Source organism: Rhodamnia argentea, chromosome 8, assembly GCF_020921035.1.
Source record: "Rhodamnia argentea isolate NSW1041297 chromosome 8, ASM2092103v1, whole genome shotgun sequence".
NCBI lineage: Eukaryota > Viridiplantae > Streptophyta > Magnoliopsida > Myrtales > Myrtaceae > Rhodamnia > Rhodamnia argentea.
In genome coordinates, this window is record NC_063157.1 from 23383676 (window position 1) to 23523016 (window position 139341).

General features: G+C 40.0%; 12 protein-coding genes and 2 non-coding genes across 20 annotated transcripts; 10 read left to right on the forward strand and 4 right to left on the reverse strand.

The window, feature by feature from the left end:
* Window positions 1-8718: 8718 nt before the first annotated feature.
* On the forward strand, window positions 8719-13065 carry LOC115735502 (UDP-D-apiose/UDP-D-xylose synthase 2-like). Of its 2 annotated transcripts, XM_030666768.2 has the most exons (10): window positions 8719-8833; window positions 8926-9214; window positions 9603-9695; window positions 9847-9954; window positions 11372-11486; window positions 11575-11708; window positions 11795-11896; window positions 11979-12071; window positions 12250-12385; window positions 12484-13065. In XM_030666768.2, the coding sequence occupies exons 2-10, from the start codon at window positions 8939-8941 to the stop codon at window positions 12597-12599; spliced, it is 1173 nt and encodes a 390-aa protein (XP_030522628.1). In that variant the 5' UTR covers window positions 8719-8833; window positions 8926-8938; the 3' UTR covers window positions 12600-13065. The 2 variants fall into 2 exon arrangements, with proteins under 2 accessions (XP_030522628.1, XP_030522627.1); XM_030666767.2 differs by lacking the exon at window positions 8719-8833 and having other exon boundaries at window positions 8854-9214.
* A 1972-nt stretch (window positions 13066-15037) lies between these two features.
* Window positions 15038-18939, forward strand: LOC115735442 (BTB/POZ domain-containing protein At3g44820). Its single transcript, XM_048284667.1, has 5 exons — window positions 15038-15241; window positions 15384-15812; window positions 16174-16243; window positions 16590-17798; window positions 17882-18939. The coding sequence occupies exons 2-5, from the start codon at window positions 15763-15765 to the stop codon at window positions 18449-18451; spliced, it is 1899 nt and encodes a 632-aa protein (XP_048140624.1). The 5' UTR covers window positions 15038-15241; window positions 15384-15762; the 3' UTR covers window positions 18452-18939.
* Window positions 18940-19946: 1007 nt separating this feature from the next.
* On the forward strand, window positions 19947-36203 carry LOC115735566 (AP-2 complex subunit alpha-1-like). Of its 2 annotated transcripts, XM_030666871.2 has the most exons (27): window positions 19947-20434; window positions 22632-22763; window positions 24371-24496; window positions 24588-24650; window positions 24747-24844; window positions 24934-25141; window positions 26296-26367; window positions 26442-26534; window positions 26760-26861; window positions 27009-27106; window positions 29037-29118; window positions 29240-29328; window positions 30548-30653; window positions 30784-30849; window positions 31666-31772; window positions 31860-31964; window positions 32049-32169; window positions 32287-32469; window positions 32983-33213; window positions 33729-33809; window positions 33893-34057; window positions 34164-34250; window positions 34340-34465; window positions 34860-34940; window positions 35027-35098; window positions 35447-35526; window positions 35604-36203. In XM_030666871.2, exons 1-27 carry the CDS (start codon window positions 20303-20305, stop codon window positions 35743-35745), a joined length of 3048 nt encoding a protein of 1015 aa, XP_030522731.1. In that variant the 5' UTR covers window positions 19947-20302; the 3' UTR covers window positions 35746-36203. The 2 variants fall into 2 exon arrangements, with proteins under 2 accessions (XP_030522731.1, XP_048140623.1); XM_048284666.1 differs by lacking the exons at window positions 19947-20434; window positions 22632-22763; window positions 24747-24844.
* On the reverse strand, window positions 36024-45310 carry LOC115735565 (DDT domain-containing protein PTM). Of its 3 annotated transcripts, XM_030666869.2 has the most exons (10): window positions 45151-45308; window positions 43997-44974; window positions 42768-43478; window positions 41234-42443; window positions 40177-40459; window positions 39963-40087; window positions 39344-39804; window positions 39203-39231; window positions 38023-38490; window positions 36024-37914 (listed from the first exon to the last, which is right to left on the reverse strand). In XM_030666869.2, exons 2-10 carry the CDS (start codon window positions 44821-44823, stop codon window positions 36971-36973), a joined length of 5058 nt encoding a protein of 1685 aa, XP_030522729.1. In that variant the 5' UTR covers window positions 44824-44974; window positions 45151-45308; the 3' UTR covers window positions 36024-36970. The 3 variants fall into 3 exon arrangements, with proteins under 3 accessions (XP_030522729.1, XP_048140622.1, XP_030522730.1); XM_048284665.1 differs by lacking the exons at window positions 43997-44974; window positions 45151-45308 and having other exon boundaries at window positions 42790-42929; XM_030666870.2 differs by lacking the exons at window positions 36024-37914; window positions 38023-38490; window positions 39203-39231 and having other exon boundaries at window positions 39340-39804; window positions 45151-45310.
* Window positions 45311-52794: 7484 nt separating this feature from the next.
* On the forward strand, window positions 52795-62559 carry LOC115735411 (DNA repair protein RAD5A). 2 transcript variants are annotated; one of them, XM_030666628.2, is made up of 20 exons: window positions 52795-53623; window positions 53759-53892; window positions 54091-54226; window positions 54343-54396; window positions 54470-54616; window positions 54707-54858; window positions 54941-55025; window positions 55107-55373; window positions 55510-55656; window positions 55770-55925; window positions 56135-56202; window positions 57363-57485; window positions 57569-57668; window positions 57985-58097; window positions 59174-59452; window positions 59589-59789; window positions 60488-60581; window positions 60712-60783; window positions 61303-61401; window positions 61888-62559. In XM_030666628.2, the coding sequence occupies exons 1-20, from the start codon at window positions 53069-53071 to the stop codon at window positions 62008-62010; spliced, it is 3105 nt and encodes a 1034-aa protein (XP_030522488.1). In that variant the 5' UTR covers window positions 52795-53068; the 3' UTR covers window positions 62011-62559. The 2 variants fall into 2 exon arrangements, with proteins under 2 accessions (XP_030522488.1, XP_030522490.1); XM_030666630.2 differs by lacking the exons at window positions 60488-60581; window positions 60712-60783; window positions 61303-61401; window positions 61888-62559 and having other exon boundaries at window positions 59174-59408; window positions 59589-59741.
* Window positions 62560-64165: 1606 nt separating this feature from the next.
* LOC115735413 (uncharacterized protein C227.17c) lies at window positions 64166-67106 on the forward strand. Its single transcript, XM_030666631.2, has 3 exons — window positions 64166-64341; window positions 64524-64642; window positions 66680-67106. The coding sequence occupies exons 1-3, from the start codon at window positions 64254-64256 to the stop codon at window positions 66791-66793; spliced, it is 321 nt and encodes a 106-aa protein (XP_030522491.1). The 5' UTR covers window positions 64166-64253; the 3' UTR covers window positions 66794-67106.
* Window positions 67107-70569: 3463 nt separating this feature from the next.
* Window positions 70570-80652, forward strand: LOC115735503 (AT-hook motif nuclear-localized protein 10-like). Of its 2 annotated transcripts, none has more exons than XM_030666770.2 (5): window positions 70570-71027; window positions 71154-71221; window positions 78375-78506; window positions 79264-79428; window positions 80064-80652. In XM_030666770.2, exons 1-5 carry the CDS (start codon window positions 70712-70714, stop codon window positions 80325-80327), a joined length of 945 nt encoding a protein of 314 aa, XP_030522630.1. In that variant the 5' UTR covers window positions 70570-70711; the 3' UTR covers window positions 80328-80652. The 2 variants fall into 2 exon arrangements, with proteins under 2 accessions (XP_030522630.1, XP_030522629.1); XM_030666769.2 differs by lacking the exons at window positions 78375-78506; window positions 79264-79428; window positions 80064-80652 and adding exons at window positions 71316-71447; window positions 72304-72468; window positions 73006-73572.
* A 4876-nt stretch (window positions 80653-85528) lies between these two features.
* On the forward strand, window positions 85529-88455 carry LOC125312537 (AT-hook motif nuclear-localized protein 10-like). Its single transcript, XM_048284343.1, has 5 exons — window positions 85529-85929; window positions 86047-86123; window positions 86234-86365; window positions 87114-87278; window positions 87894-88455. Exons 1-5 carry the CDS (start codon window positions 85677-85679, stop codon window positions 88119-88121), a joined length of 855 nt encoding a protein of 284 aa, XP_048140300.1. The 5' UTR covers window positions 85529-85676; the 3' UTR covers window positions 88122-88455.
* Window positions 88456-92279: 3824 nt separating this feature from the next.
* Window positions 92280-94991, forward strand: LOC115735505 (AT-hook motif nuclear-localized protein 10-like). The gene is made up of 5 exons (XM_048284674.1): window positions 92280-92719; window positions 92846-92913; window positions 93006-93137; window positions 93882-94052; window positions 94688-94991. The coding sequence occupies exons 1-5, from the start codon at window positions 92512-92514 to the stop codon at window positions 94961-94963; spliced, it is 855 nt and encodes a 284-aa protein (XP_048140631.1). The 5' UTR covers window positions 92280-92511; the 3' UTR covers window positions 94964-94991.
* Window positions 94992-105904: 10913 nt separating this feature from the next.
* LOC115735430 (glucomannan 4-beta-mannosyltransferase 2) lies at window positions 105905-111989 on the forward strand. The gene is made up of 9 exons (XM_030666656.2): window positions 105905-106754; window positions 106852-106950; window positions 107241-107493; window positions 109403-109513; window positions 109853-109989; window positions 110332-110445; window positions 110551-110750; window positions 110872-111057; window positions 111408-111989. Exons 1-9 carry the CDS (start codon window positions 106425-106427, stop codon window positions 111559-111561), a joined length of 1584 nt encoding a protein of 527 aa, XP_030522516.1. The 5' UTR covers window positions 105905-106424; the 3' UTR covers window positions 111562-111989.
* A 2236-nt stretch (window positions 111990-114225) lies between these two features.
* Window positions 114226-114297, forward strand: TRNAG-UCC. Its single transcript has one exon. It is a non-coding gene; the product is annotated as a tRNA-Gly (tRNA).
* A 254-nt stretch (window positions 114298-114551) lies between these two features.
* On the reverse strand, window positions 114552-114634 carry TRNAL-UAA. The gene has a single exon. It is a non-coding gene; the product is annotated as a tRNA-Leu (tRNA).
* A 932-nt stretch (window positions 114635-115566) lies between these two features.
* LOC115735515 (histone deacetylase HDT1-like) lies at window positions 115567-119572 on the reverse strand. Its single transcript, XM_030666785.2, has 10 exons — window positions 119352-119572; window positions 118341-118411; window positions 118041-118255; window positions 117550-117563; window positions 117406-117459; window positions 117135-117304; window positions 116631-116699; window positions 116437-116527; window positions 116013-116142; window positions 115567-115911 (listed from the first exon to the last, which is right to left on the reverse strand). The coding sequence occupies exons 1-10, from the start codon at window positions 119374-119376 to the stop codon at window positions 115851-115853; spliced, it is 900 nt and encodes a 299-aa protein (XP_030522645.1). The 5' UTR covers window positions 119377-119572; the 3' UTR covers window positions 115567-115850.
* A 13050-nt stretch (window positions 119573-132622) lies between these two features.
* On the reverse strand, window positions 132623-133704 carry LOC115735333 (uncharacterized protein At4g22758). Its single transcript, XM_030666535.2, has 2 exons — window positions 133036-133704; window positions 132623-132925 (listed from the first exon to the last, which is right to left on the reverse strand). Exons 1-2 carry the CDS (start codon window positions 133445-133447, stop codon window positions 132735-132737), a joined length of 603 nt encoding a protein of 200 aa, XP_030522395.1. The 5' UTR covers window positions 133448-133704; the 3' UTR covers window positions 132623-132734.
* Window positions 133705-139341: the final 5637 nt, after the last annotated feature.

The window sequence follows — 139341 nt, forward strand, 5'->3', positions numbered from 1 at the left end:
AAAAAAAAATTACTTATCTCCAGAAGTAGAAAAATCAAGTTCTGATCGGAGGTTAATTTCTACAACTGAAGTATTGATATGTATCCCTTTACTCAATTGGTTCTTCTATATTCAAACGAAAAAAAAAAAAGAGAGAGAGAGAATTGGTTCTTTTATACGAACCAAAAGGGAAAAAGAAAAGAACAAGTTGTTCTCCCTTTGGAAACTTCTTTGACGATCACTTGAGCGGATCTCGCTCGAATCATTTTGAGCGAGATCACAAGTCAAATTCACCCCCAAGCAATTGGTGCTATGTTGCATAATTGCTAAATACATCGTATGTAGAAATTTCGTATCAACTAACATCTTGATATATTGTGATGACAAACCTTGTCAATTTTTAACTTTTCGGATCACCGACGGAATAGCTACGATTCAATTCGCGCATCCCTTATCGGGCATGAGATCCTTCAATAGGGATTGCTACCGGTCCCTAACTTTCATTTTACAAAAAAGAACATCGCACATTTCACAACGACTCCAGGCGAGTTCTGGAATGTGCCAGTCTAATTCCATCATATAACCCACCAAAAAAAAAGCTGAAGGGAAATGGGAAAAGAACAGAAAAAATAGCGAAAGGACAAGCACAATCTTTCCTTTTGTCTGGTCCCAATAGGGTTCTAAGTGCTTCGAATTTTTTGGGATTTGTTAGGATTAATCCAAATGCGAGAAAAGCAAAACCATTTTGTCGTCCGACAATGTCGTCCCACGACAAATTGACTAAGATCAACGATGGATGGGTGATAGGTCACGTGCAGCCACCGCAAACCCCAATCGCAGGACCATGCACACACTACGAGAAAAGGCACGCATACCCAGATTTTTCCCCGCACGAGTCCCCTGTGGGGGAGCGTTGTCCAAAAACGAAGGATCAAATTGCCGGTCTGAACCGTCTCAGCGCAGGCATATACCAACAAAGTATGTTGGAGCGTGATTCACATTCTTTGTCGATGGAAATACATGGGGCCTTACTCTTTCGTGAGCAGGTGAGGGTCTGAGAGGCCGCCCTCGATCGGGGTCATAGGGAGCGGCATCTATGTGACGCCAGAAAGCATTTATAATTTGGATTCGTGTTTTATTGATAATTAGAGTTTTGGACTCTCTATTTCGACGTGTTTGCGCGCTTAATTCTAACAAGCACCACGCCAAGCTCCTTCGGGCACGGAAGGAGAGAATGCAGCAAGGCACGGCGTTTGAGGAGATTGATTGCGGGTGGGTTCGGTCAGGGGCGAGACGGGCTTTGGCTTCGCTGCGCTCTCGGCTCGACCTTTTAGTGCCGTTGCTCTCCGCTGCTCAGAAGGGGACCAAAGGAGCAAAAACATACGGCAGGGGAGGGGGACTGAGTAGCGGAGATTTTTGCCGAGAATGTTGATGGCCGCCGGAGAAAAGCGGGAGGAGCGGCTTTCTCTTTTCCTTTCGGACTTACAACGCCTTGGGGAAGTGTGGCCTGCAATGTTGCTGTTGACCCTCGTATCATGGGCCGGGTTTTCTGCACATGTATCCTCAAATTATCCCGAAATAAAGATGTTAGAAAGATTAAATCCAAAATCTTAGGCGAATTCAACTAACGAGGGTAGGCGCACATTCGATCAGAAAATCCAACCTAAAAAACTTAAACTGATAGGTAAAGGCAAATCACGTGAATATAAAAGAATATATAAGACTCGTTGTCCAGTGATGCGGGTTTCGAGAAAAGACGTACAGAGCACGTTGATTTTCGAAAGTATCGACCGGTGCGAGATGAGAGCGAGCTTAACCTCGTCAGTTAGCCTAGTCATTCGGAGGGTTTTTCTTTTTTCGCCTTGTACTAAAATGCCGCTATCATTTGAGCGCTGGAGGCATTCTCGTGAAATATATTTACTTCTTCCGTCGGAGGATGAGCTCCCGGGCGTGCCCCTCAAAGCTGACTTTTTCGAATTGAATTTGGCGGGCCTCAACCCATTTGGAAAGTATAAGCCCAACATCAATGGGCCCATATGGGCATGGCCCAAAGTGTCCGCGAAATGAATGAACTATAAACACCTGTTTTTTTTTTAATGATCGCTTGAAATAATTAGTTAACGGACAATATTATCATTATCGGCGGCAATTTATGTGTAAACATTTTCGTACGATTCCATTAGTAATGAGGATTCGAAATATTCGAATCAATGATTAGTTTTTCTCTCTCTGCGACTATTGAAGCACATTAGCATCAGCAGACGATCTACAAGGCGTTTTCTTATCTTCTTCCCGCCCCATTCATTTTTTAAAATGATCACTTGAAATAATTAGTTAATGGATAATATATTTATGCGTAAACATTTTCGTGAGTGATGAAAATCTCTCTCATTCAGTCATTTTCGTATACAACGCGAGCGATCGTTTACTTGAAAAAATATTTTCAAAATCATTTATTTTTCACGAGAATAAATGGAGCTCGAGTCTTTCAAAACTTTGCGATGTGCATTTCCACGTCATTTTCAGTATTCGCCCATATTTTTTTCAATGGCTAGCTGTTGATACCTAAATTTTGATTGTCCTTTTTAATCATTAGTTTTTGCATAAAAATTAGGGACTAATTAGTCTCTAACAAAAATATTAAAATCATTTAGTTGTTACTTAGATTGGTTTAATTTAGCATCACATTGCATTTACATTTACATTTTTAATTCGGACCGACGACGGATGGACTCAAGCATTTGAGCTTAATTAAATTGATGGGACTAAGCATGATGAAAAGGAGCTCAACCCTTCATGGCCGAATTCTCTAAGGGGTTTGTCAATTAACAGAATTAGAGAAAAAGATTTGGTTTGGTATGACAATATATTTCAGTTGGGTTGTTAGAGATCTTGGCGCGTTCGCATCTGCAGGCGAAAATGGAGGGAGCAATCTGATTTCTCTGAACCGAAACCAAGCCTACTCGCCTATAAGAAGACCCTTCAAGGGTCTGACACAAAGGGGGAGGAGCTTCGTTGAAAAAAGGGGAACGAATGCAGGAAAGTTGAGGGCTCTTCACAGTGTTATAGTGCAGAAGCTTTGTTCGGTAAAGGTAGGAAAAGGGGAGAGGCTTCGTTCAGTGTGAAAAAAAGTGAGAAGAGAGGAGGGGGCAGAAAAATCAGAGGAGAGATAGAAGGGGTCTTCGTTCAGGGGATGGTGCAAAAAGTCGGAGCGAGGCTTCGTTAAAAAAAGAAAGGGGTCTTCGTGCGGGAGAGAAAAATGGAGAGGGCTTCACAATAATTGTGAGGAAAACTCAGTGAAAAATAGAGAGGCAGGTCTCCCCATCGTCGAAGTTGTTTCCCCTTCGCCGTTACGGTGGCCGCATTACTTATCCCCGACGGTTCGTTGTTGCGAAGATCACCATGTCGCACCGTTGTCCATCATTGGCGCAGCACTAGCGACAAGCAAGTGACCTCACCAAAGGCGTCAGATCCTCTTTGCTAGCGGTGGATTTCGGAGTTCTACAATACTGTCAATTCTGGTGAGTCCTTCCTCAAGCACACGTACGGTCTTCGCCATCACCACAAACGCAAGACAATTCATCGAGAACCACCGTCCGTGGCCGAGTTAACCCTTGTCCAATCTCGCACCAAGTTCCATCAAGCCAATCCGTCGATCGGCAAGATCGAGCCGATATTGGTTCAATCTTCCGATAAGGTAAAAATTCTAATTTTTTTTTAATTTTTTTTAATTAGAATACTTGATTGTCTTATTTGAAAAATTCTGCATATTTTTAAATATATATTGCGTATTGAGCATATTGCATAAAAGTGGATATCCTTTGCTTAAAAATATAGGTTGATTAGGAATCTTTTCCTAATCCGCAACTTGCCACAAGCAAGGATTTGAATTCAACCGTTAACCGTAAAATTACGGATTAAAGATTGGATTCGGATATCTGCGAAATGTTTTCAAAAATCGGTTGAGATATCCACTTGATTTGATTGGCATAATATCTTTAGAATGAATATGCTCTTGCATGATATTTAAAATTCTAAAAGATATTGCATTGCATTTTAGATAAAAATTGCATTAAAATCATGTAGATATTTGCACGTTAATCTAATTTTAGAACAAGTTAATTTAGATTTGCATTCTAGGATAGAACATGCATATTTGCATTGATTTTCATGTCTAAAATAATTTATCTTTAATATGTTAGGGATTAGGCAAACTCGAACCTTAAAATATGTAAAGATAATTATCTTTAGCCATAGTTTTATTTAGGGTCATTCATTAATCCGAAAATATAAAAAAATAAAACAAGCTTGCTATGTGATTTGCATGCTAGGTTTGGAATACATAGAATTTGCATGTTGCATGTTTCGGTCTTTACGTCATGTGATCCATTTAATTAGATCATAACATCATTTGTACATTAGTTTCATTTAATTGCATGTCATCTAGGTTAGTCATGTAGTTGAATTAATTTCATATGCACGCTTAGGATTTCCTTGCATTTAATTTAATTCATTTGCATCTTAGATTAAATTCATGCATTGCATATAGGTCGATCTTTATCCCATTAAAAAGCAAAAAATTCAAAAGTGAGAACAATTTGTCTTGGCGTATGCTTCCCGCAATTACCTTGACTTATGGATGTTCAATTAATTGATTGTGCAATCGCATGATAACCTTTGTTAGTGACTTAGGTTAAAGTCAATTAATGTTGCCCGACAAAATTTTTTCATGAAATAAAATGGTACCGAAAGGGCGTTAGAGTAATCTAGCGTAATCAAGTCCCCGGACTTAGAATCTACGGTTCGTAGAAGTAATTTAGTTCTCCTGCTAATTTACTTAGGTTTCTAATCGACCTACCAAAAACGATTAGTGGCGACTCCAATTCAAATATCTTTGCACGTTAAGTTGCGATTTGGTATGGACTTGGGAGAGTCCGAGTTAGGTTAGTTAAATAATTAACACGATAATCCATTAGCCTATAAACCTGATTTTTAGGTCGCGACACTAGTTGGTCTTTTCGAACGTCGACAATAATAGTGAACATATTGAACACATGGGACCATGTCAATCTTTCGGATAATCAAGTGTCATCCGATCGAATTTTGACTCTCGCATTTTACATTTATCTTTAAGGTTGTGAGATATTTTTTGAGTTCGAATCCGAGAATTATATATATACATATATATTTTGTCAAAAATATATCTAATAGGAGTGTCAATGGGCTGGGTCTCACATAGGTCGGACCCAACCCGAAACCATACTGAGCTAGCCTCGGCCTGGCCCGGGCCGACCCAATACCCGAATCATATACATCCAAAATATTCGGGTCGGGTTAGGTTTGGTTGAGTCGCGCCCTTTTTTCAATCAAGCTCCAATATCCCATAGATTTCAAGAAATTGACCTTTTAACTGAGTTATTGAGAAATATATTTTTTAAAAAATGAGTTATCGAGAGATTTTCTTTTTAAGTTTACTATTATATTGGAAGGTGAAGAGACATAGTCTGAAGTCAATTTAGATTTGTTTAAAGTAATTTTCACTTTTTTTTTTTTTGGTAAGGGTTAATTTTCACTTTTAATTGTCATCATCACAATTCACATATATAGTCGATCAAATCAAATTCAATAAACCATGGAACAAACAAACAAAATTTAATCTAGATGGCGTGGCTCTATGTACGATAATTTGCTAATGTCCCTTTCAATAACTCCTAGTTTCTAACCTACCTATCAATCATGCCCCTTCTTTTCTATTCAGTCGATTTAATATAGATTATGACATTTCAAATGTTGTGTTTTTGTCGCCAAGGTAAGTCCTATAGTGCTTAGAGAGCGGTGTTAAGAGGGCTTGTTCGATATACCGCTCGAGCTCCGACTTCAATTAACAGATTGCAAACTTTGGTCTAATTTCAAGTTGAGCTCGATTTCGTGTTTCGAAAGCACCCACAAGTATACTAATTGGATCACTCGGTTCTCAAGGCGCTATCAAGTCGAGCACTTGCGAATTTGAGCTTGAGCTAATGAGACGTTCGGGCATATGTTAGTTTAAGAAGCATTAAGCTCAAATAATATATACGAGTAGCTCGTCCTTTTTATGCGATCGAGTACACGGGTTACACGTCGTATTGCTTTTTGTTTGTTTCGATTGATTTGATGTTCATTTTAGTTTTTTTTTTTTTTTAATTTTAGTTGCGCGCTGAAAGGTATACCTAAAATAATTTTAAATTTTAAATTTTTCGACCAAAACATTAATTTTAATTTAGTCATAAAGAAGAATAGAAAAAAATGCATGAAACAAAAGAAAAAAAAGGAAAAAAGCCCAATTCCATTTCGAGTCAAACTGTGGTCGACGTCTGACCAGAAGAAAAGAATTGCGGTCCACGTCAGCATGGACAGAGCTACTCGTGTGGGGCCCACGAATTTCCCTGCATCATCCAGGAGCCCCGCATGGGAAAGCCGGACAAGTGACAACCAAAATTGCCCGGCCCAAGGCTATTATTTTTGGGGCCCCAATGGTACCGGCCCATAGTGAAACAATACCAAAGACCGGCTATAAAATTTAGGAAATTTTCGGGCTGTTCAGGCCGGGCCGGGCCGGGCCGGCGCTGGCCTTTTTGACAGCCCTAATATCTAATATATAATTTTCTACGTAAGCACGATCTAACATTGAATCATAGCGCACGTGAGCATGAAGATAGACAGCTCAGTGGGTGAACAAGAAAGAACCGATCACAGGGCATATCTCTCAATAATTCCCGTCCTTCGCTAGCTGGCGGTGAAAGCGACTCTCGGGTCGGATTCGCTTCTCTGCCCGGAAACTTCTGCCTCGCCGTGACTTTCAGTTGCGTCAGCCACTTCCCATCGCGTTCCGACGTGAACGGCCAGGTTGGGCCCCCATGGACGAACCATGCTCTAAATCTCTCTTTTCGCAATTATCTTTAGATGCTTCAATCGAGTATGAAAAGTATTTACTCGACCACCTTTGTTGATATCTTGGACTGCTTTCTACATTTGATTCCAAAAATACTGAAATAGAACCAATAGAGTCCTAGAAGAGAATGAATGAATATATATATATATATATCATTTGGAACACCTGCTCGAAGAATTTACCTTTTACATCGGCAATATATTTAGGGATACGTGCATTAGAAGTTTTAAAACTTGTCACGAAAGTGCAATTGAGTCATAAGACTTGCAAGAAGTGCAATTAAGTCCTAAGACTTGCCGAATTGGTGCAATCGATTTCTTCCATTAGTCTTGTCCAACTTGGCCGACCATAAATGCCGACATGGCTTTTTTAATATTTTTCTCTCATGCGTGGCGATGACGTGATTGAAGTACGAAATTTAAGGCTAAAACGACATCGTTTTGGTCAACGTATGATTTATAACACGGTATTTACTAAAATAAAATTAAAAAATATGCCATTTAAAAAAATAGAACCAAGCGGCGTGAGCGTCTTCGCCCCACCATCGCCGACTCGGTGATGGTGGGAGAATGGTTGGTAGTGGTCGTTGGGCACTAGCCCTTGGTCGGGGCTCGACGACTCCCACCGACCATTTTTCCACCATCACTGACCCTTCTTGGCAATGGTGGAGTGGTGGCAGCGGCAAGGGCTTGCCCCTCTCTCTCTCTCTCTCATTTTAGCTTATTTTTACACTCAATTTACATAAAAATTATATTAAAAATCACATTTGGATCAAATTTTTGCCATGTCATCGTCACGTAGGAGAGAGCATACTTTAAAAAAGCTGCATTAGTATTTTTCGTTAGCTAAGGTCGTCGGAGTTGACGAAATGACTCAATTGCACAATTTTGACAAGTTTTATGATTTTATTGCACTTTTACAAGTTTTATGACTTAGCTACACTTTCGCAACAAGTTTTAATATTTCAAGTGAATATACCCAATATCTTTATTAACCATTCTCATGCCAATCAGAGCAAAGCAAGGCAGCCTTGCAAAACAGGCACTATTATCATCCATGGAATGAACAGGCTTGCTATTTATTTAATTCGGTACGCTAATTTTAAATTTTAAGATGAATATATATACGCATGTTATATATATATATAATTCATACTAAATCGTGTGAAGCATACCCATAATATTATGTGAATCTTACGAAATATCTCGAGTTTAAGTATAAAAGGCATGTTATAGAATATCACGAATGATTAGCAATACTTTCCCCTATCGTTTTCTATAGAAATAAAAGTACTATTTCAGTGGAGGGAAGAGCCGCATGAAATGGAGACAGCCAACGATTTGATCGGTGTCCTTTTCCTTCGGACCGACGTAATTACACGTGGACAATGACATTCCAAAAAAAAGTTTCAATTCCGTATATTTCACTTACCCTAATTACATTACATCTAATTCCAAACTGTAAAACCTTCCAAAATATCAAAATAGATAAGCCGTAACGAAATTTGTATTCCTGACATTCAAATAAGGCCGATCGTTATATAAAGTCAGACTTTGGATTTGGAAGAAATCGGTCCGGACTAAACACAAAGAAAAAGAATACGAGGTTTTGATTTAATTAGCGTATAAATTTGTAATTAGGTCGATCTATTCAAATAGTTTTGCAATTTATGCAGCTGGCAAAATTTTAATAAGAAAAGAAACAAAAAAAAAAAAGGAAAAATAAAAAATAAAAAAAAAAATGGTCAGGCCGTCAAAGCAATTTCACCACCTTCCCCTTCCCTCGCAATTCCCCAAAAATAAACACCGACATTTCATAAATACCGCTCGCTTCACTCCCACCATCCAAACCCATTCTGCTCCCTCTCTCTCTCTCTCTCTCTCTCTCTCACGGGAAGACGAAACCAAGCGAAAGCTTATCGATCTGAGCTCCGTCATTCTCGTTTTCCTCCCCGCCCCCCCCACCGCCGGCGCAGAACACGGAAGAATTTTCAAGCTTCCAGGTCGAGAGGCGATTCGATCGGAGAACATGGCGAGCGGCGTCGCGAGAGTAGATCTGGACGGGAGGCCGATCAAGCCGATGACGATATGCATGATCGGCGCCGGGGGCTTCATCGGCTCCCACCTCTGCGAGAAGCTCATGTCGGAGACGCCGCACAAGGTGCTCGCGCTCGACGTCTACAGCGACAAGATCAAGCACCTCCTCGAGCCCAGCACCCTCCCCTGGGCCGACCGCATCCAGTTCCACCGCATCAACATCAAGCACGATTCCCGCCTCGAAGGCCTCATCAAGATGTCGGATCTGGTGAGTTTTAGGCCCCCGCCCCTCTGATTCGAGGATTCTCGTTGCTCTGTTCTGTGTGCGTGTGGGAACGCATGGTATGTGTTGCGGCAGTTCTTTCTTCTGCGCGTTGGCATGTGCAATTGGTTCAATGTGCTTGGATTTATGGCGAATTGGCTATTTGAGCGCTCCCTCGTTGCTGCATTGCCATATGCTAATGCGTTGCGCGTGGAGCTGTTACGTTTGGTGGATTTGACAAGAAACTGCGCGTGATGTTTTGCCGGATTATTTGATTGTTTGTGCTTTGGTCTTGTCGTCCGGCTTTTAGTTATTCGTGTTCTCGAGCTAGATGCGACCTTTGAGTCGATTGCCGCGCTGACATTGCGCCTGGTTTCATGTTTATGTCGTGCAGACTGTTAATCTAGCGGCGATCTGTACTCCTGCTGATTACAATACTCGTCCTCTTGACACCATATACAGCAATTTCATCGATGCGCTCCCTGTGGTACTGGATTTCTTCTTCATGGTTCATGCCTTTTTGTTGATAACGGTCAAATTGTTGTGATTGGATCTCTGTGGCCCTACCATAGGAACACTTTTAGGGATGAGCGTCTTATGCACAAATGGATTGATGTTGATGAGTTTGGTGTTGTCAGGTCAAGTACTGCTCAGAAAATGGCAAGCGTCTTATTCACTTTTCCACGTGTGAGGTGTATGGGAAGACCATCGGAAGCTTTCTTCCCAAGGATAGCCCTCTCCGCCAGGTAAGACTTATCTTTCATTATCTGTAGCTCTCACTTTTTCCCTATGCACATTTGGTGGATGTTGACATCTGCTGCAGATTTGTGGGACAAAACATCTTGTCTTGTGTTGTTTGACTTTGCACTTGGCTACACTTAAACTAGTTTTGATCTGGAATCTCCTTTCTTGAGATAATTCTAGATCACCACGATTGGAAGATATGAAACCACGTTATGTAACTGCAGGAATGGTTTATTAGGTCTGCGAAGCAGTGCTGCAGGTCACAAAATAAATTAAGAGGAGTCTTTGCAGTCTGTGAAGTGGTTTGTGCTAGTGCATTGGGATAAGTCAGCTGTTTCATGTGTCCACCTTAGCATAGCTGGCAGCGGCATTAGGTACACTGTTAATGTGATTTGGAGTTTTGACAAAAAAAAAATGTGATTTCGAGTGATATATCAAAGTCAACCTTTTGTATGTTGGTAATGGTATAGAAACATGAACAAGTGTATTCAGCATCTGGCTGGGCAGACAGAAGTGTTGCTGTTCTCACCTGTATTAAATGATGGCACAAAGAGATCTGTCTTCATTGATCTCTTGAGCTTCATCTATCTACAATATTACAGTTGATTTTATTGGTTCTTTGAATGTGCTTTTAGCTGATGATGAGGCTTCCCCCGTTATTAAGGGGGAACTCTTATATTGCTATACTGAATTACCTGGGTACTTCTATGTGCAGCAATTTGTTTCTAAAATTTTACAAAATAAGTTATGAAAGAAAGTTCACGTGGCATTGGATGATCATATATATAGATATATATATATATATTATATATATATATATATATATAATGTATAAAAGCGAAACCTTGAACACTAAAATCTTAAGTTTAAGCAAAAAGCCAAGGTCTGCTTGGGTTTACTTCTACTTTTTACTTTTTGCAAAATCAAGATTTTGTGGGGACACACTTTGATTTTATAATTCTATCATGGTTGAGACATTCAGAAAATGTAAATATTTACACGTAGGTGCACACATGATTTTTTCATAAAAAGTACTTCTTACTTTTAATTTTTTTCATAAAAAGTACTTTTTACTTTTACTTTAACTCGATCAAAGAGGCCTTAATAGTTAACATGGTTCTGACATGTTTAATTTAATAATGAGGTAGGAAACTTTGTTTATATTTGCTATAATGACGTTGCTGATTGCTGTCTGGCTTCTCTAGCTGCTTAATGCAGATTTTGAATGCTGTGTTCACTTGATGGCCAAGTCACGGTCAAGCTTTTGCACCAGAAATACGTACACTCACAGCACCTTCTGGTCTTAGATATTTGCTCATGATAACAACATTGACTACTTTGAAATTTGCCAATGTGTCTTCGGTCTATGTTCACTTGTGTTGCTTGAGTTTAACATCTTCTAGTGCGTTGGTTTGTCAGGACCCTGCATATTACATGCTTTCAGAAGATGCCTCCCCTTGCATATTTGGTTCAATTGAAAAGCAGCGGTGGTCATATGCATGCGCAAAGCAACTGATTGAAAGGCTGATTTATGGTGATCTATGTTCATAGTGATCTCTGGTTACTTCAACTCTCGTTCTTCTTAATACAGTTTCTCTAACTTTTCCTCTTGCTTCTCACAGCTGAGGGTGCAGAAAATGGACTCGAGTTTACTATAGTCAGACCATTTAACTGGATTGGACCTAGAATGGACTTTATTCCTGGCATCGACGGTCCAAGTGAGGGTGTTCCCAGGGTTCTTGCATGCTTTAGTAATGTGAGAATGTTTAATGGAGTAAATTGTTTTTTTGATTTTCTTCTCTTTCCACCATCGTCATCTTTCCTTGCTTTGGCCTATTTCAGGCTCTGCTTCGCCGTCAGCAACTTAAGCTTGTCGATGGCGGTCAGTCCCAGAGAACATTCATTTTCATCAAGGATGCTATTGAAGCTGTTCTTTTGATGATTGTGAGTCGAACTCAATGTGTCCAGTGCATTTTTTATGTTGAGCATTCATGGGTGACTGGAGACCATGATCTTTTTGTCTCAGGAAAATTCAGCGAGAGCCAATGGCCACATTTTCAATGTTGGCAACCCCAACAACGAAGTCACAGTCAGGCAGCTGGCTGAGATGATGACTCAGGTAAATTGTCATGCTTTGCTTTTCTTTGGATTTTGTCTTCAGATAGAAATGTTCAGTCCTCGAAGGCCTGTTAGAGCTCTCTTCAACCTTGAAAGTTTTTTGGTGTTTTTATCAGATATCTGTGACTCTTTGTGCAAGAAATAATATTTAGGAATTGTCTGCTCTTCCACATTTCCAGGTTTACTCTAAGGTTAGTGGCGAGCCACCTCTGGAAGTACCGACCATTGATGTTAGCTCCAAGGAGTTTTATGGAGAGGGATATGATGATAGTGATAAGAGAATCCCAGACATGACCATCATCAATAGGCAACTAGGTAATTGGCCCGATATCTTAACCTCCTAGCTGATCCAACTGGGTAATTGCTTTTTGGTCACGAGTGTTTTGACAATCTATGACTCGTACTCGTGCTAGGTTGGAATCCCAAGACATCGCTGTGGGACTTGCTTGAATCGACCCTCACTTACCAACACAGGACATATGCTGAGGCTATCAAGAAGGCCATCTCGCAACCTGTTGCCACAAGCTGAGTTACAGGGTCTACTTAGCGAAAAGAAAAGGCCGAGTGATTTCTGGCTCTGTGTGGGTTCACACCGGAGGGTGCCGCAGTTACAGGTCCTATAATTCTTTCATGGAGATTAAACATATCTAAATAGACGATGCTCTTTATACATTAAGATACGTTTTGGCCCTTGTGGCGTCGGCAGTTGTAGTCTATGGATCGGGATAGGATATCTTGGTTATAACTAGATTCTTTTAGGGCTTCTGTAATTCAGTAAATAGAGCTTTCAGCTACGCATCACACAAAGACTGAGCGTTTTGGGTCGTCCAGTTGCAGGGGATTGGTCGCAATTCCTATCCACTTCGAAAGCTTGTTGTACCACCGTGTCACTCTTAACGCTTTGAATTTTTTTCCTTTCTTTTGTAATTGGTATTTATAACTTAAAGCTTGTGAGCTTCTTTAATATTCGAAATTGCAATAAACTGTTTTGATAACATGCTCTCCAGCTTATAGGTGAATAAAGGTGGTTGTGTCATTTGGGCATATATATGACCTTCCAGAGTTAAGAATCGATTTTTCCTTGTGAAAGATACTTTTTATTTTAGTGCGTTTGTTTAGTAAAAAATGAATAATTTGATAAATATTTTCCATGAATAAGAAAAAATTTATCTACGAATATCTTTAGACATAAATTAAATATCAATAATTGATTATTTATTATAAGTGGTATAAGCGATTATTTTTAAAAAAATAATTTTTATTTTTTTTGCAAAATAAATGGACCTTTTATATAATTATGGATACCGGACGTCTTGCTACTCTCGATGAGGACCTTGAGACATTTTTTTTTTCCCGAAAATATGATATTCGCAAATGGATAGAGACGACCTATAAAGATTGCCCTATCTGAGCCATTTCATTTAATATAATATAGAATTTCTATAATCGGGGACCACTTGGAGGCTGGAGAGCGACAAAAAAAAAAGATTAAATAACAAAAATCAAGACTCTGGAAACTTTCTGACTGAACAAGAAAGATTCTAATTCTAAGAACATTTTATTGCACATAGCATTCAAGTGTTTGCTTCCAGTTATAGCTTCTCGTACAACTGTCCAGCACCGTCGCATTTGAACGAGTGTCATCGATGCAATCGCGTCATCGGTCTTACTGTCCTTTTGGTTCGTTCTGGAGGCATTATTTTTCCTACGTTGGTCAGTCAAAACCGATACTTTAAGTTCCCTGTTTGTCCATGTTCCGACAAAATCGGACAAAAGAATGGTCGACTACACGAGGGCACTTGCCCCAACACCGATTCTGCAAGAGTGAAACAGCCAAATATGCCGTCCCCTCCTTCCCCTCATAAAAAAAGGCGAAATATCCGGACGGGATAGTAAAAGGAAAAATTATAAATAAGAATAAAGATTTGAAATAGATATTATTTAAAATAAGAATTTGAAATGTTCAAATCGACTTAAAGAAGGGCACGCTACCCCAAGGCGAGGGCAACCCTTGCGTGGGCAGCTCTCGCCCAATTTGGTGGGGGTGAGGGTTGCCCTAGCAGACGTTGGGCAAGGGCGACCCTGGCTAGATCCGACGATGGTGGAGGAGGGAAAAGGGAAAAGAAAAGAAAAAGAAAATAAAAAAATAGAAAAAGGAAAAAAAATCCAAAAAAGTAAACGGACGAAAATGCCCTTCAATCGGGCATTTCTTTAAAATAACGAGGGTATTTCAAGCCCTTATTTAGGAAAATGAAGTACTTTTTGCCCTTATTTAAAGTTTTCTCTAATAATAATTTTCGTTGAGACTTTCGATGAAATATTCAACAATGCGATGAACTGTTAACTAATCACCTGTCGATGTATTACACATTTAGAATCGGATTTAGTGATGTTACTAGTTTATTTGTGGGGTTTTATTAGTCCGTTAAAGATATGAAACTATTGCAAATATTCGAAAACCTTCGGGGACTAAGATTTTCTTTTTGATCCGCATCCGGCTTCCATTCGAACTTCCAAATGCTTGCTTGGTCAGCATGTTGCCTCCTCAAAAATATGTATTTTATTACCAATAGCTAGACATGGCCAATATTGAACCGGGCCTAGAACCGGCCCGTTGACCGGGCCCACGGTTCCGACCCGTTGACCGGGCCCACGGTTCCAACCCGAATTTTTTTTTTTAAAAAGGGGAGAAGGCCCGCGAAAAAGAGTTATTGGGCCTAGGAACCGGCGGTTCGAATCGGAACTGGGAACTAGGAACCGGCCGGAACCGGCGGTTCCGTGGAACCGGCCACCTATACCAGTAGCTATCCAACTTTTTACTTGATCAATAAAAATGCACAGGATTAGAGGGAAAAAAAACATTTTAGATAATTGATTTTCGTTAAACAAAAGCCGGGGGATGTGAAAGTGCAAAGTTCAATAATTGAATTTTTCGTGAAATTTGCGTGAGGAGGACTGCAGAGTTCAAAGACCCCCCCCTCCACCGGTCATCATTCACCTCGGATCCACGCGTCATTGATGATTGCACCCAACCTGCTCGACAAAAAGCGTGAGAGACCATCATTTTTGCAACCTCCTCTCTCTCTCTCTCTCTCTCTCTCTCTCCCCCCAATCTCCGGCCGGCGTCCAGCACCACCGCCACCCGACACTGTGATCGCACCTTCTTTTCTAGTAATTTTCTTTTGTTGTCTTCTCAATTACTTCATTCCCCCCCAAACCCCAGAACAGAGAATCTGCTTTACTCATTTTCACTTCCACTTTTTTCCTTTTTTTTTTTTTTGGCCTTTTTCTTTGGGCTTTTTTAAGCGTTGAGTAACTCCGCCGGTTCGGTCGTCTTGTGGTCCGTGCTCGCTCAACCGCAAGAGAACACCAGAATCGACGAGCGTGTTAATATAATATCCAAAAGGGTCCATGCTGGTGGGTGGTGGGATGTGGGGTTTTTCTTTCCTGAGTTGTAAAGACCCACTCTTGTTTTCGTTGCCCTTCCTGACGACCACAATTGACGCAGTGAGGGAAGAGAAAGAGATAGGCGCTTGTGCGGTATGTCTGTTGGCTTGCTTCAGTCAGTGAGAATGAAGCAATAATTTCAGAGTCCCACTCTCTCTTTCTCTCTCCTCGAAGCTGAGGTGGGTTTGATTCGTCGTTGATCGAAGGAAGAAGAGGGGTTGCGTCAGTTCCTCTCATGCTTGGTGATGGCTCCTGCTGGCAAGGTTTATGGGTTCCATCGCGAAGGCAACCACTGGTATACTCTCTCTCTCTCTCTCTCTGGAGCTGGAGCTTGTTCTTAGTTTGTTTTTTAATCATGGAGAAATTCAAAGAATTTGATTCCTCTGGGTGCTGAGTTGGTTGAGGGGTCGGGTCTTATAAATTGCTGCGATAGTTTTGAGGATTTCGGACGTGCATTAGTTCTGTCTATTCTCTGCTCGGATAAGTCGTGTCGTCGTGTTGTGATCACCTGTTGATCTCACAAACTGGGCCAAATATGCTTTGGTTCTGTTCCTCTGATCGTCTGGAAATTTTGGAAGACGAAGTTGACTTTTGTTATTCTGGGCGTTATTTAGGTTGTACAGTATTCAACATCGGTTGTTTCATGGTTATGGCAGGTTTTGCACTGCGGCTTTGCCAAGTGACATCACAATCATTGTGGAAAGCATCAACTTTCATCTTCACAAGGTCTGCCCCTAGCCGTTTCCAAATGCTCCTTTTGTTGCCCTTTTGATTTGCCGTGAAAAATTATATTTTGAATGGAAAATTTTTCGTGATTTTGACTTGCTACAAGGTTTTTCGACTCAGTACAAGGTTACTATCGCAAACTTGCAGTTAGTGTTCAAATGCCAACCAATTTTATGACCATCTTTAGTGGCATCGCCTTAGTGTTTAATTACTATTATGACTTTCATTGTATGGTCTCGTAGAGCTTCGTGGTATACACAAAAGTGAAAGCCTCAAGTAGCTAATTCTAAGTCCATGCGGCACAACTGAAAGACTTTCTGTTTTTAATCTGGATTTGAATTTCCAGTTCCCTCTTGTATCAAAATGCGGGAAGATAGCACATAAATGTGAAGAATCCCCGAGCAGCGAAGACAGGACTTTCACATTAGAGCTGGACAATTTTCCTGGTGGCCCTGATTCTTTTCTTCTCGCTGCCAAATTTTGTTATGGTGGCCGTGTGGAATTGACTCCTAGGACCATTGTGACAGTCTACTGTGCAGCAGATTTTCTTGAAATGACAGATGAGTATGGAGAAGATAACTTGCTTTCCAAGTCAGAAAGTTATTTCCACAAGAATGTCCTTCGTAACTGGAAGGAGTGTATACTGGCTCTCCAAAGTTCTGAAGCTGTCATAACTTATGCCGAAAAACTTCAGATAGTTAGCAAATGCTTGAATGCACTGTCCATGATGGTTTGTACTGACCCAAGCTTGTTTGGATGGCCCATGATGATGTATGGAAGCTTACAAAGCCCTGGTGGCAGCATTTTATGGAATGGAATAAACACAGGAGCAAGAATTCGAAGTTCAGAATCTGACTGGTGGTTTGAAGACATATCATATCTAAGTGTGGGGGTGTTTGAGAGGCTTATTAGGACAATGGAATCAAGAGGTGTTAGGTCTGAGAATCTCGCTGGTGCTATTGTGCATTATGCTAGAAAATACCTGCCTGGTCTGGGCAGATGGCAAGGAGTGCAAAGTGGCAAAACCAGGACAGTTGCTAGTTTTAGCTTGACACCTGTCATTGTGGATCAAAGGATTCTACTTGAAAGCATTGTTAATCTTCTCCCTGATAAGAAGGGGAGATCTTTTTGTCGCTTCTTATTGGGGCTCCTTCGGGTTGCGTTCATCTTGGGTGTCAATCATACATGCAGAGATGCATTGGAGAGGAGAATAGGAATGCAATTGGAGTTGGCTACCCTAGACAGTCTTTTGATACCTACATACTCGGATTCCGACACTTTGTATGACACTGACTGTATTGAGCGGATTGTCCATTATTTTGTTTCTCTTGAGTCGAAGGCCTCATCATTTTCCCCTGCATCATTTGAGCTGGAAACATCCCCCTCTGCTGGACCATTAACCACAGTCGCAAAGTTGATAGATGCTTATATTGCTGAAGTAGCTTCTGATGTAAATCTGAAACCTCATAAAATTTGTTCTCTTGCTGAAGCTCTTCCCGATACTTCAAGAGTTTTGCATGATGGACTATATAGAGCTGTGGATATCTATCTCAAGGTATAAACTCTAGATCAATTACTATAGTAAGGAAATGTCTTTGGTTGCTTTGGATGCTTATGATGACCAATATCAATGCGCAGGCACATCCATGGCTCTCAGACAAGGACAAGGAAGAACTTTGCAACATCATTGATTACCAGAGACTGTCCATTGATGCCTGTGCCCATGCTTCCCAAAATGAAAGGTTGCCACTGAGAGTCGTTCTACAAGTTTTGTTCTTTGAGCAGATGCAACTGCGAACAGCTTTAGCTGGTTGCCTTAATGTCTTAGATACTGAAAGTGCAGCAGCGGGTCCAGTGTCTGCTCCGAGCAACATGGCAGGACAAATTGTGCAGAGAGATGGATGGGTGGCAGTAGTGCGCGAGAACCAGGTCCTCAAAGTCGATATGGAGAAGATGATGTCTAGGGTGGGGGAACTTGAAGAAGAATTCGGTAAAATAAAACAGGAGATGAGAAGGGTGGCCAAATCACACAGCTCTCTCAGTTCACCTCGCTTGGTTGCCAGGAAAATCGGATGCAAGCTTCTTCCACGATCTTCGGACGCTCAACCGGATCATGCTGAAAGCAGTGGCCCCACTGCAAGAAAGTCGGTCGAGCATGCACAGCCTTCTCGTCATTCCAGACACCGAAAGAGTTTGTCCTTGGTCTGAAAATTGATCTGCAAAAGGTTTTGTTCTTTCGAGATAACCCAATATGGATATTGATCTAGGAAGACAGTATGAGGAGGAGCCACGGTCAAGATTGGAGGCTTCGGGAGGCTCCTCCTCATACTGTCTCTTCCCTTTGCTCGATTTTTTATAGTCATTTTTCAGCAGTGGATAGAGGATGACAGTTAATGTAGTAGATGACCTCCAACTCGAGCATGCATGCAGTGGTTAGTTTCAAAGATGTAGACGCTGGGTGGTCACTGATAAGCTCAATGCGGTTCTCCCGATTGAGCATATGCGTAGATGTTTCGTTGTCTGGTCATTGGGATAGGTGTATCTCTCCGTTTCCTTCTTTTTGTACCATCTGTAATCATGGTGTTATACATGTACATTTCATGTACGGAACTATAGATTGGGAACAAGAGTTTCAAGATCGGACATTACATATACAAACTCCTGAATCCTTGAGCTCAGCTTTACCGGGCGAAAAACACATGCCCGCCTGCCCATCTCTCTTCATTTAGATGTCGAGTAGGCCGCTTTGGAGGCCATTCGGTTAACGCATTCCAATCGCTCTTTGCTCATGCATCGAAACATACCATGAAGGTGGACTCTTGAGGACGCTACAAGTCATATGTGCTCTGTTTTGTCAGTGGATTGGTATTGAACGCCTTCATCGCGAGGATGATGTTGATGTATGACTTACGTTTTTGTACCTATTGCGAGGAGAAGTGGACATGCGTGCCGCGGTATGGGAATATGCTTATGATTGGAAAGTACAGAAAAAGGTGTAAGATTGCTAGCATTAGGGCCATGGAGAAAAGCATGGCAGGTCGACATGTCGTGAGAACTAGTGGAGATGGAGAAGTAAGCGCTCATCTCCTGATTTGTCACGAGACCCTTAGCTCTCGAATGGTGACCGCCTCGATTCATGATTCGAAAAATTATCCAAGTAGTTTTAAATTTATTGCACTTTGCCAATTCAGCCTTTTAATTTTGCCAATTGAGAACCGAACGTTTTCGTATTTTGTTAATTGAGTCTGTCCGGTTAATTTTATCCGGAAATCGCTGATGTGGGCACCCGATCGTCTTATATAGCGCAATCGAAAGTTTAACTAAATTGTTCAATGTCTGCATCTCATTTCATTAAATCCTTCGGCGAAATCCGACGTGATTTTCGCCAGTTTCTCGGTTTTTTGCAGGCATCATCACAGTGTCTACACAAGAAGCAGAAGAAATCCGAGCAGACCGCAACTTTTTTCACTTTAAGGAAAACGGAGAAAAGAATATGATCGAGTCTTATGCAATTATGAATGTGATAAATGCTTTTTAGGACAACCCCACACCAAAAAGAAAAGCGAAAATGGAAGAAAAAATTAAGAATTAAAATGAGATACAGAGCTGGCAAAGCAGAAGTATGAGGTGGAAAATGAAAAACAAATAAAAAAAAGGGGGTTAAAATACACATGAATCGGTAAATTAAAAAAAAATTAAAAGTCGTCTCCTGCACTCCCCGTCGGCCTTCCCAATTTTCCTCAGTCCACCCCTTTCTCTCTCTAGAAAAACGAATTTCAGCTCTCTCTGTCTCTGTCTCTGTCTCTGTCTGTCTGTCTCTCTCTCTAGATCAAGCGTGGCCATTTCGTGGATCTCTCGGTCGAAGCAGGAATTTACGCAATGGCGTGCTAGATCCTGATTCCGGAACTCATTGGAGAGATCTAGGATTGGCAGCTGGAACAAGAGGAGGAGGATTTCCGGTTCTCTCTCTCTCCCTCCCTCTTCCCTCTGTGTGTGTCGGGGGGGTGTTGTGTGCGTGGTGCGCGTGTTATGATTTGAGCTGCTGGATCTGTCGAAGAGATGGCGTTATCGGGCATGAGAGGTCTCTCGGTGTTCATCAGCGACATTCGCAATTGCCAGAACAAGGAGCAGGAGAGGCTTCGCGTCGACAAGGAGCTCGGCAACATTCGCACCCGCTTTAAGAACGAAAAGGTTAGGGTTTCTTCCACTGATACTAGTGCTTAACGCCCAGTTTTGAATTCTGTTCGAATTTGCGTGGTTGGTTGGTTTTTCCAGTGCTTCTGCGGTCAGACAGGGGAAAAATAAATTCAGGGTTGCGCGGGTTGCAGTTGCCCTGTGCTTTTGAGAGGGATTTTTTCAATGCTTGTGTCCATTTGAGATTTTGTGAGCTATTGATGCTACTATGCAGTGGTTGCTCCTTAGTCCTTAATCCCAGATGACCCTCAAGCTGTATAGTTCATTTGGCTTGGCTGATTACAAAGACGATTTTTTCATTGCAAGTTTATCGAATTCCTGTCAGTAAACTATGTGCTGGAAGCTTTGGTTTGATTGCTTGTTCTAGAGCATGAACGGGTAGTGAGACAAACAGGTAGTGACTTCTTTAACAACTCTTGGGTTTAGACGGTGGAAATGTGGAGCATGGCTTTAAACTGGATGCTGGATCGAACCTGATCAATAACATTGTGATGTCATCCAGTCCTGGCAATTGAATTTTGTTTGCGGCCTGAGGAGAATGGACACCCCTATGGCACTAGCTCTGTCATGTAATTTCATTCAAACTATATTACCTGAATACTCTGCTTAAGGAATGTGAATAATGCTGGTATGAGCGTATTAGTTTCTTTAGCTATCATCTCTCTTGTAAAATCAAGTTTCATGCGGTGTTTACGGTACAATTAGCGACTGTGATTTTGTCGGCACATCTTTTGCTGCAAGGCAATGCTACTTTGGTTTAGCAGATTCCAAAGTCAGCACAACCAAAAGCTTGGGATAAGAAGCTAAGAATAGCTTGAAACCTGATCAAGGGTGCTCTTTATGAGTATAGATTACTATGGAATGATGAAGTTCGAGGAACATCTAGGAGAATATACCTCGGAGGTTGAATAATTTTCCAAGTATTTGAATTCGGCAGAACTAAGGAACTTAAGGAGTAAATCAGCTGTTCCTTTAGTACATCTGATAAAGTAGTTATGGGTGTTTATGATATAAAAAAAAAATCATACATGAGGAGACTAGAAGTGAAGTTGGAATTGACCAAAATAAGTGGAATTTTAAGCTTTTCTGAGTTTTGATAACTCTGATTTTGGGGCTGTATAACAGATGGTGGACGCTGATTTTCCCATCGTATTTTCTTTTGTGTGTATGTGTGTACCCACCTGGGGGTGGTTTGGGGGGGAGAGGGGTGGTGTTATTGGTGGGTTGCTAGTGAGAGGGACAAAATTGATGCATTCTTATCTCCGTTTGTTAGTCATGAGACAGAACTTTAGTTGTTCTTTTTGTTGCTAAAAATATTTGGTTAGGAGTTTTAGATATTTTGAGCTCTTTTGCTCTTGGAGTGTTGTACAAATCCTAGACATGTACTTGTGGAGGGCATTTAATTGGGGATGAGTGACAATTGGGGGATCTATTGCAATGTCCTATCGTCAGTTTTCATCTGACGATCTTTGACAACACGAAATGTAGCATTGCCCTGGAGAGTTGCTTTCTTTGGAATTGTTGCTAGAGAATCTCTTCATTTGTCTAATTTTTTTTTTAAGAGATGTTACTCCGAATAATGCTCTCTTTCTGACAAAATTTACATCACACTTGTGGCACACGGATGAGAGACACATTTACTAAATCACAATACTCAGAGTGAGTTTTTCTCCTGCTGTGCCCATCAATATTAGGGTAAGAGGAGATATTGATGATTTTTCTGCTTGAAGAACAGGAAAAGAAAGTAATTTCCTAATCATCCCCTGTACTTCTTCCTTTGTTCTGCTTTATTTTTTGACAGTATGGAGTAAGAGAAATCGAGGATTTACTTTGTTAATCCAAATTCAGCCCTGTTGTTCTGTCTGTGTGCACTTTCGGGGGTTCTTGCTTTGTACCAATGTCACTTTCATGGAGATTGGACATTCTAGTCAGATTTTAGGTTATCTTTCTTTTCATGTAGATTTTCATCTGACAATGGTAACAAGCATTGGCATGAAAGTAAGACAATGGGAAAGTAGTTTGGAGAGATCATTTCTTGTGCTTCTCAATTTGGCATCATATTTCTTATCAACTATATTTATACTCGGTAAATAGGATTCTTTGAACTCTAGGTCAATTAGCTCATGGGATATTGTTCTTCAAGATTTTGCTAAGTCATTGCAAAAACTAAATGCTAAGTTTGTTGATTTGGCAGGGATTGACGCCTTATGAAAAGAAGAAGTATGTTTGGAAGATGCTGTACATACATATGCTTGGTTATGATGTAGATTTTGGCCACATGGAAACTGTCTCTTTAATATCTGCACCAAAATATCCTGAAAAACAGGTGAAGTTCTAATTTTTTCTATCTTAATGTGGTATTTATTTAACTCTCAAGCAAGAATGGTAGTGTCAGGATCTTACTTGGATAAGTCATGAATGGGTTTGGTTGCTGTCAAAATTCTAGGGATTCTAGGATAAATAAATCAAGATAATTGTTGAGATAGTATTTTGCTTGTGTTAAGGTTGAAGCTACAAATTTACCGGTTAAAATAATAGAGATCTCATGAAAAAAAATAAAAATAGAGATCTATAGTATCCCTAAAACTAGAATTTAAGCTAATTCACAACTTGACTTAATCTTAGTATCTATCAGGATATGAATGACTAAGAGATCCAAGCGTTAGATAATTGGCAGAATCTTCTTCTGTGGTGTTACATTTAGGAATCAAAGATGAGAAGATCCCTGTCATGGTTTTGCAGCCATCCTCATAATTGCCGGCTTCTCATATGACAATTGCTCTGATGATTGGATTGATAAGTGGGCCAGATATATCAAGTTGCAGTGCTGTACAACTTCTAGAAATTTCATATTTGTAATGAATATTGTAGCATTCTTATTAATAAAATATAGCTAGAGAATTTTGGAACAGTTCGATTTGTAGGAACAAAGAGAAGCGGATCTATTTTATCCCTGCTAATTGCCAATACAGTGGGGGATTGCTTCCATTTTCTACGGACGAAAAGAATTTTTTCCAATCTCTGTTAAAATATGGTAAAAGACAATTTTTGTAGGATAATAAATGCATTGTTATGCTTCTACATCAAAGCAACTACTACCCCTATCGAGTTATTCAATGCCACTTTTTATGGATGGGATCGGAGCGAACAATATATCCAAGAGCTGGTGCTGGGCTAGCAAAAAAACGAAGTTAATCGGAAGCTTGGTCTAAAATTCTTGAAGAAATAGCTTTTTATGCTTACATCTGTAATAATCTGGCAAGGGGGGCTCATTCAGAGCGGGCACAACGAACAACAGGGATGGGGTTGCTGTTGGGTAGTCAGGACATCCTATCTTTCCAGATTAAAACTTCCCTTGTTTTGTTGATATGTCTCAGAAAATATCCTTCAGAGAGTAAACGCTTAAAAGATATGCTTTTTCTGATCCTTAAAGAGGAGTTAAGAGTTTGATTATTAGCACAAAGTGTTCTGAGTATTCCTGGAGCTGCTAAATGCTCCTTTCATCTTAGAGGAGTGTTCCATTGTGGCAGTGTTTCACTATGATGTGTGGTTGTGTGTGCATGTGCAGTGCACGTGCCTGTGAATCTTAATTGCTCACATCTCTCTTCCTCTATGTTGGCTGGATATTAGTAAGAGGATCAGCGAGTTTAGTGTTCTTTTATATCTAAACTGTCAAGAGAGTATTCAACAGTATGGTATATGGAGTTACATTGTATCCCGTAGCATTTTCGTAATTTAATGAACAACTTAATAGTATAAATAGAACATGGACTCGCTACACCCTAGTTGGGATTTTTTTCATCAATCTCGTGTCCTGATTTACATAAACAAATAAAGGACTTAATTACTTTATTTTTCAAGAAATTATCCTCTAATTTCACATGGTATAGTCAGAACAAAAGTGACTTCTCACTTAGCTGTCCATTTTTGCAGGTTGGGTACATTGTAACAGCATGTTTACTCAACGAAAACCACGATTTCCTCAGATTAGCTATTAACACTGTCCGCAATGATATCATTGGTCGGAATGAGACCTTCCAATGCTTGGCATTGACTATGGTATAGCTATGTGGTTGTCATTGGAATATTTCTTCTGGCTGAAGCTTTATTTTTCTGGGTTAGTGATGATCTTTATTCTTCATCATCTTAGGTGGGGAATATTGGTGGTAGAGAGTTTGCTGAATCTCTTGCACCCGATGTGCAAAAGTTACTTGTAAGAATACCCTAATAGTAATCTTTTTCCTTCAGATTCTTTTTTTCGTTTTAACTTTCCATCAGGTTTTTATTTTTAACTCATTGTGTACATTAGATTTCTAGTAGCTGCAGACCCCTTGTGAGGAAAAAAGCAGCATTATGTCTCTTGCGGCTGTATCGAAAGAATCCTGATGTTGTGAATGTAGATGGCTGGTACTTTCTAAATTCTTAGCATGGATGTCACTCTGTAATGACAATAATTGTTTGGTTACTTATTGGAAGTTTTCTCATGGTTTCTGAAGGGCGGATCGGATGGCTCAGCTTTTAGATGAACGTGATCTAGGTGTGTTAACTTCTTCAATGAGCCTTCTTGTGGCTCTAGTCTCAAATAACCACGAAGCATATTGGAGCTGTCTTCCAAAGTGTGTTAAGACACTGGAACGACTTGCTAGAAACCAGGATATTCCACAAGAGTATACTTACTATGGTATCCCATCTCCCTGGCTTCAGGTTTGTATATCTCTTTTCATCTTTCAACATATAAGGATGTAGCAGATCCCATACTTCAAACATGGATGGCATAGTTTGTATTAGTTCAGTAGGTACAGTTGATACTTAATGTTGTTGCTATATTTTGTGTCTTACCCAAGGAGAATAATTGCACTATGATCTTGGTGACTTGTAGTTCTGTTTAAAAAGCTGTTGGCTGGTGGTAACATTTATAGGAGCTTGTTAGGGCTTGGAGCTATCTTTTAGCATGAATGAAGTTTAAGTTATCCTGGTGCTAGAAAAAATGCTTGACAAGCCAATAATTGAGGAGATATCAATGCCTATCACCATTGATACCTCTATATAGTGTTCGTATATTGTGTGGCCTTACGCCTGTTTCATAATTATTACTGATGCTAATTAATTCAAGTCAAAACCAGTTAATCTTCCACAACATTACCTTTGATCACAGCTCCCTGTCCCATCATCATGACCCATTCTTGCACATGAACTGTTTTCCCTGAAAGTTCAAGCTGTCAACGATCGTAAAAGGCCTACAATTTAGATTAAGCATATTTCTTAACACTCTGGTTTACCACCTTAAATGTAGAACGTAGGATGTGGACATAACCACATTAAACAATTGAAGGAAAAATAAGAATGAAGATAAAATGGCAACAAGAGCTAGTGCCAAGATTTGAGCCCTTGACTAAGTGATACCTTCATAATCATCTTTCCAAGAAGCTTAAGCTTTCAGGAAAATGTCCACAATGCATGACATGGACATGCCTTAACAATGGTAACTGTTGTACATGTGGGTGTATTCTACCAATTGCTGCAAACTAGTCATAGGAGAGATGGATTAGTGTATTTCTTTTTTCGAATATCGCAGCACATGCCACTTGAGTTTGAAACAGATGATAAAAAGAGCAATCAAGTAACAATGGGAAGTAAACAATTCTTTCTAATGTTAAATAGTTTGGTGAGTATCTTCTCAGAATAATAGCCAATACGAAAATTGTTTTGGAGTTTCTTGTTTTATTTTCTTCAAGGTTCCCACTTCATGTTTGGATTGTGATCCTGGATTAGTTTTTATATGTTGCTTTGGGCACCGATCTAGTCTTGTGTACATTAAATTTGGTGATATCATTCTCATGTGTGTCCACTTGACACAGGTCAAGACAATGAGAGCTCTGCAGTACTTCCCAACGATTGAAGACCCAAATACGAGAAGATCGTTATTTGAGGTTTATATTTGTGATAGGGATTAATTTTCATACTAACTAGAACTTTCTTTAATGAGCTGTGGTTTTCCGGTTAGGTGCTGCAAAGGATACTAATGGGAACCGATGTTGTTAAGAACGTGAATAAGAACAATGCTTCACATGCTGTTCTCTTTGAAGCCCTCTCTCTGGTAAGTATGCTGCCTGTTTTTTTTTTTATTAGATCATATGGATAGTAGGTTGCAGACTTGCAGTGGTGATCTTTAACTGCCTAAGCTCAAATGTAATAAGCCCCCGTCTGATTTTTCTTTTTGGAAGAAGTCCCTCAGCTCATTGACTTGTCGTTCGTATTGGTATTTTCTATCCAGCCACTTTGAGTGACTGTCTGTTGGTATTTCTTGATTTTACACTTTCAGGTTATGCATCTTGATGCTGAAAAAGAAATGATGTCTCAATGTGTTGCCCTTCTTGGAAAATTCATCGCGGTTCGTGAACCCAATATTAGATATCTTGGCTTGGTGAGTTGCAGAATTGCCACTAAGACTGACAATTTCCTTGCCTTCTTTTTATTCATGATAATGATTTGCTGTATCTTCAAAATGGAGCTCCCCAAGTCTGTAGGACCAATTTCCTTGCCTTCTAATTGGTCAATTACCTTTATGCAGGAGAACATGACACGGATGTTGATGGTAACAGATGTACAGGATATTATCAAGAGACATCAAGCTCAGATAATTACATCATTGAAGGATCCTGATATTAGGTGGAGTTCCTTTTTTTTGCATGCTGTTGTTGCGCAATTGAAATTACTATGATGTAGCTCTATTCCCGTACATAATGGAAATGCCTGTTGTAAGTTTTCTCGTCCTTCCCACTATTTAAATGAAGCCACTCGCTAGCGTCCAACAGTTTTGTCTTGTACATGGGGTTTTGCTGTTCCTCCTCACCGAGGCTATATTCCTGGAACTACTTTATCAGTATTACTACATCTGTTTGTTAGTTGATGTTTGTCGTGGAGTATTATGTAGGAGCTCGATCGTGTAACTATATTCTGGGGCATATCCAAAGTCCACCTTTTATTTGTGTTGATTGAAGAAGACTTCTCCCTTTAGTTTGCATAAGCACTGGGAGTTTGATTGATTTGTGTTGAGGGGAGTATTTGGTTGACGAAAGAATGTTGAAGAGTAGCTGTTCCTTGTTTTTGTCTTTGAATCTACTTGTTTAATTTGATCGGCTGTTGGTTGGACTCGATGGATGCTCTTGCCATGTAGGGATCCATGCTATGTGAACTTACTATTTTTGTCAAGTCAGCATGTTGATTTGATCGGGTAGATCTACTGTTGTCCCTTTTAATTTGAGAACCTGCTCTTCCCTGTGCTCAAAAGCATTGACCCTTTTGCTGTGCTGTTTCTTTTTATGGAACGAGAGGATCCTTTAATTATGATACAGCAATGAGAACTTGGACTAATAGTGGTCCAACCCTACCAATATCCAAGAGTTTGCGTTCAATTTCCATCTTCCCCCTTCCCACCTTATTAATCCAGTATGTGCATCCATACGTTTTTTTTTTTTTGGCACAATCAATACAGAAAAGGCTACGATAGAAAAGGTTAGAAGTGTAGCTGGCTTATTTTCTAAAGTCCTCTTGAGCAATGCAGAATTGCGTGAGCACTTTAGAACCATGTTTTTAGGGAAGCAACTGAACCCATCTATCTATAAATACGTGATAAAACAAAATGTACGTGCATACATCTTTATTCTATTTTGTCTTGCTTGAATAAGATTCTTCCCTTTAGTCCACATAAGCACTGGAAGGTTTATTCATTGTGTTTTTTTTTTTTTTTTTTTTTGGGGGGGAGGGGGAGGGGGAGGGAATTGGATTGACAAAAGAATGTTGAAGAGAAGCTGTTTGTTGTTTTTGTCTGTGACTCTACTTGTTAAATTTGACCGGCTGTTTGTTGGACTCAATGGATGCACTTGCTATATGTTGATTTGGTCAGGTAGAGATCTACTGCTGTCCCTTTTAATTTGAGAACCTGCTCTTCCCCGAGTTCAGAAACATTAACCCTCTTGCCATGCTGTTTCTTTTTATGAAATGGGAGGATCATTTATGTATGATACGGCAACGAGGGCTAGTACTAATAGTGGTCCACCCCTACCAATATCCAAGAGTTTGTGTTCAATTCCCATATTCCCCTTTCGCACCTTACTAATTGCATATTTGCATACGTACATTGTTCTTTCACAATCAATATCTACAACGGAAAAGGCTATGATAGAAAAGGATAGAAGTGTAGCAGGCTTATTCCTAAAGTCCACTTGAGTAATGCAGAATTGCATGAGCACTTACGTGGTAAAACAAAATGTGCATGAATACATGTTATTTTTATCTTGGAGATAATATATAGTATATGTATTTAATACGATGTGTACAATAACACCTATAGCATTTTAGAGTACTAGCCGGGTACTGAGCCTTCAATAAGAGTTCAGGCATGTGTCTTTGATTGTTTTCTTTAATAATTTCCTTGACCGAAGAAACTGGGTATATGCCCTTTCTGAAATTGATTCCTAAATTACAGTATCAGTGATTATCTCCTAAATGTCATTGCAATTCTTTTGGAAACAAATGGCCAAAAGGTCTTGTACCAACCTTCCTTTACATTTCTCACGTGTATATGTTATGTTTGCAGCATCCGGAGGCGAGCTCTTGATTTGCTTTATGGCATGTGTGACATCTCGAATGCAAAGGACATAGTTGAAGAATTACTGCAGGTATGTTCTGTAGTTAGTCATACCTGCGAGTTTAGAGTAGAAAGTTCTATTTGAATTGTTTTTTGGTCAGTGAAATGATATGCAAACTTTTCTTTACTACTAATTTTGAAATGTAATTCAGTATCTCAGCACTTCCGACTTTGCTATGCGTGAAGAACTGTCTTTGAAAGCTGCAATTCTTGCGGAAAAGTTTGCACCTGATTTATCATGGTAAGTATGTTAGGCATTCTTCATGTCATTAATATCGGTTTCTATAGAACCTGTTAGACTAAGTAGGCCTAATTCCCTAAAAAGCCCCAACTTTAGGTTCGGTTCCAAATTTGCATCGAATTTTTTGTCTCAGAAAACACCCCAAACTTTAGCTCGAGTCCAAAATCTGCCCTGAACATTTTTTTGTCTCGGAAAAAACCCTCAACTTTAGGTCCAATCCCAAATCTGCCCCGAATTTTGTTGTCTTTGAAAAAATCACCAACTTTCAATTTATTACGAAATCTATCCGTGACCCAATACCAACTTGACCTTGGCATTTCCATGTTGATAACAGATCCACATCAACAAAGTAATGGGGCGATAGGTACGGCTCATTGTGGCATTTCCACGTTGATAACAAGTCCAACCCCATAAAAATTATTGAAATTCTCCAAGATGAAACCGTTCTACGGTGTTAAAATTAGGGACGGCTAACGGCAATATTTGGACATAGGGCTAATGGGGACATATTTGAGATTAGCGTAAAAATTGGTGATTTTTCTCTTATGAAAATAAAATTTGGGGTAGAATAGGGACTGGACCTAAAGTTTGGGGTTTTTTCTGAGACAAAAAAAGTTCTGGGCAGATTTTGGACTGGAGCTAAAGTTAGGGGTTTTTTCTAAGACAAAAAAAAGGTTTGGGATAGATTTAGGATTGAACCTAAAGTCGGGGTTTTTTTAGGGAATTAGGCCGACTAAGCAATATGTCAACTAATCTCTTTCTGCGGCACTAACATTTTTTTTTTTGGCGATGTCTTCAACGTATGAAACACTAATTTTTTCTAAGCCATTGGCTTTACTCTTTGAAAAGTGGTTAAGTTCCCTCTTTTTTGTTGATGATCCACCATCTTGTAGGATAGTGAGCTTGATCTTTGTTTCCTAATCCTCCTTTCCTCATTGTTCCTGTAGGCTTTATAGTAATGCATCAAAGCTGCAAAGTGCATCTGTCATTTTTGGAAATAAATAAATTATTATTTTTTAATTTAAATTCCTGATTTTAAGATAGCTTACAGATGCTGAAGATTTTTTTTTTTTTTGGGAGGGAATTTTATTACTTTGCTGGATCTCTGTGTTATGTTTCATGATTGCAGTTTCTAGAGTGGATATATACTGTTATTTGCTGTCAAAGCAGAAGTTTTACTACTTGTTGTGTGATCTTATGTTGGTTTATCACCACGCAGGTATGTCGATGTGATTCTTCAATTAATTGACAAGGCAGGAGATTTTGTTAGTGATGACATATGGTTTCGTGTTGTGCAATTTGTTACAAACAACGACGATCTGCAGGTGAAGGGATTATATAGTTCTGCTCATATTGGCTTTGACAACAGTGTTCTTTTCTTTTTTTATGTTTGTGTTTGTCAGTGTCGTGTGTACAAAGCATTTTTATCTGAGTGTTAGTGTTTGTTCCAACCAGCCTTATGCTGCTGCAAAAGCCAGAGAGTATCTTGATAAGCCTGCCATACACGAAACCATGGTGAAGGTATGAAATTGTGGCTTTAACTATACTGTGAAGTAAGGTTTTTCTCATATGAAAGGAAAATAGTTGTTTGGAAGTGCCAGGTCCCAATATCTTAGCGTGTCATTTCTGTTAGGCTTTACTGGTTCATGGTCGTAGTTATTGATTAGGTACGATGTTCTGCAATCACTGAAGTATTTATTGAGAGAAGTCCTTACAGTCGTTTAGAAGTTGGCTTTATACTATAATTTTGTTTAGTATCCAAGCCTTAAACATCAATTGGTTGGACATGATAAACTGTTTGCTTGAGGATCACGAGAGTGGCAAAGGGGGTGACAGACAGTGGAATGTCCCTACTCCAGGATGCTTCACTCATTGCAAAGTTTCACGCTGGGAGACTACATCTTTTGTCATTGTTTCAGAGATGTTATCTATTGCTAGCTGAATAAACTTCTTTGAGGATAGTTTGCGAGTCTCTTGGTGTCGGTTTTTCTTTCTTCTTTACTTCACATTTCTTCACCCTCTTGTGTTCGTCCAGCGTAGTTTGGTTCATGTACCTGAACGAACCTATTGTCAAGCATGGGAATTGTAATTTATATTTCTTTTCCTTGGAGAGAGCTCTAGATCTCTTTTTAGCTCCTCTTTGGGGGCATATTCCAACCCGTCTTTTCAGAAATCCTTGGTTCCCTATTTATTTCCCATGATGTGATCGTACTTGGCATAATTGTCTGAGCAATTAGAAACTTTTTTTGTTCCTGTCCGAATTATGTTTAGAAAATAGATAACGTGTCTGCCAATTTTTCATTCTGATTTTTACTTGAATGAGCATAAATATGACAGGTCAGTGCTTATCTTCTCGGAGAGTACAGCCACTTTTTAGCAAGACGACCAGGGTGCAGTCCGAAGGAAATTTTCAGCATCATACACGAAAAGCTCCCTACTGTATCGTAAGAGAACTCCCTCTGTATTTCTGTTATATGTTTTCATCGAGTTCTAACAACAAGATCTATCTGAGAACATGCCTATTTTTTCAGGATGTCTACAGTTCCGATACTTCTTTCAACATATGCTAAGATCTTGATGCATACTCAACCCCCAGAACCGGAATTGCAGAATCAGATCTGGGCTATATTCCATAAGTGAGCTTGTGTTAGCTAATCTTCTTGTTTCTCTTTAATATTTTTCAGACATATTTTCTGTGAGTTAATGATGTTTTCTCATAGGTATGAGAGTTGCATTGATGTTGAGATACAACAAAGAGCTGTTGAATACTTTGCATTGAGTGCAAAAGGTGCAGCTTTAGCTGATATATTGGCCGAAATGCCAAAGTTCCCTGAGCGGCAGGTACCTTTCAATTTCCTTTTTGAAATAATCGATATCTTTTACGAATCAAAACAGACTTGACCACAAAAGGCCAGAGTAGTGCTTTTGATTCTTACACTTTAAGTTTTTCAAACTCAGTCTGCGCTGATCAAGAAAGCAGAAGATATCGAAACTGACACTGCAGAGCAAAGTGCTATTAAGTTGCGGGCTCAACAACAGATGTCTAATGCTCTGGTTGTAACAGACCAGCGCCCTGCAAATGGGACACCACCAGTCAGTCAGCTTACTCTTGTGAAGCTGCCTAGCATAAGCAGTAATTCGGTTAGTCGTTTCTCTTGATATCATAGAATCATTTCCCTTAATATAAGCATTATTGTCTCTAGAAGCAGCAAATGCGGTGGCAGCCCACGAGTTTAATCATGAAGGCAACTCATTTGCAATCTTGTCAACAACTGGAAGATTAGGATACGCACTATACATTAGAGAGCACATGTCTCTCTATTCCTTTTGCACAAGCCTAAGTTCCAGCACTTTGTTCATATATGAGCCTGTAACTACTCATGTTATTTCCATGACTGAAGTAGAAATTGACTTCTGTCTACATGCATGAGCAAAAACTACCTCATTCACACCTTCATCCAAAAAAAGTACGTTATTCACCAATTCAACTTCTTTACAAAGTGAAAACTGTGGGCTGTGCTTTTTCCCCTCTGAAGATGCATCAAGGTTGCACCCAAATGATCTCCAGGATTTACATAATTACTTTACTGTCACGAATTTACACTGATATCGGATTGCAATAGCATGCAATAATCTGTATGAATATAATAACAGGACAATTATTCAGCAGACGAAGGAGCTAGACAGGAGAATGGCACTTTGACCAGAGTAGATCCTCAACCACCTTCAGCAGACCTTCTGGGTGATCTTTTGGATCCACTAGCTATTGAAGGTCCCCCAGGGGCTGTCCAATCAGAGCAGAATGTGCCAGGAGTAGATGGTGTCCCCAGTGCAGCAGATACTGCAGCAATAGTACCTATTGAAGAGCAAAAAAATACTGTTCAGGTACTGGCTGTTTAGATGCTTAGTGATCCACTTCTTTCTGAGTCTGAAGGAAAAGATATAAAGCGCAGTGCTTCCTTGTTTCTGTAAAAAATATTGCCATTGGTGGACACAAACTTGTCATAGTTCTTCTCTCCATTGTATTAAACAGGGAAGGAATTTGATGTATGTCTGACTTAGGTTATTTTCCAGCTCTTCCATGAAAAGTTCTTGATTATTGTTCTATTTTGAAAAAGTGCATGATGAAATTGCATTTTCAATGTTCTGGTCATAGGTGTTAGTTTTTTTTTTTTTTTTTTTTTAAATGAGTCTATTGTCATGGCAAGATAAGATGATTCGGTAGACTACGAGTGTGCCAAAGTTTTTGCTTCAGTTTTTTATATCCAGATGTTTTGAGAATCTCGGTTTTGATTCTTTGGATAAAAATCATTTTCCATACTGTTTCGGACTTAGAGTTTAGTATAAAGACTGCAACAATGTGGTTATTCTCACCTTTAATAAGTTGACTGCCTTTACAGCCAATCGGAAATATTGCTGAAAGGTTCCATGCGTTATGCTTAAAAGATAGTGGTGTGTTGTACGAGGATCCCCATATTCAGGTATTCATCATATGATTTTTGGAATCTTCTGTTGAGGCAGATGCAAAGGGGTCTGTGTAGAATTCTTTTACTTTGAATTTCAGATTGGTATTAAAGCTGAGTGGCGAGCCCACCATGGACGTCTTGTACTTTTCTTGGGAAACAAGAATACATCTCCGCTTGTATCAGTTCAGGCTCTAATATTGCCTCCCTCCCATTTAAAAACGGAGCTCTCATTAGTGCCTGATACCATTCCTCCACGAGCGCAGGTGGGTTACTAAGCCTCATTAGTGGTGGTTTATCATTTCATGATACCTTATTCGCATTATTCTGTGTTTTTTTTTTGTCATTCACATCTTTACTTTCGTGATCAAGGTGCAATGTCCTCTTGAAGTTGTGAATCTTCGCCCTAGCAGAGATGTTGCTGTACTAGACTTTTCCTACAAGTTTGGTAGCCATGCGGTAATACTTCTGAAATAGTTCCTCCTGGCTTCTATAGCCAATGTTACTTGTTAGGTGACTGGCAATGATTTCTGGTCTGCCTTTTATAGGTCAACATCAAGCTACGCCTTCCTGCTGTTTTAAACAAATTTCTGCAGCCCTTGACATTGACTGCGGACGAGTTCTTTCCTCAATGGAGATCACTGTCTGGACCGCCTTTGAAGCTTCAAGAAGTGGTATATGTCTGTCTTTAATTGTGAAGTTTTCTGGCCAAAAAGAAACTCTGAAGTTTTAAGTGGTGCCTAAATAGACTAATATATATTATTTGACCTGCTTTGCATGCATAACTCATCCTCAAACTCGACATAGCACGAAACTTCGAGCACTTAAGATTACCTCCCTTTAGTTTGTCAATAGTTGTCATCAATATTCTCATCATCCTTGTCTAGAACTGGTTGCTGCTTTCGCATCTGTATGATGTGATATGAATTTCTTGAATTTACTAGTGGCATAGGAGCTATTAAAAACTACAAAGTTAGACCCTGAATATACTATTGTTTACTAGCTTTCTGCTATATTTTAGTCAAGCTATCTAATACACATTCCCATTCACGTATGTCATTAATACAGATCAGGGGCGTCAGACCGCTTCCACTCTTGGAAATGGCAAACTTACTTAACAGTTTCAGAGTGATGGTTTGTCCGGGGCTTGTAAGTCTCTCTCTCTCTTTCTCTCTCTCTCTCTCTCTCTCTCTCTCTACTCGTGAAGTTTCATTAATTTCTGTATTTGTGTTTAGGATCCAAATCCTAATAATCTCGTTGCAAGTACAACATTCTACTCAGAAAGTACGCGTGCCATGCTCTGTTTGGTAAGTGCACTTTGTCTCCATGTGCTGTTACTAAAGCCCCACCTTCTGTCTGGCTTGAGCAACTTATGGTATGTGCTAGGAACCAAATGCATCCCATCTTCTCAAGTGTGTCCAGTTTGAAATTCTTGTGTATTAAATCATTTGGTAAAGAAGTTGCTTTGAGAAGGTAATTACAGCGCATCCTTTTATTTCTCCAAATCAGGAACCATGAGGAGCTGCCAAATTAGATCTACAGTTACAACCTCTAATACTAAAACTAGTTTGGATCAATGCTCTTCACAATTTTCCATGTGTCAATGGGGGAGTGTTGAAATGATCCTGTCTTGACGATCTTATTCCAATATGCAGGTTAGAATTGAGACGGATCCAGCAGACAGAACTCAGTTGCGTATGACAGTTTCTTCTGGGGATCCTACCTTAACATTCGAGTACGTATCGATCTTAAACTGCTCAGTATTTTTTTCTATCAGATTTTCCTCCAACAGATCTAACTTCTTCTCCACAGGTTGAAGGAGTACATCAAGGAACAGCTAGTTGACATTCCAACAAGTTCCCCTCCCCCTCCAATGGCTCCTTCTGTTGCTTCGCCAATGGCTCCGGTACCACCTTTAAATGATCCTGGGGCTTTTCTAGCTGGTTTGCTGTGACAGTTATGAACTCGGAGTGATCATGTGAAGATTTGTTGAAATTACACACCTATATAGGACTGATACAGCCAGTCCCAACCCTTCCGCCCTCTTGTAAGGAAGTCAACTGCAGAAATATGATGCTGGGGCTGGCGGTGTAAAGGGTGAAGCCAATTGGTCAGTCGATGGTTTGAGTAGCGTTTCCAGGGTTAGTCGGCATTTTGAGATTCTTTCTGCACAATTTTGGGTGCAATAGTGAGCATTTTGCTTCTTTGGTTCTCTTCTTTTTCTTCTCTGTCCTTTGTTCTCTTATTGAGTTGGTGTGGGGGGGCGGGGGTTTCAGCCCCTTTTCCTAGGTCTCCAGTTCCCATACGGTTTCATGAGAAGCATTGTAAGATATGTGGTATTGTAGAACCAGTTGTAACTGCTTAGAAATGTGCTTTGTCAATTGATAATTATAATTGATTATATTCCAATAAGGACGATGGTGAGGACGAACACCAAGATTTGATCTGATGTACTCTACATTTTACAATCGCTTTCTCATTATTCTATCTTATCGAAACATTGCAAATGGTAAATTATTGGCAATACCTTGCAAATAAGTAAAAAGGCCTCTGCAAATGTGTTCATTAGTGGCTAAACTTGCTCCTTTTCTTACCAAAGTTGAAATATGAACGGTTTACATTGAACGCTCTCTCGGTCTGTAGCAAGTCCTTTTTCTTCTTTAACCAGTCAAATTGGCCGCGATCTCTGAAGCAAACTCTTTCGGTATTAAACAAAGATGACCCAATATGATTCTAACTGAAGCAGACACGTCGAGATAATCACATAGCTATCGCTAACTTTATACAATCATTTCAAACCAGATAAGCACGACAAAAACACAGCTTATCTTCTTCAAGTAAGTCATAAATGTGGTTCCTTTTCCCCAGAACCAAAAAGAATCTGAGTCCCCCAAAAACTCATGGAACCAAATAATTCAGAAAGTCCAATCATTGCGGTGGGTCCAGAAGGAGCAACTCTCAGCTAGTCATTGGCATCATTGATGGAAGCACAAGCAGCTAACTACTTGGTTGTCTCCGCCTCTTCTGGATGATCGCCACCAATGCGACGATCTCTCTAACGACAGGATTTGATTTGATTAAACCTACCATTTAATCTGCCGCTTCCTCTCCGTTTTGCTAGTGGTGGCCTCAATTTACAGTGAACACGTTTACTCTTAAGAAGCAACTGAAGCCAAGAGCTACCTCCATTCCCGGCAATCTCCACACTTCCAGCCACTTTCCCCAGATTCCATCCCACCCCAAGGAGAACAACCCCTGTGCACACACAACCCACAAAATTGGCAACAGAGATCAGGAGTCGGATCTGAGCGCGTACATATCCTACAGGGGACAGCAACCCCAGAAATTCCAGAACTTGTCTGGCCCACTCCAATATCAGAGGGGGCCCCTCCAAATTCCTCAGGGACCCCACCCTGCAAAGCTGCAGAAGCTGAATTCTCCCATTTCCCCGACACATCCTCAATTGCATGAGCTTCATCAAACTGATCGCCATCATCAGAAGCCAGCAACTCTGTAAAAGAGAAGTAAGTCTGCGGTTCAAACTCCATATCACTGTAGTCAAAACTTTCATAATCAATAAGAACATCCCCGTCAAGGCCATTACTGGGAATATCCCATGCTGCTGCTGGAGTTGTCGTATCCCCAGTCTGATCCATGGGAATATTTATTTCCATCGAAGTTGAGGATTCTGAACAAAAGTAATTGTTCTCCTGAGGGCCATCTGCAACTTCTTCTCGCTTTGCATGCCTTCTAACGGGAAGTTTCTGCAGTGCCGGCCCCGGCACACTCACCTGGCCAAAATCCACCTCCCAATTGTAGTCAGCAATCTGATGCACTCTTGAGGTAGACTGGAGAAGAGGATCCTCCTCTTGTATTTGCATTTCCTCAGGAGGAAACATTGGAGTTGTGGGTTCACATTCTCTCGATTCAGACATATTTCCCAAATCAGACTCCGATTCTTGCTTTATAGCCGAAGACTGCTGCTTTTTAACCGTTCGCTTCTTGCCTTTGTCATCATAAGGACACTCGGGTGATCTTATTCTACGACACTTGGAACACTTAAAACCCACCACATCAAATATTCTTGACTCCATAAGCTCAACAGCATCAGCATGAAACCAATCTGCAAATGATTGTCTATCATCAACATTAAAAGATTGATAGCAAATACACACTGACAGTTCCAGAAAAAAATTTAAAAATAGCACTGATTATTAGGAAACATGCTTACGGGTGCAATTTGGGCATCGAATATACATCAGTTCAGAATTATATGGCTTCCCACAAAGATGGCAAACAGGTCCGGACCAGCGCAAATCTGCATCTCCCCGCAAAAGAATGTTATTGAGCCTGAACTCTGACCCTGTATCATCACAGTTCTTCTTCCTCCATATAACACCCCATGTAGGGAGCTTAACCCGGGATTTCGTTGCCAAACTAGATCCTGAAGTGGCATGCTTTATCTCCTGACCATTATCCATAGCTCGGGCAGATGCTAATGGTTGATTGGACCCCTTAACTTTAGGAAGTCTGATGATTGTCCCATTGGCATGATTTTCGCGGGTTTGTAAAAGCAATGGACTGGTTGGAGATTCTGTGCTGTCCTTCCTCGAAAAAGCTTTGGCATTGAAGCACTGCCTGCAACTAAACCCACTTGCCATAATTCTTGAACCTACGATACATTGCTCGTGACAATAACCTGACCAAGACATTGCAGGAGTTGAAATCAGCAGTAAGGAATAATCTGAATGCCTTTCAGTAAAATCTCAGTCTCAAAAAAGCTCAGAACCAATGGCTTAATAATTTTTTTAATGTCTACATAGGCAAGAATGGCCATACCCAACAGAACAAATATAAGGGAACAATTTGCAGAAAGGACACCACATCTTCCCCTGTATATCCTACCTACTACAACTCAAAAGCAATTATCTAAGGACTCTGCAAGTATAATACCTAGCCTACCTATTCTTATAGGGAAAAACATCATCTTGTTCCTAAAACAGGATGATAATTTGACTGACCATAAGATCAATAAGAGCATCAACCACAAATGATGCGTGATAATCCCAACAATCTTTATCACATCAAACACCTTCATAACTTGTGTTAGCGAAAAAAATCCCTTCAAAATACACAACCATTTGGCAACTACTCTCACCAGGAATATAATTTTCATAAGTCCTGCCACATTAGTTACAGTTGCTAAAATAGAAGCATCAAAGGCAAATCCTAACTAAAAGAATGAGTCAAATACAAGAAGCCTATTTAAAATAAAGCAAAAGGTTTAACATGGTTTTTTCTCATTTTTCAGAGCAGAGGAAGCTGGAGGCAAATACATCAATTAAATAGGCATAATTGTGTTTTTCAATAACAGAAAAGCATGCAAATGAAGTTGCTACAAATAGGCATACCTCGACATGAGCTGCATTTGACCGCATTCCTGAAATTCAGGGCAGACAAAAAAAAAATAAGCGAAGCGCAGGATCAAAGTAACTATGAAATCAAGCTTCCATAGACATGGACAATTGAGATTAAGCAATAAAACCACCTACCTGAGCGGAACATCCTGCTGACATGAACTGCAAGAGAACTTATCCACATTATCCCTCCGGTATACAAGATAGGAAAATATATCAATGCGAACTGCTTTTAACTGCACTTTTTGGATATGCGGAAACAAACGCAACTCCACTGAAGGCATAGGCAACGTATCAACACCTTCCCCATACTCTTTGATTAAATATAGAGGAATGTGTGCTTCTGAAAACCAATACTTCTCCTTTCCTCCTTGACTTTGCTCTATGTCAATGATACTCTTCATGACACGGGACGGAAGGTGCTTTTGAATCCCAAAATCAACAGCATACAATACCTTGCGTTCCAAATCTTTCTTATCACATATCAATGCATTTCTGAAAACAGAAGATTCCAACTCTGGACCTTTTGCATCCTGAGGGCTTTGTTCTGGCCGTACCAGATCACTCCATCTCAAATAAGAATCCAGATATCTAACCTGATGCAAGAAAATATATTCATAACTCATAACAGGTTGATAACTAGAATTGCTTCAATGTACATAATAACCTCAAAAGTAAGTGCAACTTGCTTAATAGAAATACGCAGAGTCAGAAACAAGAATGCAGAAATACACGGCAGACAATTACCACAGACCTGAAGAGCAAGCTGCGAAGCATTTTTACTCATTTCAACAGCAGCTCTCCATGCTAATTGCCTGCTTCTTCTAGGAATCTCAGTACCATAATAATAGTGAACACCGGGAATCTTTCTTGAGCCCCCTAGAAGACCACAAAACAAGAATATTCAGGATCCTACATGACTCAAACGAAATCTAATGTGGAGGAAGATAACAGCAAACTCAAAGTACCCTGGCGAGCAGCTTTTTTTACCAATGACCGTGGCAAAATTGCTTGGTGCATTAAAAGCTTTAATACTTCCCCTCCTCGCCACCAACTGAAACTCTTGTCCAGACCATCATCAGATGCAACATCAGAGAAAGCAGCATTTTTCCTCCGTCTACCAGGACCACGCTTCTGTGCCGTCTCAGCAATGCAAGAGACACCTTGAGTAACAGAAGCCTCAATCAAACAATCATCCACTGGCTTAATCCAGTCACCAGACAGCGCAATTGGGCGAATGTGCTCCTCAAGCTGCCGTGGAAATCATTATCAAATAAATAAATCCATTCTTATGTGTGCACAATGCACCAAACTCAATAATGAAGCACAATTTATTACAACTTCAAGAGGGTAATTTAGGCTCATTTTAGAATCTCTTCACTGGATTTCAAAGGCAGAACTTCTTCAGATTCGGAAGAAGAGGAAATTGCTAAGAACAGACTCAAAAGGTTTAAAACTCAGATACAGATGGTGTTAATTTTGACCGTGCAAAGATCCTTATATTAGAAAGGGCAGGCATTAAGTGAGAGGATTTGACAAAGATCTAGTAAATCGTAGATCAGAATTTCTTCTAATGGTTTATACGTACATGCATTAAAAGCATGCCACTGTCAAAAAGAACAAAATCCATTGCACAGGTCTAATTGCTTTAGCTCTTTCTTATACATTTTTTTTTGCATGATACGTAGGAAAGGAACATTCCAATATACAAATTATAAGCTTCTTTCAAACTATTTACCCAAAAAGAAATTCTTTCAAACTATAAAATATATTGTCTTTGAGCTGTTTTGCCCTTTTTTCCCTGCTTGTTCCATTGTCAATTAAGTTAAATGAAAAGAACTCAATTCGTCAGAGGCACCTATCATCGTTGCACCCGCTTGATGTTATTGAATATTCAATGCCAACTGTTGCCTAGAGCTAAAGAATTCAGTCACAGGCTCATAATAAAATCTCATTCGGTACAAGACGATTACTTTTTCCATCTAAAATAGCTGGCACCAAGGAGAATGAGCATGCAAAACTTACTTCAAGCAAGAGAGCTTTCACTGCTATGAAATCTGCAGCCTCCACCACTTGCTCACACCATTCTTTTCTTCGTGTCCCGCCAAGAAACGGACCAACAATAAGACCTCGAAAACTCTCCTCTATCAATAAGATATACACTGCTATGCTAGAAAGACTCCCTTGACCATTCTTAGTCGATGGTAGACCACTGAGAATCTTGGTTGTACTTTTAGTGGCCAGCAGGGCTGCTGCATTTAGCATACATCCTCTCCTGCTGATAACTTGAGCCTTACAAGTAAAGCACCAACCACACCTCTCTCTTGGCACCTCTCCAAGTTTCTTCTCAGAGATCGGCCAAAAAAATCGTGGGGTAGCTGCTATAAAAGCTTTCATTTGGTGGGAGCTAGCAGATGTGGCCTTTTTAGAACTTCCAGAAACATGAACCTCTGAAACCTGGCCTTCCTCAGCTGAAAGAGTTGCCAGATTAGCAGCGGCAGTAGCAGAAATATATCCATGGATATAATTATTTATGTAAGCCTGAGGTCTAAATAGGGCACCAGTGAACGTGCAATCATCCCCTACATTTCGTGCACATCCTCCGACTCCGACACTATAACAATGTTTATTCTGGTAAGACTTAACATTGGGTAAATCAACTGGATGCCCATTGCAACTGCCACTGCTGTTCTTAGAGGTGCACATAACATAGTTGGATGCGCTTGATCTGTCAACAGAAACTTGGAGGGTGATGTCAGATGGATCAGCTTGCTGAGTAACTGAACCAGAAGATGACGCAGAATCCACTTTCATATGCTCTGGTAGCTTCATATCAACAGGTCCATTTTTTATCGTATATGAGTTGCTATTGATATGATGACCAGCTATTTCACAGCGTGTCGTTTCATTTGCAAATCTCCGGACTGATGTGATAGTAACCGCATCACCCCCACTTACACCACTCACATTCTCAATTCCAGTGGCCCCTAAAATTTTCTGTCCTCCGTCAACAGAAGAAACTAATGGTTGAGAAGAAATCTTTACGTCATTGTCATTCTCTTGAGGGAGAGAAAACATATTATCTGGTATATTCCAGTACTGTATGATTCCCCTGCTTATCTCCAAATATAAAGCCGTATGCTTCGCAGAGGAGTTGATAGCTTCAAGGACATTCACAATGTCTTTCCAGTTGTAGTATCTAAGGCACAACTTGTCGGACATAGAGGCTTTCAGCCTGCAGAAAGCATTGGGTGTTGTTCAATAGAATAAATAGATAATGGGGAAGTACTTACAAATGGAAAATTTAGGAAGATAGCTCGCTAAACAGCAAAGATCAAGACCCAACTAAACAGATTCCGGCAAAACTTTGAACTTGGTAAGCAAATACTGCAAAGAAGTGAAGGGAACATCTTTTGGCAAAATAAAACAAAGAGGAGAGGGGTGCTAAGTCTTGACAGGCAATAAAAGGAGGAGAAGCCAGTTCGCAACATTTCAAGAAACAATCATAGTCTGAATCGAGAAACAAAAGATAGACATAGGCAGGTAGAGGAAAACATACACCAGTAGGTGATTGCAAGTACCCAAGAAAACTTGCTCGTATGGATCAATCCCAAACATGTCTGCTCCAACAAGAGATGTCCCTGAAGTAATTGAGGGTCCAATCCTATCAACCATGCACTCTGGGCAATACCATGATCCTTCTGGTATATGCATCTTAACCACACCAATACATCTTGCATGGTATGCTGATGGACAGCCGTCACAACAGAGCAAGGTCCCATCCATTCCACAAAGCCGACACTCATCCCCATTTCCATCCCCACCAAGATTTGCAGCATCAGCAACAGCTTGAACACCTTCTGAACCATTGGCCTTGCAGTTTGAATTAGTCTGTGGTTTCATCCCATAACTTCCTGCAATGGCTCCTGCAGCTTCTCGGTTCAGAAAAGAAGTTCTGCAATGTCGTGGATGGACCATTCTCATACCATTCTGGGATATGTTACTTGCAGCCCCATCCAAATCAATTCCAACTTCTGACTCTTCACGTATGTCCATCTCAGCTCTCAGATCTGCACACTCCAAGGCATGGTCACACAGAATTTGAAGAATCAACAACTTCTTACCGACAGATAAGGAGTAATAATCCCTGTGCAAAACATCCTCAGAGAAACCTTTCCACTCCTGCCCTCTCACATGACCCATCACGGTTAAATAATGGAGCACATAAATGGGCCACGTCAAACTATCCAGCAAGTTCCAATCAACGCATCTGCAAAATTATGTGATAAAAGCATTTGAAGAAAAATTTAGCTGAGAAAGCACAAAAAGAGGAAAACTCAAAGAAATATGCATATAATTATTGCATTTTTTGTATCTGCAGTACAAGTTGCGCAACACACGAGTAATTGAGAAGCTCTTCTGAATATAGTAAAATCAGATGACATGTAAGTTGAAAACAAGTTGGCTAAAGCGAATTTTGTGCTTACGAGCCCAGGATATCCAATTAGAAATGGATGCTAAGTGATTATTTAAGTGAATTAGCCACAACTAAAATTGTTTCCAGCTCCTAGAAATCAGTGACATATAAGCAATGTGTGTGCCGACAGTCATGGAAGCTTGTCTATCTGTATTATTTTGGGTTCAATGCTTCAGTATGTGAAATTCAGTGTTAACCAGTGAGAGAGATCATCTCCACAAGATACTTGTTCAGGTCACACAGCCGTCTTAGTGAAAAGAAGGCCACTTATCGCCTCGAGGTAAATAAAAAATGCAAGGAAAAGTGAGTACCTCAGACATTTCGAAGCAAGCTCTGAACCCTCGGAAGAGACGATTTCCAGATGATGCTTTAATGAACGCATCAAGGCGATATGGATGGCATCCAACAATGAATTTGGAAGCGAAGAATTAAGTGCTCCGACAAAATCATCCAATCCAAAGGGGCACAAATAAAGTGTGACACTAAACGACCTCAAGAAGCCATATACAGAGAGCAGATGAGAAACGTACTCCTCTGCAATGCCTATGGATCCAGAGGATGGTGGCAATTGCGGAGCTGGGGGTATTTCCAGCCCCTCAGGCTTCAAACCCAATCCTCTATCCTCAGCATACTCACAGGAATCAGTTGATGAATCGGCCTGGTCATCACTTTCATCGTCAACTTGATCCCCATTATCTTCACGAACTGGGACATTGATCAATTCACTCAGCCAAGATGCTTCAACACCACCCACCTGATTCTTCTCAGGAACACTCGCTTGTTTTGCACTGGCATCAGATATCCTTTTATCTAGTTTCTTTCTCCTCCTACTCAATTCCTCAGTGAAGTTGTCGTCACCTATTATAATTCGACGGAGCTCACCGCTCTCCAGATCCTCTCGGTCGCCATCCTCGTACTCAATCCTGTACAAGCCAGTATCGTAATACACTACTTTTCCGAGAAACTTTTTCCAATTGAATTCCTTCAACACGTATCTGCCCACCATTGCCATCGGTCTCGTGCTTAGTGCCTGTTTCTTAGGATCGGGACCACTTCCCCCGCCGGCAGTCGCATTCTCCTCATCCGGCAAGGGCCTCTTCCTAGGCCGGCCCCTCTTCCTAGGCAGCGCCGGATCCATCGATCGAACTCGCAGACTCCCTGCTGCCAATTCAGATCCTAAACGTCCCCCAACCTTCGGATTTCAGCAAAGCTCCCGTTCGCCAGCGGACGACAGTGATAGCGATGCTTCCTCCGAACGGACGATGAAAAAATTAGGGTTTGCGCGCATCCTGAAAAGAAGACGAACCATTAAATCCCCTCGCAGGATAGCTGTTTCGCCAAGCACCCTACCGGGGCGTGCACGGCGGCGATGTCGTCGGTCGCAAAGATTCAGACGCGACTATCGAAGGATTGACGGTGATGGAAGGAGATGGAGAACATTGAACAAGAGAGGAGAGAGGCATACCTTTTCCCGAGGGATAACCGCCATTGAAGCATCGGGCTTGAAGGAAAGAGAACGAGAGAGAAGCCCTAATAAGAGAGACGGGAATGAATGGGCTTCTTCTCCCCCCGTCACCACCATTTTTTCTCTATTCTACGGAGCTAAGTTACCGCACGTTCTACGTGTCTCTTTGCATACGCATCCGGGACAGATTTCAAATTCTGACTCGTGTGACTCGTTGACTGACTCGGTTTTTTGAAACTTTCACTTAAAAAAAAAAACAATTAGGAGGAAAATGACCAACGCGCGCTTTCTTAAAAATTCAAAAATGAACTTAGGTCCTTTTTCTTTTAATTAAAGATTTGAGAGATATTGGATTATTTAGTATGAAAAGAGAGAATGGAATACATTGATTATATTCATTTGCTCGTCCGAAAAAAAATGATTTTTGAAATGAAATTAAGCTATTGTTTTCATTTCCAAAGTTTTAATGTATCGGAAATTTCTTTAGTGATGAAGACCTCTCAATTTTCTCGAAATGAAATTATCATCATATAAAGGCTTTGTTTGCCTCGAGAAAAATAAATGTTTCAAAAATATTTTTAGAAAAATAATCGCTTATATTGTTTAAAATAATTAGTTAATGAAAATTTTTTTATTATTGAAAACTATTAATGTCTAAATATCTTCGAAATAATGAAAAAAAATTATTCATTCATTTTTATAAGAGATTTAAAAGATCATTTTTAATAAAATATTTTCTAAATATTCATCTTCAGCTACATAAAAGGGGTCAACGTCACTTTAAATTTTTCCAATTCTTTTCACTCATTGGAATATTATTTTTAATTTAACAAAGAATCCAAATTAGCTTAATCGTTGGGCTCGAATGATAATCTTTCATCCGTTTGGGAAGCATAAAAAATTATTCATTACTTGTACTTCGTACAACTTTCTCTTCAAACCTAATTAACTAATAAAAAAGTTAAGAGTTGTAAAAATAATGAGAAAATAATTGACACAAGAAAAACTAGGTGGAACTGGAAAGGCGAATTGAGGGGGACTATGATTGTATATGCCATTAGTTGAGTTTATCGAAATATTGTAAATATTTTAGTGAAAGTCAGTTTGCAAAAAGTGAAAGAGTTAAAAATTAGATCCACCGTAATTAACATGTGTCCCATGAATTGACATTTCGCACTTTGTTTACAAAATTTTGGTATGCACGTGCAATTCTTCAGCCATATTCACTTGTTGAATTAAGTTAATTTTGTCAATTTACATTACTTGAACACGTAATATTACTGCTGTTAGAAATACATTTCTTTCTTTTTTTGGGTTTTTGGCTTACAAATGAATAAGGCCTTAAAACGACAATATAAAAATCAGTGACTCCCAAAAGAGAAAGAAAAAAAAAACGAAGAAATGACGATGGTCGGAAAACACCAAATCGAACGAGTCAACTCAGTGTACCTTCGCCGCTTCTGTAAATTCTTTTTTCCCACTCGAATCGGTTAAGCGCGCGTTTTTTTTTTTCCGCCCTTGTTGTTGTCGTGCCCTTTCGTGCGACGAAACGAAGCAGCGAAATCACAAAATTGGCGGGAACGAGTCCGGCTTCGATATTGTTGCCCGCCAAATTTCCTTCATCTTTTCTTTTTTTTTTTCTTTTTGGGTGATGTCACTGACGTGCGAACCCCACGGGGCCCTTTTTCGTCTTTGGGGCATGCAATTTCGAATTTCGGTGCGTCCGCTCACTCGATTCGGCTATTTGGGGTTCGGGCCTCCCGGGAGAAATTGAACAATTGAAAAACTGAACAATTGGGAAATTGAAATTTGCCTCGTTGATTTGTAGAAACCTGTGATGGATCGCAAATTTTTTGCGCTTTTTTATTAGGTACATGCGGGGGGAAAAGAGACTTTTCTTTCGTTCTATCGAGGCTTTTCTGTGTAGAAATTCCTTATTCGATTTCGGGACTTGATTCAACTTTGTGCCGTTTTTTTTATGCAAATGTAAGATGTACATGTAAGTGGTAATTGTATTAAAGAAGAAAGAAAGAAAGAAATGTAAGGGTATCAAGCGATGTAAGAGTCGGACAAACTGGGAAGTCGTGTGTAACACCCCATCGTTTGAAGCGATCTTTCAATTTGTCTAACATAGCAGTTGAATTGCTTTGGTATATCTGAGCTGAGCTGCTAATGCTGTTGAATGCACTTTGCTCATTTTGCCTAAGTAATTTGTATTGAATGAAGTTGTACTTCATGCAAGAATCTGAGTTGACGTTGAATGAAGTTATTGTATATTATCATGGGCCAACACTTGTGCTTGCAGCCCTGAAACATGTAGACTAGGGGTGCGCATGATAACACTCTTAGAAGTGGATTTCTATTTCAAAAGTATTTACGGAGTATAAATTCATTTGGTAATGTAAATTCTGAAACAGCAATCCGTTTGGTAAAAATTTGTACTTCTGAAAGAAATTTCTACTTCTAAAGTTATTTTTCTTCCAATTTGAGAAGTTAAAAAAAAAAAAAAAAACTTCTCCAATTCAAGAAATACTTCTTGTCTCACCCTTTTTTTATTACGCCCTCCTTCGCCAACCTGCGCCACCGCGGATCATCGCCAACCATCGCCCACGACCACCGCCAACCATCACCTACCCCGGCCACTGCAGACCTCCGTCGATCGCCACCTGCCGACCATCCCCTATAGTCAAACACCGTCGGGCCGCCGCCCATTGTCGCCCACAACTACCAACCGCCGTTGTTGCAACCGCCGACCATCGCTCACTGCCAATCTTCGCCGGTCGCAATCGCAGCCAATTGTCGATCTTCGTCGACCACAACCGCCACCCCCTGCCGCCAACCATCAACCACCACGTCAATTGTCGCCTCTGAGTAGTCGTCTCTGGCCATTGGAGTAAAAAATAAATAAAAAATTATTTTTAAAGAATTTTAAAATGTTAAAAAATGAAGTAGAATTTTTTCGATTACCGATAATAATTTTTCATATAATATTTTGTGTTTATAACATTTTAGATGTACAAATTTTCAACCATTATCAAATGAATTTCTCTCGATCGAAATAACTTCTTGAGTAGAAGTAGAAAAATCCACTTACGTTTCTGATGAGAAGTAAAAAAATCGACTTTTTGCTATAAGTTGATTTCTGAAGTAGAAGTGTTACCCCCTAGGCTTCTAATGACTCGTCCACCATTTGAATCACCTTAGCTCAGCCTTCCTCTCAAAATATCACTCATATACACAATTGACTCGGATCATAAAGAGAAGTGTTTGAGATTATTGGGAGGGGACCTTTATCTATACTTGAGCCCATTTAATTAGGGTCTGTATGGTAACGTTTCTGTTCTTGGAAACATATTTAGAATAGAAACATTTTTTTGTGTTTCTGTTCCCGGCTACGATTTTCAAGAATAGAAACGCGTTTGGTAAGTACAAAAAAAAACACTTTTTTCACTAAAAAGAAGGATTTGCAACCGGCGGCCAACGATTGGCGGTAGCGGGTGGCGGTGGCAACCGGCGGTGGTGGCGGGGGGCGGCAAGCAATCGGTGGCTGGCGGTGGTGGCGAGGGGTGGCAAGCGGCGGCGGCGAGTGGCCAATGATCTACGATGGGCGGCAGCAGCCGCATCAACTCCTCGGCGACGATGGTGAGTTGTGGTGACTTGCACAAGCTTGCCCTGGAGTTGTTTCCAAAAAGTGTTCCGAATAACAAGAAACAAGTTTTTTTTGTTCCTTAATTTTGCTTCAAAAGTGTTCTCCGGAACACTTTGGAATATTTTTTTATCATACATGTTTTCTGTTCGAAAGTGTTGTCGCGACCTAAAAATTCAGAAAATTTCCGGGTTAATGGATTATCGGGTTAATTATTTAACTAACCTAACTCGGACTCTCCCAAGTCCATACCAAATCGCAACTTGAGGTTCAATTGATTAACATGCAGTGTATTTTAATTTTGGAGCCACCACTAATCATTTATGGTAGGTCGATTAGAAACCTAAATAAAATAGCGGGAGAACTATTTTATTCCTACGAACCGGAGATTAAGAATTCGGGGACTTGATTATGCCGGATTACTCTAACGCCCTTGCGGTACCATTTTATTTCATGAAAAATCATTTGAGAATGCAACATTAATTGATTTTAACCTAAGTCACTAACAAAGGTTATCATACGGGTACGCAATCAATTAATGAACATCTAGAAATCAATATAATCAAGGGAGCATGCGCCACACAAGATAATTCTTTTATTTTTGATTTTTTTTTATGAATGCATGAAAAACTATACTATATGCAATGCAATGTTATGAATTAAATGCAAGACTAAACAAGATGACATGCAAATTAAATTATTATGCAAAATTAATTAAAACCTAGACATGCAATTTTAATACGCAATATAAGCTAAAATGCAACCTAATATGACATGGCAAGAAATAATGACGTGGCATGGATGACGTGGCAAGGATGAACGATTTTTTTTATATTTTCGGATGAATTAATTTCCTAAAATAGAACTATGCCAAAACAATATTTATCTTGCATATTTTAGAGTTCGAATTGACCTAAACCCTAATATATTAAGATAGATTATTTTAGGCATAAAATTCTATTTAAACATGCAATTTCTATTCTAGTATGCAATCTAACCTAAATAAAAAATTAGATATGCAATATCTACATGTTATTTTTTAAAAGATGCAATTTTCAGACATGCAAAGTGAATGAATGCAATTTTTTAGAATTTTTGAGATCACATCATGCGACGGGTATATTCTAAAAAAATATGACAATCAAGCAATTCAAATCAAATGAGGAAAGTGAATATGCCAATCGATGTCAAACAAGAAAGTGGATATATCAATCAAGTTTTGGAATATTTCGCGAATATTTGAGTCAATATTTAATTCGTAATCTTACGATTAACGATTAAACCCAAATCCTTGCCTAATCGAGTATTCCATCAATAATCCTAAAGATGGACGTTCTCGATCGTGTGACAAGTTGCGGATTAGGAAAGAAAATTTTCCTAATCAGCCTGTATTTTGAAAAAATATCCACTTCGATGCAATATGCAAATAAATCACAAAATAAGCAAGTGAATATATCAAAGTTCAGGATATGAAATTTACCTTATCTTGCAAATTTATGCTTTCCTAATTTGGACTAGACCAAATTTTGTACTCCGAGCATCCACTTCTTGGATCGGTTTAGTGAGGACACGTTCGATGGGAAATCTGCTGGTCTTTGTGCTATGCAATGGTGTACAAGGCACGTTTGGCGAGACTTGTGGAACACCTATGAAGGGCCTGCAAAGTCAACACTATCATTCAAGGAGATTATTACGCTGCATATGGACTAGGCTTCGAAGGATTCTAGAGAATCGAGGCTCTCTTTTGAGATATATTATAAAAAAAAACTTCGTGGCAACGGTCTCTCGTCGCAGGATAGAAAGGGTCAACGGCACCGAGTCGGATTAGCGGGAGATAGCACCGACGAAGATGCTAGAATAGGATTCGTCGTCGTCATCAAAAGTAGAGACGAGACAGCTCGGACAAGGCGGCACAACGACCGATTCTTCAGAGCCGTAGGCTTATTAGGTTGGATCGGAATCGCAAATCTGAAACTTCGTGGCCGCCCGTCAAGACGTTCAACAAATCAATAAGAAGTGAAAACCGCGAGCGATGACCTTCAGTACGTCTCATGTGGATCTGCAAGAAAAGGAGAATTAAAGCAAAAAATCACTTTTGTTGTTGACCTCACCTGTTCGTCACCTTGCATGGGGATGAGGACGTTATGATGAGCACGCCGCCCACTAATACTTGGACTTGAGGTGAAGCCTTAATGCCTGCAGATCAACTCCATGAGCGTGAGACAGAAGTCCCTCTCTATCCTTTTCTCTCTCTTTTTTTTTCTTCTTTCTCTCAACTTCTCTCGTGATTTTTTTGAGCTAGAAAATTTTCCTGACTCCCTCTCTCTCTCTCCTATGGCTCTCGACCTCCTAAAAAATTTCCCCCCTTTGGAATGAGCGTTGATGTTCTTTTATAGGCGAGCAAGTCCTGATTCTCAATAAAGCAATAAAATCCCTTTTACACGTGAAGATATCATAGAATATATTATTCAAAATATTTACCCTTTTGCTGACCACATTCCCCTTTTCTATATTGTCTTCCCTTGTACGAGTGTACGTGCATAACTTCTTGATTATTATTTTTCTTCATTGAAGATTGTTGTTGATCAAATCAACTTTTCCAACTTGGGTATTTTTTTTGAAGATATTAGCCATGTGATGGGTCTTTGCAAGATCCTTTGTGCAGGCATAGTCCAATCAATCCAATTAATTACAGAAACATTCGTCGCCGGTCCAATTAAATGCAATGAACGCTATGCAAAAATTAAAATGAAAATGAATTAAATATTTTTGTTAGAGACTAAGATTAATCTCTAATTTTTTTATGCAAATTTTCCCTAAAAAATTTAGTCAAAATTTAGGTGTCAACAAGTGTTCCGGGGAGCACTTTCGGAACGAAAACACTTTCTAAGGAATGTTACCATACAAGCCCTTAATGTCGTAGATCTCTCATAGTTCCGATTATGTATCAAAAGGTATAACAAAAAAACAAAAACAAGAGAGCACAAGCATCCATTGATACATTTTCTTCCTCTTCATCCATAATCCAAGGGGGAAATTCCAAATAAGGGTTCGAAGTGCTCTTATTTTCTCAAATAAAGACATGGAGCGAACTTTATTTTAAATAAGGGTTTGAAGTGGCATATCAATTTTAAATAATGATATGAAGTGGCCATGTAGTCTCAAAAAAAGGCATAACCTAAAGAGTATTTTCGTCTTTTTTTTTTCTATTTGAAATTGAAAAATAAAAGGAACAAACACGAGTGGGAGGGCTGCCACTCTACCATCGGTGGGGCGTCGACGAAGGCTAGTGTGGTTGTCGGCACCTCGGTGAGAGTCGGCGACCTTGCCGACCAAAGGCGAGGTCGGGCAGGCCCCCACTAGGATCGGGAGAGGGTCGGCGACCCCCACCAATGTTTGTTCCTTTTTATTTTTCAATTTATTTTTTAATTTAGAAAGAATAAAAAAATGAAAAAGTCAAAAAATAAAAAAAAATGAAAATATTTTTTAGGTCATGCCCTTTTTTGAGATTCTATAGCTACTTTAGGCCCTTATTTGAAATTATAATGCTACTTCAGGCTATTATTTAAAATAAAGTCCACTTCAATTCTTTATTTGAAAAAATAAGACCACTTTGGGTTCGGGCCCTTAAGGTCGCTTGACCTTGGCGATCCTCACCTAGGGTTACAAGGGGCCTCATCCGAGCTTTGTTCGACCTCCGTAGCCTGGTGGTTTGGCTCGACGAGAGTTGCGACGAATCTGCTACTATGCCCGTGGACTTTTGCCAAAGTATTATTATTATTTTTTTTTTGGGAAGGAACTTTTGCCAAAGTTGCTTTACAGTTTACACAATATACTTCAATTAAATGCTAATGGCTTTCGCATAATATCCTTCGGAAAATGGCTCGACATGTTCATCCAAAGCCGAACCAACGCAGCCAGATAGCCCCCTCCATTTTGCTACCGTGAGACGCTCCACATTGAACCACGCCCTCTCGTGGCGGGAAGGGCGAAGGGAAGTGAGTGTCCACTCAACTCTCGCGCACTCTTTTCTCTTTCGCTCCCGACTTTAACACCGCCCCGCCCCGCCTTTTTCAACTTTTCTCCCCTCTCATCGCTCTCAATTTCAACACCGTCCTTCGCAAATTCTCGCTAACTTCTCAGATTCGTGGACCTGCGAAGTTTTCGTTTGATCCGAAGATACTCGCTTCGTCCCTCAATCGGCGGCTTCGATTCGCCCGAGATTAGGATTAGGGCTAGGGGTTTGGGCCGGGGCTCGCGCTCGCCTTCTGGATGGGGAGCAAGGTGACGGACGAGCTGTTGTCGACCGTCCGGTCCGTCGTCGGCGCAGATTTCTCGGACATGGACATAATCAGAGCCCTGCACCTGGCGAATAGTGACGCCACGGGGGCGATCAACATAATCTTCGACACGCCCAATTTCAAGACGAGAGAGAGGCCTCAGCCCCGGAGGAATGCCGGCGGGGCCACGAATCGCAACTCCAGCTCCCAGAGCGACGGCGTAATTTCCAAACGGAGGCCGGATGAAGAAGGTCGCAGGTTGGATGGTCTGGGCGGAGGTGCGGCGGATAGAGCGGTTTTGAGAGAGGGTGTTGAAGATGGCCGAGAATCATCAGGGGCAGAGGACAAGTGGTGGTTCGTCGGAAGCGGTGAAGTTGCTGGGCTCTCCACCTGCAAGGGGAGAAGAGTGAAGCCTGGAGATAAACTGACTTTTACATTTCCGTCGAAGCAGAGTGCTGCGTCGCCTTCGCCAGGGAAATTTGGAAAAGGACGGAGCGCTGCAGCTTGTTCAGAGATTGTGAGGTTTTCTACGAAAGAATATGGAGAGGTATGTCCCGTTTCATTCAACTTCAAATTCGAAATTTTACTGGCCTTTTTCTTTTTGGGTTTGTTTGGGGGGGGGTGGTTCTGTTGATTTTTGGTTCTCACTGCTGAGCTTGCTTTTTGATGGCAACGTTGGCAGATTGGTCGAATTCCGAATGAGTGGGCTCGGTGTCTTGTGCCGCTAGTGAGAGATCAGAAGGTGAAGATCGAGGGATGGTGCAAGTCTGCTCCGGAAATGTTGGGCATCATGGACTCGATTTTGTTATCAATAAGGTAATGTCAACTGGTGACTGTCGAGTTGTGATTTGCATATGTCTCTTTATGAATTCACGAGTCCTATCCATTATGGCCAGTCACACCATTGACACATTGTTGCAACTCTTTAAACAAGATGATATTCTGTTTTAGTGCTTGCATTGCCCGAATGCTGCATGTAACAGTTGATGACGTTGGACGTTTGCTTTTACCCAGTGTATACATTAATAGTTCCATGTTCCACGAGCAAAAGCAGGCCTCACTCAAGGCAGCTAGTAATGTTGCTGATGAATCTGTGGTGCATCCATTCCCAAATCTGTTCCGATTGCTGGGCCTAACACCCTTCAAGAAGGTGTGCTTTTCTCCATGCAATTGTGAAGCTATAGTTGTTTAATGTGATTTGGTGATTTTTCTGCACTTCTCTATATTTGTATAAGTTTATTGACATCTTTGTCTCTTGCTAAGTAGGCTGAGTTGACCCCCAATGATATGTTTCCAAGGAAACGGCCCTTAGAATCAATGGTATATGGATAAGGTTTTCCTCTTTGTACATAATTTTTAAAACTTCAACTACTAAAGAATTAAACTTGAACAGCTGAGCTCTGGTCTTCCAATCCCTTTGTCACAACCTAATAAGTCTCATAATCCATGTCAAAATGGAGATGAAGCTGAAAATGAGGAGCCCTTATCGGATTCTGATGTTGACAGGATAGTTGGTGTTGGAGATAATCTTGATTTGGAGGTACCATATGCGTTTTGTTATTTTATCATCTGCATTGTGTTACAGTTAGCAGCATTTGAGTCAAAGTCACTTCTCAATTTAATACTGCAGGAGATGGATCCTCCGTGTACGCTTCACTGTGAACTTCGTCCATATCAGAAGCAGGCTCTTCACTGGATGGTCCAACTGGAGAAGGGACGCTGCATGGATGAGGCAGCGACAACATTTCATCCTTGCTGGGAGGCATATCGTTTGGCAGACAAGTATGGCATGTTTGTACTGATTTTTTTTTCTTTTTCATTTGTTTGCTTAGAGTTGGTTCACCGATGATTTTTTCTTTTTCAGGAGGGATCTTGTTGTTTATTTGAATGCGTTCTCAGGGGATGCTACGATAGAGTTCCCAAGCATGCTTCAAATGGCTCGAGGAGGAGTATGTAATCAAGTCATTACTATTTTAAGTTATGTTTATATCGTAACATCTTGTTTATTGAATTTATAATTCTTCTTGAAGATTCTGGCAGATGCTATGGGTCTTGGGAAGACCATCATGACTATAGCTCTCCTCCTCACTCATAAGGAAATAGGCAAATCTTTGGCCAGTCAGAACATAACTCAACTGCTAAATGAAGGTGCTGAAATTTCAAACTCATTAGAGCAGTCTCCAAATCCATCCAAGAGGGACAATAAGTTCTCGGGCTTCAACAGGTTGATGAAGCAGAGGATGTTGAATGGTGGCTGTCTGATTGTATGTCCAATGACTTTGCTAGGCCAGTGGAAGGTAGGTGCAATACAATAAGCTATAGCTAAGGTTGCTTTTGTTTATTGGAGAAGGTTGCATTATGATTGTGTCGTGATTTACATAACTGGGTGGTTTGTATTTGCAAGTGACTGGATCCATAGGATTGTTTTGACAGGCTGAGATTGAAACTCATGTACAGCCTGGGTCTCTGTCAGTGTATGTTCATTATGGACAAAGTCGACCAAAGGATGCAAAGCTCTTGGCACAAAGTGACATTGTAGTCACTACATATGGTGTTTTAGCCTCTGAATATTCTGGAGAGGTAGCTTAAAGATCTCTCTCTCTCTCTCTCTCTCTCTCTCTCTATCTACCTATCTATCTATCTATTTAGATATAAGCAGGTGACATGTTTCCGTGCAATCGATTACTTTGCAGAATTCTGGGGAGAGTGGTGTGCTTTTCTCAGTTCGGTGGTTCAGAGTGGTTCTTGATGAGGCTCATACTATAAAATCCTCGAAGAGCCAAACTTCTATGGCTGCTGCTGCCTTAGTTGCCAATTGCCGGTGGTGTTTGACTGGTACACCGATTCAGGTGAACTTTTGAATTTAAGTGTACGGAGACCCAAATGTCTATGGGGTTGGAAAAATTACGAAAATATATGCTTCTGAGATGTGCTGGCTTTAACTTTGTCCCTTTTCCTCTACTGTACTTTGAAGTCTTGTTTCAGCCCAAGAAAAACTATTATGCATTTGTATCTGATACATTGTTGGGCCTTGGCGTGTGTAATTTTACTGTCACAGAACAGTCTTGAGGACATCTACAGTCTTCTTCGGTTTCTGAGAGTGGAGCCTTGGGCCAACTGGGCATGGTAAGCTTGTATGCTTCTCCCACTTTTCTTTATGTAATTTGATGCTTAGAGTCCATTTACGATGATAAGTCTTATCAAATTTGATACATGAGTGAGTGCCTTTAAAATCACAAGCTGTAATTTCCAAGAAGCCTCTTCATATGTAAAAAAAATCATTGAATTTTCCATTTTTTGTGAATTGCTGAACATTGGCAAGTGTAAGTATGACATTATAATAAGCTCAGGCAATTATGAATTGACCGATTGCTTGAAACTCATTTTCCCTTGAAGAAGAGCTCATGTTGTGGTGAAATCTTAGCTGATTGATACGACAGGTACGTTGAGAGTGGATGATACGTCTCAATTAATTATGGGTAGTCTGAATTAATAGTCGAGATCTTGCTCACATCATTTTTGAGCTTGTGCACAAGAACTAGTAAATGCTATGGAATGTCAGATTAAGCAGCCCGTGTCTCACTACTCATTGTGAGATCGGTTTACCTTTTACTGACTTGTTCAGTTCTTGAACTTATTATAGCTTTGATTATGCAGATCTTTCTCATCAACCTTTGTACTCTCAGAACTTGCTAGGATAAGTTGAATATTTATAAGCTCGAGGGTTGGCACCAAGTTCAGTGGATGGAAAGATATCATTGATATGCCTAAGGCCATTTTTTTTCTAAGTAATTGTGATCATAATTTATAAACTTGATCTCGTGTTTTTGTTTTATGGTGTATTTGTAAGGTCCCTTTTTCAGAAATATGATGACAGATACTTCGAAACTGAGAATTTGTGCAAATAATCGATTTAGTCCTTTTTAGCACGGTATTCAGTATTCAGTTGCTGTTTAATGCTTGGGTCATGGCCATTCTGGTTAAGGATATTCAAATTAGGTTCCATTTTGGTAAGAAAGGTGTATTGATGGTGACTTTTGAGTTGTTATGGCACTGAGATGTTTTTGTATGTATTCTCAGGACCTTGTGTTTCTGATGCTTTCTAGGGATCCTCCTTAGAATAATCCTAATAGTTCAAAGACTGAGGATCTTTTAGAGATTCTAATTTATATTTTTAATTTCATGGAATGTTGTGAATCTTCCTTTGTTACTTTACCAATGAATTTTCCTTTAAATATATAGTCATAGTGTCCCTTGAAATATATTATTTATAATTATTTGTTTAGGTGGAATAAACTCATCCAAAGACCCTTTGAGGAAGGGGAAGAGAGGGGGTTGAAACTGGTGCAAACAATCTTAAAGCCGATTATGCTGAGAAGAACAAAGTTCTCCACAGATAGAGAAGGACGGTGAGCATAATGGAGGACATGTCAGTACTTGGTCTCTTCCTTCTGTGTAACATGAATATGAATTTTAATTTGTGCAACTGCAGGCCCATTCTAGTTCTTCCTCCAGCTGATGTTAAGATCATTTATTGTGAATTGAGCGAAGCTGAAAAGGACTTCTATGAAGCACTTTTTAAAAAATCCAAGGTTTGTATCACCATCGGCAATTTCATGGAAGATAAATTTCCGTTAACTTCATATGTTTGTAGAAAATCAATAATTTGGAGAATGTTTTCCTAATTGTGATCGTCTATATCTCTTAGGAAAATGAGTTAATGGAAAATGTTTTCGTTATTAGTAAAAATGATTGGACGTTGATTGTTGTTACTAATGCTTGTATATTTTGTTGACTCAGTTTCATAAGTGATAAAAATGATGAAAGTTTCAATTAGTTTCTTATTATTATTCTCATTATGATTAGGTACTGTTATTCCCATTATGATTTAGCATTTTATTTCTCTAGGTCAAGTTTGATCAATTTGTTGAGCAAGGCCGGGTTCTTCACAATTATGCTTCAATATTGGAGTTACTTTTACGTCTTCGCCAATGTTGTGATCACCCATTTCTTGTGATGAGGTGCAGTATCTTTATATGTTCGTCCTTACTATCATGTGTAGTTGCATTGCCTCTGTATGATGATCACTTCATGGAGATGAGCTGGTGTATGCTATCTATAACACTGGGAAGATTGTTAGGATATTGGTAAAATTCCAAATGTCTTTTTGAATGGAAATATGATCCCATTCTATCTGTGTCTCTATAGACATGAAAATATTATCCCGAACTCTGAGGTAGCAGTCTTACCAGAAAACTAAAATGATGAGAAGTGCTGCTAAATTCTTGACACTCACTCTTCATATGTTTAGCATCCACCCACTTTTGGAATCTGCTTTTCTCACATGCTTTCTTCTCCATGTTTTCTGTGAGAAATGGAATACATAAACTCGTACAGAATACACTCTCATTTTGGCAGAGCTAAACATAAACCTCCTCGTATGCTTGTGAAGGTGTCATTTTCTACCTAGATGTATCTCTTCTTCAATCGAAAGATACAGTGGCTTGTAATATGAAAAGCATCAATGGTCAAGAAAATGGATACTTCTATTGAGCAAGCATATTCGTTGATTTTTCATTCTTAATTCTTATTGTTATTATTGTTGTTGTTGTTATCATTACTACCACTACTGCCGTTGTTGTTGTTGTTGTTAAGCAGGAACTATGTTGCATGATTATTCTTTTTCTCGTTTACGTTGGACTCTACACCTTTTGATCACATAACCTTCTTTTTAAATTTTGAAACTATCATACATTATTTCTAGAGATCATAGATTGGGAAAAAAGAAGAAACCATTGGAACTTACTCCTTATAGTTATAGTTCTGTCCATGAATATGGAATATGGGGTTTTGGGCGGGGGGGCGGGGGGGTGTTGGTGGTGGAGGGAGGAACAATGCTTCCTGCAGGTGTCTTTCCCCTGATTCTTGTTTCAGAACATCTAATCGCTGGATGGCAATGCCTAACTTGTGATTGCTGAGAGTATTCTTTTAAGTTTTCATTGCGTTATTTTGCTTACTACCTGTGTTACATCTAGTACTACATATTAGGAAGCTCTCATTATGTTAATGTTTGGTGTTGCGTGGCTTGTCTGTCCAGTCGAGGGGATACACAGGAATATGCTGACCTGAACAAGCTAGCGAGACATTTCTTAAAAGGAAGTTTGAGCAACCTGGATGAGGGGAACAGCAATGCACCATCGCGGGCTTATGTTCAAGAGGTCGTGGAAGAGCTCCGTAAGGGGGAAGTCGGAGAATGCCCGATATGTCTTGAAGCCTTTGAAGATGCAGTTCTAACAGTTTGTGCTCACCGCTTATGCCGAGAGTGTCTTTTGGCAAGTTGGCGTAATTCAAATTCTGGTTTATGTCCTGTTTGTAGGTATTTTGGGAAAGCTCACACATGTTATAGAAGTCTGAACGTCATTTTTTTCATTTCTCCTTAGAGGCTTGTCCCATTTTAACTCTGTGTTTGAGGTAATTCAGTAAGTATTGTGATCTTTGTTGTACTTTTGCAGGAAAACTATCACTAGACAAGATTTGATCACGGCACCAACTGAAAGTCGTTTCCAGGTTGACATTGAGAAAAACTGGGTTGAATCATCCAAAGTTTCTGCTCTCTTGCATGAACTTGAGAACCTTCGGTCTTCAGGTTCAAAGAGCATTGTTTTCAGCCAATGGACTGCCTTTTTGGACCTTTTGCAGATTCCTCTTTGTCGGTAGGGTTTGTGCCAGCAATTTTTGAGTACCTTTGCATCTTGTTAAGAGAGATGTATAGTTGGTTTGGATCCAAAATTTTCAAGTCATCCAAACCTCTTTTTTCCTCACTTTATGATGTAGCAAATATGGACCATTTCTTAATGTGCACTTCTACTCCTCCCTAGGTCCTGCAGCTTTCATAAGCAACTTACGCGGTATATGCTGAAGTGCTTTCTGCAGATGAGCATGATGCCGTTTATTTTTGTTGCTCTATGCTTTATGCCTGACATAAAGCTTTGCTGTCTATATGCAAGCAGTTTTTTAGGTTATCTCCGTAGATATAAACTTAAAAGAGTTGTGAATATCCTCAGACTGTAAACAATTGAGGTGCATTTGTTTTTTGGAAATGAATGGTTTGGAAAATATTTTCTAAAATGATTGCTTATATCGCTTATGAAATGAATGAAATAAAAATATTTTCACCCTTCATAATAACGTTTAGACATAAATTTTTATCGATAATAAAAATATGTTCATAGACTAATAATTTCAAACGATACAAACAATTACTTTTAGGACAGTGTTTTCCAAGTCATTCCTTTTCTGCGAAACAAGTTAAGCCTAAGTGCTAGTATTTTTCCGCTTTTACATAGTTGTCAATTTTCTTTATGGGCCTCTCTTTTTTGTCATCTGACATATTCACCTTTTTTTTTTGCAGAAATAAGATTCCATTTGTTCGTCTGGATGGGTCTCTCAGTCAGCAACAGCGTGAAAATGTGATTAAACGGTTTTCAGAGGACAATGATATTCTGGTTAGCATAGATAGTTTTCTCCTTTGGTTTTCTTCTTTTTACTCTCATTTCATTTTCACTTTTGTTTTGCTGGAGTTGGGGTGATGATTTGTTTTGGCTGATAGATTTTATGGATGATCATTTTACTTAGGTCTTACTGATGTCACTGAAGGCTGGGGGGGTGGGAGTAAATTTGATAGCTGCTTCCAATGCTTTCGTCCTGGTAAGCTGATACTATTTGGATTAGCTGGATCAAATGTGTTGCCTCCTGTTATCTTACTGGAGGACAAGCCGTATTTCATGCTATCTTCAATGAAGTATAACTTTACGATCTGATTTCAGCATATATTGCTGATTAAAAGAGTACAGAAAGATGTTTTTGGGAGATGTATAGGATCAAAATTGCCTTGTTTGGATAAGATTAGTAACGTAAGATACATTTTAATATCAGGAAAAGGTAATAGGAATTGTGGCTCTATTCAAGATTGTAACACCACAGGGATAGTGCTTGTAGAAGAACCGGAACATTTCAGTTAACTTTTGTGTTCCATCTAACCAGCATCCACTCAATGCCTTGGGGCCTTCCTTGGATGAAGTTCAGTTATGCCTTTCATTGCTTGCAGAAACCTCCAAATTTAATATTTTTCAGAAGCTTGAAATGTTTTGGGCAAATGTTTAAATATGGTCTTAAAGAGGAGAATTTGATAATATTGTATTCACATTGTCCTTTAATGTTCTGAAGGATCCATGGTGGAATCCAGCAGTGGAGGAACAAGCTGTCATGCGCATTCATCGCATTGGGCAAACAAAAAGTGTGATGATCAAACGGTTCATTGTGAAGGTTTTCGCTATTTCCTTAGACTGAGTAGTTGTATGGATGGGATTTGTCCTTTTTGGCTCTAATGGCTCCAGCAGAAAACTTCCTTCGAGTTTTGGGGGTTATAATTAGGTGTTGTTGAGGTGATTTATCATGTGTGGCCAAGAAAAAGAGGACTATTGTGTGAACGATGTTTGTGGCGGGTAACTGGGTTTATTTCTTTTATTGGTTGAAATATTTTTTGATAATCACATGGTTCTCATCCGTGGGTGCGGCATTTGGTCGTGCACTCTTACCACTTATGCACTTAGATTTAAGCCTATTCCCTTTTACTTTGGCTTTTTTGAGGATGATTTTTTCTTGCCACCGGATGCATTATTTACGTACTTCAATGAGGTGGCTATTTCTCTGATAAAGTCCTTACTAGATCTGTGTGATTGTTATCCATAAACATGTTTGCTCCTCGAGTTTTTTTAGGGCCTTACAATTTTTGACATCTGCAAATGGCAGGGAACAGTCGAGGAGAGGATGGAAGCAGTGCAAGCACGTAAACAGCGAATTATATCCGGTGCTTTGACAGATCAAGAAGTTCGCACAGCACGTATAGAGGAGCTGAAGATGCTTTTCACGTAGTCCTCGCAGAATTTCCATTCCATGATTTTTGTGAGATGGCTCTAAGCTAGGGAGCCGTGGAGATCCAGATCTATCAGAAGCCGGCATAGTAAAAGATTCCACACTTCGCTTTGCTGTGAAAGAAGTTGGGCTATCTAGGCTCGCTAATTCTAGATTTATCAGGCTCAGGATGGAGGGAAGTCTGATAAGGTCATTCAGGGCCACGGATGTTTCATAAGTTAATGGGGAGGAGATCAGAGCAGGCTTTGGTGCAATGCTTTTTCATGGACATTTGGGGGGCTCCTGGTGGGACTGAACTCAAGAACAGTTGTATGGAGTGAGAAGAGGGAAGACGTTGAAATGGGGGTTGGGTTGATTTTGTATGCTCCAATATAGCGTCGTTTCGTCGGAACCAACATATTGCAATTCGTTGTCGGAAATGATTGCATTATTTTCTCGAAAGTCGAATGTAAAACATAGTCCTGGTGACTTGGCTTTGTACATGCTTAAGTAAAATGATATGAGCAGCTTATTTCAGTAAGACAATTGTGTGGTGTTATGACGATTTTATTGCAGGACCTTTTCGTTTCTTTTCTTTTTCTGTTGTAAGTTTTTACCCCTTTTGCTAGATCATCAATTCCACCAAATAAGAGAGGCCATTGAATGGGAACACTTTTTGGCTCTTTGGCGTCAGTGAGCTTGTGAAATCTAATGCTTCATCGAAAGTCTAAAATGAAAACAAAATCTCAAAAGGTACTACGAAAATCTTACAATAATTATGGACTCAATGTGTATATATAAAAAGTTCATATGTTGCAAGCTTAAGCTTGACTCAAATCGCTAGCTTAATATAAACTCGACTCTAACCAGCTCGAGCTCAATTGAGTATTAAATTTCTTACTCGAGCTTGACTCAAATGGTGAAGAGAGATGCTTGAGTTCACTTTAACTCCGGTTGATTACCGGGAATAAATGAATTCAGCCTTTAACTTGGGCTTGACAATTTGAATTTTATTCCCCGTAGCTTTTTCATAACAATTAAGGTCCAATAGAATATAATAGAAACTGTTTTTTTTCCCTGAAAAGTGGAAAAAATATTTTCATCAATCGAGTAGTTCAAGCTCGAGTTGGAGCTGAACCTCGGATGAATCGATCTCGAGCAACTGCTGAACCAATTTTGAATTACTTGTGCGTAATTTGACTCAACTCTGTCGCCATGTTGTACCACATGTCAATGGGACGTAGAGAAAACAATCACTAAGAAGGGAAAGCTTCGAAATTCGAGCATTATGGTTAGTTGCGATACAAACCAAATGAATGATTGGTTAATTATGCCACGTGAGTGATGCCATAGAAAAGATTCTGTATATTCCATTTGTTTCGTAAAAATGAATGATGCAAGTAATCACTAGTATTGTTTGAAATAATTAGTCAACGAAAAATATTTCTATGATTGACAACAACTTATATCTAAAAATTTTCATTAATGATAAAAATATTTTTGATTCATTCATTTTATAGTTAATTTTTAAAAAATTATTTTTCTTTTTTAAAAATGCAGCTTATCATTGCACTTGGGTAGCAAAAAGCCGGGTAAGAAATAGAATTCGACTAGGCTTAAGCTATTTGCGGGTCTTAAAGAAAAGGATTAATATCACGAAAAAACCTAAACTGGTACATATGCGATAAATTTATCTCAAATTATTATTTTGACCATAAAAAATCTCAAACTAGTATCCATATGACAAATGTACACCTAAACTATTTTTTTTACCACAAAAAATTTGAAACCGGTATGCTGACGGGTTTACTAGCTTTGAATTTTTATCCTCTGTTTATCACATTGGTATCAGTTTTGAATTTTTCTTAGTATTAACCCGATTTAAAGGAAATTAACGAGTTGCATTTATCATGTGCGTACCAGTTTAGGATTTTTAGTGATAAAAAAATTTAGTTTGAGATAAATTTATCAAAAGTGTATCAATTTAGGATTTTTGATGGTCAAAAAATAATTTGGGATAAATTTATCATATGTATGTCAATTTGAGATTTTTGTGATAAAAAAGTAATTTACGATGAATATATTATATGTGTATCAATTAATAATTTTTCATAATAAAAAAATAATTTAAAATAAATTTATTATAGGTGCATCCCGTTTGAATTTTTCGCGTCTTAAGGAAAATCACCTTCACCCTCGCGTTCCGCAATCGGCACGTGCGAAACGTCAGCCAAGCGACCGGTTTCTACCGAGCGTTTGCGATCATGGCGTCGGCGAACGACGAACCCTCCTCCGTCCCTCGGCGGCGCTTGTCGTGCACCACCTGCTTCGACGCTCTTTGGTTCTGCTACTGTACTCTCTCTCTCCCTCTCTTTCTGATTGTGTTGTGAGTAGGGATGGAAAAAGAGAGCTTTGGACGAAGGATCTACTTCGTCTTTGACCTTGTGTTCCTTGAATTTGGCCTGTGATTCCGCTATTCCTTTCGTCTTCTTTCCTTGCGAATTTCACAATTCTCCGTAATTCTCTTGCGGCAGCTCCAGTTCATCAGATGCAGCAATACTACCGGCTGGGGGTTCTCGACAACTGCTCCGGAAAATGGAGTGCCCTCGTCGATTGCTTAACTCTCAAGACCAAACGAGCTTCCGAAGTTCAGGTCAGTGATTACTTCCTCATTTCCTATCTTATGCTGGGTTAAAAGCGTAGGTGAATTCGATTCATTCGCCGGATAGTGCAAGCTGGACTTGAAACTACAGGCGAAGTGCTTGCGCGTCCTTCGCCAAACGTGAGGATTCGTTTCACGAGAAGTCCTTTGGTGGTTCCGGCTTCTTTGGTGATAACCCGAGTAGTATAAATGGTAAAATTGGCTTGGAAGCGAGTAAGGGATGGAGCATTCAGTTTTCCAAGTTAATGCTGATCAACGAAGCGAACGAAATACGACGAGTTACGTCTTCGAATTACTTCAGAAAGCAATGGCGTGATTCTGCTTTTGGAACTGACGGATACAAATGTAGTCTGGAAAAGATTTAGATGAAACTCACCCTGGTCTTGAAATAGAACTAATTGTCTCAAAGAATCAAAGAAATACTTGCATAATGTTCTCAGGAAATTAACAAAGTAAAGATGATTGGATTCAAGTTGAGATAGAGGGAGGGGAAAAAGAGCGAGCATTCGTGCGGTAGGATGACAGTTCATGGCAAATCGCTCAGGCTCATTTAGGGTGGACAGCATATTCTTAGATGATTATTCTATCATTATTGCTTTGGGATTCGCATGTTGGTTCCTCCTTGACATGTGATGGTGAACACTAATGTTCTTCTGCAATTGCTTCTTTCATTGCCATGTTCAGTTATGTTCTTGGATCGTCATCTTTTATAGAAATTAAGCAGTACATCGAATGGATCATCTTTCTATTCTTTCTTATATTTAAATCCTCCACTGATGTTCTTGTTATAGCAAGATAAGGATGTTGAAGAAATCCTCCATCTTTCTTTTATGTTTTTGCTTTCTTCCCCGAAAGAGCTGGAAGGTGGTTGGTTTTGTGAAAATGGTAAACATCTGTGGATATATAGCTTTAGGTTTGATGAGAAGTACTTGTATAGTCCCCCTGCTTTAATGACTTATAAAGATTTTAGAGCTAGAATGATGCTAGAGAGGCTTGATTCCTTTCCATTCTGTCATGTTCTGTCATACACCTTTTTGGGCTAGTTTCTTTCTCCCGTTTAAATTGGTGAACTCTACATTTTCTCGGGTGTTTTGGTAGAGCTTTATCTCTGGATGATGGTAAATCTTCAATCGAGGAGCATGACCATTGGATTTTCCAACTACCAGGTGTCTGCTCCTCTACTTTTAAAAATTTGCATTGAAGCATATGAATTTTCTTTTTCCTCTGTCATCTTTTCTACTAAAAGGATGGCCATTGAACCTTTAGTTAATTATGAAAATGCAGATATCACGTGTCACTTGGTGGACTTAGTTTTGACAGTGTGAAGAAGAGCACTGCATGCACAACTGATACCCAGAGTTCTGCTAGTGTAAAGGAGTAGAAATGCACTTCTTTTTCCATAACTTTTTCTCTTTGTGAGGATAAAGTTTGGCGAATCCTCATTCGAAAGGAGAATGGTGAATGCTCACTTTTCATGTGGACTGTAAGAGGAAGAAAACCCAGCCTTGGATAGAAGTCCATTCTGTTTTAATGCTTCTCACTTTTCATGTGGACTGTAAGAGGAAGAAAACCCAGCCTTTGGATAGAAGTCCATTCTCTTTTAACGCTTCCTCTGCCAAGAGTTGGAATGCTCACTTTTCATGGGGACTGTAAGAGGAAGAAAACCCAGCCTTTGGATAGAAGTCCATTCTCTTTTAATGCTTCCTCTGCCAAGAGTTGGAACTGTCACCTTTGTGCATTAAAGTTTCTCTTGCTTAGAGCAGGATAAATTTCAATTGGCAAGTCGGGAAAAACTCCACTTAGTTTGATATCGTTGTTTCCCTGCTCCTGTTATGCAACTGTCTAAGAACTGTTGTGTTGTATTATACTGTCACACACCTTTTCCTTGTCACGCATGGGGTATGACGAAACTTCGTTTTGAGACAATTGGTTTGTTTCTATGCTGTTGAAACTAACTAGAACTTTGCTTATTAGAATTCATTCGTCTTTTCTCTGTCGAAACTAATTAGGGAGCGTAATTCTGCACAGGAAATCCTGGAAAATCGCGAGAAAGCTCAGCATCATATCTGGACTTTCCGGACACCACAGGAAGCTTCTTCTCACTGGAAAGGGTTGTTTGGACATCTGGATAAGCCGGAGTGAAAGAAGCCTGGTTCTGTTTGATGTCGCCTTTGTTTTCTCGACCCCTTCTCGTTCAAATGCCATGGGTGCATTCGAGAAATTTTCTTTTTTTGGAAATTGAATTGATTCATAATGTTGAGGGAGAATAAGATGCCGACGACTAAGAGCCAAACCATGGATAGACAACCATGAGTGCGGCCAGGGAATCCGAAATTGTCATGGCAACTCGGTCTTTCACAATATCACTGACCATCTATGGACTAGTATCTGAGGGTGATCGATCAGCCTTTTTGGTCGACAAGATTGACAAGAGAGAGTATCTTTCTTCCCTAAATTCACTTCTTTCTCGTGGATCCTTTCATTGCAAATGCATGCGAAGAAGTTAATAGGATTTGATAGCATGAGACAATATTAGTCGGCTTTTTGCTTATTTTCTAAAAGAAGATAGGAAGATGTATCGATCCAGTTCCATTCGGTCATTCAGATTTTGTACTCCACCGATGAAACACAATCCTAATAGCCATTGGAATTGACTATGGGTTTGGCGGCTCGACCGGCCTTGCCAAGCCAGAAGGCAATTGGATGAATTAGAAAAATCAAACTTCCATGTGTTTGGTCGTATGGATTTTTTCATCACATGGGATAAAGTCGGATAAAATAATGATCGTAAATGATAATGATGGGGTTTATATTATCTTAGATTGTGTTGAGCCATTTGAATCTCTAGTCAAGATAAGACTGAATAAATAGGATAAGGAATCTAAAGATTTTGTCATATCATGTCTATTATTTGGGTAAATTGTGGATATAAAGTTAGATAAGTAGAGGTAGCTGAGATTGACTCTTTTTTGTTGAAACATCATAATGATTTAAAAATTATTCAGTGATAAGTTCTAATGAGTGAGTTATTGTTGAACGGAGATTTGTGCCATCTCAATTCGGGGACGACATCGATCGGGCGGACCTAGTAGAACCATGGATCTTGATTCGGAGTCAAATCTTTTGAGAATTACCAGCTATCCTTGCATGTTGTTTTGTTGAGTGAGTAACAAGTATTGAACAATGAAACTGTCCAGCCTCTTTTTATAAGTGGAAGATGCACTCATGCAAGTCATCCAATAGAGTTATCTTGAAAGTCGATGATCAATGGAAAAGAGATGTAACTCTAGTTCCTTCGGAAATGGTAAAATTTTTTGTGCAAGAAGAAGGGGTTGACCTGTATCAATAAGGTTGTTATGCTCATTACTAAACTTAATGAAGAGATAAAATATGATCAATGTATATCTTTTTTATCAGAGGTTGAATCGATCACCAAAAGAAGAATGAGGTCAAAAATTAGGATACATTCTGGGAAAATAAAACTTCCATCGAAAGGCTTTGATAAAAATTCTCGTAGAATCAAGAATGAGGTTTTCATTTTGTACATGCCGGATCATGAATTAGTAACAGCAACATGAAAAATATTCTCTTAAACAAAAGTAATTGTGCTTGGATGGCGGCTCAAGATCAACTTCATGAAAATCTTATATTCCTTGAGGAGGTTTTACCCCGTAGAAATGCTCTTTAATGGAACTTTAGCTTTAGCTGGTCGTGACAAAAAAACCACCGATTTCGCTTGGTGAGCTGGGGATGCAAATCTCGAGTTCTTCATAATATGTCGAAATCCCTTACGAATGTTGGAAAGATTCAGGTGATTAAAAAACGAGGGACATGATCTCATATCATGCCAAATTGTCTATTAAATAATGATGTCGTGTAGATATCTACCAAAAATAGGATAAGATAAAAATATATTCTATCCCAGTTTTTATCCTAACGACCAAACGTAACCTTATAGTATTGGGTAGATGCCTAAATAAGTATGTAGACGCGTCTGAATCAGATCTCTAACTTTTACTCCTCCTTCGTCTGTTTTAAGTCTAGACTTCATCTGCTCCCTTCAAAGACTAGTCGAGAAAACTGGCTATCTGTTTCTTTATTGCTTTCTCAAACCATGTTGCTTGGCTTACCTTTTGCTCAATGCTAATTAGGGTAAAGTTTTCAAATGCTTCTTAGCAAGGTGGCCACCGTTAAGGCCCCGGCTGTGACATGGACGCCATGACAACACGAGGACGAGGCCTAGCCTCAGGCGACCTCTAGCGTTAGCCGCCACTCATAGTTTCGATGTGTTAGGGTTATCTCACATCGACTATGGAACATGTTGATGATTGGTTTATAAGTGTGAGAAAAAAGTCTCATCCTTTGAGTTAGCTTTTGAGATGAGAAAGATCCAAGACCATCTAATATTGGTATTAAAGCCCAAGTTACCAGCAAGTCTAGAATACAGGTTGTTGCGGCTCCGACCCATGGCTCGATGTGTGAGGGGGAGATTGTTGGGATTGTTCCACTTTAATTGTGGAAGGGACTGTATGTGTGAGGGAGAGATTGTTGGGGTTGTCCCACATCGATTGTGGAAGGGATTGATAGTCGGTTTATAAATGTAAGAGAAAGCTTTATTTTTAAACTAGCTTTTGGGATGAGAAATACTCAAGATCACCCAATACGACGAGCACGAGCGACCTCAACGCTCCCCCGCCCAACCCACAACATCGGATATGAGGTCACAAGATTCATTCGAGGTCTAAAGCGTTGGACTGCGTCGGCGTGAGACGGAGTGGGATAATTACTAAGCAATCGAACGAAGATGGAGCCCGCGGGTTGGTTTGTCGGAGATGATAAGGAATGCCATGGATTGGCATTGTTGCTCGATGTGTTGGCACTATTGCTAGATGTGCTGTAGCTCTTTTTCTCACCCATGGACCGCTCTTTCCGAGATTTCACTTGCAGCAAAACTGCCTTCTCCTCCCACTCTTCGTCCTTTTTCTTTTCATTATTTTATAATCTTTATTTTATTTGACACATTCCATTTTCTATGTGAGATTTTTTTATTAGGACTATATGAGGAGAAATCCAAAATTCAAATCACCTCGAATGTTGAATAGCATATATATTATCCCATCCGGAGTTATATTTTATCCACACGACATAACGTTTGTCCTCCCAAGCACGGGTTGATCATCACCGCAAAGGCTAATTAAATATATAGATTGACCAATACGTATTATCTATATTTGTTTACAAATTCTTTATTATCGAATCTACCCCTATTTCATTAATAAGCGACCACATATCTCCTGTTCTTGACAAAAGACGTAACGAGAACTTATGATTTTCCTCCTAGCTTGAGGCGATCATCGCCGCAAAGCGGATTTCATATATAGAATGATATGGGATTAGATATAAATGATCTATATTCATCTACAAATTTCTCATTACCCAATTTATCCCTAATTTATCTAATAAGCGACCACGTATCTCCTGTTCTTGGCAAGCGATGCAATGTGCACTTACAATTCTCCCAACATTCCCCCTTTGAATATGGTAACACAATCTCTTACATTTATGCGAAATCCATCTTTAATTGCAGCAATTATTAGATTTTTTCAGGGGAATTTTAGGAATAAAAAAATATCTGGCGTTCTGCTTAATAAACCAACCATCCAGGGTTTTATCTATAATCTCCATTACTGTACACTGGTAAACAGGGTTAGGAAAACTAATCCGTCGTTGTCGGAGAAAGAAGGTGAAATTTTCTTTTCTTTTTCCTTCTTCTTTTCCGTCTTTTTCCTTCCATTCCTCGCGCGTTTTGCAAGCTCCCTGTGTTCACTCAAGTCTCAACACCTTCACTTCACCATCCTCTCGACTCGAGAGGCGAGGGCGCGTCGCCGTCGTCTTCCTCTTCCTCTCGACGAGCCACCCACGCACATCCACACACGGTCACGGATTCGAAATGCTCGCGGGCGAGTGCTTTCCTTCTCCGAGCTTCGTTGACAACGCTAGAGAAATGTCTCGCGCTGCTTCTGCTTGTAGAGCTTGCCGCGGTGCTAAGGATTCGCGTCCATGGAAGACGGAGGCGTCGCAGAGACCGGGAGGCTGGGTTCGCAGGTCGTGCAACAGGTGAGTGCGGGACTCGGCACGGAAGGAAATGGCGATGCCGATGGAGGGAAATCGCGATCCGAAGCGGGTGTGGGGGAATCGGGTGTCAATGTCGCCGCGTTCAAGAAGAAGAGAGGGAGGCCGAAGAAGTACGAAGTCCAGGGCGGAGTTATGTGGTCGTCGTCATCGTGTCGGAGATTCGCGCCGGAGGCCTCAGTGAAGCGCCGCAGAGGGAGGCCCCGAGGTTCCGCCAGTGGATCTCCCCATTTCGCTTCCATTGGTGAGTGATCGCCAACACTAGATTTAAAACGTCTTCCTTTCATGCAATTTATATACATAAATCTGTTCATTGCAACAATTTGAGCATGCTTCTCTTTCTCCCGATGTTTAAACCTATTCTGTGAAGGTGGACGTCCAACGGGGGCACTTGAAGGAAGCTTTAGCCCTGAGACGGTGACCCTTCATAGAGGGGAGGTGAGATATGAATTTTTCCTAGAGTGTTTTTTTCTGTCCCGGTACACATTGTAATGTGATGAATTCCATTCTAAAGGATCCATGCTGTCTTTAGGAAATTCTTGCCAAGTTGTCGTCTTTGATTGAACCGGACTCTCATTCGCTCCCGATTCTTTCGGCAACTGGTGCTGTCTCAAGTGTCGTCCTACGCCAACCTGGGCCTTCTGGTGGTATTATGAGTTACGAGGTATTGTGTCACCGCGATTCAAACTACTTTTTCAGTTTCTCATGCTGGATCATGTACCTATAAAACGAAGATCTACTTTCTGTATCTTAGTTAGTGGTTAAAAGTGGGCATCCGCAATATGATATGGATTTGTCATTTGAGTCCTGCGTATTTCTATAGTACTGAGGAAGGTAGAGCTTTCTTCTTCTCTTCCCTCTATTAATAATAACGCTATTCATCCTAAATGGGCATGCATAGTACAAAAGGGTTGCATGAAATTTCTGCCTAGGGCTATTTGCATTCGCGGGGAAACGGCCAATCGTGTTGCAGTTTTCCTTCTATGAAACAGCAGTTCATTTTACTCTTAAACAACTTATGCGCCCCTTTATAGCAGTTAAACATAGCATTACCTTTCAACTGGTTGCTACCTGTGGACTTTCTTTGAACAAGAATCTACAATTTCAACCGCTTAAACAACTTATGTGCCCCTTTATAGCAGTTAATCATAGCATTACCTTTCAACTGGTTGCTACCTGTGGACTTTCTTTGAACAAGAATCTACAATTTCAACCGTTTTTTTAGTTTTCTAGAGTGGAATGGCAAGTTTTGAACCTGTTCTTATCAATGAAAGGTGCAGATGAGGGAAAAACTCAGAATACACGTTTCTGCAGGCATCTTTGTATCGGTTTTTGTTCTCTATAGAAGGTTTTTTCTTTTCATGCTTAATGCTAGAACCACGACCAACCAAATCCTACTATAGTAAGGATCATACGTATTGGCTTCTTTGAATTATGTTCAGTTCAGGTCCTTAAATAATAGAAAGAGCAACTGACTGCAAGGTTTAGTTTGGCTTATTTATGTTCTCCTTGTTGTGCAGGGGTATTTTGACATTTTGGCCCTGAATGGCTCATTTACAATTCGGGAAGGTAGAATTTGTATGCACCCTGAACTTAGCTTGGTGAATGTCATGCTTGCTATGCCTGATGGGCGGGTTTTTGGCGGTGGAGTTGCTGGTCCATTGATAGCTGCTGGCCCAAGTCAAGTAACGTTTTTATATTTGTCATGTAAAGTGAAATTGCCAAACTATCCTCTTTCTCCTTTATACGTCGTTTACACCTCATGACGCCTGGTCCTAAATGGTATCTTTCTCTAAGTTGCTCATTATAGCAAAAGCTATACTGCCACACTAGAGTGGATGTTGACTCTCTATTGTTCTATATCGACCGATATGAGTTGATTTATTTTTAGTGTTTTGTTTGATGAAAAACTGTTTCCGGGAAATTATTTCCGGACTTTCCAGTGTTTGGATGATGGAAAATTAATCGGAAAACAATAAGCTTAGATTGGGAGAAAACAAATTTCTGTTTTGCAAAGAAGGAAATCACTTTCCCTAAACCACACCAAACAAATGAAAATGAAGCCTTAGTACAAGTTTGTTGACACGATCATAATGTACAAGTACAATGGTTTTCATTTGGTGCTTACATGTTGTTCATATGTTTTTTCGATAAGAAAATTAAATTGCCGTTTCATCTATATTCAATATAAGTCTGACACACTGGTTTGTTTATTTCACTAGCTTGTAGTGGCCAACTTTAAGCATAATCCAATTCATGAAGCGAGACTGCCTGAGCAAATTGCAAGAATGCCAGAAGTTGGTGACAATTCTGGCACTCCTAACTCTGTGCTACTGGAGCCAACTGACAAGGAAGCAAAGACTACTATCACTTCTGGAAACAATGACATGAACCCTGCTTCTCCGTGCATTGATGAGCATAATCCCTTGGAACCAGTGGAGCCAATGTTAGACCAGAACATGTCTACAGACAACAAAGCTAATGTCCCTGAGCTTTGAAAATGTTTTTCTCAAAGTGTGTGTGTGCATGTAATGTGCTGACGATAGCAAGTACAAGGTAAATACATGGTTACCGTTGTGATTATTATGTGCTAGGTCATATAGGAGCCTAGTGGGACTATAAGGAAGTTTGGTTCATTTGCCATAATGGCAAGTTGAGACTGGTGGATCGTTCATTCCCACATGGTGGATCGCCACAAATTGTTGCTGTCATTTAAAGTTTCTCCCGTTCCTGTTATGCATTAGATAATTTCCTCATTGCCTTTAAAACTTTGCCGTTCTTGTCTTCTATTGGATATTTTCCTTTTTGTCTTTAAAAATTTACCATTATGATTCATATTAACCTTCTATTGGACAATGAGTTGCAAAACAATAGTACGTGTTCTGCTTTTCACCTTTTACCTGATATTATCTTGCCTATGTCCATATGGTAGTTTCTTTTATCTGCTTATGGTCCAATCTGATGGATTTGAATTAGCCTCGATAAAATTATTGATCTAGGAACTTTCTGCAATCACCCGGTTACTTTGTGATGTTGTCGTTATGCGAGACTTGAAGGCCACCAAAAGCCAGTGTCTTGACTCTTGACAGTAAACTTCGGATGGCAATTCCTTTTTATTTGGTATGGAGACATGGCCTCTTGTGATTCTCATGTGCACTAATGCCGTGACATTTTGCTTAAAAAAGTGAAAACATTGGTGGGGTATGTGAATTGAAGTTTTGCATCCTTTGACTTTAAATTGAATCTGTTGATGTCCATGTTTCTCTTTTTAGAAGGAATTCACCCTTTGCATCGTTAGTTGTACTTTTACCGGGGGAAAGTTATTAGCCTAGAATGGAGTGAGCTTATGGCTTTATCTGGCTTCATACTTCATATGTAGTTTTTCTTGTTTTGATTCGGTTCCAGGACTTATAGATTTCAGCAGATAGATGGTTTATGTTCTTGGTTTTGACCGTTATATGCCAATGATCTATGTACACTGTATGCTCATCATGGTAATGGTATGGTACTTTTTTTTTTATCTGGTCCTGCGTCTTTCTTTCTTTCCGTGCATACTCATTCCCATGACCTACAACAGTTAATGATATACTGAAATCAGTCGATCTGGAAAGATGGATGAGAGCTCTTTATCCATGGAGTGAGCCTAAATTAGGCGATGCGTGCCATATTTTTGATTGCATTGTATTTCTTTGTCTAGCAGAGGGATTGGAACTTACTTATGTGCTATTTAGTGTAGCCCCAAACTGTTGGTAATAATTCTAGGTTGAAATCATAGAGTCCAACCATATTTTTTGATGCGTGGCTTATGGTGTTTACCCTTTCTTTTTTTTCAAGTAATGGATCGACTATGGTGTTCACCCTTAAGAAGTGTGAATGTCTGAATTATTTCAGACAATCATACCATCAGGAAGCAGAGCATAAGTGTCCAAGCAACTTTAGATGCGCCTTTTGGACTTGTCAGAATTCCTTCGTTTGGAATAAATTTGAGGTTCACCTAGTAGTTGTATGCATCCATCATGTCAAACAGAACCTGCACATACGAGAAAATATCGGTCGTGCTGCAAAAAGAGGCTTTTATGATCACTATGACAGGTGGTGAAGACAGATATAGAGAGTTTCTCTTCATACGGGCGACCTCCTGTCGCGACCCTCCCGAGTTGTTTGGATATGTTGAGGATTAATGAGTCGTCGTAGTCTAATTCGTGATGGATGATGGATTTCAAAACGGGCTTGACGCGGGTCCTCCCAGACCCATTCCAAATCGCGATGGGAGGTTATAGAATTTATCGATCATGTTCGATCTTAGTATGGTCGGGTGATATGTGTATAGTATGCATGCCAACAGAATTGCCACCAATCATTTTTTAGAGGGTATGATTGGAAACTCTATCGAGCGGTCGGGAGAGTTCGTTCGATTATACGAAAACCAAATCAAAGAAATAGGTTCGGGGACTTAGTTACATCGAGATTGTCATTGACGCTCTTTCGGTACGTCAGAAGGTGAGGTAAGTTCTAACGATCTAGAGGGTGTCGTGTGGATGAGAATTTGCTAAACTACCAATTACAATCAATAATGAAAGTGCGCAGATCAAGGAATCAAGAATGTGTGTATAAAACGCATCAAATCATCAATCAATTAGTCACATATCGTATCTAGTATAGCCCTAAAGGTTTAGAGAATGATTCATTTAAGTCTAGAGATGGTTCAGGGAAAATTTGGGACAAAGTGTCTAGAGGGTAAAATGGTCATTTGAGAAGGCTCGGGAACCCAAAATCAACAAATTTGAGTTAACACGATTTGGCCATGTGTTGCGATCTGTGAGTTTTCAAATTTTTTTAAAAAATCATTTTTAAGAAATGAATTGATTTTCTATAATTTAAAATTTTGAAATTGATGTGGTGGTCGTGGATTAGCCACGTGGCACTTTTTGTGTCGTTAGATTAGAAAATGTTTTCTAGAAAATGGCAAAAATTCGATCGGATGGTTCTCAGGTTGACAAGTGGCACACTCTGGGGCGCTCAATCATAAATCGGTGGGAATAAAAAAAATTAAAAAATCTAATTTTTTCGAAAATTCAAATAAAAATGCCAAAATTACGTCGTTTAGTGCCTACTCGGGACCCATATGGTCTGGGTCGGGCACCCGAGAGGCGTGGGCGGGGTCAATTCGACTTGGTCCGTACGACTTTTTTTTAATGAAAAATTTCAAAAAAAAAATAAAAAAATAAAAAAATCATAATTTTTTTTAAAAATTCATAAAAAAAATTCCGAAAAAAAATCAGAAAAAATTTAAGAAAAATTCGTAAAAATCACAAAAATGGAAAATGTCCACTTTCAACCGGTCCAACCCAAATTTGTTGATTTTGAGTTCCCAAGCCTTCTCAAATGTACACGTGGCTAAAATAAGCCTTTACACTACGAGACACAAACATCTATCAGTGGAACGTATTGTTTGCATAATGTTGGATTAAAAAGTAGTGAAGATTTTAAGCGCCTGCCTTACGTATCTAAGAAGGACGAACCACGTTAAAGCCATATTTGCCGAAACAAGTCAAGCTCTTGCGACCATATAGCCAGAAAAATGCATACTTTAGAGGACAAAATAAATTAAACAACCTTTAAAAGACTCAAAGAAGGATCTATACGTCGAGCGTGAGCCCCACCCTCAAGTGACCCTAGCTCTACCGTGCCTCGAGGCCGGCCACCTCGGATTTGAGGTGATGAGCCTCATTCGAAGCCTCTAGAGTGTGGGATCGCGTCGATCCCACGGTTTAGACGATTCTAGATAGAGAGGCGGTGTGAGAAACAGGGGAGATAACGGCGTGCGGCGCTACGACGTCGAACGATGATAAGTTCACGAGTTGATTCAATCGGAAGAGATGATAAGAATGCTATGGGTTGGCATTGTTGCTCGATGTGTGGTGGGCATTGTTGCTCGATGTGCTCTCGCTCTTTTTCTCCTCAATTGATCAATCTCTCTGACATTTCACTCAGAAGAAGCAAACACCACCTTCTCCTCCCTCTCTTCCTCCTTTTTATTTTATTTTCATTTTTTTATTAGGGATTTTTTTTTTATCATGATTCTATATGGAGAAATCCGAAATTCAAGTCACCCCAAATACGATAAGATATATATTATTCTAGAGTTATATTTTATCCACTAGACTTAACGTTTGTCTTGCCTAGCTTTAGTTGATCATCGCCGCAAAGGCCAATTTCTCATATAGGTTTGTCACATTTATATCGGGTTAGATACATATGATCTATATTCATATGCAAATTCTTTACTACCGTATTTGTCCCTAATTCATATAATAAGCGACCGCATATCTCCTGTTCTTTACAATAAACACCACGGAGAACTTATGATTTTTATAGCTTGGGTTGATCATTGCCACAAAGGTGAAATTCATAGATAGATTGTTCGTGTATATATAGGATTAGGCAGGTATGATCTATATTCATTTACAAATTCCTCATTACTGAATCTGTCGCTAATTCATCTAATAAGCGATCACATATTTCATGTTCTTGGCAAGAGAGGCGGCAGGAACTTATGATTTTGCCATTATTCACTTATTGAATATGGGAACAAATCTATCACAATTATGAGAAATCCAACTCCAATGGCATTTCCAGGGGCATTTTTGGAATCCAAATATAAATGGACTTCTGCTTATTAAGCCAACCATCCAGGGCTTTATCTCTAATCTCCATTGCTGTATACTGGTAAACAGGATTAGGACAAACTAATCCGTCGTTGTCAGCGGAAAGGAAGCAGGTGGAATTTTCTTTTCTTTTTCCTTTTTCTTTTCCATCTTTTTCTTCCGTTCCTCGCGCGTTTTGCAAGCTCACTGTTCACTCAACGCCTTCACTTCACCATCCTCTCGACTCGAGAGGCGAGGGCGCGTCGCCGTCGCCGTCCCCGTCGTCTTCCTCTCGACGAGCCACCCACACACATCCGCACACGGTCACGGACTCGAAATGCTCGCGCGCGAGCGCTTTCCTTCTCCGAGCTTCGTTGACAACGCTGGAGAAATGTCTCGCGCTGCTTCTGCTTGTAGAGCTCGCCGCGGTGCGAAGGATTCGTGTCAATGGAAGACGGAAGAGTCGCTGAGACCGGGAGGCTGGGCTCGCAGATCGCGCAAAAGGTGATTGCGGGATTCGAAGCGGGTGTTGAATCGAGTGCCAATGTCGCCGCGGTCAAAAAGAACAGTGGGAGGCCGAAGAAGTACGCAGTGAGGCGCGGCAGAGGGAGGCCCCGAGGTTCCTCCAGTGAATCTCCGCATTTCGCTTCCATTGGTGAGTGATCGCCAACCCGAGATTTACTACGTCTTCCTTTCATGCAATTTATATACATAAATCTGTTCATTGTAACAATTTAAACATGCTTCTCTTTCTCCTGACGTTTAACCCTAGTCTGTGAAGGTGGACGTCCAACGGGGGGACATGAAGGAAGCTTTGGCCCTGAGACGGTGACCCTTCGTAGAGGGGAGGTGAGATATGGATGTTTCCTAGAGAGTTCTCTTTTTTTCCCGGTACGCATTGTAATGTGATGAATTCCATTCTGAGAGATTCATGTTGTCTTTAGGAAATTCTTGCCAAGTTATCATCTTTGATTGGACCAGACTCTCATTCGCTCTCCATACTATCGGCAACTGGTGCTGTCTCCAGTGTCGTCCTACGCCAACCTGGGCCTTCTGGTGGTATTTTGAGTTATGAGGTATTGTGTCACTGCGATTGACACTATTTCCTCAGTTTCTCATGCTGGATCATGTACCTATAATCACGAAGATGTACATTCTGTGTCTTTGTTAGTGGTTAAAAGGGGGCATCCACCACATGATATGGATTTGTCATTTGAGTCCTGTGTATTTCTATAGTACTGAGGAAGGCAGAGATTTCATCTGCTCTTCCCTCTTTTAATCACCAAATAACTGCCGCTATTTATCCTAAATGGGCATGCATAGTGCAAAAGGGTTGCATGAACTTCCTGCCGAAGGCTATTTGCATGCATTCTTGGGGAAACGGCCAACCGTCTTGCAGTTTTCCTTCTATGAAACAACAGTTGATTTGCTCTTCAAACAATTTCTGCCCCCCTTTATAGCAGTTAATCATACCATTGCCTTTCAACTGGTTGCTCACTGTGGACTTTCTTTGAACAAGAATCTACAATTCAACCGTTTTTGAGTTTTCTAGAGTGGAATGGCAAGTTCTGAACGTTTTCTTATCAAAGAAAGGTGCAGATGAGGGAAAAACTCAGAATAAATGTTACCACAGGCATGTTTGTATCGGTTTTGGTTCTCTATAGAAGTTCTTTCCTTTTCATGCTTAATGCTGAACAATGACCAACCAAATCCTACTACGGCATGGATTGTACGTATTCTTTGAATTAAGTTCGGTTCAGGTCCTTAAATGATACAAAGAGCAACTGACTGCCAGGTTTAGGTTGGCTTATTTATGTTCTCCTTGTTGTGCAGGGGTATTTTCAAATTTTGGCCCTGAATGGCTCATTTACAATTCGGGAAGGTAGAATTTGCACGCACCCTGAACTTAGCTTGGTGAATGTCATGCTTGCTATGCCTGACGGGAGGGTTTTTGGCGGTGGAGTTGCTGGTCCATTGATAGCTGCGGGCCCGACTCAAGTAACGTTTTCATATTTGCCGTGTAAAGTGAAATTGCCAAACTATCCTCTTTCTCCTTTATATGTCGGTTACACCCTATGACCCCTGGTCCTAAATGGTATCTTTCTCTAAGTTGCTCATTATAGCAAAAGCTACATCGCCACACTAGAGTGGATGCTAACTCTCTATTGTTCTTTATCGACCAATATGAGTTGATTTATTCTTAGGGTTTTTTTTTTATTTTTTATGAAAAGCTGTTTCTGGGAAATTATTTCCCGACTTTCCGGTGCTTGGATGACGGAAAACTAATTGATCTACGGGAAACGGTTACCATGGACTGAAAACAATAAGTTTAGATCGAGGTGGGGGGGAACAACTTTTTGTTTTGCAAAGAAGAAAATCACTTTCCCTTAGCCACCAAACAAATGAAAACTTGAAAATGATTTTGATGGAAATATCTTTCTATAGCATGAAATTTTCAGTGACACAAATGAAGCCTTAGCATAAGTTCGTTTGACACGATCATAATGTCCGAGTACAATGGGATTCAGTTACTGCTTACATATTGTTCAAACGTTTTTTTGATAAGAAAATTAAATTTCTGTGTCATGAATATTCCATATGAGTCTGACACACTTGTTTGTTTATTTCACTAGCTTGTAGCGGGCAACTTTAAGCATAATCCAATTCATGAAGTGAGACAGCCTGAGCATATTGCAAGAGTGCCAGAAGTTGGTGACCATTCTGGCATTCCTAACTCTGTGCTACTGGAGCCAACTGACAAGGAAGCAAAGACTACTATCACTACTGGAAGCAATGATGTGAACCCTGCTTCTCCGCACATTGATGAGCATAATCCCTTGGAACCGGTGGAGCCAGGGTTAGACCGGAACATTTATGCAGACACCAAAGCTAACTAATGTCCCTGAGCTGTGAAAATATTTTTCTCTCAGTGTGTGTGTGCATGTAATGTGCTGAAGATAGCAAGTACAAGGTAAATAGATTGTTTCTGTTATGACTGTTATGTGCTAGGTCTTAGAGGAACCTAGTGGGACTATAAGGAAGTTTGATTCATTTGCCATAATGGCAAGTTGAAACTGGCGGTGCATCCCTTCCCACATGGGGGATCACCATAAAATGTTGTTGTCATTTAAAGTTTCTCCCGTTCTTGTTATCTTTTAGATACTTTCGTTATTGTCTTTAAAACTTTGCCGTTCGTGTTATCTATTGGATACTTTCCTTATTGTCTTTAAAACTTTGCCGTTATGAATCATATTTGGACTATGAGTTACAGAATGATCGCATGTATTCTGCTTTTCACCTATTACCGATATCATCTTGCCTATGTCCACATGGTAGTTTCTTTTATCTGCTTGTGGTCCAATTGTGCATGGCGTGCTATTGTTCTTTAATTGGAACTTTGAGCATTTACTATTTTCTCTTGGGGTGCTCCCAGGGGAGGCAAGTAGAGTGAGCTATTATTATCTCTCGGTCTATTGTGTGGTGATTTTTGGTAAACGAACTTGGGGATTTTTTACCAAAAGAAAAAAAAGGTGGAGAAATCGCAGGAGTAATAGAGGTCTTGCCGATAGTCGATGCTGACCTGAGGAAAATAGCTGGTTGGGTCACGCAAAAGGCCAAGGGTATTTGTAACAGCAGATCGGTAAATCCCTTCAGTCCTCTCTCAGGACATGATCAGTGAAAATCCTGTGTCTGCAGTGTGTTTTTCGTCATCATTCTTGTAAAGCGTATGCTTGTTTTGCGTTTGATCGTGCGTGCCAAGCTCTACATAGATAGGATCTCAAGATTGACACACCTTTTAACCCAAATCGAAATAAGGCCGTGACACAGCCTCCTGTGATTCTCCGGACATACTTCAGAGGTACTTTTTCATGTTTTGGTTTGGTCCCAGGACTAATAGGTTTCAGCAGATAGGATGTTGTTGGTTTTGACCCTCATATGCCAATTATCTATGTACATTGTGTGCTTGTCATGGTAATGGTATGGTACTTTTGTTGTGTGGTCCTGCTCTGTCTTTCTTTATATGCATACTCATTCCCATGACCTACAACAGTTAATGTGATACTGAAACATGTTGATCTGGAAAGATGGATGTGAGCTCTTTATCCATGGCAGCGAGACTTAATTAGCTGATGCATGCCACTGTTTCGATTGCATTGTACTTCTGTGTCTAGCAGAGGGATTGGAGCCTAATTGTGTGCTATTTAGTGTAGCCCCAAACTGTTGGTGAAAATTCGAGGTTGAAATCAGAGAGTCCAACCATACTTTTTTGCTGCATGGCTTATGGTGTTTTCCCTTAAGTCGTGTGAATTGTTTGCCACTTCAATTATTTCCGACTTCGACCAAAAAAAGAAAAAATTATTTCAGACAATTATGCCATCATGGAGCTGAGCACAAGTGTTGATGCAACTTTAGATGTGCCTTTTGGACTAACCCTTGTTAGAATTGCTTCGTTTGGAATAATATTGAGGTTCACCTGGTAGTTGTTGTATGCATCCACTGCCAAATACTGTTGAAGTGAGATTTACATGGTTAAAAAAGCGCCTGCCCATATGAGAAAATACCAATTGTGCAGGGAAAAAGAGTTTCTATGCTTGTTACGACCGGTGGTAAAGATTAGAGAATTTCTCTATAACAAGTGATCTCTCGGGTACCAGTTCTCTCCCGATTGACTATAAGGAAGAATGAACAGTCTTTTTTAGTTTGGAAGAGAAGTAGTTTGAAACACTTCTCTGGAATCATATCAAAGCTTCTCTCTTAATTTCAAGTCACCCATTCGACCAAAAACAAAAAATTTCACGTCACCCTCAGAACCTACGCAAGTCACTTTAATGATATTCTATATTGCTATCCTTTTTTTTACTATCAACAATAGTCCTCTTCATATTCAACTCAATCCTCTTTATTTAGCACCAAATCTGGCTTAACTATCACAACTTTCTTGTGATTAATAAGTGAAGATTTCCTTGCACGATGCTGCTTCTACGTGAAGATTATAAAATTTGCGTATAAGTCTTTTATACTTTGCAAATCGATATTAGATGATTTATAAAAAAAAAAAAAATGTGCATGTTGATGGAAGAAGGAGACGTTTTTACAAAGCGACGGGCTAAACAAGCCTTTACATGACGAGATACAAACATCTATTAGAGCATATTGTCTATATAATGTTCGATCAGGAGTGAATGTTTTAAGCATCTGCCTTACATGCGTAAGACGGATGAACCCCATTAAGGCCATATTTGCCGAAACAAGTCAAGATCTTATGTCTTTTTATAGGTTCAATAAAAATTAAGACATGGAAAACTTAAAGAGAATTTTCGATTCCTAATTATTCTGAATCTTTCTTCTTTACCCAATACTTCAAAGATTCAAATCAAGAAGTTAGAATTGGTCGAATGGTTTGAGCATGATCAAGTTACTAGTTATATTTAAAAGAGCTAATACTACAAAAAACTCTCACCTAATGCACCTGTGATAAACTGATCTCAAACTATATATATTTTTTACAACAAAAAATCCCAAACTGGTATAAATGTGAAAAATTTGCCCGCGAATTATTTTTTTTTTTAACCACGAAATACTCCAAACTAGTATATTTGTGATAGATTTACCAAAATATAATTATTTTTACCAAGCAAAACCTCAAACTAGTACACATGTAATAAATTTACCTAAAACTAATTATTTTTACCACCATCCTAAATTGGTACACATGTGATAACTTTACCATTTGTTAATTTTCATTAAATCGGGCTAATAGCACTAAAAACCCCAAATAGATATAGTTGTGATAAACAGAGGATAAAAACTTCAAATTGGTATACCCGTCAACCGTCACGTGTCATCCAACTCAACAATTTGATGGTAAAATTTAATGAAAAACTAATTAAAGGTAAATTTGCCACAAATATACCCGTTTGGGGTAAATTTGTTACAATTGTACCAATTTGGGGCTTTTCGTGATATTAACCCTATTTAAAATGCAATGGCACACTAATTTATTTTATTGATATTGAATATTACATAAGTCGTGATATTTTATTTCACAACATAATTTAATCAATTTAAAAAAGGGCCCAATACCCAAAAAAAACTCTAACTTTAGCATTTGTGATAATTATATCCAAATTTTTTTTTTGTCTCATAAAAAACCTTCAATTTTTACTTTTATCTCAATTTTACTCCAAACTTTTACTTTTATCCCAATTATACCGGCCTAGTACAAAAAAAAAAAAAAACTCAACTTTAGCATATGTCCCAATTATATCCAAAAAATTTTTTGTCTAGTAAATAACCTTTAAATTTTATTTTTGTCCCATTTCTATCATCGTTAGCCTTCCATCCATAATTACTATTAGTTAATCCTACGTGATATTTTCACCTTGTTAATGAATTACACCTCAGTAAAGCCGACATGAAAAAACCCTTGAACTTCTCTTTTACTGTTTGCTTCCCTACATATTACCGGGAGATACAGAGTCACTCAAGATGGCACGTTTCGTATTCTCTTCGACACTTAATAGCTAAAAGAACAACTAGACTTGGAGATATGTGGATGAATGATTTAAGCGTTTCGTATTATCTTCAGCACTCAACAATCGAAAGAACGATTAGACATTGAGATATTTGGATGAACGATCTAAAATCTCATCGTCCCTAAAACCTCATGTTTCTAAATTTCGAAGATTCAATGGTAAGTTCGGCAATAACATTAGAGTTTTTTTTTTTTTGTTTGTACTAGGCCTTTAAAAAAGAGTTAAAGTTAGGGATTTATCAATAGGTAATGTTGCTCCAATACTCAACCTAAGGGCCATTATGGTACCAATCAAAAAGACAGTTGTCGCTACGAGATGACGGAATGGATTTTGAAATTTATTAACATCCTCTAAAAAAGATACCGTTAATAATCTCGTAGGAACACCCAATAACTTATTAGTTACTGTACAAAGTATTTGAAATACGGGAAAGAAATAACATATGTTATATCTTTTTATTTTTAATTAATTTTTTCTAAATTCGAGGTTTCTAGAGCGTCCGACCGCGTCGATGCAACGGTTTGGACGTTCTAGATAGAGGGAGAGCTGAGACAGAGGGGGATAGCAGCTGAGTAGTGCTTCAGCGTCGAACGACGATGAAGCTTGCAGTCTGGTTCAATTGGAGGAGATGATCAGAATGCCACGGCTTGGCATTGTCGGTCGATGTGTGGGCATTGTAGCGGAATGGGCGCTCGCTATTTTTTTTCTCCTCAATTGATCTCTCCGAGATTTCACTTAGCAGGAGCAAACGTCGTCGTCTCTTCCGTCTCTTCCCTCTCTTCCTTTTTTCTTTTCTTTTGATTTTTTTTACAATCCTATTTTATTAAGTATATTCCATTATCTACGTGGAATATTTTCATTCGAATTATATGTGGATAAATTTGAAATTCAAGTCACCCAAAATACCGGATAAGATATTTATAATCCTTCACCGAGTTATATCTTATCGGCAAGATGTAACATATGCCTTGACTACCTCGGTCCGATCATCGCCACAAAGAAGAATTTCACATATATACGTATATATGATCTATATTGGTCTGCAAATTCTTTATTATCAAATCTGTCCCTAATTCATCTAATATGCAATCACATATCTCTTGGTAAGGAACATGGAATTTATGATTTTTCCCTGCATTCATTTCTTGAATATGGTAACAAATCTATTACAATTATGAAAAATCCGTCTCTAATTGCAGCAATTAATGGACATTTCCAGGGGCATTTTAGGAATCCAAATATATCTGGAGTTCTGCTTATTAAACCAACCATCTAGGGTTTTATCACTAATCTCCATTACTGTACACTGGTAAACAGGGTTAGGACAAACTAATCCGTCGTTGTCAGCGGAAAGGAAGCAGGTGGAATTTTCTTTTCTTTTTCCTTTTTCTTTGCATTTTCTTTTTCTTTTTCCTTTTTCTTTTTCATCTTTTTCTTCCATTCCTCTCGCGTTTTGCAAGCTCACTGTTCACTCAACGCCTTCACTTCACCATTCTCTCGACTCGAGAGGCGAGGCCGCGTCGGCGTCGGCGTCGGCGTCGGCGTCGTCTTCTTCTCGACGAGCCACCTACACACATCCGCACACGGTCACGGACTCGAAATGCTCGCGCGCGAGCGCTTTCCTTGTCCGAGCTTCGTTGACAACGCTGGAGAAATGTCTCGCGCTGCTTCTGCTTGTAGAGCTCGTCGCGGTGCGAAGGATTCGCGTCCATGGAAGAAGGAGGAGTCGCCAAGACCGGGAGGCTGGGTTCGCGGATGGGGAAAAAGGCGAGTGCGGGACTCGGCAGGGAAGGAAATGGCGATGCCGATGGAGGGAAATCGCGATTCGAAACGGGTGTTGAATCGGGTGCCAATGCCGCTGCGGTCAAGAAAAACAGTGGGAGGCCGAAGAAGTTAGCAGTGAGGCGCGGCAGAGGGAGGCCCCGAGGTTCCTCCAGCGGATCTCCGCATTTCGTTTCCATTGGTGAGTGATCGCCTACCCTAGATTTAAAACGTCTTCCTTTCATGCAATTTATGTACTTAAATCTGTTCATTGTAACAATTTGAGCATGCTTCTCTTTGTCCTGATGTTTAAACCTAGTCTGTGAAGGGGGACGTCCAACGGGGGGACTTGGAGGAAGCGTAGGCGTTGCGACGGTGACCCTTCATCGAGGGGAGGTGAGATATGGATGTTTCCTAGAGTGTTTTGTTTTCAGGGTACACATTGTAATTTGATGACACATTGCAGTGTGATGAATTCCATTCTAAAAGATTCATGTTGTCTTTAGGAAATTCTTGCCAAGTTATCATCTTTGATTGAACCTGACTCTCATTCGCTCTCCATACTATCGGCAACTGGTGCTGTCTCCAGTGTCGTCCTACGCCAACCTGGGCCTTCTGGTGGTATTTTGAGTTATGAGGTATTGCGACACTATTTTTTCAGTTTCTCATGCTGGATCATGCACCTATATCATGAAGATCTACATTCTGAATCTTAATTAGTGGTTAAAAGGGGGCATCGCAATATGATATGGGTTTATCATTTGAGTCCTGTGTATTTCTATCGTACTGAGGAAGCCAGTGCTTTCACCTGTTCTTCCTCTATTAATTACAAAATAACTGCCGCTATTCATCCTAAATGGGCATGCATAGTACAAATGGGTTGCATGAACTTGCTGCCGAGGGCTATTTGCATGCATTCTCGGGGAAACGGCCAATCCTCTTGCAGTTTTCCTTCTATGAAACAACTGTTCATTTACTCTCAAACAACTTCTGTCCCCCTTTATAGCAGTTAATCATAGCATTACCTTTCAACTGGTTGCTACCTGTAGACTTTCTTTAAACAAGAATCTACAATTTCAACCGCTTTTTTATTTTTCTAGAGTGGAATGGCTAGTTTTGAACGTGTTCTTATCAATGAAAGGTGCAGATGAGGGGAAAATCTCATAAGACATGTTACCACAGGCATCTTTGTATCTGTTTTGGTTCTCTATAGGATTTTTTTTTTCTTTTCATGCTTAATGCTGAACCATGACCAACCAAATCCTGCTATAGTACAATCCGTACGTATTGGCTTCTTTGAATCATGTTCGGTTCAGGTCCTTAAATAATAGAAAGAGCAACTGACTGCAAGATTTAGTTTGGCTTATTTATGTTCTCCTTGTTCAGGGGTATTTTGAAATTGTGGCCCTGAATGGCTCATTTGCAATTCGGGAAGGTAGAATTTGTACGCACCCTGAACTTAGCTTGGTGAATGTCACGCTTGCTATGCCTGATGGGCGGCTTTTTGGCGGTGGAGTTGCTGGTCCATTGATAGCCGCTGGCCTGACTCAAGTAATGTTTTTATATTTGTCATGTAAAGTTATTGCCAAACTATCCTCTTTCTCCTTTATACGTCGGTTACACCTTATGACCCCTGGTCCTAAATGGTATCTTTCTCTAAGTTGCTCATTATAGCAAAAGCTATGTCCCCACACTTGAGTGGATGCTGACTGTTCTATATTGACCAATATGAGTTGATTTATTCTTAGGGTTTTGTTCGATGAAAAATTGTTTATTTCCTTACTTTCCGGTGTTTGGATGACGGAATACTAATCGATCCATGGAAAACAATTACCATGGACTGATAAAACTAAGCTTAAATCGGGGTAAAACAACTTTCCGTTTTGCCAAGAAGGACATCACTTTCCCTAAACCATTAGACAAATGAAAACTAACTATTTTTCTTGAAAATGATTTCCATAGAAAATGTATTTCTATGTCATGAGATTTTCAGTGAAAAAAAAAAGCCTTAGTATAAGTTAGTTGACACAATCATAATGTGCGAGCACAATGGGCTTCATTTAGAGCTTACATATTGTTCAAATGTTTGTTTGAAAAGAAAATTAAATTTTCCGTTTCATCGATATTCCATATGAGTCTGACCCACTGGTTTGTTTATTTCACTAGCTTGTAGTGGCCAACTTTAAGCATAATCCAAATCTTGAAGTGAGACAGCCTGAGCAAATTGCAACAATGCCAGAAGTTGCCGGCAATTCTGGCACTCCTAACTCTGTGCTACTGGAGCCAACTGACAAGGAAGCAAAGACTACTATCACTTCTGGAAACAATAACTTGAACCCTGCTTCTTCACGCATTGATGTGCATAATCCCTGGAACCGGTGGAGCCAATGTTAGACCGGAACATGTCTCCAGACACCAAAGCTAATGTCCCTGAACTGTGAAAATGTTTTTCTCTCAGTGTGCGCGCGCATGCAATGTGCTGAAGATAGCAAGTACAAGGTAAATAGATTGTTACTGTTGTGATTATTATGTGCTAGGTCTTATAGGAGCCTAGTGGGACTATAAGGAAGTTTGGTTCATTTGCCGTAATGGCAAGTTGAGACTGGTGGTGCATTCATTCCCACATGGTGGATCACCACAAATTGTTGTTGTCATTTAAAGTTTCTGCCATTCTTGTTATGTAGTAGATACTTTCCTTATTGTCTTTAAACCTTTGCCGTTCTTGTTACCTATTGGCTACTTTCTTTATTGTCTTTAATGCTTTGCTGTTATGATCTTGCCTTTGTCCATATGGTAGTTTCTTTTATCTGCTTATGGTCCAATCTGATGGATTTGAATTAGCCTCGGCAAAATTATTACTCCAGGAACTTTCTGCAATTACCCGGTTAGTTGTGATGTTGTCGTTATGCTAGACTTCCAAGGGCATTGAAAGCCAGTGTCTTGACTCTTGACAGTAAACTTTGGATGGCAATTCCTTTTTATTTGCTATGGAGACATGGCCTTCTGTGATTCTCCGGATGACAATGGTTTAAATGTCCACTAATGTCATGGCATTTTGCTTAAAAAAGGGAAAACATAGGTGGGCTATGTGAATTATAGTTTTGCCTACTTCGACTTTAAATTGGATCTGTTGATTTCTATGTTTCTCATTATAAAAGGAATTCGCCCTTTGAAGCAGTCCTCTCCCGTTTGGGTTATACTTATACCAGGGGAAAGTTTTTAGCCTAGAACGGAGTGTGCTTATGGCTTTACCTGGCCTCATACTTCAGAGGTGCTTTTTCTTGTTTTGATTCGGTTCCAGGACTTATAGGTTTCAGCAGATAGATGGTTTATGTTCTTGGTTTGGACCCTCAATACGCCAATTATCCATGTACGTTGTATGCTCATCACAGGCTTGGTATGGTGCTTTTTCTATGTGGTCCTGCTCGTCTTTCTTTCTATGCATGCTCATTCCAATGACCTACAACAGTCAATGTGATACTGAAACAAGCCGATCTGGATAATGCATGCCATATTTTTTATTGCATTGTATTTCTGTGTCTCGCAGAGGGATTTGAACATAATTATGTGCTATTTACTGTAGCCCCAAACTGTTGGTAAAAAGTTCCAGGTTGAAATCAGAGAGTGCAACCATACTCTTTGTTCTGTGGCTTATGGTGTTCTCCCTTAAGTCGGGTGAATTGTTTGCCACTTCAATTATTTCAGACTATTATACCATTATGAAGCAGAGCAGAACTGTCGAAGCAACTTTAGATGTGCCTTTTGGACTAGCCCTTGTTAGAATTGCTTCGTATGGAATAATATTGAGGTTCACCTGGTAGTTGTTATATGCATCCACTGTCAAATACTGTTGAAGTGAGATTTCCATGTGAAAAAAATGCGTGCTCATACGAGAAAATAGTAATTGTGCTGCGAATAAGAGCTTCTATGCTTGCTACGATAGGTGGTAAAGATAGAGAGTTTCTCTAGCAAGTGATCTCTCAGGTACCAGTCCTCTCCCGATTCAGTACGAGGAAGGGTGAAGAGTCTTTTTAGTTTGAAGCACTTCTCTGGAATCATATCGAAAGCTTCTCTCTTAATTTCAAGTCTCCCTCAGAACCTATGCAAGTCACTTTAATGGTGTTCTAAACCAATCTCCAGATATTCTATATTGCCATCTCTTCCTTAATGTCAGCAATGGTCATCTTTATATTCAACCTAATCCTCTTTATTTAGCATAAAATCTAAATGAACTATCACAAATTTATTGCGGTAAATAACTGAAGATATCACAAATTTCTTGTGGTAAATAAATGAAGATTCCCTTGCACGATGCCGCTTCTACGTGAAGATTATAGAATCTCCGTATAAGTCTCTTATTTTTTGAAAATTTTATTTTAAAAAGAAAGGGAAATTTTCAAAAAAGGGTCTTATGTGCCGTCACTTTTTCAAATAAGAGGATGAAGTGGATTTTATTTCAAATAGAGTTTGAAGTGTCTTTTTTGTTTCAAAGAAAGACCTGATTAGGAGCATTTTTGTGCTTTTATATTTTTTTGATTTTTTTCCTGTCTTTCTTTTTCCTTCCCTTCCTCCTTGCCTATGGCCGTGGGCTAGGCGGCCTCGCCTGCGGCCGCAAGGGTGAGGTGAGATGGACTAGATTTCCAATCGGGAGGAGAAATGTTTCGGCGGGCGTGCGCGAAGCCGTAGCTCCTGCTCTCGGTCTTGGTTGAGCTCCTTCATGCTCTCCGGTTAGGCGTCTTTCTTTTCTGTCCGCAACCAAACTCTGGTTTGCTCGGGTGTGCTCAAACCAAGTTCCGCCTTTTGTCTCCTAGAAGTCTCTCGGTTTTTCTGCTTCACTTTCATGACGATTGCCCCTATCGTCGCTGCGAACCACGAGGCCAACTCCCCTGGCTGCGACGACGGCGATCGCCTCAAGGTGGCTCAGTCGCTTGAGCCCTTTACGCCTCACGCGACCAGGAACTCTTGCTGCTCCCGCCCTCAATTAGAAGCTCTCTCGGGCTTTCTCTCTCTTCTGCTTGTGTTTCCCTTCTCTGGGGTACGAGCTCACTCAGCCGAGCTTCTTCTTTTCTCAAACCAGACTCTCACATCTCCCCTATTTCCATGGTCTTCTCCCTTTTTAACCAGAGCTCCCACTCTCCTTTTGCTCTCTCGTTCCGCCCTCCTCCTTCTCGCTGCTCCCAGATAAGTCCATCGTTTGGGTGGCAAATGGGGATGATCCAGCGAATGATTCATCGGGAATTCTGAGGATAGGCCATGAAGGGAAACTAGTCCTCGTCGGCCGAGCAGAAAGAGTCCTGTGGTCGTCGAATGACATGAATACTTCTTCGCAAAGCATAGTTTGCTCAGCTCATTAATGACCATTGTTTGCTTTACATACATGAGAAGGATGAACCCCATTAAGGCCATACTTGCCAAAACAAGTCAAGCTCTTGCGACCATGTACTCAGAGAAAAGCATACTTTAGAGTACAAAATAGGTTATACAACCTTCAAAAGACTCAAAGGAAGATCTATACGTCCAGCGTGAGCTCCATCCTCTTGTGTCCCCAGCTCTACGGTGCCTCGAGGCTGGCAACCTCGGATATGAGGTCACGAGCCTCATTCGAGGTCTCTAGAGCGTCGGACTGTGTTGCTCCATCGGTTTAGACGATTCTTGATAGAAAGAGAGCGTGAAAAGATAACGACTAAGCAGCTCTCCGGCGTCGAACAACGATGGAGCTCGCCGGCTGGTTCAATGGGAGGAGATGATAGAAATGCCATGGATTGGCATTGTTGGTAGATGTCTGGGCATTGTTGCTGGATGTGCTCTCGCTCTTTTTCTCCTCCATCGATCAATCTCTCCGAGATTTCACTTAGCGGAAGTAAACACTGCCTTCTCCTCCCTCTCTTCCTTTTTTTCTTTTCTTTTCATTTTTTTACAATCCTATTTTATTAACTACATTCCATTTTCTACGTGGATTATTTTCATTCGAATTATATGTGGATAAATTCGAAATTCAAGTCAACCAAAATACCGGATAAGATATTTATTACCTTATCCGGAGTTATATTTTATACACAATACGTAACATTTGTCTTGTCTAGCTTGGTTGGACCATCGTTGCAAAGGAAAATTTCACATATATATAGGGTTAGATACGTATAATCTATATTCATCTGCAAATTTCTTATTATCGAATCTGTCCATAATTCATTTAATATGTTCTCTTGGTAAGGAACAAGGAATTCATTATTTTTCCCAGCATTCATTTATTGAATATGGTAACAAATCTATCGCAATTATGAGAAATCTGTCTCTAATTGCAACAAATAATGGACATTTCCAGGGGCATTTTAGGAATCCAAATATATCTGAAGTTCTACTTATTAAACCAACCATCTAGGGTTTTATCTCTAATCTCCATTACTGTACACTGGTAAACAGGGTTAGGACAAACTAATCCGTCGTTGTCAGCGGAAAGGAAGCAGGTGGAATTTTCTTTTCTTTTTCCTTTTTCTTTGCCTTTTCTTTTCCATCTTTTTCTTCCATTCCTCGCGCGTTTTGCAAGCTCACTGTTCATTCAACGCCTTCACTTCACCATCCTCTCGACTCGAGAGGCGAGGGCGCGTCGCCGTCCCCGTCGTCTTCTCTCGACGAGCCACCCACACACGTCCGCACACGGTCACGGACTCGAAATGCTTGCGCGCGAGTGCTTTCCTTGCCCGAGCTTCGTTGACAACGCTGGAGAAATGTCCCGCGCTGCTTCTGCTTGTAGAGCTCGCCGCGGTGCGAAGGATTCGCGTCCATGGAAGACGGAGGAGTCGCTGAGACCGGGAAGCTGGGCTCGCAGATCGCGCAAAAGGTGATTGCGGGATTCGAAGCGGGTGTTGAATCGGGTGCCAATGTCGCCGCGGTCAAGAAGAAGAGTGGGAGACCGAAGAAGTACGCAGTGAGGCGCGGCAGAGAGAGGCCCCGAGGTTCCTCCAGTGGATCTCTGCATTTCGCTTCCATTGGTGAGTGATCGCCAACACTAGATTTAAAACGTCTTCCTTTCACGCGATTTATATACATAAATCTGTTTATTGTAACAATTTGAGCATGCGTCTCTTTCTCCTGATGTTTAAACCTTGTCTGCGAAGGTGGACGTCCAATGGGGGGACTTGGAGGAAGCTTTAGCGCTGCGACGGCGATCCTTCATAGAGGGGAGGTGAGATATGGATATTTCCTAGAGTGTTTTCTTTTCCGGGTACACATTGTAATGTGATGAATTCCATTCTAAAAGATTCATGTTATCTTTAGGAAATTCGTGCCAAGTTATCAACTTTGATTGAACCGGACTCCCATTCGCTCTCGGTACTTTCGGCGACTGGTGCTCTCTCCAGTGTCGTCCTACGCCAACCTGGGCCTTCTGGTGGTATTTTGAGTTATGAGGTATTGTGTCACGGTGATTGACACTACTTTCTCAGTTTCTCGTGATGCATCATGCACCTATATCTGCTGGATCATGCACCTATATGACGAAGATCTACATTCTGTGTCTTAGTTAGTGGTTAAAAGGGGGCATCCGCAACATGATATGGATTTATCATTTGAGTACTGTGTATTTCTACTATTAATTACAAATTACCGCCGCTATTCATCCTAAATAGGCATGCATAGTACAAAAGGGTTGCATGAACTTTCAGCCGAGGGCTATTTGCATGCATTCTCGGGGAAGCGGACAATCATCTTGCGGTTTTCCTTCTATGAAACAACAGTTTATTTACTCCTAAACAACTTCTGCCCCCCTTTATAGCAGTTCATCATAGCATTAACTTTCAACTGGTTGCTACGTGTGGACTTTCTTTGAGCAAGAATCTACAATTTCAACCGCTTTTTCAGTTTTCTAGAGTGGAATGGCAAGTTTTGAACGTGTTCTTATCAATGAAAGGTGCAGATGAGGGAAAAACTCAGAATACATGTTACCACAGGCATCTTCGTATCAGTTTTGCTGCTCCGTAGAAGTTTTCTTCTTTTCATGCTTAATGCTGAACCATGACCAACCAAATCCTACTATAGTACGGATTGTACCTGTTGGCTACTTTGAATTATTTTCGGTTCAGGTCCTTAAATAATAGAAAGAGCAACTGACTGCAAGGTTTAGTCTGGCCTATTTATATTCTCCTTGCTGTGCAGGGACATTTTGAAATTTTGGCCCTGAATGGCTCATTTACAATTCGGGAAGGTAGAATTTGTTCGCACCCTGACCCTGAACTTAGCTTGGTGAATGTCACGCTTGCTATGCCTGATGGGCGGCTTTTTGGCGGTGGAGTTGCTGGTCCATTGATAGCTGCTGGCCCAATTCAAGTAATGTTTTTATATTTGTCATGTAAAGTGAAATTGCGAAACTATCCTCTTTCTCCTTTATACGTCGGTTATACCCCATGACCCCTGGTCCTAAATGGTATCTTTCTCTAACTTGCTCATTATAGCAAAAGCTCTATTGCCACACTAGAGTGGATGCTGACTCTCTATTGTTCTATATCGACCGATATGAGTTGATTTATTTTTAGCGTTTTGTTTGATGAAAAACTGTTTCCAGGAAATTATTTCCTGACTTTCCGGTGTTTGGATGATGGAAAACTAATTGATCTACGGAAAACAATTGCTATGGACTGAAAACAATAAGCTTAGATCGGGGGAAAATAAGTTTCTATTTTGCCAAGAAGGAAATCACTTTCCTAAACCGCCAAACAAATGGAGACTAACCATTTTTCTTGAAAATGATTTCCATGGAGAATATTTTTCTTTATCATGACATTTTCACTCAAACAAACGAAGCCTTAGTATAAGTTCGTTGACACGATCATAATGTGCAAGTACATTGGGCTTCCTTTAGCACTTACATATTGTTCAAATGTTTTTTTCGATAAGAAAATTGAATTTTCTGTTTCATCAATATTCCATATGAGTCTGACACACTGGTTTGTTTATTTCACTAGCTTGTAGTGGCCATCTTTAAGCATAGTCAAATTCATGAAGTGAGACAGCCTGAGCAAATTGCAAGAATGCCAGAAGTTGGTGACATTTCTGGCACTCCTAACTCTGTGTTACTGGAGCCAACTGACAATGAAGCAAAGACTACTATCACTTCTGGAAACAATGACATGTACCCTGCTTCTCCGCGCATTGATAAGCATAATCCCTTGGAACTGGTGGAGCCAATGTTAGACCGGAACATGTCTACAGACACCAAAGCTAGTGTCCTTGAACAGTGAAAATGATTTTCTCTCAGTTTGTGTGCATGCAATGTGCTGAAGATAGCAAGTACAAGGTAAATAGATTTTTACCGTTAAGATTATTATGTGCTCGGTCTTATCAGAGCCTAGTGGGACTACAAGGAAGTTTGGTTCATTTGCCATAATGGCAAGTTGAGACTGGTGGTGCATTCATTCCCACATGGTGGATCACCACAAATTGTTGTTGTCGTTTGAAGTTTCTCCCATTGTTGTTATCTATTAGACACTTTCCTTATTGTTTTTGAATTGACGTTTTGCTTACTTCAACTTTAATTTGAATCTGTTGATGTCTATGTTTCTCTTTATGGAAGGGATTTGCCCTTTGGATCGTTAGTTATACTTTTACCAGGGGGAAGTTATTAGGCTAGAACGGAGTGAGCTTATGGATTTACCTGGCTTCATACTTCAGAGGTTATTTTTCTTGTTTTGATTCGGTTCCAGGACTCATAGATTTCAGCAGATAGATGGTTTAAGTTCTTGGTTTTGACCCTCATATGCCCGTTATCCATGTACTTTGTATGCTCATCATGGTAATGGTATGGTACTTTTTCTATGTGGTCCTGCTCGTCTAAGCATACTCATTCCAATGACCAACAACGGTTAATGTGATGCTGAAACAAGTCGATCTGGATAATGGATGCCATGTTTTTTGTTGCATTGTACTTTTGTGTCTCGCAGAGTGATTGAAACATGATTATGTGCTATTTAGTGTAGCCCCAAACTGTTGGTAAAAATTTCAGATTGAAATGAGAAGAGTCCAACCATACTTTTTGCTGCGTGGCTTATGGTGTTCACCCTTAAGTCGTGTGAATGTTCGCCACTTCAATTATTTCAGGCAATTGTACCATCATGAAGCAGAGCATAAGTGTCGAAGCAACTTTAGATGTGCCTTTTGGATAGGGGTGTCAAAAAAGCCCGACCCGGCAGGAAGATTCACCTAATTTTCGGGCCTTTTCAGGCCGGGCTTGGTACTTGGGCTGGGCCGGGCGGCTCCAGCTTGTTTTAACACCCATGTTTTCTTTTTAATTTAATTTATTTTTATTTTTTCTTTTTTATAGTCTTTCATTCAATGGATTTGTGAAGTGATTTTGATTTCAAAAAAAAAAAAAAGAAAAGAAAAAAAAAGGAATCCGGCCCGTCCCGGCCCGAAGAGTTGGGGTACATGTAATTTGGGCTTGGGCCGGGCCGAGTTGGTACTGTTAAGTTTCGGGCAGGCTTGGGCCGGGCTGAGACCCCGGCCCGATCCAGCCAGTTGACACCCCTACTTTTGGAATAGCCCTTGTCAGAATTGCTTCGTTTGGAATGATATTGAGGTTCACCTGGAAGTTGTTATATGCATCCAGTGTCAAATATTGTTGAAGTGAGATTTACATGTGAAAAAAGTGCCTGCCCATACGAGAAACCATCAATTGTGCAGCGAAAAGGAGTTTCTTTGCTCGTTACGACAGGTGGTAAAGATAGAGAGTTCTCTATAACAAGTCATCTCCCAGGTACCAGACTTCTCTCTCAATTCAGAACATGGAAGGATGGGCAGTCTTTTTAGATTGAAACACCGCTCTGGAATCATATCAAAAACTTCTCTTAATTTCAAGTCACCCTCAGAACCTGACCTGCCACTTTAATGGTGTTCTCAACCAATCTCCAGATTTTCTATATGTTGCCGTCTCTTTTTAATGTCAGCAACAACCTTCTTCATATTCAACCCAATCCTCTTTATTTAGCACCAAATCTGACTTAACTATAACAAACTTCTTGTCGTAAATAAGTGAAGATTTCCCTTGCCCAACGCCGCTTCCACGTGCAGATTGTAGAATTTGCGTACGACACTTTTATACTTTGCAAATCGATGTCGTCTGATGATTTATACGAAAAAAGGAAAAAAATTGTGCATGTTGGTGGAAGAAGGAGACGTTTCTACAAAGTGCCTTTACACTACGAGACACAAATATCTCTCAGTGAAGCGTATTGTCTACATAATGTTTGATGAAAAGGGAGTAAAGATTTTAAGTATCTACTTTACGTATGTAAGAAGGATGAACCCCATTAGAGCCACATTTGCCGAAACAAGTCAAGCTCTTGCGACCATATAGCCAGGAAAATGCATACTTTAGAGGACAAAATAGATTATACAACTTTCAAAAGACTTAGAAGGAGGATCTATGTTGCCCAAATAGCCATGGTTTCGTAAGGTTTATGAGCAGGGTTTGTGGCGAGATGACGTCAGCAGATTGACAAATTGGGCAATACACAATTTTTTAGAAAGCTATTCGCATGTGGCCACACCACAAATTAAGGGTCAGGACTCTTTGTCGGGTATTCATTTTCCATATTGTTTTGAGACAATGTTAGTGTGGGATTGTCGGCAGCAGGCTTCGTTTGCGTAAAAGGACAAGTATAGGAAGTGTGGAAGGAGAAAGAAGCAGAGAAAGTCAGTGATCAGGAGCTCCGGGGAGTGGTTGCCTCCTCAGTCCAATGGCAAACTATAGTAAAGGCATACGATATCTACATGTACATTTTGTAGATACCGATGAGATTGATTTTATACGTTCATCCCCGGTTAAACAAAAATCTCCGGAAGCATACTTGGTTTTTCATCGGTGTGCAGACAAATTAATCAAAGAGAATCGAATTTTCCCCATGCGACGTGATATCTACAATGCTCATGTTCGCCAACAATGAACGCAGTAGAACGACCATTGTTAACTTAATTTTTCTGAAATTCTGTGGATGTTGACGATTCCACTTGCAATTGATCCAATCGTGCAAAGTTGAACAAGCCTTTCGAAGTGTACCTTGTCTGCTTCCTTAGCTTGTTCCACTTTTGCCAATTAGTTTGCCGCCCGAGTTGGTGGAAGAGAACATCAGCTCAGCATTCTGGTGCGAGTGTCGGTGCACACATTGCCCTTGTGTAGCTCTGACTTCACCCTGTTTTTAAACATGAATTGAAGTCGTCACATATGATAGGACCATTTGTTGGGCAACAAGGGGATGTACTGTCCACGATGTCTAAAAGGAGGAAGATAAGCATCTCTCTCACCCACATGCCCTATAAGATAGTATCAATCTTGAATTCTTGTATCACAATCTATGGATTGATCCGCATAATCTGTCAACATTTCCCTCCTTTCTTGAAACAAGAGGGCCTTGTATATAGGGAGAAAAGTACCAAAAAAAGTTCTAAACCTAGTGCATTGGTACCAATTCATTCTTAAACTTTTCAATTGAACCAAATTTCTTTTGGACCAATTCAGTCATAAACCTTTTGTATATGTGCCAATCCAATCCATCCGATCAATTTTGGCCAGAAATCGCTGTCATGAATACCAGCCGCCCTATCGAATGGGCTGAATTGACATAAATTTAAAAAGTTTATGACTAAATTGGTCTAATTGAAAGATTTAGAATTGAATTGGTACTAATGTAATAGGTTTAAGATTTTTTTTGGGTACTTTCTCCCTTGTATAGCTACACTCATGTTGCCTTATGAATATGTGTCAGCCTTGAAGACACAAGTTCCAATTAGGGGTTGTTAGCTTGTTAAGCATCGTCTGTCTTTAATTTCTTTCGAGAAAACTGACATATAACTTATTCTCTTGTTTTATTGAACCATGAGGATTATAAATGCGACGTTTGAACAACACCTTGCGATTGACTCCAAATAAAACAATTCAGTCACAACAGTACCACCAGATTGATAATATGATCAGATTCGACTATATACCAAATAATAGCAAGAGTGACAAATCGGCACCTAAATTTGACTTATGCCTAATTGACTTGTCCACATTCAAGGTCCTTCCGTCTCAACAGCTCAAATGTGGATTGGCTGCATCTTCATTTCGCAAGTACGAGGATTTTCAGGGCAAAATTGTTCAAAAAGTCCTAAACATGTTGCATTTTTGACAATTCTGTCTTAAACATTGTCGTTTTTTGCCAATTGAGTTTATTTGGCCAATTTTGTCTGGAAATAGTTGACGTGGATGTTGGTCGTCCTACATGGCACAGCCGATGAGCACAATTTTACTAATATTTAAATATTATTTTGAATTTTTAATATATTTTCCTTTTTTTTTAAGGATTTTATTTTCTCAAAAACTAGCGAAGCAAGGGCCTCGACGCCTCGCCCACCTAGATATTGGCGAGGGTGAGGCCGAGTGAGGGCCATGACCCTCGCCAGCGGTTGGCAAGGGCCCGGCAACCCTCATTGGCTGCTAAGGAAAAAAAAGAAAGAAAAGAATAAGCAAAGAAAAAAGAAAAGAAAATTAAAAAATTTAAAATAATATTAAAGTATTATTAGAAATTGTTCATGTCAACGTGTGACATGTCACGTAGGGTGGCTGGCATTTGCTTCAATGATTTCTGATCAAAATTGTTCCGATGGACTCAATTGACAAAAAACAAAAAAGTTTATGACTGAATTGACAAACCTAGAGAGCTTAGGCATGTCTTTGCAAAATTACAATAGGTTTAAGACTTGTTGGATAATTTTCACGGTTTTCGGTGACCCACTTAGAAGGTTGAACTAAAAAACTCAGTGGAAAAAACTAGGAAAATAAGATGGGAGACACGCGTGACATGGTACCTAAATTAAGTGTATACTCCATCTACGAATAATTAGGAACATAATCTAGAACCTGGTCGAACGTGTGCGCACGCTGCAATCAATCATCTCCAATAGTCATATGTATGTACCAGCACATTTTCTTTGATTAGATGCAAAATGCTAGAGCTGAAAGTATTGCCAAACTCAACCTTAAGACAACATTCAATGAACTTTCTTTTTGTTTTTATAAAACGAGAAAGCATACTTAGGTAGATAAATTCCTAAATCCATGAACGACCCATTAACATGCGTCTAATACTTGTCTTAGATCGATTTTAATAGACGAGTTAGGAGGTACCCTTTGAACTATATCTATTCCCAGAGTGCAACCATTTCATTTTTAAAGCCCAATAAACTTAGTGAACTGTACTAACAATTACGTAATGCTAATAAACAAAAACAGAAGTCTAAGGATCTCCTCGCAGGACGCCCCACTCGCTCAAGAAACGTCAAAATCTAGAGAGATGAGAAAGAATATGCCGATTCTACTTGGCACAGTTTTGGCACAAATGCAGATGTACAGCTGGAGAAAGAATAGTTTCGACTACGTCCACGTAGGACTACCGACACTTTGTGTTAGGGTTTAGCATCCTAATTATTAACAAAAGCAAGCACTCGGGCATTCAACTGCCGTAACAATATACAAATATAGGTTGGTTTTGGCCGGAAAATTGTTTATATAAAATTGGTAGATCAAGGGTAACCATCAGATTTGGATGTTTTTTTTTTTTTTTGCCCTTTGATTTCTTAATCAGTGCCTTAATTTTTGTCTCCATGTCTTAGTCAACAGCACACCTGTTAATTACTTTTGCTTGTTCAACTCACTATCGCTCTTTGATCTGATCTGACTTGAAATGCAAAAGTATCCCATCATGAATAAACCAAGAAGAAAAAAGGGCCAATTTTACTTGCTAATTACTTTAGATATATGAAGTGGAAAAAAATGATTTTTTTTCTCTTCATTTTTATGATTTTTATGGCGACTAAGAAAGGACAGATATCATATGGGAATCCAAAGGCATGATGAGCCCAGCAAGCATGTGTAGTTGGGAGAGGACTGTCGGTTGAGAGAGAGAGAGAGTTGTCATCTTGAGGGACATGATCGGTTTGATTGGGAAAAGAAGCTTCACCATTGTTTCTTTCTTTTTCTTTTTTTTGTCTCTGTAGACTTTGTGCATTGCTAGGGTTTTGTGTACAAGCAACGCTTTGCATTATCTTATTTCATGTGTTCTTGAAACTCACATGACCAAGATTAGGTTTTTTTGGCTCGAAAAGTCTTTGCCAACTTGCCCTTTCTCTAACTTAGGAGGAAGAAAAATAAATATCACCCTTAATTAAGTTTAAAACATTACTATCTATTCACTAAAAGAGAGAGAGAGAGAGAGAGAGAGAGAGAGAGAGAGAGAGAGGCAAAGAGGACAACATGAGGTAGGGTATGGCGGGAAAGATCAACACCACAATCAAGAAGTGGTAGGTCATGGTGTCCAAGAACTTGTTTTCTTTTTTCTTTCCCCTCCTTTTTTCCCTTCTCTCTTTAGCTATCTTTTTTCTCTTTTTGTCAGTAGATGTCTATGCTTTTATGCACAATCTTCTCGCGATTGGCTTCGTTCAACTTCCCATTAGGCTATAGGTCACTTTGGACCCCTTTGCTTCAGCAGCAAAGGTTTCTGAATCTTGAATTCTTGGTAGCCCCCATATTATGCCAAATCATACAGATTGTTGTCTGTGATCTTAGGTTGATTTCTTGCATCAGGTCAATCATTAGAACGATGTTCTCATTATTCTTGTGACTGAGAATTCACTCCAAGAAACTAAGTACCGGAGCAGCGCTTGCTGCGTGATGTGCTTGGTTCTATATCTGCGACAGAATAAACAATGCAGTATTAAAATAGCCTTAGAGGTTCTTTGATGCTTAAGCAAAACTAAGAGTTCCTGCTTTTATTACACATAGTCCTCCAACCTGTAGACAACAGGTGTTAAGGGCTCGGATTAGTTTAATGGCGTCGAAACGCCTTGCGTTTTGGCTGTTCATGTCCGGGGTTAATTATACCTTTTTTTTTTTAAGCGAAGATTAAAAACGATAAGAGACAGTTGTTGCCTGATAAAACGTTTCGTGAAGAACATGGGGGTAACATGCAGCTCTTTCGAAGGAAGACGCTGCGCTGTTCTTTTGTTACACACTGTGTTTCTAGTGACGGATGTTTGTACCCTTCTTTTTTTTTTTTTTTTTCCAAGGGTTGTCGTGATGTTAGTTAGATCTTCGGGACTTTTCTATGGTCATTTCGTATTGAATCTCGTGGCGTATGCATAGTAATAATTTGGATTTCTCTTTTAGAAGAAGCTTCCCCAGATCGGCTCGGTCGCGCATTTCCCGCTTCATCGACATTTTGTTAGTTCTCTCATCCGCGCTAGCACCGAAAACTCCTAATGTTTCCAGTTTTGAGTTACCTTTGGCAGCACTAATCTTCAGTTCAGATTTTCCCAGAGATCACCATCGAGCAAGATCTTGCACCGAAAAGGCAAGCCCCAAAGCTGATCGGCGCTAGTTGATGCCCATCCTGCGCACGAAGTCTTGTCGATTCGCCGACTTACATACATTTCTCGTAACTACTCTTTTAACATTTCCTGGTTTTTCAGTAGAATGTTAATCTGCAATCGTCCAGCGTTGAAAGCATAATTTAGAAGTTCAGCATGTCAAAGTTAGAAAAGACTCTTTGTTTTTTTAGTATGGCTTTCGTCAAAGGCGGGAACTAGCTAAAGAGCAGGGAAAAATCTAGAAAGCAATTTGGACGCAGGGCTCTATGCCGAGACCATATCTAATTCCTAATTTCGTGAATCACGCACGACATTATTGCACAGTACGAAGATGTTTGAAAAGAGAACGCACACAATGCACCGTAATCTAATCCAGAAATCCGTGGACGTTGCCTTTACTACCTAGAGCTCACGTTCCACCCTCGCATGTTAACAACATCCCATAAATCACGTAGAGATGATTTGTGGGGACATGATCAAACGGGGACAATTACCCAATCGATCCTAGATCTATTGCATGGATGTCGACTCAATAATAAAATTTTCGGATTTTGCCAATATGATCCTAAACCTTTGTGCAGTCCTCCTCGGCTGATTGCCGCCGGAATTTGGTGACGCAGGGTCCAGCTATCGCCGGCCTTACTACGTGGCAATTTGATGTGGTCAATTTGCGGGTCGCCAAGTTAGCAATTTCCAGCGTCAATTGATCCGGGAAAACTACGATACTTAGGTTTTTCTCAGTAGTAAATCAAGCCCTCTTTCGACCAAACACAAAGAAGATAAAAATCAAGGCCCTCCCATTTAATTTTGTTTCTTTTCTTAGGAAACGGAAAGTCAAATGGAGACAAAAAAAAAAGAAGAAAAAAAAGCTTACATGGCCTCCATGGATGAAGCTTCGTGGTACGCAAAACAATGCTTGTGGCGATCGGGATCAGTTCGAGGACGATGAGGAGTGTCTCATCTGCACGATCGCGCAGCAATTCGAGCCGCTTGGAGTGCTTTCTCGACCGTCGATTTGGCCACAGATTGCAAACCTAAAAATACTATATATTTGGTCTGTCTGTATATTATAATTCAGTTGGGATTACAATACGAATTTATTTTCAGAGCATTAAATGAACTTTGTACATTACTTCCAGGGAAAAAAATAAAAAAATAAAAATAAAGGAAGATCTCGAAGTTCGTGCACTATAAATAACATTAACAAAAAAAAAAAATTGAACCACTAAACAAGTTTGGAAAATTTTTTCGAACAAAAAAAAAGATTGGAAATTCGATAATAAAATAAATAAATAAAGTTTGGAAATTGGGGGAATTTGCATATGCCCTTCCTACTTGTCAAGCCTTGATCTGATTGACCGGATTTATTAAACATAGCGTAGCTTGTACAATAGCAAAGATTCGAAGATCATATTATATGCAGGTAAATTATTTGTGCGGACAAAAGATTGAAGCCGGGGGGCTAGGGTAAAGTGAAATGCCAACTGCTTTTTTGACAACATTAGACAAAGACACTCCATTTTGATGTCCTAATCAACCCTAGATCTCAGCAAGTGAATGAACTTCTTCATTTTATCCATCACTGGGAAAATGATTACAAATCCCTTGACCGGAAATATCTCAATTTCGATTTACATCATGGGTTCAAGACGGGTGATTTACAATTTTTTTTTATCTGATTCTATCCCATCATATTTTATTATACAAGTCACATTGTGTGCGTTATGTGCCGTGTGCAGGCTGCGAAATCCTGCTCTCTCACTCACTCGCCCCTGTTCCTAATCCCTCCTGAGAAGGTGGGGAATCGAACTCCCCAGCTCTTCCTTCTCAAGTGAGAAGGGTGGCCATTGGGGTATACCTCTCGTGATTCGGGTGATTTACATCAAAAGATATTGAATTGCACGTTCAAATGTTTTTATTAATAAAACGGGATGTTGATATGTTTAGCTCGATTAATTCCCATAAATGCGCACAAGCCATCCCGCCACGTGCATTGGATACTTGAGTCACTTGGGTTGGCTTCTAAAGCCAACTGCAGAACTTGTCTATCCAAACGTCCGCACATCAAGTCGAGTACGTTCTTGTATCGATCCGATTTACATGGGCTCCCTATGGCTTTTATTGCGGGCGTTGTCTATGGTGAATTACCGATCCGAAACATATATGTTCAGCGTCTAGTTTCTAACGAAAACGGATGAATTCGAGAAGAATGGCGTATCGAACTACTTCACTTTTGTAACTAAGTTCCAAAACTAGGAAATTGCACCCCGACTAACACCACCATTTCTAAACATTAATAGAATTTCGCAAACCACGTTGTGGGGTCTAATTGTCTTTCCTAGAAACCATGGCCCACGTCCATTGTGACTAACATGACAAAGTTCACGTGGCAAAAACACGACCGGTAATCTTGATTAAGGGTCTTAATTAACGAATCTTTCCCCAACGTTGCATGGGATGGGCGGCATCCGATTTGTTGACCCCAAGTATTGACAAAATGGAGCCGTTGGGACGGAATTGAGATTTGAGGGTTTGACCCAACTAATGAACCATCATACCTCGTCGAGTGGCACTACTTGCGGAGCGATTGAATGCAGCAAAACGACATCCCTTTCCGGCTCTTTTTGCTTGGATTATACACAAATTTACTCTGAAGCGACGATTGAACATTCCTTCGAATCATAATTGGAGGAACGAGTCTGCTTTTCGTACCAATTTGAAAAAAAAGAGAAGTTTGCATTTGGATAGTAGATGCCTGATTGATTAATTGCTCTTTGGCCTATCGGATCTTGCATTTAACATGACATCAGATTGTACTTTAAATGTTCAAATGCTAGGAATTCCTCTCAAATCCATTGTTCGCGGGGAAGAAAGACCACAACTCGCTCCCGCAGAACACAGGAGCTACGTGCGTTTGCAATATTACGGAGTCGGGGTTACCCTCAAGAGGAAGTGCTAAGTATAATCTCACTTATTCAAAACATAAATGAGACTAATTAGTGCTATTTTTTTTTTAACAATGTAAGGCATTTTTTAACATGACTCGAATACATACATACATACATACATACATGAATGCGAGCGCATACATACGTAGTATGTACGTATATATATACATATGTATGTATGTAGCCTCCCGATCAATTACTGTGTATTTGTCAGCCATTACTTTTTGTGAAAACAATTAATAAATTTTGACAAGAACCTCTTTTTATCTTCCGCTGTGTAAAGTTAACCGACAGGTGTCCGTGACTTTTCTGGTGATTTCAAGCACGGCAGTTGGAGAAAACTGCCTAAAAGTGCAAAACGCCTCCCTCCCCTCAAAAAAAAAGAAAAAGAAAGGCCAACCATTTCAGAGGCGGTCAGCCCTCTGTCGCTCATCACCGCCCAATCACGAGATGCCACGTCACATGAACACTCGCTCCCCTCATTCAGGGGCTTACCAATGAATACACCTATCTGCACGCCTATTTACTTAATACGAAAATTACCAAAACGACCCTCGCATTTTCCCATAATATTCAGATAGTTTTTATTTATTTATTTATTTATTTGGCGAGGGCGGAGGCACTTGTGCCCGACGAACAACCCCCAGTAGAAAAATAATTCCAAAAAAAGGAAAAAGAAATATATACATATCCCCGCTTATTTTCGCCGTAAAGAAATAAAAATGGATAAATTAACGAAGTGGGAAAGTTAATGAACAGGAAGCGAAGCGAAGCGAAGCTTGCTATAAAAGACCGCCCCTGTTCTCCGTCTGTCTATTGCCCCTCTCTCTCTCTCTCACATCGACTCCGCCGTCTCTCTCTCCTCCTCTCTCCCTCTCTCTCTCTCTCTCTCTCTCTCCGGTGCAATGCCTCTGTTCCTTTCCTTTCTCACTTCGCTCTAGTGAGAAGAACAGAAGCATTCGTCGGCGCAAACTCAGAGAGAGCGAGAGAGAGAGAGAAAAAGTGAAGACAGTGGTCTTGGAAGGGTAAAATAGGGAAGTGAGAGCAGGGAGAGAAGAAACCGAGCGGAGGCATTTCCTCTGTACTTGCCTTATCTGCGCAAGAGAAGAAAGACGGAGACAACTGAGATCTACGTTGCACATTTACCATCTCCGTCACTAGCTTCCCAAAACGCCAGCTTTGACCTAGTTAGCTTCCCCATCACCCTTACCATCTCTGGGACAATTTCCTCAGCCAACCCCCACTTTCCATCCTAAATAACATCCCGAGTTTTTTCCTTTTTTTTGTCTCTCCGTGCTCTGCTTCGGAAAACAGAGCACAGGTGAAACAGAGTCTTGGAGTGTCTGTCCCGGAAATGGCGCAAATCTCGGGCAAGGACCTGATCCCGAACTCGTTCACCATGTCCCGGGAGGACATCGCGGGCCACGTGGGGATGGTGTGGGAGCTGATCAAGGCGCCGCTGATCGTTCCGTTGCTGCGGCTCTCCGTCTACGTATGTCTCGCGATGGCGCTCATGCTCTTCTGCGAGAGGGTCTACATGGGCATCGTCATCGTCCTCGTCAAGCTCTTCTGGCAGAAGCCCGCGAAGCGCTACCATTGGGAGCCCATCGAGGAGGACGTCGAGTCCGGGGGCTCCAACTTCCCCTTCGTCCTCATCCAAATCCCAATGTACAACGAGAAAGAGGTAACTCCGCCTCTAGATTTAGCGGTAACCACCGCATTGTGCGTACCTCTCTCGAGAACAAGAGGCTCATTGTGCTTGTGCGAAAATGCTCGAACAGGTTTACAAGATTTCGATCGGAGCTGCGTGCGGGCTGTCCTGGCCGGCAGACCGCCTCCTGATCCAAGTCCTCGACGACTCGACCGATCCCGCGATCAAGGTAACCCCTAGTTCGCTTTCGTACCCCGGTTCTGCCATTTCTGGTTCTTGTCAGAGCAGATTGCGCCTCTGCTTTCGAAACAGCACACAGAACCGTCTGTACCCACTGCTCGTTCTCATCCTGCTTTTTGTTGGTTGCCATCAAAACCACCGTTACTGAATTTTTACTGACGACATGGCGGAATCAATTGAATTTCTCACGTGGGCTTCTGACATCAATTTGACATTGTTTTCTGCAATGACTTGACATTTTTTTTTTCTCCATCTACTTTTTCTTTCTGCTGTGTGCAGCAATTGGTGGAGCTAGAGTGCCAGAGATGGGCGAGCAAAGGGGTGAACATAGTGTACCAGATCAGGGAGACGAGGGGCGGGTACAAAGCCGGGGCGCTCAAGGAAGGGCTGACGCGGGGGTACGTGAAGGACTGCGAGTTCGTGGCCATCTTCGACGCGGACTTCCGGCCGGAGCCCGACTTCCTCAAGCGCGCCATCCCTTACTTCCTCCGCACCCCGGACCTCGCCCTGGTTCAGGCTCGCTGGAGGTTCGGTAAGCCTCTCTCCCCTGCCACACCCTCCCCAATTGAATTCCACTGCCCTCTTTTTTTCTTTTTTGGGTCCCTTTTCCTCTCCGTCTAACTTTCCGCAATGCACGTAATTTAATTTTCATGCTGCGTTTCATTGTCGGGGGGTGATTTTCGCATTGATTAGTGGGGTTTGTTTTTTTTGTTTTTTTTTATTGGTTAATTTGATACGTTACTCCTCGGGAGTCCGTCATGTGGTGGGGGCCACCTAAGTTGTCAAAGACTAGCGCAAATTACAGCGAGAACAGGATAAGCCATGTGGCCGAGCCAAAAAGGGGTAAAAAAAAAAATCATCATCATCACTTCGAGAGTGATCACCTAATAAAGATGATCGCTTTCATGCAGCGTGGATCGTCGGTTAAATGTATAATTCGACGGTCGGAGCGCTAAACTCGGGGCCATAGGTCGATCGATTCCCTCCGTAATTAGGCCCGAACTGACCTTTGGATGTGGTGAAGATGAAACCACGGATTGAAAAGGAGGGACGGGTGATTTGCTAACTTAGGGCAAACCAAGGGCTTTAGAAGTGTCGGTGGCCTTTTCAATTTTCTGGGACTCTTTTATTTTGTTTTTGAGTTATTAAAAAGATTTGACCAATAAAGAGAGAGAGAGAGAGAGAGAGAGAGAGAGAGAGAGAGATTGACCACGTATTCTTCTGATTCTGCTGCTCGCTCGGGCCCACGAGAGGAGGAAGTCCATCAATCACGGGTCGAGGGAAGGCACAGAGGGCCGGTGGGGCCTCCTGCGTCGCACCTGATTAGAGCCCAACGTACTACGCTACGCTACACTACACTTTAACACTGGTCAATAGCGACTCTTGCACAACACCACTCACTCACTCACTCCACTCGGCACTCACTCGCTTGGATTAGTTGAGGCACGTTGCTTGAACGAGAGTCCTCCCCATTCCGAATTTTTTAAATCCCATTTTTAGCCAAGATGATTATAATGTCTGTTTTGCATAATGATTTATCATAATTCCCCCCCCTCAAAAAAAAAAAAAATTGCAATCGTGGATCTGAGCTTTGCTTCAAGCAGTTCCGCTATCTAAGCTAAATAAAAACAGTTTGTTTTCGGCTTTGTCTGGATTTAAAAAGAGAAGCTTCTTTAAATCCGGGGGCAGGGGGAGCGGCGATTCCGTCATTTCGACCAGCAGTTTTTTTTTTTTTTTCTTTTAGTGCGGGCCGGATTAGCAGGTACGGAGCCCCCGGGTCAACTCTCTGGCGTGGGCGGGCGGGGGTCAGAGGAACTTTTCCACCCCTCCCCAGGAAAAGAGCAAAGGCTAAGGGGGGCGGGGGGGGCGGGGGTAAAACCGTCTTTTCCGCAATCCTGAGGTCGTACGTTAAGGATCCCGGTGAGGCGGACCACACCCTATCGGTTTCCGACACTAGCGCTTTCCCCCGGGTGACGTGGCGGAATTATGCGAGAGTCACGTGACCTCCGAGATGAGGAAGAGACAACGTGGCAATTTGCAAACATCCAATTAGCACATGATAGAGACTCTCTTTGGCCAGCTCATGTGTGGCAGATCGAACTTTGTCCGAACATAAGGGGGGCGGGGGGAGGGGGGGACTAAAATAGCACATGTTCCTTCAATTATCGAGCCACCCTAGCCCCACCTCAGTTCTAGCACTGTTTTGTGCACGTAATGTATCTAATGTGCTCGCGTACTGATTTTGCAACTAAAATTTAGAAAAAAAAAAAAAAGGGTTCAATCTTTGAAACCTGGGCATGTCTCTATTAAAATTTTTGTAGCCATAACTTCAAGAAAACCTGAGAGTTAGAGGTGAACAACTTTTGGATACATTTATGAGACCGACATCCCCGGCATTACTTACGTGTTTTTTTTTGGTGTCGCGTGTGGTGGTGGGGCAGTGAACGCGGACGAGTGCTTGTTGACGAGGATGCAGGAGATGTCGCTGGACTACCATTTCACGGTGGAGCAAGAGGTGGGCTCGGCCACCCACGCCTTCTTCGGCTTCAACGGTCAGTCCTCCCCTCCTCTTCTGTTCTGTTCTAAACATTTGTCTTCTTCCATCTTCCCCTCCACCTCCTACTCCGTACTGTCGGCAAGATTTAAAAAAAAAAAAAAAAGGAAAACTTGGGAATCCCACATGGCTTCGGAATCAGTTTTTTTGTTTTCTTTTACCCTTTAGTCGTTGCTCACTGTTTCTACAGTTTGCCTCGCGATGTAAATGCAAGTGCTACCGTGTGGCATTATTGATCTCTTGTGGCTTTTCGGGCTATTGAATTCATTATTGGTGTTAGAGTATGGGAGTGAGTGTGGAAGTTCAGGAAAGGAATCCGATGCGTCGTTATGTGCAGGAACTGCGGGCGTGTGGAGAATCGCGGCCATCGATGAGGCGGGCGGGTGGAAGGACCGCACCACCGTGGAGGACATGGACCTCGCCGTCAGGGCTAGCCTCCGCGGTTGGAAGTTTGTCTACCTCGGCGACCTCCAGGTAATTTGCAATAAGATGAATTCTTCCGTTTTATCTGTCCTTTTCTAATTTACCGTGGATTCGTATCCGAAACTGTCCTCGCCCCCGCCCGGCATTTGCCGCCGAGTGCCGTGGCTTGTCACGGCGAAGGCGACCTTTTTGACTGGCTATGAACGTCAAATTCTCACATGGAGCAATGTCTACTGCTCTGTGTTGAACTATTAGAGAAATGCTATGAGCTCTTGCTTTAGGTTATAATGCTTGTTGACGATGCGTGTTTATTTTAATTCACCAAGGACATTATCTGATCAAAGATGCAAATTTTTTTTTTTTTTTTTGCCTCGGGGGGTTGTTGCGGGACAGGTGAAAAGTGAACTTCCAAGCACTTTCAAGGCTTTCCGTTTTCAGCAGCACCGTTGGTCCTGTGGTCCTGCCAATCTGTTCAGGAAGATGGTGATGGAGATCGTCCGGAACAAGGTCTGTCCAGGAATTAGAAAGTCCCCCATGTGATGAATTCGATCATCTGATGTTTGACTTTTTTAGCTCATTAGTTCGTTGATTTCTCTTCGAAATTGATCGCAGAAAGTCAGGTTCTGGAAGAAAGTGTACGTCATATACAGCTTCTTCTTCGTCCGGAAGATCATAGCCCACATGGTCACCTTCTTCTTCTACTGTGTCGTGCTTCCCCTCACCATTTGGATCCCCGAAGTCCGCGTCCCGATTTGGGGCGCCGTTTACATCCCTTCCGTCATCACCATCCTTAACTCCGTTGGAACTCCGAGGTCTGCTCGCTTAAATGCTTGACACCTTTTTCACGATCTTCACCCCGATTCATTGCTCTGCTGTTCTGTTTTACTAATGTCCGCGGGTCTCTAATTTGGTTTGGTTGTTGTAATCGGGCAGGTCGATTCACCTGTTGTTTTACTGGATCCTTTTCGAGAACGTGATGTCCATGCACCGGACCAAGGCCACCCTCATCGGTCTCCTAGAAGCCGGGAGAGTCAACGAGTGGGTCGTCACGGAAAAACTTGGAGACACTCTCAAAAACAAATCGAAGAAGCCGCGATTCACTTTCAAAATCGGAGACAGGTAAGCTATTATTTCTGGCTTATCCTCTCAGTCCCTAATGCATCAACATGTGGAGTCAGCTGAACAAACAATTCACTTGAATTGCTCAGAGTAGTTGGAAACTGCATGGGGATGTGATCTTAGTACATTATCATGAGGCAATACTTTACCAAATCCTACCGAATCCTATCTACAACAAAGCCATTTATCAAAAGATAGTAGCTCCAAACTTAATTAAGTTCATGTCTAGAGGGGGAGAAGATTTATATGCAACAACTATCGAGCTTAACATCAGAAAGATCGAGTTCGACATTATTCCAATGAATTGATGATCACGAGTCGCTTTTCTCACTGGCTCCTTGCATTTGCAGACTCCATCTCTTGGAGCTCGGGTTCGCAGCATTCCTATTCGTCACCGGTTGCTACGACTTCTTGTATGGGAAGAACAACTACTTTGTATACCTGTGGCTCCAGACGATCACTTTCTTCATCGCGGGATTCGGCTACATCGGGACAATTGTGTAGACGTGGTGAGCTTACTTCATCATCGACGACCTCAAAAAGCGATGGTCATCGAACGGCCGAACCGCGAAAGGCCCCGAAATTTAGTGTGTTTCCAGCATTTTGTGTTTTACAGCATAGTTTTATAATGAGTGGAATCATGAGGGCAAACCTCCAATTAAGTTATTGATTGTTTCGGATCATAAGGTCCCAAACGGTTTGTGGCAGAGAGCCCTTGCCATGCTTCATCCCAGACATATGTTGGCTTTTAGTTTTTGGGTAATTACTGTCAGGAAAGTACAGAAGGGGTGAAAGAACAAAACCCAATGTTGCAATTCTTTCTATACACACAGTTCAGTTCAGTTCAGTCATGTTCAGTCATGTAGGGGAATAAGAACAAGCTTGTTAATTAGTTTTAGTTGACAGAGGAATGGGAATTTGTATTATCTCAACAGGCTGTACGTGTCTTTCTTTCGATTTTTCGGTAGTCGCCTTGTGTTTCTCTCTGTTTCCGGGCGCCGGAGAGGGAGGGTTTGGGAGAGAGATTCTACTCCGGTGAAGCTGCAATAGCAATGTGAACCGTGAAAATTTTGGACACTCACTGTGCTGACACATTCTTTCTGAGCTTGTTTGGAGGTTCACATGGTTCTGGCGCATACAAGGTCGACCATTTCAAATTGACCAGGTAGTTCCGTCGAGCTAGCAGAACAATGGCCACAGTATACATTCGGGAAAAGTACCAAAAAAGCCATAAACAATAAACGTATCGTATTGGTACCAATTCGGTCATAAATCTTTCAATTGGATCAATTTAGTCCTAAATCTTTTCACATTGATAATCGATGATATGGATGTCGGCCTTCCTACGTGGCACCGATGGCACAAATATTTCTTTTTAAACATTTTTTTCTCGTTCCTAGCTGAATGAGTGCATGAGTGCTCCAAAAAGTATATTTGTCCCTGCATCTTTCATCAAAGTCCACTTTAGATGATCATCACTTGTAAGGCTTGCAATGGGGAGACACAACATCATTAACCATTCTAAGCCCTGCAATTCCCATCTCAAATCTGATGATTGGAAGGTGCTTTGGAATTCCGCTTGGGATAATTCCATTGATTTGTTGACCTAGAGAATGTTGTGACAAAGATGATGGGTTTCTCATCTTTCTGTCATTATAGTATTGGCATTAGAATAAAGGGTTGATGGATGGAGATTAGGGTAAGAAATGTCCCTCCAACTATATAATGATGCTCACAGAAGCCTCATTCTTGGTTGGTTGCTTCTAAGGAAAGTGTCATTTTTCTCTTTACCAAACCCTTTCTTAGTTTTTGCTTAGGCCTAATTATTTCCTAATGAGTACATGAGATCGTTGCGAGAACGGACGGGATGATTTGCATGCATTTGCAAGGGTCAGTCGATTCGAAGGATTTCTCGGTTTTTTTCTTGTTTATTTTTTGGTTCCTCTTCAGTAATTGGAATCTTCCAAAAGAAAGAATTGACAAAACAAGGGGGTGGGGGTGTTAATAATGTGGCTTGTTCTTGTTTTCATTATCCCTACAAAGTCCTGTTCACATGGACACGGCATGAAAGCATCCCCACGCAAGTCTCTCCCCGCATAAAATTATGGGGTTAATGTCATGAAAAATTCCAAACTGATATATATGTGACAAATTTATCTCAAATTATTTTTTTCACCACCAAAAATCCAAAACTGGCACACTTTTGATAAATTTACCCTAAACCGGTATATCTGTGACAAATTAACATTCCGTTGGTTTCTGTTAAATTTTATCATCAAATTGCCGAGTTGGATGACACGTGGCAATTGTTGGATGTACACGTTTGGAGTTTTTACTCTCTATTTGTGATAGGTGTATCAATTTCGGATTTTTCATGGTATTAATCATATTTAATGGAAATTAACGGAAGGTAAATTTATCACATGTGTATCAATTTGAGATTTTTAATGGTCAAAATAATTAGTTTGATGTAAATTTATCACAGACATATCAGTTTGAGATTTTTTTGTGATAAAAAAATAATTTAAAATAAATTTGTCACAAATGTATTACTTTGGGATTTTTCATGGTATTAATTCAAAATTATAAGTATAAAGAAAAAAATAATTTTATAAAAAAAAATAGGTATCGGAAGGGTAGAAATTCGAATGGCGCGTGACTTAGTTGTGGAAATGGTGGACTAAGACTAAAATGAAATAAAACAAAAAATTAGGGAAATTAAAGCAAATTGCAGAGAGAAGCTTTGTTTAAGAATTTAAGTTAAGTTGGGCGAGGGGTCTTCTCTTCCTGACACGTGCCGTCTTTGTCCCGTGGCTGGGTCTTCTTTGGGAATTAGCGATGTTTTGTTTCAGTACTCCGCAGTTTTTGAAAAAATTTTGAATAAGGATCTGAAATATTTTCGTTATTTCAAATAAGGGTGTGAAAGTGGATATTATTTGTGGACCTGCAGTTTTTTTTTTAATGTTTGGAGAATGCAACATTGATTTAGAAAAGATTAAGAGATTGTAGATCCGGACATGAAGTTACTGCTCATTGTTCTTTAGAAATGTACAGCAACCTATTCGCTTCAGCTTATGCAAATTACATGATCTTTGATTGCGAATTGATGACCATCTTGACTTTCAAAGTGGCTATATAAATATATGGGAATAGATTTTTAACATCAGAGCGTTTGTAGTCCAACGGTTAGGATAATTGCCTTCCAAGCAATAGACCCGGGTTCGACTCCCGGCAAACGCAATCTTTTTTTTTTTTTTTAAGCCTATTTTATGAATCTACCCATACAACTCTGAGTTTTAACCAAAAAAAAAAAATAAAAAAATACAACTCTGAGCTGGCCAGAAAAAGGTAAAAATAAGACTGTGAGCCGCATTTATACAAGGCAAAGACCGATGTTTACTCTCACTACTACCCATTTTTATAATTTATCTTGTCAACGAGTAGGGGTTAGAAAAGCAAAAAAACAGGAGAGAAAACCAACAAAGAAAAGAAGATGCTGGCTGTGGGGTTCGAACCCACGCGCACTTATGTGCAGAAGATCTTAAGTCTTCCCCCTTAACCTCTCGGGCAAACCAGCTCACTGCTTGCAACTGTTTTCTCGTAATAATATTTAAAGCAAACCAGTGTCGACCACCAAAACTCTGCGAGGCCGAAAAGGATTTTCAGCCCTCAGACTCTTCGAGTCACGCGACAGCAGCTCGACAAAAGCATCGGTAACCCATCTTCCGGCAACCGCCGCAGGAGAATCCGATGCCTCTCCGAATTACTAGGAACGTGTTCGGACTTCAAGATTCCTAAGGTAATGACTTTGTCGAGTCTACCGGGAGTTATATCGGTGAGGATGATGAGTGGGGAGCGTTTTGCCCCAACAGATTAGATTCAAACCTCAGGTAGATGCATCGCCTTATGTCACACTCCACCACAGATTGCTCACTTGACTGCCTTAATGTATGAACTACTGCTCCCTCCGATCTAAACCCCTTTATCTGATATTGCACGTCACAGTAAAACCAAATCTTAATTAATAATGTACTACCCCATTTTCGTGTAAACTTTTATCCTATGAATTATGTTGTGTACACTACAGAGACAGCATGTGCATAGTAAATTGCCTTGTACTAATTCAAAAGATAGAGATTTTCGTGTAGAAAAGGGGTATCTAGGATAAGCCATATGGACGATCCTTAGAGAACATGCCCGCATTCCATTCCCATTACAATCCTTGCACTAAATCTTCCCGTTTTCTAGGCCGTTCGTCAAAATAGCTCCTAAAATATCCCCGTAACAATCAATCCTATCTCCACTAGGTCTAAGGCTAAAATGGCACCAAAAAACAAGCACCTCGTTGATGAAGGGCACTCAAAATGACGGACGCCATAATCAGCATTTAGAACGTATTTGACTGTTTTCACAGGACCTCAGCCCACCATGATCAGCCATTCTAGAAGAGCATAACACCTGACACATTCTTGAAGAACAAGGTCAAGTTGTTCAACCAAGGTGATTTTGGCGGTCAATAGAGCCGAAGATAAGTAATAACTAGACGAGCCACAAATCCATCACGATATAAGCAAAATGTAAGGTGACAACCCGATAATTAATAAGACTACTGATTAGAATAAAGAATCCCAGTTCAAAACCTTCGCAGGCATTACAATATAATGAAACTCTACCAAGCCCTCGCAACAAAACCTCCTCCAAGATTCGCCTCAAACAACACCTTTTTAGGGGGACCAAAGAAGACGAACAAAAAACATCCGACTATTTCCGGATGGTTATCTTGGTTCTTTAATCTACTTGCCACCATGCTTAGCCTTTGAATGAGACTGAAGAGCAACTTCTGAATTAAACGTTCTGTTTCAAACACCACAATATCAGTGAAGAGAATAAACAGGAGGATCACTTGGCCCACAAAGCAATACTTTCCAGGGCAGAGAGAAAGAGAGAGAGCATACTTGCTACATGATTTGCAAGAAACTTGGCCGGCTGATTTGGGGCTTTGCGACTTGTTGGCACTGTTGGCAGGATTCTTTCCAGCCTGTTTTGCAGGGTGAGGAGTTGCTGTATGGCCACCTTTCTTACCATCTGAAAGCAAATAAGCAGTTAGGCAACTAATGATCGACTGTAAAGGAACTAAGAAAGAAAACCTTAAGGAGTACTTGTGCAGGTTCAAACTTTTTATGCACAACGTAAAAGATAGGAAATTCTAAACCAAACTTACTCCATCTTGTCATGAGTAACCACTAAAAGAGAGCACCTCATCATAACAAACAGATGGCTCATAGTACCAGATGGAATACATAAACAGCGGAAAAAATGCAATAACAGAAAAATATTCCACCGACTAATCCGCCAGCATATTGGGATAAACCTAATGACCTGTCTTCTGTGGAGTAGGTAACTTTGACTTCTTGGCAGGAACAGGTGTTTTAGTTGCAGAATCCGCAGCTCTCTTCTTGCCTATTTCAGCCTACAGAAAAAGAAAAAGAGAGAGTTAGCGCAAATGAGAGACAGACTTGCAAAATGGTCAAATCGAGCACTGTAAAGCATCCCGGAAATCTTCGTGTCATTACCTTCTTTGGAGTCTCTTCTTCCTCACTATCATCTTCCTCCTCATCTGAATCAGCCTCAATACCATCTCCCTGCTTAAAAAACCATATCCACATAATTGAACCTAGTCTCAAGTTATAAGTTTTACTAAAACAATAATTGTACAAAAAATGTCTACAGATGATCCATTTGACACTACCTGAAACTAGAAAATCCTCAAAAACTTTAAGAACTATCTAACTAATATTTGCATGATAATAAAACCTTATCCCCTAATTCAACTTCCCAATCAAATAACATAGTTCAATTCAGTCTATCCTAGCTCAAGGACGTTACTCCCAAAGAAAACACAGAACTGTACTCATACAAGAATGAAAAAGTAACACCTAAGATATACAGATCCAAATTGCAGAGAAGTGGACAGATGAGACCTGAACAGATCCTATATTCAGACAATAACGAGAAGCAATTGGAGACCACCAAAGTAAATACATTCTCAAATAAAGAATGGTCAACAATTTACGTACCTCCTCATCAGATTCGTCTTCGTCGTCGTCGTCGTCCTCATCATCACTGTCATCCTCATCAACTTTCATTGGTTGTGGAATGCTGACCTTTTGCTTTCCCGATGATTCAGCCTTAGCAGCATTAGCACTGGCAGTGGCAGTCTTAGCTGATGCTTGTGCCGCAGCCATTCCTGAATTAAGTTTGCAGTTCCATGAGTTTATGCAACACATTCACCTAGTTTCAACAGTAACAAGAAGGAAGTAAAACTGTGATTGCTTAAAATGTAGTTACCATTTCCCACAGCACTCATTGGACGATCTTCCTCTTCTGAATCACTCTCCAAATCTAAATATAAGAAAACAGTTGGGCAACATCAGCCACATAACTACTAATAAGTAGATTGCACTGAAGATTATAATTGTTAATCATACTCACCAGAAAAATCATCTGTGCTGAGGAGCAAACCAGCGAGTCAAGGGGAAAACAAAAGTGAAAGGAATGTGAGCATCAGCTTATATAAGTACCACTTTCTCATTGACTATCCTAAAGGAGATAACTACAGAGCGTGCACGTATAGCATCAACTTATAAGGGGGGAGAGACCGACCAGAGATTAAAAAATCCTCCAAAATTGTCATAACTAGCCCAGCACATCAAAGAAACTGGAGTTAAACATGCATCTATATTTTACACAAAACAAATAGCTTGCTCAAAGAGTTGCTTTTAGCGATAAATATGACCTTTACATTTTTAACAGCCAGCCATCATGGCCGCAGTGAATTAAAAATAGCATTAAAAACATATTTAAGTTGGAGTCTACACTGAAAGCTACCGAAAAATCAGAAGAAATAAAAAAAGAAAGTATAAGAAACCGAAAGAAATTGGCATAATGTAATGACTTGAGCAGCAGAAAACACAAAAGGATATTCATCCTGCACAACAGATTTGTATCCACAAAAGTAGATACTTCCACTTTTCCAGTTGTGGGATAGTTCAAACTCTTTCTCAAATACCAAGTCGAATGATAATTGAGGGAAGTTCTCCGTAGAGAGAGTTCCCAAAACAAGCTTCTGATCACCAAACTTCACATGGAGAGGCACCCATTCATTTCCTTTACTATTCTTGGATTCACCGAGTGATGCCTGCAGAAAAGCAAATTCAAGTCTTTTAACAGACAAATCCATGGAAACCGAAACTGCCGTCCAAATCCATGAGGAAATTTCATACCTGAGAAAGGTGCAAAATTTTGGCGTTGCCAGGGTTGACCTTAAGGGGCTGCCCAGCCTTCACTTCAACTCCTGAAAAAATGGAAGCAAAGAAATTTAATGAGAATAATACATAGATTGAATCCATGAGAATGGCTAAGCTGATAAGAGAGAGAGAGAGAGAGAGAGAGAGAGCTAATTATTCTAGTACTCGGTATCATGCAAATCCAATCATCTGCCGCATTTACTCTCACTTTTGTCTATAAAAGAGTGACGCAACAAAGATCCATCGAAAGAATCAAGTAGTTTGGAATACAGTTGTTCAGTTTTGGAAACATTTGAATTTGAGATGATGACCACTTGAGATCAAACGAGCGTACATAAGAGTGCACCCGGCAAGAACTCCCATTTATTGGTCAGCCCCAACACATTCTCAGGCAACAACAAGAAGCACCCCCAAATGAAATAAGACAGCTTGCCTAAATAAATGCATAATGCCTTAATTTGGGAGAGCAAACTAGAGAAATGCATAATCAAACTTCGAAGAGTGGAACAGAACACAAAGCCGGCGGCAAAAGCAAAAACAATGCTCTCCACAGTTGCAATTGCAATAACAGCAAGTGTCCAATAAATGGCAAGGGATGTGGGCAATATTTATGGTGGATATCCAGAAGAAGGTGCACAAATCAGCAGAGCCTCAGAAAATCCCAGAGAGCCAATTATAATCACGATCAATCAAATCACGCTGACTCATGAGTCAACGCGCGGAAAGCCGGGCAGCTTCAGCAAACGCCCTGAGATGCAAGTATATCCACACGTGTCCGGACAACATGAGCAAAAGCAGCCACACACGTTGGAAGCAAAAGCGGTGGCATAATAGAAAACTACGAGCGCACCACGAGAAGAACTGAAATGGTAAAATGAAAAATACGTACACCATGAAGCTCGCCGCGAGCAACTGCAAAATGGAGGCAGACAAGCTGCAAATCAAGCAAGTCCTAGCTATGAAAAACCAAAAGTTGCGAGAGCTTACCCCAAAACTCCATCGGAAGGGCCATCGAAGGGGTTCTAGTTCGAAGAGAGACTGCGAGCAAGGAGGCTCTGCTCTTCTGGGATCCGAAAGAAAGAGAGACCGAGGATTCAGCGAGGAAGGGGGGAATGAGGGTTTAAGAGGGAATTTATAGCGAATTTGGCTCGTTGCCAAGGGAGGGAGAGCTAGGGTTTTTCGGATTCCCAGTCCGGTGCGGAAATGGCGGATGGCAGTTTCGTCTTGAGATTCAGTTTTGGATGGTGCTCGGGTTGGGCCCAATGGGCTTATTCTTTTTAATATCGGAGTATCTTTACTTGTCATTTTTAGGCCCAACCCATCTTATTTCGGTGGCCAAAAACCCAACCTCTTTTTTTTCGCTATTGGACAAAAAAGAAAACAGATGGAATGGTTTCCTTTTTTCTGTTTTTTTTTTCTGCCTCATATTTTATCCATACCGCACTTTTCGTTATCCGCTTTTCAGAGCATCATTAGCCCATCTTATCCCTAGCGCCGGGTATTGTATCCGATGGCTAAAATTTATCGGGTTCATATGCTTTAAATGCCTTTAAGGAATTAAAATGTATAGCTAATCTAACTAACCATGCTGTGTTTCTAATCTAATTTTCGAATTGAGAATTACAGGAGATTGCCGGTCATTTGGGTGTCTGCTCCATGAGCAATTTGATTCATGAACTTTCAATTGGTTTGATCTAAAAAATTTCCTCTAAATTTCAGGTTTACGCATGATATATCAAGACAAAAAGAAACTTTGAAAGAGATTATTTGATGACCATGGAAATAGACCATTAAAGAGCAAGTGAAGTTTCGTTAGCAGGTACTTCTATTGGCTATACATTTAAATTGTTTATTGGATTATTATATTGGAGATAAATGGATTATTTTGCAATTGGGTGGTTGAATTTGTAGATCGTTGGATTATCTCTAAATTATTTGTATTTGATTGAGATATAAAGGAGATTAAGACTCTGTTTATTTCTCGAAAAATGACTTATTTGGAAAATATATTCCACAAAATAATCTCTGTTGTCACTTGACATAATTAGCGAATGAACAAACATTCAAATTGATAGAAATTTATGTCTAAACATTTTCATAGACGATGAAAATATTTTTCATTAAGCACGCTTTTGTAAACGATACAAGCATTAAGTTCCAGGAAAATGTTTTCAAAATTATTTATTTTTCACGAAACAAACGGAACCTAAGCTAAGATAGGAACTGAATAAAAAAAGCCTCAAACTTATTGTAATTATGTCAATTCAATCTTAAATCTTTTTTTTTGGCCAATTCAATCATAAACCTTTTGCATTTGTGTTAATTCGGTCAACTTGATTGGCTAGTGCTAACATAGCACTATCTCGCACGATGTGGACTTTGTTAAATAATTTTTTATTTTATTTATGATATTTTATATTTTATATTTTTTTTAGATTTATGTTTCCCCCAACCCTAGGGATGGAATGCCTCGCCATCTCCGTGCGAGGGTGAGCGTGTCATGATCCTCGAGAGCAAGGTTTAGGGATGATTACCGTGTCTAAGGATCCGTGGCGATCCTTAGGTCGGTTTGGACTCTCCCAAGTCCTCACCTCGCATCATGGCGGGATCTAAAATAGTCTTGACCTTTGATGTGGTTATGTAACATATGCGTAGGTGTACATGCTTTGGAGTCGACGCCGATCTCAAGGGAAGGTAGATTGGAAATCTCTTGGGCGATGGCACATACTATACGATTCAAACGAAATCGGAGATTTGGGATCGGTGACTTAGCTACGCCAATGTCGCCATGGATGCCATTTTGGTACATAAGTTGACTGACTTTCCTAAGTTGATTTCATGTGGGCTCAATTTTGTATGATGAAAGTCCAAAAATCTATGGTTTGATGCAGATAGGGTGTATCTAGCCCTAATAATCACAACGATAGCACTATTGATAATCGCTCGAAAAAATAATCGAGTCAATTGGACTACGAATGAAAAATCTCTTTGCCACTATATATTAGTTGGCCATTTCCACGATCAATAGCACTATCAATACTCCTAAATTTACCTCGATGCAACATGGAAATCATATCGAAAATTCAACTTATTCACTTATATCATGTATATGTGGTAATAGTTAGAGAGAGTTAAGCTTTATTCAAGAGATAGAGTCCCGGTATAAGCTTAACTATATCATCTAACTCGAGAAACTCGTTAAACAAAAAGAGTGTAGAGATTGATCTCTTTCCTCCACTAGCCTAATTTTAATAGTAGATAATCAATTCAAATAGTGCCATTTTTATAGTTTAGACTTTGTTCCATGAAGTGCATGTTTAATCTTTGTGCCTTAAATATAGTTGAATGTAATGGGTTGCGGGAATCACATGAAGAAGTAAAAGGCCCGATCAGTTACCCGAAAACAACAGGTACTCATGCTAGTTGAGAATGACATGTTACCACTAGAATTCACAACTTTCTAAGCAAACGAGAATTGCAGAAAACCACAGTATTCATGCTAGTTGAGATTGACATGTTATCACCAGAATTCACAACTTCCTAAGCAAACGAGAATTGCAGTCAAGAAGGAAAGACTTGGTTTAACTACCAATCATGTGAAGATGATCGGAAAGAATACACTATCCTTATATTCAAAACCATCATGAACTCTAGTCAAGGGGAGTTCCCCGATCTTCCATAGGTGACGGGCATTTATGTTGTCCCTCTTTCAGCAAGCTGGATTTCATGGTTCTAATATCTTTCATTCATTTCCATATAGTGTCTTTGACCAACTTCTGACCTATACAAACTACATCATATAGAGGGAAAAAAGATATAGTAAACATCAAAAACATACAACAAAAAATTAGAATAAAAGTTAATTAACTCAATGCACTTACTTAAGAAGGCAACGCGGAATGCCCAAGAGCTTAGTAAGTTTTACATTTGCTAAATACGGATCGGAGAGATTGTTATTTGTGTATGGATCTTTGATATCATACTTTTTTTTTATAAGAGACCCCAGTTCCACCGCATCTAATGTACCCAATGTTTCAACTATCCTCTTGAGTTTTGCAGCCTCGTCCTCACCGATACTCTAATTATTCATCACCTTCTCCTCGCAAAAATCTCTCACAAGATGGACAGCTTGATAGCAATTCTCACATCCTTTACGATAAAAGTCTCCCCGTCCAACCCAACCGGATCTTGATAAGGTCATGAAATTTCCAAGACATTCTCGTTTGTGGAACCAAAATGCTAATAAAAGAAATAAAAAGTTTAAAACGAGACAATCCCTAACTCCAAAACTATCTATATACACCAACTTGTTTTCAAATTGCTATTTCATTTATTTTAAACATGATTAGAGAATGATTATATTAATTGTAAATTCACAAATTAAACCTAGAATAATTAACTTTGCAAATTCATTTATTAAGAATTTCACATGAGTGTTTGCAAAATCGCTCGAAAAAATAATCGAGTCAATTGGACTACGAATGAAAAATCTCTTTGCCAATATATATTAGTTGGTCATTTCCACAATCGATAGCACTATTGATACTCCTAAATTTACCTCGATGCAACATGCAAATCGTATCGAAAATTCAACTTATTCACTTATACCATGTAAATGTGGTAATAGTTAGAGAGAGTTAAGCTTTACTCAAGAGATAGAAGCCCGGTACAAGCTTAACTATATCATCTAACTCGAGAAACTCGTTAAACAAAAGAATGTAGAGATTGATCTCTTTCCTCCATCGGCCTAATTTTAATAGCAGATAATCAATTCAAATAGTGCCATTTTTAAAGTTTATACTGTGTAGCATGAAGTGCATGTTTAATCTTTGTGTCTTAAATATAATTAAATGTCTTGGGTTGCGGGAATGACGTGAAGAAGTAAAAGCCATGATCAGCTACCAGAAAACTACAAGTATTCATGCTAGTTGAGAATGACATATTATTACTAGAATTCACAACTTTCTAAGCAAACGAGAATTGCAAAAAATCACAGTATTCATGCTAGTTGAGAATGACATGTTATCACTAGAATTCACAACTTGCTAAGCAAATGAGAATTGCAATCAAGAAGGAAAGACTTGGTTTAACTACCAATCATATGAAGATGATCAGAAAGAATACCCTATCCTTATATTCAAAACCATCATGAACCCTAGCCAAGGGGAGTTCCCCGATCTTCCATAGGTGACGGGCATTTATGCTGTCCCTCTTTCAGCAAGTGGGATTTCACGGGTCTCATATCCTTCTTTCATTTCCATATAGTGTCTTTGACTAACTTCCGGCCTATACAAACTACATCCTATAGAGGGAAAAAAGATACGATAAACATCAAAAACATAAAACAAAAAACTAGAATAAAAGTTAATTAACTCAATGCACTTACTTAAGAAGGCGACACGGAATGCCCAAGGGCTTAGTAAGCTTTACATTTGCCAGATACGGATCGGAGAGATTGTTATTTGTATATAGAGCTTTGATATCCTACTTTCTTATAAGGGACCCCGGTTCTACTGCATCTAATGTACCCAATGTTTCAACTATTCTCTTGAGTTTTGCAACCTTGTCCTCACCGATAGTCTAATTATTCATCATCTTCTCCTCGCAAAAATCTCTCACAAGATGGACAGCTTGATAGCAATTCTCACATCCTTTACGATAAAAGTCTCCCTGTCCAACGCAATCGGATCTTCATAAGGCCATGAAATTTCCAAGACATTATCGTATGTGGAAACAAAATGCTAATAAAAGAAATAAAAAAGTTTAAAACGAGGCAATCCCTAACCCCAGAACTATCTATATACACCGACTCGTTTCAAAATTGCCATTTCATTTATTTTAAACGTGATTAGAGAATGATTTTATTAATTGTAAATTCACAAATTAAATCTAGAATAATTAACTTTGCAAATTCATTTATTAAGAATTTCACGTGAGTGTTTGCAAAATCGCTCGAAAAAATAATCGAGTCAATTGGACTACGAATGAAAAATCTCTTTGCCAATATATATTAGTTGGTCATTTCCACAATCGATAGCACTATTGATACTCCTAAATTTACCTCGATGCAACATGCAAATCGTATCGAAAATTCAACCTATTCGCTTATACCATGTATATGTGGTAATATTTAGAGAGAGTCAAGCTTTATTCAAGAGATAGAAGCCCCGTACAAGCTTAACTATAACATCTAACTCGAGAAACTCGTTAAACAAAAAGAGTGTAGAGATTGATCTCTTTCCTCCACCGGCCTAATTTTAATAGCAGATAATCAATTCAAATAGTGTCATTTTTAAAGTTTATACTGTGTTGCATGAAGTGCATGTTTAATCTTTGTGTCTTAAATATAATTAAATGTCTTGGGTTGCGGGAATCATGTGAAGAAGTAAAAGGCATGATCAGCTACCTGAAAACTACAGGTATTCATGCTAGTTGAGAATAACATGTTATCACTAGAATTCACAACTTCCTAAGCAAACGAGAATTGCAATCGAGAAGGAAAGACTTGGTTTAACTACCAATTATGTGAAGATGATAAGAAAGAATACCCTATCCTTATATTCAAAACCATCATGAACCCTAGCCAAGGGGAGTTCCCCGATCTTCCATAGGTGACGGGTATTTATCTTGTCCCTCTTTCAGCAAGCTAGATTTCACGGGTCTCATATCCTTCTTTCATTTCCATATGGTGTCTTTGACGAACTTTTGGCCTATACAAACTACACCATATAGAGGGAAAAAAGATACAGTAAACATCAAAAACATAAAACAAAAAACTAGAATAAAAGTTAATTAACTCGGTGCACTTACTTAAGAAGGCATCGCGGAATGCTCAAGGGCTTAGTAAGCTTTACATTTGTCGGATATGGATAAGAGAGATTGTTATTTGTATATGGAGCTTTGATATCCTACTTTCTTATAAGGGACCCCGGTTCCACTGCATCTAATGTACCCAATGTTTCAACTATTCTCTTGAGTTTTGCAACCTTGTCCTCACCGATAGTCTAATTATTCATCATCTTCTCCTCGCAAAAATCTCTCACAAGATGGACAGCTTGATAGCAATTCTCACATCCTTTACGATAAAAGTCTCCCCATCCAACCCAACCGGATCTTGATAAGGTCATGAAATTTCCAAGACATTCTCGTTTGTGGAACCAAAATGCTAATAAAAGAAATAAAAAAGTTTAAAACGAGGCAATCCCTAACCCCGGAACTATCTATATACACCGACTCGTTTCAAAATTGCCATTTCATTTATTTTAAACGTGATTAGAGAATGATTATATTAATTGTAAATTCACAAATTAAACCTAGAATAATTAACTTTGCAAATTCATTTATTAAGAATTTCACATGAGTGTTTGCAAAATCGCTCGAAAAAATAATCGAGTCAATTGGACTACGAATGAAAAATCTCTTTGCCAATATATATTAGTTGGTCATTTCCACAATCGATAGCACTATTGATACTCCTAAATTTACCTCGATGCAACATGCAAATCGTATCGAAAATTCAACTTATTCGCTTATACCATGTATATGTGGTAATAGTTAGAGAGAGTCAAGCTTTATTCAAGAGATAGAAGCCCGGTACAAGCTTAACTATAACATCTAACTCGAGAAACTCGTTAAACAAAAAGAGTGTAGAGATTGATCTCTTTCCTCCACCGGCCTAATTTTAATAGCAGATAATCAATTCAAATAGTGCCATTTTTAAAGTTTATACTGTGTTGCATGAAGTGCATGTTTAATCTTTGTGCCTTAAATATAATTAAATGTCTTGGGTTGCGGGAATAACGTGAAGAAGTAAAAGGCGTGATCAGCTACTTGAAAACTACATGTATTCATGCTAGTTGAGAATAACATGTTACCACTAGAATTCACAATTTCCTAAGCAAACGAGAATTGCAGAAAATCATAGTATTTATGCTAGTTGAGATTGACATGTTATCACCAGAATTCACAACTTCCTAAGGAAACGATAATTGCAGTCAAGAAGGAAAAACTTGGTTTAACTACCAATCATGTGAAGATGATCGGAAAGAATACCCTATCCTTATATTCAAAACCATCATGAACCCTAGCCAAGGGCAGTTCCTTGATCTTCCATAGGTGACAGGCATTTATGTTGTCCCTCTTTCAACAAGTGGGATTTCACGAGTTTCATATCCTTATTTCATTTCCATATAGTGTCTTTGACCAACTTCTGGCCTATGCAAACTACATCATATAGAGGGAAAAAAGATACAGTAAACATCAAAAACATAAAGCAAAAAATTAGAATAAAAGTTAATTAACTCGGTGCACTTACTTAAGAAGGTGACGCGGAATGCCCAAGGGCTTAGTAAGCTTTACATTTGCCAGATATGGATCAAAGATATTGTTATTTGTGTATGGAGCTTTGATATCATACTTTCTTATAAGGGACCCCAATTCCATCTCAGCCAATGTACCCAACGTTTCAACTATTATTCATCACCTTCTTTTCGCAAAAATCTCTCACAAGATGGACAGCTTGATAGGAATTTTCACATCCTTTACGATAAAAGCCTCCCCGTCCAACCCAACCGGGTCTTGATAAGGTCATGAAATTTTCAAGACATTCTCGTTTGTGGAACCAAAATGCTAATAGAAGAAATAAAATGTTTAAAACGAGACAATACCTAACTCCAGAACTATCTATATACACCGACTCGTTTCAAAATTGCCATTTCATTTATTTTAAACGTGATTAGAGAATGATTATATTAATTGTAAATTCACAAATTAAATCTAGAATAATTAACTTTGCAATTTCATTTATTAAGAATTTCACCTGAGTGTTTGCAAAATCGCTCAAAAAAATAATGGAGTCAATTGTATTACGAATGAAAAATCTCTTTGCCGGTATATATTAGTCGGTCATTTCCACAATTGATAGTACTATTGATACTCCTAAATTTACCTCGATGCAACATGCAAATCATATTGAAAATTCAACTTATTCACTTATACCATGTATATGTGGTAATAGTTAGAGAGAGTAAGTTTTATTCAAGAGATAGAAGCTCGGTACATGCTTAACTATATCATCTAACTCGAGAAACTCGTTAAACAAAAAGAGTGTAGAGATTGATCTCTTTCCTCCACTGGCCTAATTTTAATAGCAGATAATCAATTCAAATAATGCCATTTTTATAGTTTAGACTGTGTTGCATGAAGTGCATGTTTAATCTTTATGCCTTAAATATAATTAAATGTGATGGGTTGTAGGAATCACGTGAAGAAGTAAAAGGCGTGATCAATTACTTGAAAACCACAGGCATTCATGCTATTTGAGAATGACATATCTTTTTTATGCTTCGGAATTGCCTTGTGTTGAGGAAACATTGTTCTGTAGTTGCAATTGTCGGCAAGGATTATATCAGCGTCTTCGAGAAAAATTAATTATGTTCCTCGCCGATCGATATTTTGTTCATGCATTTGTGAGTGGTGGTATTAATTTGTTAAGTTTTCTAGATTTAGTTGTTCAGCAACCGAGAGTCTTGATACCAAACAAGAATGGTGGGGTTGTCGTATGAGATTGGATTTTCGGAGATTGTGAATCTCTACCTTCTGATCTAACAAGGTGCATTGATTTTATAAATTTGGAAAATGGTAGAAATAAAATTTTGTATAAGTTACAACATTGTTTGCTATGACGATATGGTGACTACTTTCCACCGTAAAATTGAAAGTTTTGCAAGTGAGTTTAACTTTTTCTTTTGACCCGTTCTCCAGGAAAATAACACGATTGTGAATCTTACTGCTGCTTTAGAGAAGGAGGATAGTAAATCCATAAATTAAATCTCCAATAATTAACTTCACAATTTCATTTATTATAAATTTCAAATGAATGTTTGCGAAATCGAATCTTATTTTCAAAAAGATTTGGTGATGAGCTTTACGTTGATAAAATAATCGAGTCAATTGTGTTATGAATGAAAAAGTTATGAAGTCGTCAAATTTTGGTCAAGAATGGTTGAATTATAGACAATAAAATGGGTTTGATTAACGTGAATGTGATTAGAGAAGGATTATATTAATTGTAAATCCACAAATTAACTCTCCAATAATTAACTTCACAATTTCATTTATTAAAAATTTCACATGAGTGTTTACAAATCCTTGATACAATAATCGAGTCAAATGGACTACGAATGAAAAAGTTATGAAGTTATCAAGTTTTGGTCAAGAATGGTCAAATTGTTGGCAATAAAATGGGTTTGATTGTTAGAGAAGGATTATATTAATTGTAAATCCACAAATTAAATCTCAAATAATTAACTTCGTAATTTCATTTATTAAAAATTTCACATGTGTGTTTGCAAAATCGAATTTTATTTTATAAAGATTGGGTGACGTGCTTTACATTGTTAAAATAATTGAGTCAATTGGAGTATGAATGAAAAAGTTATGAACTGGTCAAATTTTGGTCAAGAATGGTGAAATAATTTAAAATAAAAGTATTGCTTTCTTTTCCCTTTCTTGGCTGATGAGTGATAGCTTCTGTTTTTCTTTTTTTCTTTTTTAGTCGAATATGGCTTCTGGTTTATGGGCTTTATTTATCGAACTTCCCACTGTGACAACGAGACCAGTGGGCATTTTCTTTATTTTTCAAGGTTTCGTGAAATAACTATGCACTTTTTTTTTTGTCGGAAAATAGCTATGCACTCGTAAAGCATGTATAATATATCATTTTGTTGATCTTCTCATTTGCCTTTTATGTACATGAGATACAAATTGCAAAAACTTGCAAGGAAACATAATTCTATAGCCACAGTCCTAGGCAAAGACCATCTCGGCGGCATCAAGAAAAATTGGAAGTAGTAAGGCCTCTGCCCCAACCAAGTCCATCATCTGCATGTGCTAGCTCCCAGAATCAATCTATCTCTAATCACATTTTATCCATATTGCAGTTCGGTTTCCAGAGCATCGTTAGCCCATCTTATCCCAACGCTGGGTATTGTGGATCCACCGTAGAGCTCGTGTGATCTGACAAGCTAAAATAAATTTATTGAGTTCATATGATGCCTTTAAGAAATTTACCATGTCATCTTTCTAATCTAATTTTCGAATTGAGATTTAAGTGAGATTGCAAATAATTTAGGTGTTTGTTGGCAATAATATTTATGAACTTTCAATTGGTTCGTATAAGGACCTAAAAAATTTCCTCTGGATTGCAGTTTTGTCCATGATTTGTCAAGATAAAAAGAAACTTCGAAAGATATTTTTTGATGATTATGGAAATAAACTTTTAAGGAGCAAGTTAAGTTTTGTTAGAAGACACTACTATTGGCTGTCGATTTAAATTGTTTGTTGAAATATTATATTGGAAACTATTGGACTATCTTACTAATGGGTGGTTGCTCTGTAGATCATCGGATTATCTCTATATTCTTTTGTATTTGATTGATTGCGATTTAAAGGAGATTAATGCTCTGTTTGTTTTGCAAAAAATGACATTTGAAAAATATCTTCCAAAAACTAATCTTTTGTATTGTTAGATATAATTAGCCAATGAAAAATAAATCCACATCGATACAGATTTATTTCTAAACATTTTTATAGACGACGAAAATATTTTTCATTCGCACATTTTTATAAGTGAGACAAACGATAAGTTTTAGAATAATATTTTTCAAATCATTTATTTTTCATAAAAAACAGAGCCTAAGCTAACATAGGAAAATAATTTATGACGATTTCGAGTTCGTTAGTATATAAAAGGGTGTTATTGGAGGACAATTGGTCTTTATTGGACGCTTGTCATATTGATTCAAGAGGAATTAAGTAAGCGGCTCTCATAACGAGAAAATTACCAAAAAAGTCCTAAATCTATTACAATTGTACCAATTCAGCTCTAAACCTGTTTCTTTTCCCAATTTAGTCACAAGCCTTTTGTATTCGTGCCAATTTAGTCCACTTAACTGGCCGGTATTAACGTGGCACTGTCGGGGCTAACGTAGACTTTTTAAAATAATATTTTAGTAATATTTTAAATATTTTATGATTTTTTTATTTTTTCTATTTTTATATTTCTTTTTTCCAAACCCTAGGGCCGAGACTCCCTTGCCCTCTTCGAGCGAGGGCAAGTAGCCCCTTGTCGGCCCTGGGCGAGGGCGTCCTGGTTCTAGGGCTTTGAGTAAAAGAAAAGAAAAGAAAAAAAGTAATATAAAAATTAAAATGCTATTTAAAAAAGTCCACGTCGGTGTCGGCAATGCAACATCAGCATTGGATGACAAAGTGGATTGAATTGGTATAAATGTAAAAGATTTAGGACTAATTTGGCTCAAAAAAATTAGGATTGAATTGGCACAATAACAATAGTTTTAGAACTTTCTTGTAATTTTCCCCTCTCATCACTTCTAGGTAATTCATCGCACAATATTAAAAAGTAGAAACTATGTCATTTTTCATTCATCTTCGATTTCATAAATTATTATCACGACAAGCATTGTTTGAATTATTGCACTTTTTTTTTCCTTAGTGAAGAGTTACATGGAGCCGGCTTTTCCTTTTTTGTCGAAACATGGAGCCTGCTTGACGTAAAACAATTATAATTCGACACTTATCTAAGCCTTGAAGGCTTTACTAGGGTTTTATGATGCGATTTATCCCTTGCCATTGACTCCTTAATTTCGCACATTACATGCTTTGACTGTGATTGATAGGATAGACTCGCGCCTGTGCGAGCACTTTAGAAAAACACTCAATTCCAATACCGAAAGGGCATCGGTGGAAACATCGGCGTAACCAAGTCCCCGAACCCGAATCTCTGGTTACGTAGAATTGAACGGCTTCTCCCGACCACTCGATAAGATTTTCGAATCTACCTTGCTTAAAGGCTGATGGCAACTCCCTTTGCATGTATATATACACATGTCATTGATCACACTAAGATTGAATCCGATTTTATTTTCTCTTATTGCAATTTGTTATGGGCCTTAGAGGGCCCAAGCCAAAACCAATCATCAAGGCTTGGCAATCCATTAGCTCACCACTCGATACTTCTTAGAGATCAAGGTGGGTCGCAACACCAACGTCATCAGTTTCTCCTCTCCATCCAAACCTGGTGGAAGCAGCCACGAACAAAATTCGTCAATCATCACCACGTGACAATTGGAAAAAAAAAAAAAGAATTATGATTGAATTGACACAATTATAATAGATTGAAGACTTTTTTAATAAATTTCCCCTTTTTTTTCTCTTCTATATAGTTCGTCGCCAAAATATAGAGAGTAGAAACTATACCACTTTTATTCACCGATTTTATAAATTGCTGTCACGACAAGCATTATTCCAAACCGCAATGATCAGAGACATAGAAATTCTTTTTTCATTTATTTTCGGGAGTTTGATGCTTAATCAATCACGAAGACGACAGAACTGGTTTGTCCCGTGTACTACGAGGACTTGGCAAAACATCCGATGGGACGATATCCTGTGATCATCACTCATTACTCACCGTAGAAATCCGGTCACCTGACGGACAATGGAATAACTACAGATCGATCAAGTTAGAACCTTAGGCCTATGCATATGGCTTCGATCCAAAGCAGCTTGCGTGTAGTTTATGAGAAATGAAACATCTCAACTAATTAGTCGAACCGTAAGGTTTTTTTCCATATTTGGTTTCAAGGAGGAGGTTGACCAAATGTTTACGGCATTATTCGATGGAGAAGTTTGGGCAATATTTGTGAAAGTAATAGGTTGGACTTGGTTCTCCCCCCCAAGATTGTTGGATCTACCACCGTGCCATCAAATACATGAAAGGTTAAGATTTTGCTAAGTGCGAAAGCAAATAACGATAGTTGCAACGATTGAGAAACCAATTCACGATTTCAATGGGACGATCAAATATATTTTAAAGAATTCTGGGTGACTTTTGGACCACAGAAAATAAATAATAATAATAATTAATTAAAATCTTTGTGAGGTCCATTCTTTTGAGAATTTATTGCTCACGATATGCTTTTATTCTTACAGTAATCACAGATTATTGTGGCAGCAAAGTCGTATATTTTATTCATGTAGACAATATTTGTTCTTTTTTGCTATGATCACTCTCTTTTTATTTTAGTCCTTTCTAGCTTTCCGCAAAAGACCGCAAATAAAGTAAGATCGATGATTCACGTCCAAAGATTACTTCGCGTTTGAGAGAATTGATTCTAATTATAATTCAATTTCGTCTCGGGAAAAAAAAAAAGGGAAAACGAAATCGATCCCCAAAGAAATATCTAAAAAATTACCAATCCAAGACTTATTTTTACACAAGTCTAGCAATTGAAAAAAAAAAAAAAAATTGGAGCTGACGTTCACCAGCGCACTGAGCAGAGGGATATTACTTCACAGCATGAAATTCATGAACTTGAGCCAATTGAATCCGTTCTTCGACACCTCCTGGGCTTCCTTCCCGCACGACGCGGGCGATGCGCCGCCGCTTCCGGCGGCTGTGACGCCGTCCGTCGGGGGCCTCTTCGCGCAGAGGAAGAAGTTCCTCGACCCTAGCGCCATCAGTTTCTCCTCTCTGTCCAAACCTGGTGGAAGCAACCGCGAACAAACTCCCGTCAATCATCACGTGACACGTACGCTTATCGATACTGGGCAAAATTCAAACGAGTAAAGAAGGGCTGAGAACAACGCTTACTCTCTAAGCTGAATTGAGAGTAATGGAGGTCGAAGCCGGAAGGATCGGCGGTTGGTAATATCGGCCGGCGTCCTTCCTTCCGGTACTGCCGGAGAGCGGCCGCGATCAGATCTCCGACCGTCGATTCTGGCGTCGTCACAACGTGTACGGGCCCGACGCTTCCCTGCAACGCCACGTTCAGGAGGAGCTTCGTCAGGCGCGGCTTCTCATCGGCCGCCGCCGCAGACGCCTGGGCGAGGCTCTTCCTCGCGAGCAGGTCCGGCACCGTCCTCGGCCTCGGGAGGGGCTTCGCCGCCTCCATCGCCGCCGGACTCCTCCCGTGGAACGACCACGCCTTGTCCGACAGCAGCAGCTGCTTCCCCTTCCGGTTCCTCTCCTCGTGGCCTCTCCGGTGAGCCTTCGTGTTCGGCATCACTTCCGCGACAGAAAGGCGAAATCAGTTAAGGCGGCGAGTGGATGGGAGCCGGCGCTGGTTCACCTCAATCGGCGGTAGCGGAAGAACCTCGGGCGAGGGAAACCGAGAGCTACGGAGGAGCTTGGGCTCTCAGATTCCCGGTAACCGGAAGCTACCATAACCAGGAAGGTATTCCAGTAACAAACGCGAGTCCCGAGGGCATACGATGATCACTCGCACACACAGACGGTGGCGGCCGACGAACAAAAGCGAAGCTCAACGTCGCAATTTATACCCGCGAAAGAGATAAGAGAGAGAGAGAGAGAGTTGCACGATTTTTGTTAATGGAGCTACCGGCTATAAGCGGTCGTGAAACCGTCGATTCTGGATGGTTGACGGGCCATTGCCCTTCCTGACATGTCTGTCGTTGGTGCTTGTTCACCGTTGGGGTTGAATGGCCACGTGGCGCGGCGTGAGTGACTGGCTAGACACGTGGACCATGCGAGTGGCGTGGTCCCCTCTCGACGAGCATCGCTTCGCACGGGTTCGTGAACCATACAAACACCAACAACTTTTAGGCGGCGTTCGTGGTAGTGGGCTGAAAGGCACATGTTTGTCACGTGCCTGCGAAGGCGATTGATCGTTTCTGTTCAACGTTCGAACTTACTGGGTAGTAGGAAGTCGTAGTAGGCGTAGACCGGAAAAAAGATCCCACACGAAACATTTATAACCGTTTATCCCCTCCGATTTCGCTATTTGATTCCATCTCACTACTGAGTTCTAGGCAGAGAACTAAATGACTTAGAGATAAAATTAATTAATCCGATTATAAATACCAAGTTTATTGATCAATACCGTAAATGATATCTCTACAGAAAATTACAAGCAACTGAAGTCATTTTACATGGTAACATCGCGATAGTAGCTCGAGATACACATCGTTCAAAAAAGAAGATCTATACAACTAAGACATGATCACGAAAGGTATGTACACGTGCAAAATCCTAGGAAACAAAAAAATTTGAGCCCACAATTTGAAATTCGATTCGTCACATCGTAGCGGATAGTAGCTCTTCCAAGGATTACGTTAGGAGCGAGCGGGTCTTGCGTCATTTGGGTGTGTATGATCAGTTGGAAATGCGTGCACGGAAGACGAGTACGTACAAGTGAGTTCACCTCAATTGGACTTTCGGGCAGAAGAGGGCGACCGCAGAAAAATAGTCGGCTTGACGACCCGAAATTGACGCGAAGCGCGAGTTTACGAAAATGATAAGTTTGGGCAAAGAGAACGTGCACGAGCTTTGACACGCTTGGACATTTGAAAAGTGATGCGTGCGCTTTTTTTACTATATTCCGGCGTGATATTGACCTACATAGTTTGGTGAATCCCGCATGTAAGAGTGTACTGAAGGTCAAAAAGGAAGCTTGTCCTAACTGCATTTTCTAGCTTGTCCCGTTACCCGTCAAAAAGGGTAGATTGAGACCAAAATAATCTGCTCCAAATTAACTCATTTCCTCTATATTAATCCATTTTCATGTAATATAAATATAGTAACTCATACCGACCCGACTCATATTGCTAAAATACTTCATTATTTAATCAAATCTAAAAAAACATATACCCGGACTAAGGTGTGAGCATAAAATGAGTTAACACAAGAACGATCGAGGATTTTAGAGTGAAAAAAAAAAGTGATAGAGGTCAGTTGAATCTAGGTAAGTTGTTAATTCATTTGACATCTTTGTTATTCCATTATAAATCCGTTTATGACCCATTAACTAAATATAATTGACACATATAAATATTGATTAAAAATAGGTGAATGACCCATTTTGATAGGTCTATTGCAAATGTCTTGAGTTTGAATATGTAAACAAAACTCGACATGGAATTCGGCCATGAGATCTAAATTAATTGGATTTCGAACACATGGAAGGACGACGAATCCTTGTTGGAGTTGGATCTCTAGTTTGATTCGACTAAAAGGGTTTCCTTGTTTGGACACAAACATTTCATTTAAGAGGCGGATTTTGGTTTTAGCATAGTAAGGCAAATAAGAGGAGTGTTATGGTTTTCTCTCCGCGTGAATATTTTGCACAAGTTTCTTATAAGGGATTGTGAGATAACACTTATGGCTTGCTTTGGGTGTAACCTTGGCTGGGTAACATTAGGGAAGGGGAGGGGGGGGCGGGGGGAGAGGATTGGATAATTATAACTTAGCATTTTTCTGGATTGGTAACTTTGCAATTGGCTGTCTCGGTAAAATAAGTAACGACACTAACAACTGAACTATGTAAATATCTAGTACCCTTATTGCTCCTCATTGATTTCACTGGTTATTTCTTCTTGTTGCGTTACTTTAGCGTGATTTTACAACACGTTCGATATGGGTCGACATTAATTAGCTGTCACATAAACATTGTCCTACCATTTCCCGAGCCATCGAAATAATCTCATTTTCGAATTTACTTCGCCGTTCAACCTTTTATTCACGTTGGACTCGGTCTGTACGAATTGGTTTGTGTTCAACCATATTTCTCGGTTTCACCTAACTTCTTCAGTCATAAACAGCACCTTTCTGGCCGAGGTTTCATCCGACTTTCCCTCTTGTCGATGGCCCGCCTCTTTCACGTCTGTCGCTCCTATGATCACTCCAATCATCCCGCGACGGCGCACATGTACATGTTAGGCAAGCAGCGCCGTCGTCACTTTCGCCATTGATGCTCGCGTGAGCAACTTCTTCGAAGTTAGGTCGACGAGAAACGCTTCCTCAAACAGCAACCGGGAATGGTTAATCTTTCAGCGTCAACTCAACTCTATTCATTACAGATTAAAGCAACTAAAAAAAAAAACAATAGTACCGTCTAAAAGGAAATGCTCGGGGATGTCACCTGCACCAGATCAAAACTCGGATGCTGCTGCGAGAGCATGAGGACCGAAGCAACGCGAGGTGAAAGGTCAGATAGATGAAAGGAGGAGCGCTAAGATCAGTGGGAAAAGTATAAAAAATTCGTAAACCTATTGCATTGGTATTGATTCGGACTTAAATATTTCTATTGGATTAACTTAGTTCCAAATATTTTTACATTAATACCAATTCAGTCAATCCGACCAATTTTTATAGGAAATCGCTGACTTGGACGCCGACCATCTTATGTGGCACAACCGGCCGTCAAGTCCTCACCTAATCGCGACGCCGGATCCAATGAGGGCAACACGCACCCAAGCGAGGGCTTTGGCGGCGTGAACGAGGGCTGTGATTTTCGCCAGGCCCGATGACAAGAAGAAAATAGTAACAACAAGAAACTATAAAATTTGCAAGCGTTAGCGACGATTATATCACTTAGGATGACTGACATCCATCTTAGCGATTTCCAAGTCAAATTGATCAGATGGACTGAATTGATACCGATGTAAAAAGTCTAGAACTGAATTAGTCCAATCGAAAGATTTTTAAAATTGAATTGGTGTCCATATAATAAGTTTGACACTTTTTTGGGGGGGAAGTTTCTCAAGAAGTGCCGTGAGGCCTTTGGCATTGCGTATAGGTGAGAACCGGAACGTACGTGGCCGGCTGTATCTAGTGGAGGCAATACTTGGATATCTGGGGCAGGGAATTTCTGCCTCTTCCTTTTTTCCTTTTTTTTATTCATTTTATTGGTTCAATGCATCATATTTCGTCCGCATATATATCTACGATTTGGCAAGGATGGTTGGGTTGCAAATTGCAATAGTGGTAGGGCTTAACTGGTGGAGGGCGGGACTTGGAGAGGATTGGAAGATGCACAGCATGCGACGAACAACAAGTGGGGAAAAAAAGGTCTTCTTGACTCTCCTCCTCTGCTGTAGAAAAAGACTGGTGTTTTTTTTTTTTTGGACTACTGGTGGTGGGACTCCGGCTCACTTGTTCGAGTGGGGTTGTCCGTTTGTTCTGTTTCGCCATTATTTGTCGATCATTGATGGTGCTTTGGGACTGGGTTGAACGGAATGCGTGGTGTGGGACTTAGCTTCCTCCCGAACGCAGCCCCTACCTTTGACCTCTCGGTGTCGAAGAAGTTGCTCGTTCATGGAAAATGCATCAACGGGGTTACTTTATTTCTTATTTCCCGGAAGCTATCAAACCCCGAGACTTTGCAGGCTTCCTTGGCTTCAGGAGGTAGGGGTAAGCATGGTTCCAGGGTAGAACCGAGAACCTGGAACCGGAACCTGTAGGATCCGCTCCGGTTTTAGGTTCCAAGGTATGCGGGGTAGGTTCCAGGTTCCAAAAATTGAGGAACCTGTTCTAACAGGTAGGTTCCAGGTTCCACTACCTAGAACCTAGAACCCGGAACCTGGACCCTGGATTCCGAAATAAATTTTTATTTTTTTCTTGGTATATATTTTTGCACAATCATACAACGTTATATGGCATCCGATGATGAGTGTATAATTTGGAGTTAAACAATTTTTTATGTTTCGGGTTCCAAAAAATGATAAATGTATTCCAATAGATTGGTTTCGGGTTCTAAATGTAATGCAGACAGAGCCTAAAATCACTCACATCTACTTTCTCTTAGATGTTGTAGTGTTCACTCTCATTTTACTTAACTAAAAATGAAAAAATAAAAGAAAATAAAAGAAGTTGATAGGTTCTCGGGTACCCTGGAACCGACCCTAGAACCTGTGACGGGGTAGGTTCCGGGTTCCAAGGTGTAACGGGTAGGTTCCAGGTTCCAAAAAATGAGGAACCTGTTTGAGCAGGTAGGTTCCGGGTTCCGGGTGGAACCTGTAAGGAACCTGGAACCGCTCACCCCTATCGGGAGGCACCCTAGGAATGTTGGGAAAAGTGTCGAAAAAGTCCTAAACCTATTATATTAGTGCAAATTCAGTCCTAAATCTTTTTTTTGTGCCAATTTAGTCATAAACCTTTTGTATTGGTGCCAATTAAGTCCTAAACCTTTTATTAGTGCCAATTCGGTCATAAACCTTTTACAATAGTGCCAATTTAGTCCTAAAAATTTTGTATTTGTGTCAATTGAGTCAATTCAACCAATTTTGATTGGAAATCACTAGCATGGACATCAATTATCCTACGTGGCACGGTTGGCACTAACGTGGATATTTTTTTAATATTTTTTTGATATTTTAAATAATTTTTAAAAATAATTTTGAAAAAAACCAAAAAAATGCTTAAAATTTTATTTAAAATATTAAAATAATATTAAAAAATGTCCAAGTTAGCGCTAGCAATGCCATATAGGACAATTGATGTCCACGTCAGCGATTTTCGATCAAAATTGGCCGGATTAACTCAATTGGTATAAATATAAAAGATTTAGGACTGAATTGACAATAATACAGAAGATTTAGGACTAAATTAGCACCAATAAAAGGTTTAGGACTTAATTAGCACTAATGCAAAAGATTTAGGACTAAATTGGCACCAAAAAAAGATTTAGAACCGAATTGACACCAATGTAATAGGTTTAGGACTTTTTTGACACTTCTCCCTAGGAATGTTCATAAGAGCATGCTTGATATACCAGAAAAGGATTTACGTCAAAAAAGTCTTAAATCTGTTGTACAAAGGTCAATTCATTTTTAAACCTTTCGATTTGGCTAATTTTTTCTTCTTCTTTTTTTTTTTTTTTTTTTTGTCGAATGATTTGGCCAATTCAATCCTCAACTTCTTGACGATTAGTCAATGTAGTCCTTATGACCGATTTTGGCTAGATGCCGGTCATCCTATGACGCGACACGGTCGGTACCGGCGGGTTTTTGCAATTTTTTATTTTTCTTAAATTCAGAATTTGTTCTCTCTTTTTTCGTTTCATTTGGTTTTTTCTTTTTCTTTCTCTAGCAAGGGTCTGTGTGCAATTGCTATGGTCGGAGATCTCCACTAGCCGTCGTCGAGGCCACGGCAACCGGAGAA

Excerpts from the sequence above, each read along its gene's own strand:
- LOC115735502 (XM_030666768.2), top strand. The coding sequence starts at position 8,939 with ATGGCGAGCGGCGTCGCGAGAGTAGATCTGGACGGGAGGCCGATCAAG. Across the intron at positions 9,215-9,602 it reads TCATCAAGATGTCGGATCTG|ACTGTTAATCTAGCGGCGAT; the intron begins GTGAGTTTTAGG and ends TATGTCGTGCAG. Across the intron at positions 11,709-11,794 it reads TTCTTGCATGCTTTAGTAAT|GCTCTGCTTCGCCGTCAGCA; the intron begins GTGAGAATGTTT and ends GGCCTATTTCAG.
- LOC115735442 (XM_048284667.1), top strand. The coding sequence starts at position 15,763 with ATGGCTCCTGCTGGCAAGGTTTATGGGTTCCATCGCGAAGGCAACCAC. Across the intron at positions 16,244-16,589 it reads TCAACTTTCATCTTCACAAG|TTCCCTCTTGTATCAAAATG; the intron begins GTCTGCCCCTAG and ends TTGAATTTCCAG. Across the intron at positions 17,799-17,881 it reads CTGTGGATATCTATCTCAAG|GCACATCCATGGCTCTCAGA; the intron begins GTATAAACTCTA and ends ATCAATGCGCAG.
- LOC115735566 (XM_030666871.2), top strand. The coding sequence starts at position 20,303 with ATGGCGTTATCGGGCATGAGAGGTCTCTCGGTGTTCATCAGCGACATT. Across the intron at positions 22,764-24,370 it reads CAAAATATCCTGAAAAACAG|GTTGGGTACATTGTAACAGC; the intron begins GTGAAGTTCTAA and ends CCATTTTTGCAG. Across the intron at positions 29,329-30,547 it reads TTTGCACCTGATTTATCATG|GTATGTCGATGTGATTCTTC; the intron begins GTAAGTATGTTA and ends ATCACCACGCAG.
- LOC115735565 (XM_030666869.2), bottom strand. The coding sequence starts at position 44,823 with ATGGATCCGGCGCTGCCTAGGAAGAGGGGCCGGCCTAGGAAGAGGCCC. Across the intron at positions 39,805-39,962 it reads CTTCGCAGCTTGCTCTTCAG|GTTAGATATCTGGATTCTTA; the intron begins GTCTGTGGTAAT and ends TTCTTGCATCAG. Across the intron at positions 37,915-38,022 it reads TCGATGCCCAAATTGCACCC|ATTGGTTTCATGCTGATGCT; the intron begins GTAAGCATGTTT and ends AATCATTTGCAG.
- LOC115735411 (XM_030666628.2), top strand. The coding sequence starts at position 53,069 with ATGGGGAGCAAGGTGACGGACGAGCTGTTGTCGACCGTCCGGTCCGTC. Across the intron at positions 54,397-54,469 it reads AACGGCCCTTAGAATCAATG|CTGAGCTCTGGTCTTCCAAT; the intron begins GTATATGGATAA and ends AAACTTGAACAG. Across the intron at positions 57,486-57,568 it reads TCCACAGATAGAGAAGGACG|GCCCATTCTAGTTCTTCCTC; the intron begins GTGAGCATAATG and ends GTGCAACTGCAG.
- LOC115735413 (XM_030666631.2), top strand. The coding sequence starts at position 64,254 with ATGGCGTCGGCGAACGACGAACCCTCCTCCGTCCCTCGGCGGCGCTTG. Across the intron at positions 64,342-64,523 it reads CGCTCTTTGGTTCTGCTACT|CTCCAGTTCATCAGATGCAG; the intron begins GTACTCTCTCTC and ends CTCTTGCGGCAG. Across the intron at positions 64,643-66,679 it reads AACGAGCTTCCGAAGTTCAG|GAAATCCTGGAAAATCGCGA; the intron begins GTCAGTGATTAC and ends AATTCTGCACAG.
- LOC115735503 (XM_030666769.2), top strand. The coding sequence starts at position 70,712 with ATGGAAGACGGAGGCGTCGCAGAGACCGGGAGGCTGGGTTCGCAGGTC. Across the intron at positions 71,028-71,153 it reads TCCCCATTTCGCTTCCATTG|GTGGACGTCCAACGGGGGCA; the intron begins GTGAGTGATCGC and ends TATTCTGTGAAG. Across the intron at positions 71,222-71,315 it reads TGACCCTTCATAGAGGGGAG|GAAATTCTTGCCAAGTTGTC; the intron begins GTGAGATATGAA and ends TGCTGTCTTTAG.
- LOC125312537 (XM_048284343.1), top strand. The coding sequence starts at position 85,677 with ATGGAAGAAGGAGGAGTCGCCAAGACCGGGAGGCTGGGTTCGCGGATG. Across the intron at positions 85,930-86,046 it reads TCCGCATTTCGTTTCCATTG|TCTGTGAAGGGGGACGTCCA; the intron begins GTGAGTGATCGC and ends GTTTAAACCTAG. Across the intron at positions 87,279-87,893 it reads TAGCCGCTGGCCTGACTCAA|CTTGTAGTGGCCAACTTTAA; the intron begins GTAATGTTTTTA and ends TTATTTCACTAG.
- LOC115735505 (XM_048284674.1), top strand. The coding sequence starts at position 92,512 with ATGGAAGACGGAGGAGTCGCTGAGACCGGGAAGCTGGGCTCGCAGATC. Across the intron at positions 93,138-93,881 it reads GTGGTATTTTGAGTTATGAG|GGACATTTTGAAATTTTGGC; the intron begins GTATTGTGTCAC and ends CTTGCTGTGCAG. Across the intron at positions 94,053-94,687 it reads TAGCTGCTGGCCCAATTCAA|CTTGTAGTGGCCATCTTTAA; the intron begins GTAATGTTTTTA and ends TTATTTCACTAG.
- LOC115735430 (XM_030666656.2), top strand. The coding sequence starts at position 106,425 with ATGGCGCAAATCTCGGGCAAGGACCTGATCCCGAACTCGTTCACCATG. Across the intron at positions 107,494-109,402 it reads TCAGGCTCGCTGGAGGTTCG|TGAACGCGGACGAGTGCTTG; the intron begins GTAAGCCTCTCT and ends GTGGTGGGGCAG. Across the intron at positions 109,990-110,331 it reads TCTACCTCGGCGACCTCCAG|GTGAAAAGTGAACTTCCAAG; the intron begins GTAATTTGCAAT and ends GTTGCGGGACAG.
- LOC115735515 (XM_030666785.2), bottom strand. The coding sequence starts at position 119,376 with ATGGCCCTTCCGATGGAGTTTTGGG. Across the intron at positions 118,412-119,351 it reads CCTTCCGATGGAGTTTTGGG|GAGTTGAAGTGAAGGCTGGG; the intron begins GTAAGCTCTCGC and ends CCATTTTTTCAG. Across the intron at positions 118,256-118,340 it reads AAATTTTGCACCTTTCTCAG|GCATCACTCGGTGAATCCAA; the intron begins GTATGAAATTTC and ends GCTTTTCTGCAG.
- LOC115735333 (XM_030666535.2), bottom strand. The coding sequence starts at position 133,447 with ATGCCGAACACGAAGGCTCACCGGAGAGGCCACGAGGAGAGGAACCGG. Across the intron at positions 132,926-133,035 it reads CTCTCAATTCAGCTTAGAGA|GTTTGGACAGAGAGGAGAAA; the intron begins GTAAGCGTTGTT and ends TGCTTCCACCAG.